The sequence below is a fragment of the Triturus cristatus genome, chromosome 8 (assembly GCF_964204655.1).
Source record: "Triturus cristatus chromosome 8, aTriCri1.1, whole genome shotgun sequence".
In the NCBI taxonomy this organism is placed as follows: domain Eukaryota; kingdom Metazoa; phylum Chordata; class Amphibia; order Caudata; family Salamandridae; genus Triturus; species Triturus cristatus.
The window spans coordinates 1665044736-1665188914 of NC_140591.1; the positions used below are offsets into that span (position 1 = coordinate 1665044736).

At 44.5% G+C, this 144179-nt stretch overlaps 1 protein-coding gene across 1 annotated transcript; it reads right to left on the reverse strand.

The window, feature by feature from the left end:
- Positions 1 to 805: 805 nt before the first annotated feature.
- LOC146808522 (vomeronasal type-2 receptor 26-like) lies at positions 806 to 68082 on the reverse strand. Its single transcript, XM_085623975.1, has 3 exons — positions 67978 to 68082; positions 6079 to 6202; positions 806 to 1734 (listed from the first exon to the last, which is right to left on the reverse strand). Exons 1-3 carry the CDS (start codon positions 68080 to 68082, stop codon positions 806 to 808), a joined length of 1158 nt encoding a protein of 385 aa, XP_085480101.1.
- Positions 68083 to 144179: the final 76097 nt, after the last annotated feature.

Sequence of the window (144179 nt, forward strand, 5' to 3'; positions counted from 1 at the left end):
AAGTCATTTGCAACATGGGATGGATACTGCCCACAGAGTACAATCCTGTTCGGCCTTCATCTGCTGTTCTTTCCGACACTGCGTATAGTGAGTATACAAGGTTTCCTACCACAGCAGCTCCATTTCTGGCCTGTCTAGATATCTGCATGTAGGCAGTGACTATTGCCTTGAATACTGAGTAGAATACCTTCCCAGGCTCTTCTCTGAGGCGAGAAACATTAATCAGGCATATTCCTTTTGAAATCCCTACACACAAGTATTAGTTTGACCACAGAATAACACCTAGGGCCAGAACTCTGCATAACACATTACCACAGATCAATAATTGCCCTACAGTTATCATTTGTAAGCTCTGCGATCCCCTTGTTTTTAGATCTTAGTTATGGACAACTGTAGCTGTCTATCCACACCTTTTGTTTAATATGATAGTAGTGTTAAAGTCAAGGTTATGCAGAATGTTTCACTTTTCAGCTCGCTTGGTACAAGGATTGCAACAACAGTTTTTTTAATACTATCTGAGTCTGATTCACAAACATAAACGTACAATTTTGTGCAAGTTTATGGTGGTTTGCTATGTGCAAAGGTATTTTAGAAGTAGTATCTTTATGACTGTGGAGTGTCCACTCATAGAAAGATGAGGCAGTTCTATTGTTTTATGTGTTGAGTCTCCGTAGTTGTGAAAAACAAAAGTGTAAGTTTACCTTTGTGAATCAGGCCCCACATATTTTGCTTCAAATTTTTATAGGATGCAATAAAAATGAATATCCAAAGATTAATTGATGACTATCTCTTACATTAGTTATTCTCATTCAATTTTATCAATGATTAATTTTCCTTTGACTTTGTCTATTAGATGTGCTCTGATGTTCTGGTTTGGCTTCAACAAAATGATGTAACACTTTGGGAAGAATATACATCCAAGCAGTCCAGCACCGGAGCAAAGGATGGCAAACACCTCAACAGTCACCATGTATTTCCCACGTGTGCTCAGGTACGCCGGAATGAAGGAGATCCACACACTGACAAACACCACCATACTAAAGGTGATCAGCTTGGCCTCGTTGAAGCTTCCAGGGAGATTCCTTGAGAGAAAGGCCACTATAAAGCTGACTGTGGCCAGGAGGCCCATGTATCCCAGCATGCAGTAGAAGAAGATGGTATCCCCTTCGTTACACTCAAGAATGATCTTACCTGTATTAGATTTGATATTTAGTTCTGGAAAGGGAGAGTAACTAAAACTCCAGATAAGACAGATAATAATTTGAACAAGAGAACAGGATGCCACAATACATTTTGGTGTCTTTGATCCAATCCATTTTCTTGTGTAGCTGCTGGGATTTGTTGCATGAAAGGCAATAACAACAATTATAGTTTTAGCCAGAACACAGGAGACACTGATGGAAAAAATGATGCCAAAGACAGTCTGTCGCAGCATGCAGGTGAGCTTACTAGGATGACCAATGAAGATGAAGGAGCAGAGGAAGCAGCACATGAGAGCAAGGAGGAGAATGTAGCTGAGCTCACGATTGTTGGCTGTGACAATGGGAGTGTCTCTATATTTGATAAAGACACACAAGACAGAAGCAGCAAGCAGTGTCATTGTGGTGGCTGAGATGGTGATTGTTAGTCCTAATGGCTCTTCGTATGAGAGGAACTCAATCACTTTTGGAATGCATTGATCACGTCTCTCATTGGACCATTGATCATCAGGACATTTACGACATTCAGTGGAATCTGAAAAATAACTCGAAATAATTAGGACTATTTTTTTCTTTTTATTGTAAACAATACATAAGAAATATTGATCATGTCAAAGATAACACGAGCACTTTGTTAAAAGGAAAGACTATTATGTTCATATGCCATATCCCTCTGCCCTAGGAAATCTTTTCTGTGGTCCAGATGCTCATCAGGATGTTGGTATCAGGCAGTGGCCTATGGACACTTTAGACCCAATTTGGATTTTGGCAGAGAGGGTACTCTGTCATAACGGTGACACAGTACCCTCCCAACTAACCTAAATGTTTGCCCTCATCATTTAGAGGTGGGTGCACTCTCAGTATGTTGACAGCAGAGACTAATCCGATGAAGAAAAACACCAGTGGTGCTGAAATAATTTTCAGAGTGGGGGTGCTGTCATTAATATTACATAACTGAAGCCATACGGATTGAAAACAATCCAAGCGTCATTCAAATAACTAGTGTAGCAAATGCATTTAGCCAGAGAGTAGTAAGGGTGAAGATTCTTTCTTTAGGTACAAGTAATTCTGATTTAAAGCGGTCCTTCCTTGCAAAAGATACAACAGCCCAATAGGGGATAAACATGGAACTCTGAATTAAAGAAGCTCCTCAGAAAACAAAGAAACAGGGAACCTTTCTATATCAATGTGAAGCTCTTTATCTTCCACAAGAAGAATTAAATAACAAGATATGAAATTGTGTCATGACCTGCCAGTGGCAAAACATCCCAGAATAAGAAAAATGAAGGAATGAATAAAAAAACACACTTCTGGTGGCTCAGCACGACCAATGCAATTTATGAATATGTACAAGAACGTTCAGTGTGTCCAGGCTAACAGCTTAGTCATGAAACCAACAGGGTAATTACATTATATGTCTCACCCAAAACAATTGTGGCCCATGATTTCTGCTGACTTTATAGTAGAACAAACTCTGTCTCCAGATTGCAGCACAATGCTGGTGGTAGATCCCGTCACTAAATTGGGTCAATTAACTTCCATGAAAGGACTACCATCAAAGGTTGAATTGATGTAATCCTTTTGGATAATGTACTCATAGTTAATAGATTACCAGACATTGTTATCACAGACAGTGGTACACAATTCAATGGCACACTTTGAGGGTGAATTAACAAAGAGTACCACAACCATACATCTCCTAACCACTACCTACCATTATTAGACAGATGGTGAGACAGAGAGTTTGAATCAGTCCAAAGAGCAATATGTGTGGTGACATTTGAGGGATCATCAGATGGACTGGAGCAAGCAATCTCACTTGCTGAATTTGCTCATAATAACTCCTTATTCTTCAATGGGCACTTAACCATTTTAATTTTTCTTTGGGATACATTTACATAGCATTCCTTTGACCAATTCTCCCACCTCAATATCCTCTGTATGACACATCTTAACACTAATAAGAGCCATCAGTCAGTCGGCAATCTCGTAAAGGCCAAAGGACATTATATGAATTAGACATACAAATATTGAAGGCTAACACCTTCCTATAAGACGCTGCTCTTTACTAAACATTTGAACTTTGTAGGTTCTCATCCCATGTACGCTTTCAGGTGTAAAGGCCCTTTTATGATTAAGTGTTTAGTAGGCTCTGCTCATGTATACCTTCAAGTGCTGGCTTCCATGTATCTCACACTAATCCTGCAGTATCTCACACAGGAAATATTCCTTCCCTGTTTATGACAGATAGTTCCCAATGAGTGGAGGTTATGGAAGACCGATGTTTGGAGGTCATTCTTTTAATCAGAGCTGAATTCATAGGCATTCACTTCTGATTTCGAGGGCTGAACTCCTGGGGTGTGTAGGGAAACTGGAGTACAGATCATCCTCCTGCACAAAAGCAGGTGACTGGCAGTACTCCACTTGTTTCTGCATTTTTTGCAGTTGATTAGTTTGTAAACCAGTTTTCTCATCCCTGCACTTTTGATCTACTATTTCTTTTAGGTTTCCTCCCCATATTTCCTGAATTTACATTGATTGGATATGTTTGTGGACATGCTTTTCTGAAATCTTTGAAAAGAAATCAGAGATCTGTGAAGCAAGGTCCCAATTGCAGCAACATCATATGATGAGTGCCTAACAATGTCTGTGGGCCATGAGGGAAGTTATATCCAGAAATCTAAGATGTCTTCTGTCTCTCCTAAATATGCAAAAGTGGTCTTGACTTGCTGAAGTTCATTTTCTGAGTGATGCAAAGTAGTGCATTCTCCACTCTCTCATAGTCTCTTTCCTGAAGGCAGGAAGGCTCCAAGATGGCTACTAGTCTTCCCTTCCCTAAAAGAAAATTAGCACTACTGGCTTTGCAGTATCACTCCCCCAAACTAAGTGGTAATCACCGTCTCTTGCCCCACTTCCTCACAGATATCTTCCCCCTTTTCTCTAGATATACCTTCAGACTCATTATGTTTTGTGGTCTTTTCTAAAGAATACTGAGCGGTTGCTATGTGAAAGACCTGAGCCAATATTCAGCACCTGTCCTTAACCAATGCCACTTGTATCTCTCGTTACCCCATTTTCCCCTGGTTTCTAATTGAGATGTTTACCTGTATTGTCTTGATTGAAAGAGGAGAAAAGGTAGACCTCCATCCAATTCCTGACAATACGTACCTCTTTGAATGAGGTGTTCTTAGGCCTTGGCGGAGCGGAGGGCCATATGCCTGGTATACATTAGGGCCTAAGTTTGTCAAGCCACAATCTACAAACACATAATCATTTCTGTATCAGAAACAGTAACAAGTGGAAGGGAAGGCTAAATTGTGCCATACATAAGACTTACATGAGTATCATGGAGAGGCTGTAGTGTTACAGCCAGAGCTGTAGACTTTGGAGCTAGGGAACCAAGCTTGATTTTCACACCTGCTCAACATCTTCAAATTCTTAGTAAATTACTTAGTTCTAGATTTACTATCTTTTTGTGTTGGGGTGCCTCACTTTTGTGGTTCATCCCTGCTGCAAAATAAGTACAAAGTAACGCATGGCGCCGCCTTGGGTAACTTTGTCTCAAGAAGGTGTACCATGAGTGGAGCATTGACCGCTCACATGCTTCCACCCATGTTTTTTTTGGTGAACCTACCTGATTCACCTGAGAAGCATAGAGAGGTGAATTATCTTTATTTTTCCTCATTACTTCCTCTTTCCATTTGTGCTGCATTCTGCAGCACTCATGGAAAAAGGAATATGTCCAAGTGGAGTGTTTGTGTGCATTAAGGTTTCCCTTCCTCTACAAAAATATTCCTGTCTCTAACGCAGGCACCCTTGAACTATGCCTACATGTAGCTGCATTAGTGCTAGGCAGGGCACAGTGCAAGCAAAGAGCAGAAATGCTTCAAATGTTTGTAAATGTGAATCATTTGTTTTTAGCAATACAGTGCAGCAAGTTCCCTTGCTGTGCCACACTGCATGCAGTAATAATAAATATGGCCCTCTATCTCTTTTGTAATGTAACTGTTGCACATCGCTCCAATACTTACAGGCCAATTTGGTGCTGCAAAAACATAAACAAAAACATGCAACACCTTTAAATGTGTGTAAAGATTGCCACACATTCTTACCACCTATCAAGATTTGCAGTCATACCTCAAATGTGGTACTACCATATTAAATTACAGAAATATTGTGCACAGATATAACTAAAAAAATGCTGGTGGCAACTTCACACACAAACGTTGAATACACTTGTGTTATGGTTTTATCTGCAAGTTATTCATTATCAATGGTAAACAACCCTAAACCTGTAGCTAACATACTACCTCTTACTCGTATTAATGTTATTTGCATTGAGTTACTATCCCTGGATTTACTATGGAATTGATATAAAAACAGGCAGAAAAATCAATTGTGCGCAGCATTCTATACGAAGGGTGTTCAAAGTGTACAGTCTTCAATGTGTACACATTTCCCTCCTCACTGTGTGTAATAGGTACTGTGTTATATGTGCTAAGTCTGCAAGGGATATAGACTCGGGTTTCCACATTGTTTGAAAGACATAGTTCTAAACAAGCACACTAATTTACTGCTATATTTTCATACTTTGCTGTCATTTTCTCTTCATTTTGTCTTGAAACTAAACTAAACTTATGAAGCATAATGAAATCCTTTTTATTATTTGTGACTGTGGTCATAGTGAAGCATCAATTCACCTTTGGATTTAATGTTGAGCAGTATATATAGATTCAGAAACAAAAATGGTGTTGGTATTTAGTGAGTTCAGTGGATCGGTGCCAACGGGCTCCTACTAGAGAGCACCCTAAGATGGCATATGGCAGAAAGTGTGCATACATTTAATATGGAGGTTGAAGAATATGGAGGTTGAACATACCGACTTCACTAGAGACCTCTCCTTGTGAGCAGGGAACACAGTCATAGCAGCATATTGGCTCCCCTTCTCTGGCAGCCTCACGGAAACCAGGGAGACAACTTTTACTGCAGGCTGATGAAGGAACCTGCAGGGACAGCAGAAAAGAACACTTAAATGCTAAATCTCACCAGGGGAGATTTACATGGTCACAACTAGTAAGGATGAACCAGTGCACAACATGCAACAGTTAAAGAGGTGACAGAGTGGGGACGTGGCTTGGACACCAGATACAATGGCTGTGTGATTGCAGAGCCTGCATTGGTGGTCTAATTCCTTGCCTATTTCAATGGCAGAAAGACTATTTTCTCCATGGTGCTATGTCAGGACCTTCTTACCTTCACCTTAGGAGCACTTTGATATTTTTCCTACTCGTTACCAAGCTTCAGCACATAATTACAATGTATCACTGATGAGTGCCTCCTTTTTGATATTCAGCGCTTTCGCAAGTTTTGGAATTATTACTTCTACCACATGAAAGTAATACTTGTTTAACAATAAGAATTTATATACCTATACTTTCAATTCCTCCAGCAAGGTCCTTAGATCTTTGGCTTCATTTTATTCTGTCCTCATACTCGCAGTATTTGGAGCACCATTTTGTCGTCTCTTCAGCTGTGCAGTGTTTTTTCACTGCACGTATTGACAACCACATCTTAATGTACTTAGTCCTATTTGCAGGCATATTCCTCTCAAAACAGACTCTCCTTACCTCTTTCTGTTATAATTTTACTTCTCCTTTAACTGCTACTTTATTTTTTGTCAGCGATTTGGTTGTGCCACATTTTTTCTCCCATTGCTATATTTTTCTTATGGATAGATCTCCGCCTAGTTAAACAATGGTTTATGGGGAGTATACATCAATGGAGGCCTCTAGATAATACATCATCTGGTTCGCTGCATTGTTATAACCTTTCTAAGTATTTGCAAAATAAACCATCTGTTCCATGGACAGAGGCACAATCTGACTCCCCTTCTAAGGTCATCTCTAAATCTCAAGTATCAGTCAAATCTGCACTAACTTCAGCACATAAACAACCAAATACAAATCCTCCATCTTCAGTTAAATCTCCTCCTCCCATCTGTATGGCACTGATACTGGAGGAGATACAGGCTCTGAAACCCTTTATGGGAGATATTACAAAAATATTACTCAGTTTTGAGGCAAAGTGATCTTATATGTACAAACACGTCTCGGGCTTGGAACAATGAGTGAGTGGTATTCAAGACACTACTTCCACAGTGCACTGGATGCAACCAGAATTAGGAATCTTGAAGAGGGACACAGAAGCTCTTGAGAATAGAAACCACAGAAATAATTTAAAAATGTTTGGTTTGCCAGAAAATGTGGAAGGATCTGACCCTCTTCAGGATTTCATAGCATTTCTGCCAAATGTTTTGAGCCTCAGCCCTTCACTTCTCTCAACATCGGACATGTTCAGAGACTAAGCTCTGGAACTACTTTAAACCTAGAGGTGTTATGATCCTCTTTCTGGAACATATTGATCTTCTCACAGTCCTCAATGTAGCAAAACTGAAGAAGGAAATTATATGATTTAGTCACAAATGTTATTTCTCGCAAGATATGGAAAACGTTACAACTGACAGATTAAGCAATTTCTAGATATACGACCACGGTTAAGGCCCATTAATGAAAGATTTGACCTCATTCACCCGTGCTGTTTTAAAGTATCAGAATAAAATGATGACATTTGATGATCCTGCAAAACGTAAGACCTTTCTCCATCAATGCAGAGAAGTCTAAATGGAAGAGATACATTCATAGCTTCCCTGTTCTACTTGTTATATTGTAATGGTTATACTTTCTTTGCATCTCATAAATTTTGATTGACATTAATTTTCTTTACAGTGGTCTCACTACGCAACAATGTCTATCCTAGATGTTATTACCGTTCAGAGTGTCCCTATGTCCATCTTGCTTTTTTGTGGTTTCCTCCACTCCACCTGTCCTTTCACTTCTTTTCATATTTATTATGTACACGAATATACTCTCTATCATTTCAATGCTCCTTTTATTCAACAATCTGATGTCCATATAATTGTAAGCATTATCGTAGCATATGCATTTTACTGATTTTTAATTGAGAGTAATTTCATGGAATTTGAAAGGTCTGAATAACTCGATCAAATTTCACAGAGTTCTCTTACACCTATATAAACTACATTCAGATATTGCACTTTTACAGGAAGCACTTTTAACTGAATCTGAACCCCAAAACTTAAAATACATTAGGTGGGTTGTATCTGTTTCACTTCTACTCCACAGAAGAAAACAGCACACCAATACTAATTCAGAAATGCATAAATGTCAAAAAATTAGCACAGTCCATTGATACAGAGGGTAGATCGGTTACAATTGATCTTTTAATAGACAAACTTTTTAATGTGTATGGACCCTCCACAGTAAATCATTCTTTTTGGTCTGATATCACTAAGCAAATTTTTTAACATTACCAGAGAATACTTCATTATCGGCTGCAATTGGAATCATGATCCATTTATGGATAGAGCTTCTAAAGTTAGATCTCTTCAAACAAAAATGCATAAATCTTTCTGTTCTGCCATCTCCCAAAAACTATTAATAGACATGTGGCGAGTTAAATATACCTGCTATTCCCCACCATACTATACATAATTCAGAATTGATTACTTATTTACATCTAAATCTCTGGGTCAAAATCTTCTCAACTCTGAAATTGGCTCTATATTGATTCCTGATCATGCTCCCACTGTTGCATATTTTGACTTATTGCTCATTCCATCTCGCCCACTGAGATGGAGATGTAATAATTCTTTGCTTCTGGACTCTTTCTTCAACAGGCAATTTAGGAATTTTGTAACGGAAGTTTTAATTTTTAATACCCCTCAATAAACTTATTTACCTATTCTCTAGAAAACTTATAAAGCATCAGCAAGATGATTTATCATCTACTTTAGCTGCAAAAAGAATGAGGATGACAAAAAAATCCAAATTTGGAATACGCTTTTTATACCTCCACATCACAAATTTTCTTTCATGAACTGATACAAGCCAAATTTCCTTTTAAACATTTAACTACTCAACAAGCTTCCTCTTCCCTTTTAAGTCAAAGTGGTAGATATTATCAGGGCCAGGACAAAACAGGAAAACCTTTGGCCAATTACTTAAAAGTCAAACATGAACAGAAAATAATTGAATCTATTACAATGTCTCAAGGCCAACTAGTATCCTTAAACCCCCTGAATACAATATCTCGATCCAGCAAATTAATGCTTATTTGAATTTCACCCCAAAACCTAAGTTGGAACATGTAAAGTTTTCCAAACTAGAAAGCAATATATTTCTTAGAGATATCACAGCAGCTATCAAACAGTTAACACCTGATGCCAGGGCCAGACAGATTTATACTTGAATACTACTCTATTTTATCTACACTTTTATTTCCTTGGCTTCTCAAACTCTACCAATATTTGCTCATTCCCAGGATGCCACAGGTACTTTATCCCAAGGAAAATCAGAATTTACAGCTACATAGGAATTATCGCCTTGTATCCTTGGTAAATGAGGATTATAACATTTTTGCCAAAATTCTAGCACTTTGTTTAGAGCCCCGTTTATCTCAAATCATTGGTCCGGAACACGTTGAAATTTGTAAAGGGTCACTTTCCTTCTGATAATACTGCCTTTTCAATGTCCTTGGTAAGGCCTCAAACATTTTCATGAACCAGCTACCATTGCTCTAGATGATGAAAATGCTTTTGACCATGTTGTTTGCAATTTATGTTGACTTGCTTTTTCCGCAGAGGTTTGCAGATTTGCCAATGTCTCCAGACAGATTTTAAACCTTGATAAATATGAGCAGGACCACTGATTCATTGTCATGAAGAAACTGGACCAGAATCACCGACGACCAGCTAGCCTCATCACTCAGCAACTCCACTCCAACCATCGCAGAAAACGACAACCCCAACACCACAGCCCGAACCCTGCACAGATGGATCCCCGACAGCACCAACACCATAGCCCACCTCAAGAAAAACAACAACACCGGCGCCAAGAAAGCCAGATGGTTTACCACCGAACTTCGAGAGTCCAGACGCACTTGCCGCCACCTCGAAAAGGCCTGGAGGAACACCAAATCCACAGAAGCCTACAACAACTTCAGAGCCGCCACCAACGCCCACCACCAACTCATCAGAAAAACAAGGAAAAAAGCGATTGAAGACAGAATCTCCACTCACGCACACAACAGCAAAGAACTCTTCAACATCATCAAGGAGTTCGCCCAACCCACCACCGAGTCCACTGACATCCCTCCCTCACAAGGCCTCTGCGACAAACTCAGCACCTTTTTCCACCACAAAATCAAGAGCATCTATGACAATTTCGATGACACACTGAACCCTCACCTTCCACCCCCGGACCCCCTGAAGCCAGCGAACGACAACTGGACAGCCCTCACCACCAAAGACACACTGAAGACGATGATGTCAATCCACTCTGGGGCCCCCACGGACCCCTGCCCCCAACACATTTTCAAAAGAGCCGCCGACACCATCGCACCCATGCTCTGCCACACCATCAATCACTCCCTGGCAACCGCCATGTTCCCCGACGACTGGAAACACGCCGTGGTCTACTCCCTCCTGAAGAAATCCTCGGCAGACCGCACTGACCGTTGAAACTTCAGACCCTGGCGTGGGAGATCGAGCTCCATTCAGATCATGCTCCCCTCATTTGTTGTGTTTAATTTCCATGATTCCCTTACACCTAACCCTTCATTTGTTTAAAAACTTGACTTCGCATTTTCTTTGGAGCAATAAGCCTCCTCAAATCATTAACAACAATGTGGTGTTAACTTTCCTAATTTCCAAACATGTCACGATTAAAGTTGCCTTAAACAAGGTACGAACTGGCTTAACGCTGATATTATTTTTTCCAACCCATTATGGCTGTTTCTTTAACAATCATTTATTTCTTCCTTTTCTTTTCCAGATTTGTTATCCTTTTCTACCAAACCCACCTCTTTCCCATCCATCGATTGCACATTCATATAAACTTTTCCAACACCTTCTTATCCCTTAACATTTGCATAAAACAAACGTTATAAACTCTTCTATGTAGTGTAATACACACCTCAAACTTAAAAATAGAACTTTATGTTTGAAATCTTGGAGGGATAAGGGATTCAATTTGATTTCTCACTTAATTGATAACCATATGCCCATCTCATTCCCCACAACGCAATCACTTTTCCATCTCATGCCCTCCTTTGCTCACAAATTTACAACACTCACACTCAACCAGCAAAGTCAATATCTTTGCAAGACAACAATGTACCTTGCTGGTTTCATGATCAAACAGTTAACTTGGACACACTGAACAAAATTGTATTTCCTTATTGAAAAGCAGCCCTAAGGCATCTGTCATATATTATATGTAAATACTTTACCTCTCCCCCTCAAATTCACCAGAAATCTAATCGTGAACTACAACGGTGATAAGATTTACTAGTGGATTGGTCCACTCGCTGTTGGGATCGGATTTGGACTAAAATCCATAAACCTTTGACAGCTGCTAACACTACACAAACGGGATAATACAATACGGACCCCTATCGCTCCAGTGTCATTTTTGAATTGGAAAGTTGTCTTGCACAGCGATTGCTGGTCATGGAATGCACCTCACTGAGACTTGAGGCAAATGCTGTTTGTTTGCCCTCATAGTCACGATTTCTGGTTACAGGTCTGAAAACAAATGACTGTACTGTTTTAAGCTACTGTTCCTTTCTCACACAAAATACATTTTTAGGTAGCGTTTGCTACGATTGGGAGCGATATCCAGCCACACCTCATTTATTAGATCTCTTATTGGCTGTGGCATTCGACCAGACATCATCACACTGGAAGAACGTGTGAGTGTGTGGAGGGTGACGCTATGCCACGTGCTTTAATCACGAGGTACAGCCGATGTACATCCTCTGGCATTGGCGCTCACGTGAGAATGCACATCCTCGCCTTTAACACTATTTCCTGATCACTCTAGTGCATGTGATACAATGTCAGCTATTATTGCTGAAAAGGTTTCAAAACCTCCTGGAATATTTATATTTTCGACGTCTTTTGTGTGCGATGTTCTTCCACTTGGTAATGTTTATTTTCACGAATACAATTTTACTTCATTACTATTTTCGAACTATCTGGAAACTTGTATATTTTTTTATGTGTCTCCTCCTCCTCTCTCTCCTTTCTTTCCTTCATATCATTATGCTTTCTGATAGGATAAATGCTCATGCTTCATTACTTTCACTTAGAATTCTATCTCATTTTATGAATGTGAATAACTTTACATACACTTGTACTTTTCATTTCTTTGCTATTCCTTTTATGTTACCAATTCCTGTTTCTGTTTTCAATAAGGTATATTTAAATAGTAAAAATGTGACTGAGTGAGCAAAGTATAAGATTACAGAGAGGAAACGAGCCGTAGAACAAAGAGAGACACTCAATGCTATGTACCACAAAAGCAACTAGCATAATGGAAGAATGGAAGGCCAGACTGGCACACCGCAAGGACTGGAGGAATGGCAGGCCATACACAGATACCATATGGAGTGCAAGAATGGAAGGCCAGACTGGCACACCGCAAGGACTGGAGGAATGGCAGGCCATACACAAATACCATATGGAGTGCAAGAATGGAAGGCCAGACTTACACACCGCAAGGACTGGAGGACTGGCAGGCCATACACAAATACCATATGGAGTGCAAGAATGGAAGGCCAGACTGACACACCGCAAGGACTGGAGGACTGGCAGGCCATACACAAATACCATATGGAGTGCAAGAATGGAAGGCCAGACTGACACACCGCAAGGACTGGAGGACTGGCAGGCCATACACAGATACCATATGGAGTGAAAGAATGGAAGGCCAGACTGGCGCACCGCAAGGACTGGAGGAATGCCAGGCCATACACAAATACCATATGGAGTGCAAGAATGGAAGGCCAGACTGACACACCGCAAGGACTGGAGGACTGGCAGGCCATACACAAATACCATATGGAGTGCAAGAATGGAACGGCAGACTGACACACCGCAAGGACTGGAGGACTGGCAGGCCATACACAGATACCATATGGAGTGCAAGAATGGAAGGCCAGACTGGCGCACCGCAAGGACTGGAGGAATGGCAGGCCATACACAAATACCATATGGAGTGCAAGAATGGAAGGCCAGACTGACACACCGCAAGGACTGGAGGACTGGCAGGCCATACACAAATACCATATGGAGTGCAAGAATGGAACGGCAGACTGACACACCGCAAGGACTGGAGGACTGGCAGGCCACACACAGATACCATATGGAGTGCAAGAATGGAAGGCCAGACTGGCGCACCGCAAGGACTGGAGGAATGGCAGGCCATACACAGATACCATATGGAGTGCAAGAATGGAAGGCCAGACTGGCGCACCGCAAGGACTGGAGGACTGGCAGGCCATACACAAATACCATATGGAGTGCAAGAATGGAAGGCCAGACTGACACACCGCAAGGACTGGAGGACTGGCAGGCCATACACAAATACCATATGGAGTGCAAGAATGGAAGGCCAGACTGGCGCACCGCAAGGACTGGAGGACTGGCAGGCCATACACAAATACCATATGGAGTGCAAGAATGGAAGGCCAGACTGACACACCGCAAGGACTGGAGGACTGGCAGGCCATACACAAATACCATATGGAGTGCAAGAATGGAAGGCCAGACTGGCGCACCGCAAGGACTGGAGGACTGGCAGGCCATACACAAATACCATATGGAGTGCAAGAATGGAAGGCCAGACTGACACACCGCAAGGACTGGAGGACTGGCAGGCCATACACAAATACCATATGGAGTGCAAGAATGGAAGGCCAGACTGGCGCACCGCAAGGACTGGAGGAATGGCAGGCCATACACAGATACCATATGGAGTGCAAGAATGGAAGGCCAGACTGATACACCGCAAGGACTGGAGGACTGGCAGGCCATACACAGATACCATATGGAGTGAAAGAATGGAAGGCCAGACTGGCGCACCGCAAGGACTGGAGGACTGGCAGGCCATACACAGATACCATATGGAGTGAAAGAATGGAAGGCCAGACTGACACACCGCAAGGACTAGAGGAATGGAAAGCCAGATACAGATACCATATGGAGTGCAAGAATGGAAGTCGAGAAATGGACGCTTCAATAATTGAAGAAAAGAAAGGCCAGACAAGAACACCACAAGAACTAAGGGAATGCTAGCCATACATGGATGCCAGGCGAACTGGAGGAATGGCATGATATATATATATATACATGTCATAATGAGTAGAGGGCTAGATTTGGAGGCCTTAAGGACTGGAGGAATGGAAGGCCAGATATAGATGCCACAAGACTGGAGGAATGACAGACATGGACGCCGCAAGCATTGGGCAGTTGGACGGACAGGCATACATGCCTCAAGGATAGGAGGAATGGAAGGACAAACATAGATGCCATAAGCATTAGGGATATAGGAGCCAGACATGGATGCCGCAGGGACTGGAGGAATGGAAGGCGAGATAGAGTAGCCACAGGGACTAGGGTGATGATAGCCAGACATGGATGCCACATTGATATGGGGAATAGAATGCCAGACATGGACACAACAATGACAGGGGGAATAGAAGGCCAAATATGAATGTCACAAAGACTGCCGAAATGGAAGGACAGGCATGGATGCTGTTGCACACAAACATAAGCTGTGCCAGAGAACAGTAAAGGTGGCTCTCGGGGGCAGCTGCAACAGGGTGTCATAGCAACACAATGTGATGCAAAAACAACACACCCCTTATAACAAAAAAACAAAGGAAGACGGAAAAAGAAAAAACAGAAATATTACAATCTGTCAATCAAAAGGGAAGAAGAAAGGCTAATGTGACCTGGGGGATGGTGCACCACAAAGTCACATAGTCACCCCAGCACAAACATATCTATATCTTGGGAGCTATGACAATGCATTCACATCTTGTCACACCATGTTCCTGCTCCCCCATTCTGTTTATTCACGCCAACCAGAACACTGGACCGCACAATTGTCTGATTACAACTAGCTGTATGACAATCACCATCCTAATTACAACTAACATCTGAATCAGAGGGATTGTGGTTCTGCTCCAATCTGCCGTGGCTGGTTCCATCTTCACTCCACCAGCAACAATGGTAAGGTCTCCCAACATTGGAATGCGGACCTTGATCCAACACACTGGTACATCTAGAAACTCTGGCTAAAATGCTGAACCTCACCATCACCCAACTTGGTGCCATTGGTGAGCAATTCAGCCACCATCGGGGAATGCGAGAACTTGCTCCCCCCCTTCCTCGACCGATTGTGAAGGACCACTTGTGCTCATTGACCATCTGTGGTAAATAATTTTCATTACCTGGACTTAATTTGATACGGAAACATAATAAAACAGCTCAGTAAAATGAGAGGCAGAATCCGTGGTATCAGAGGTTCGGAATGGGCTTTATTCCAATGAACGATTATAATCGGTTGCTCCAAGTTCCATCACCACGGAGGTTCAGGAAGTGAAGTACATACATTATTGACAAGAAATGACTTTTATAGTACATACATTACAATGAAGCGAATACAGTAGGCGTAACAATTGATAAGGAAAATGACGAATCATATGCGTAACCGTAAATGGGTGTAATAAGGAGTAAAAAGGAACATAATTGGTTATGATGTCATATATAGGTGGATCTATAAGATAATACTTGGCATAGATGCGCGCGCAGCAGTATGACGTGTGATTGACGTGCAACTAGGGGGTGAAGGGGACTTGACATTTAGTTTTACATGTGGAGACAAGAAGTCTGGGGGGTCAAGTCAACCTAATCCCAAATCATATCTAACATCCTATGTTTAAAGAACTATGTTATCCACAAAAGAAGGACTCTCGGACAGAATCTATTCTATACTGACTGTGCGTGCGTGTACAAGCGTCTAAGTGTCTATACTAAATGCGAGGGCGGAATCTTCCATAGTAACAGGACTATGAATTACTTGCATAAAGACAGAGAAGTCGGGCCTTTGCTTGGTGGCTGGCAGAATGTTTACTTAAACTACTAGACAGGAATGCATCGGGCAGGGAACGGAGCAGATAATTTCGAAGGTGAAATACAGTTCTTGGCAGGCAGCAAGCTAATGTCAGGCTTCGTGAGCCGCGCAGAGAATGAGACAAAGTTCATGGTCACAGATGCAGGCTCAGACTGGAGTTTTCAGAGGCAGAAGGCAAGAAGAGTTCGATGACAGAATCAGGGCCTACTTGCCTGAACTGTAAAATGGCATAAGTGAACCATATAAAGGCGGTGGCCTTTCGTACTTAGGAAGGGAATATCCGGCCTATTCATGGCGGATCTGACAGAGGACATGTTGACGGTGGACGCACATGTGTTTGCGTCTTCATAACTGGAACTGGAGGGAACATACATGTACTTGTAACATGCACATAGAACCGTTGGGGTCCAAGATAGGGGACATAACTGACCAGAAAAATCCATATTTCCACATTCCCTCCTTGTCCCCTACTTGCCCGTTAAGAGATATCAATCTTCATTAATCCATTGATCTGTTCATATAGCATCATTTGTTCTTCTTTCTTCTTCCGGGATCTTGAATGAAAATCTTGACGTGGAATGCACGATGTGGTACACAGACCACAAATCGCTGGTCCACATTGCAGGCATAAGCAGCAACTGAATAGTATGAGAAGGCCAATACCTAGGAAGGATAGGACTCTCCATCCCCAGGCTGATATCACGCTCCAAAACCAACCGGACCAAGTCCAGGTGCCTGGATTCTGGTGTATCTGGCTTACAATCTTATGAAGGCGGGTTATAGCTTTATATACAGATGGCGAATTTTCTGGTATGAATACGCAACAGCTTGATCCGATGACCCTACAAGCTCCGCCCCTATCAGCCAGGATGACGTCAAGGACAAGACGATTTTGAAGCACAACAATCCGCATAGCAGACTGCTCTTCTGTTAAATTGCCTAAGGCGGAAATAGTTTCATTCACTACTGCTTCAAGAGTTCTAGTTAATCTACGTATCAGCTTACTATTAGTAACAGTACCTATATAGGGAAAGATGCCTTTATTGAAATCGGTGTATTTTTCCCATGCTGTTTCAGTGTAATCGACAATCGGGAGATCTCTCCGCTCTCTATTGTGTACTAAATGAATATTTCTATAATAATCAGGAGGAGCTAGGAAAACAGGTGGCAAAAGAAATGCAATGTAGCAGGTACCATCCCAATCTAGAGGTAGACGCATATATGCAGTCTGACCACATATAAAGTAGGAGTGGCGATAAGCTCTAAATGAAGATTTACCTTGATCACTGAATTCTACTGTAGTAGTGCATTTACTATGGCCCATATGTATGGAACCAACTTTTCTCACACACAATTCACCTTTCGCTGGGAATACTGACATGGTTGGTAAAACTAGTTCAACTTCGGATTCGACATTTAGAACCATGAGATTAGGAGTAAAGTTACCTAATCCATATACTTCATTTTCTAGATCAGTTCCTGTTCTTTTGGGGCGACCCTCCTTGTCAGGGTAACAGACTTTGAATAAAACTAGGTTCAGATTTCCCCATACCCACTGGTCTTGGTAAACGGCTGTATCTGAGTCTATGGAATTGATTAAGCTAAACCATGCTCCACAGGAGCCATTATGTGTAAACGGATGTGGAAAGAAAGGCAAGACTCCTTCATAATTCTGATAGGGAGGGAGCCGGCCACACACCCAACAATTAGTTGCATTACTAGTCTGATGGGAATGATGTAACATACTAATGAAAGTGTTATTGCGCAGCGCAAGTCTATAAGACAATTCATGCGGGGGTAAGTCACTAAAAGAATGTTCAGCAGTAACATTGTAAACGTTTCTGGCAATAGGGCAATATATGTGCAACAATATACTTGCAGTAATTATTAAAAGACTTAAGAAAAACAAGATTAATAATGTCACTATGCAATGGCTACGCAGTGATTTACAATACGCCTGTCGTTTCATTATTTTTCGCGACTGTCCATGATTCAGGTCTAGGCGATACATGTCGGAGACAGATTCAACCGCTTCACCTAGGAGAGGACTTAAACAATCAAATCGTCCGACGGCCTGGGCCTTAATTTTAGATGATAGAGTTCAGAGTCACTTTTTTCCACAAAAGGAAGTTTTGAGTCAATGGGTGAAGACACACGAGGTGGGCTGTTTATATCTGAAGGAAGTCCATGAAATTTCTTGATATGACTTGAATGAATCCATCCTTTCCTGCCTTCAATCTTCACAGCTGTCCTTGTGGTTAGCAAGACCAACTTGGGTGTCTTCCACCTGGGCTCCAGCTGAGTCTTTCGGTCGAAATTCCTCACAAGGACGAGGTCCCCCGGGATTACGTCATGGGGTTTCACCTCAGTGTTGTCGGGAAAGGCTGCAGCTACCTGTGAACGACAAGATTGTAGTGCAGACATCAAGGAAGCCAAGTAATCTGTCAGCATATTACAGTCAATATCAGTTATTTTGCGTGGTATAGGCGTCCCCCACATATTTGGTGGTCTGCCGAAGATCACCTCATACGGGGATAGCCCTGTTCGAGAGTGTGCTACCATTCTTGTGTAAAAGAGTGCAACTGGTAATGCTACTACCCAGTCGACACCTTTCTCTCTGCATATTTTGGACAATCTAATTTTCAGAGTCTGATTATGTCTTTCTACGAGACCTGCTGCTTCGGGGTGTCGGACACAGTGGAATTTCCACTGATAACCTAACAAAAGTGAAACGTGTTTCATTAATTCGGATGAGAACGGCTGGCCGTTATCTGAGTGAACAACACGTGGTAAACCGTATCGTGGGAAGAATTCTCGAACTAGCTGTTTGGCAGTAGTCGGGGCAGTGTAATCTGAAACCGGGTATGCCTCCGTCCAGCGGGACAGAGCGCAGACAACTACGAGAACATATTTGAATCCTCTGCATCGTTCCATCTGGATATAATCCATCTGGAGGACTTCAAAAGGATGATCAGGAGGATGAAATCCACCCTGCTCTACGGGAACGCTTTTTCCTGGGTTGAACTGGCAACAGATCATGCAGGTACGGACCTTTTGTTTGGCTGCAGCTCGTAAATGCTTGTTGAACCAAATATGTTGAATGCTGTCTAGCATTGCTTTTTCTCCTAGATGGGCTGGACTATGGATAGTGTTAATAATGACTTGGACCATTGAATCAGGAAGGAACCACACGGACTTTTCTTTCATCATCCATCCTTGATCCGTTTGGATCCCTCCTAATTCAGTCCATTTCTTTATTTCTTCTGATGTAGCATGTGTCTGGATGTCAACTACGTCAAAAGTAGGATCTTTAACTGTCATACAATGTGTCAGCGTCGGAACTATTGTCTTTGTCATGTCGGATTTTTGAGTTTGAGCTGTCTGTTTAGCTGTTCTGTCAGCTAAATCATTGCCTTGAGAAATGATATCAGTAACTTTCGTATGTGCTTTGCATTTCATAATCGATATTGCAATCGGTAGATGTATCGCATCTAATAAGGCATGAATGAGGGGTCCGTGCTGAATGTGGGCACCGTGGGAAGTTAAATAACCTCTCTCTCGCCACAGCACGCCGAAGTCATGTACAACTCCGAATGCATAACGTGAATCAGTGTATATGTTGACTTTTTTATTTGTAGCTTGAATACAGGCTTGTGTCAGAGCGACGAGCTCTGCTGCTTGAGCGGACAAGGTATTTATACACTTGGTTTCAATAATTTCAGTGTCTGTGGTGACTGCGTAAGCGGCCACTAACTCCCCTGTACTTGTTCTCATACATGAACCATCTACATACAACGTCAGGTCTGGATCTGACAATGGGACATCGGTCAAATCTTGTCTGGGTTTCGTCGTGATAGTGATAACTTCAATACAGTCATGTGCTAGTGGGTCTGTTCCATTTACCGGTAAAAGTGTGGCAGGATTCAATGTGTTACAACGTCTGATTTCTATATGTGGCTGAAACAGTGTAAGTTCGTACCCTGTGAGTCGCGCTATAGTCAAGTGTTGTGTTTGCGTTCTATTTACAAGAACCTCTACTGCATGTGGTACTTGAACTGTCAATGGATGTCCTAACACTATGGCATCGCTTTGTCTGATTGCTAAAGCTGTCGCTGCCACTGATTTTAGGCATGCAGGCAAAGCCTGAGCTACTGGATCTAATGTACTAGAAAAATAAGCACATGGTTTGTGTGCTCCTGCTTGTTCCTGTGTGAGTACTGACAAGGCAGTACCTTCTCGTTCTGTAACAAAGAGTGTAAAATGTTTTCTGTAACATGGCGTTGCTAAAACAGGTGCTTGACATAAAGCTTTCTTTAGGCTTTCAAAAGCTTGTGTATGTTCCTGGGTCCAAGGGAGAACAGTCGATGTGGCTGCCTCCTGTGTTGTCAACTGAATGAGCGATTTTGCTAGAAATGCATACTGGGGAATCCACTGTCTACAATATGAAGTGAGGCCTATGAAAGCCCTCCCCTCCTTTTGTGTCTTGGGTATTGGCATGTTAGCTATTAACTGAATGCGGTCTGGTGTAAGCTGCCTTCCCTCCTTGGACAGCGAGTGTCCAAGATAAATAACTCGCTGGACACAGAATTGCAGCTTAGAAGGGGACACCTTGTGCCCCTTTTCTGCTAGAAATTGTAAAACTGTCAGTGATGCTTTTTCACATTCGGGTTCGCTCCGGGCGGTGATCAGCAGATCATCGACATATTGAAGCAAGGTGGTGTTAACTGGCATGTGGATACTGTCAAGTTCTCGTTTCAGTGCTTGGCTATAGATGCTGGGGCTTTCTGTAAATCCTTGAGGTGCGCGTGAGAATTTAAAGCTACGTCCATTTAAACTAAATCCGAACAAATATTGACTTTCCGGATCTATTGGGACGCTGAAAAAGGCATTTTTGAGATCAATTACAGTAAAGAATGTTGCTTCGGAATCAATGGCTGTCAATAATGACGAGATATCAGGGACCACAGGGAATTGTGGCACAATACATTTGTTTAATTCGCGCAGATCAATAACCAATCGATATACTGGCGGGGCCTTTGGATCTGTTCGTTTAAGAATCGGAATTATTGGTGAATTACATACATTGGAGTCCGTTTCTACAACCACTCCTTGGGCAATGAGCTCGTCAATGATTTGTAGTAAAGCCACTACAGCATCTGGTGGTAACTTGTATTGTCGCATTCGTGGTAGTACCACTCCTGCCTTTAGTGTAACTCGATATGGTGTAATATTCATGCGACCAACATCAGTAGGGCCTTGTGCCCATAGATGTGTAGGTAAAGTCTGCAATCGGGGATCCATGTTTCTAGACACATAATGACCTTTAAAATCACGTAAAAACAATCTTACTCCTTCCGGAGAACAACATATTATAGCTCCTAGAGCTTTCAATGTTTTTATTCCTAACAGGTTTTCTGGACATGATTTAGTAAGCAATAAATCGGTAGTTCGGGTCAAAGGTCCTATCGTAAGTGGAAGAGGTTGTGACACTTCATTAACAATAGGTTTTCCTGAAAAACCAAGGGAAATATTCTGAGAGCCTGAGAGGGGTGCCCCTGGAACTTCACTACGTTTTATGGTCGTTCGACTTGCCCCTGTATCGAGTAAAAATTTTCTGTCTTGGCCTAATAATTCACTATGTACATAAGGTCCTTCTTGATCTACAGGGATCTCGATAAGGGGTAAGTCAACTTCCCTCTCTAGGCTGGTTCATGCATATCGTTGGTAATCAGGATAGTCGTACTGTGCGGTCTGGTACAGTTGTCGTGTCGTGGTTTGTGTGGCAGCAGCTGGCAGCGCTGGTGCAGCTGGCACAAACTGTATAGACTGTTGTGAAGCTGGCATGGACTGTGCATGCTGCGGAGCTCCTTGTTCATTCTGGTCCTGTCTAAGTGGTCGTGGTCTTTCTTGTGTTTTACCTATGGCGATATTATGTTTCAAAACTGGACAATCGTGTACGTAATGACCTGGCTTTTTACAATAATTGCATGTCCCTTTTACAGGTCCTGCTGAATCACCGGAATGTGTCATACCCTTCTTATGTCCTTCAGCTGGAACTGTCTGAGAGACTAGCATTTTCATTTTCGTGTCTTTCATGCGTCTTTGTTCATGATCTTGTTCCTCTCTGATTCTATTGTGATGGTACTGTAACATTTGTAACATTTGTGATGGAGTGTTACCTTGCCAGGTACTCTCGAATTTTAATACTCTATTCTTTACTTGAGGCAGGGCATTTTCCACTAATTTTGTTACAAACAGATGTGGGTATGATTCGCTACTTGCTTTTATGCCACTGTTTATACCAAAACATTTTTCAAATCGGGCATAGTAATCACTAGTGTCTTCATCTTGCTTTTGTTTACAGGCTGAAATTGTACCCCAATCTTCCTTTTTCGTAGTTAATAAACGTGGCAGTACCTGTACTAGTAAACCTGGTAGCGCTTTAGTTTTATCCCCGAGTCCTGCTCCTGCAGTTCGGGCCTTTTCTTCTGCTTCTAATACTGACCATTCTATCTTTTGGTCTCCTACCTCCCACTCTTTTTCCTTGAGTTTCTCGTAAATGCCAGCAGGCATTAATACCTTTAATATTGTCATAATGTCGGGATAGGTATACTCTCCCATGAGTAGCATGTCTTTAATTTCTCGGTGAAAACCCGCTGGATCTTTGTCATGACTGGGTACCACTTTCTTCATTTCTAACAATTCTATTTTTGATATGGGCGTATATACAAATACGCGCTTAAACTCGTTGTCCTCACCCTTTATTGGGTGCACTTCTCGTAAGGGATTCTGTCTATCCATGTAATACGTGGTTCTTTCCTTGATGGGCAATGAGACACGATCTGAACATACAAAAAGAATATACTGCTTTCTTGATTCTAGAATTTCTTTAATTAATTTAGTACCTGAACCTCTCCATCTATTCATGAGTAATTCAGTCAATATGTCAGGTAAGGGACCAGGGTCCGAATGCTGACTCTGATATAGTATAATGAGTTGTTGAATCATATAAATCCCAGCTAAACGCTGTTCATCTGGGGTGAGATTCAAAAATGTGCGTGCTACTGTATCATCACTGTATTTTCCGGGACTGTCAACCCAATGGACAGCTGACCTGGCTAATTCTTGTTCATCCATAGAATCGAGAAAATGATAACCCCTTCGTTCTCGGAGTAATTTGTCAGCTGTTTGGAACGAATGCTCGTTAGACCTTATATGGACTATGGGTGTTTGAAATTTTCTGTTATTTTCTAGACACATCGGACGCATCGGATCAGTAAGACATCTAGTACTATTACAATATTTTCTTCTACCTACATAGGCTATAGTTTCTGACTGTCCTGTGGGCAGTCCTGATCCTTCTTCCTCGCTTTGATCGAACTGGTCTACCGCTAATCTTTCTTCGTGTAGGCGTTCTATTTCTTTACGGATCTTTCGGCACATGGCTATTATACAATTTTGTTTATCATGTCTACCTTCTGATATATTCTGACTCCATCTGGTAAGAATTTGCATTGCTTCCGGGTCTACCCCTGGTCGGTCTTGATTTCTGATCACACAATTTATGAGGAAACGTAACAGTTCCCCCTGTATTTCCACTTTCTGGTATTCCATAGCTCTGTTAATACATTCAGAATCTCGTCCGGTTTGGACAAAATGATATATATTATCTAGATGTGCAGTCATTCCTGGTAATTTCCCTAAATACACTGCGGCTCGTCTGATACGTAATGATGCTAGGGTCATTTCGTCCTCTTTGCCGGGCACAGGGTCATATCTACAATCTATAAGGAGTTCCTTAAGCGTACGGGCATTTATGAGTTTGGGGGTACGTGAATGTGCTGACTCTTGAAAAGTAAGTTTATTTATTCTGGGTGGCGTAGAAAAAATATTGGTAGCACCTCCGGTAGCCCCATCTGGGGTATCGGGTGTGAAAGGATTCGTTGAACGTGATACAGCAACTATAGGTGTAGACACAGCTATAGAAGTAGCTGTAGGAACAGATACAGAAACAGATGTGCTTGCCGGAACTTGTGTCAGAACTTGTTGCTGTAACGATACGGGTACTGGATCTTGGCGTTGAACCTCCCTGATAGGCGGTCTATGTGGGGCGGAATTAGCATACTCGGGAGCTGCGTCATCTAAATATGAGGAAAGAAAAACATCTTCTGCTGTTCTAGGATGCCCCTTAGGATGTACCTTTATTGGAAATAATGGGGTTGGCAAGTCTTTTGGTATTTCTGGAGTAGCCTTAGGTAATCCTTCAGCCAGAAGGGGATACATACCATTCATAAGGGCATTTCTTTGTCTGTCTACTTGTTCTGATTTCACTCGTGCACCTTCTTCGATTAATAGATTTTCTCGGACTTCATTTGATTTTTCTTTACTCTTCTCTTCCTGTCTACGTGCTTTTTCTGTTTGTCTATGTGATTCTTTACGCCATAACTCAACGGCATCTTTCTGTGACTGTCTGACTTTCCTTTTCCCTAACTCTTCCTCGACTTTCATGATGCACTCTGCATCCCAGGTCCCCGTTGCGGGCCACCTCTGACTTTCTGGTAATTCCTTAGTGTAGTCTACCCATAAATCAAGAAATAATATAGCGTCTAAGCCATGTTTATGATACATGAAGTACCCTGGAGTGTCCCTAGGAGGAATAGGAACGGCTTCTTCGAGTACCCCTTTTCTTGTAGTGATCTGTCTTAGTTTCGAAAAGAGTGGCATATTGAAAACTGATCTGATACTTAATCTTGAACACACTTAGTACAAAAGCACAATAATGAACAACCATTCATACCACAATATGCAGGACGTTTAACACATTAAACATTAAACATTAAACATTTTTTAACCTTTAAAATAACCAACAATGATGATCGTCTGCATAACTAATCACCAAGCATAATTCTTTGACAATAACTAGATACTTCGGAATACTTGATATACTGCTAAACAGTACAGATATACTGCTGAAACAGTGCAGACCGGATTTGTGTACCCAAAACCGTCTTGACCGGCACAACCTATGTGCACGTCAGAAATGCCTCCCCAGCAATGGTACTCACCTGGTAGCTTCGGAAACGGAAGGCCTCAGAAACTTGACTGGACTTGAACCGAACTGGACTGGACTCGAACGCTTCGGACACTGGACTCGACTTGGGACTTCGGAAACTGGTGGGCCTCTGTATACCTCGGATCTTGCTCTCTCAGCTAGGCTCTGGTCGGGATACTTCGCACTTCTCACCGCCTCGTCTGGGTGTTGATCGCAGCCTCAGTCGCCTCCGCTTGACCGGAGGGAGATACAGGAAATCCTGCTGGTACGCGTTGTTGTCCGTCCAGCTGTGGCAGGAGACCGGGCCTGCAACTCACCGCCGGCGCGTGAGATGAGAAAGTGTCCCTGTTCGGGCGCCATTTATGTGGTAAATAATTTTCATTACCTGGACTTAATTTGATACGGAAACATAATAAAACAGCTCAGTAAAATGAGAGGCAGAATCCGTGGTATCAGAGGTTCGGAATGGGCTTTATTCCAATGAACGATTATAATCGGTTGCTCCAAGTTCCATCACCACGGAGGTTCAGGAAGTGAAGTACATACATTATTGACAAGAAATGACTTTTATAGTACATACATTACAATGAAGCGAATACAGTAGGCGTAACAATTGATAAGGAAAATGACGAATCATATGCGTAACCGTAAATGGGTGTAATAAGGAGTAAAAAGGAACATAATTGGTTATGATGTCATATATAGGTGGATCTATAAGATAATACTTGGCATAGATGCGCGCGCAGCAGTATGACGTGTGATTGACGTGCAACTAGGGGGTGAAGGGGACTTGACATTTAGTTTTACATGTGGAGACAAGAAGTCTGGGGGGTCAAGTCAACCTAATCCCAAATCATATCTAACATCCTATGTTTAAAGAACTATGTTATCCACAAAAGAAGGACTCTCGGACAGAATCTATTCTATACTGACTGTGCGTGCGTGTACAAGCGTCTAAGTGTCTATACTAAATGCGAGGGCGGAATCTTCCATAGTAACAGGACTATGAATTACTTGCATAAAGACAGAGAAGTCGGGCCTTTGCTTGGTGGCTGGCAGAATGTTTACTTAAACTACTAGACAGGAATGCATCGGGCAGGGAACGGAGCAGATAATTTCGAAGGTGAAATACAGTTCTTGGCAGGCAGCAAGCTAATGTCAGGCTTCGTGAGCCGCGCAGAGAATGAGACAAAGTTCATGGTCACAGATGCAGGCTCAGACTGGAGTTTTCAGAGGCAGAAGGCAAGAAGAGTTCGATGACAGAATCAGGGCCTACTTGCCTGAACTGCAAAATGGCATAAGTGAACCATATAAAGGCGGTGGCCTTTCGTACTTAGGAAGGGAATATCCGGCCTATTCATGGCGGATCTGACAGAGGACATGTTGACGGTGGACGCACATGTGTTTGCGTCTTCATAACTGGAACTGGAGGGAACATACATGTACTTGTAACATGCACATAGAACCGTTGGGGTCCAAGATAGGGGACATAACTGACCAGAAAAATCCATATTTCCACATCCAAATGAAGTCCGAGAAAATCTATTAATCAATAAATGGCGCCCGAATAGGGACACTTTCTCATCTCACGCGCCGGCGGTGAGTTGCAGGCCCGGTCTCCTGCCACAGCTGGACGGACAACAACGCGTACCAGCAGGATTTCCTGTATCTCCCTCCGGTCAAGCGGAGGCGACTGAGGCTGCGATCAACACCCAGACGAGGCGGTGAGAAGTGCGAAGTATCCCGACCAGAGCCTAGCTGAGAGAGCAAGATCCGAGGTATACAGAGGCCCACCAGTTTCCGAAGTCCCAAGTCGAGTCCAGTGTCCGAAGCGTTCGAGTCGAGTCCAGTCCGGTTCAAGTCCAGTCAAGTTTCTGAGGCCTTCCGTTTCCGAAGCTACCCGGTGAGTACCATTGCTGGGGAGGCATTTCTGACGTGCACATAGGTTGTGCCGGTCAAGACGGTTTTGGGTACACAAATCCGGTCTGCACTGTTTCAGCAGTGTATCTGTACTGTTTAGCAGTATATCAAGTATTCCGAAGTATCTAGTTATTGTCAAAGAATTATGCTTGGTGATTAGATATGCAGACGATCATCATTGTTGGTTATTTTAAAGGTTAAAAAATGTTTAATGTTTAATGTTTAATGTGTTAAACGTCCTGCATATTGTGGTATGAATGGTTGTTCATTATTGTGCTTTTGTATTAAGTTTGTTCAAGATCAAGTATCAGATCAGTTCTCAATATGCCGCTCTTTTCGAAACTAAGACAGATCACAACCAGAAAAGGGGTACTCGAAGAAGCTGTTCCCATTCCTCCTAGGGACACTCCAGGGTACTTCATGTATCATAAACATGGCCTAGACGCCATATTATTTCTCGATCTGTGGGTAGACTACACCAAGGGATTACCAGAAAGTCAGAGGTGGCCCACAGCGGGAACCTGGGATGCAGAGTGCATCATGAAAGTCGAGGAAGAGTTATGGAAAAGGAAAGTTAGACAATCACAGAAAGACGCCATTGATTTATGGCGTAAAGAATCACATAGACGAACAGAAAAAGCACGTAGACAGGAAGAGAAGAGTAAAGAAAAATCAAATGAAGTCCGAGAAAATCTATTAATCGAAGAAGGTGCACGAGTGAAATCAGAACAAGTAGACAGACAAAGAAATGCCCTTATGAATGGTATGTATCCCCTTCTGGCTGAAGGATTACCTAAGGCTACTCCAGAAATACCAAAAGACTTGCCAACCCCATTATTTCCAATAAAGGTACATCCTAAGGGGCATCCTAGAACAGCAGAAGATGTTTTTCTTTCCTCATATTTAGATGACGCAGCTCCCGAGTATGCTAATTCCGCCCCACATAGACCGCCTATCAGGGAGGTTCAACGCCAAGATCCAGTACCCGTATCGTTACAGCAACAAGTTCTGACACAAGTTCCGGCAAGCACATCTGTTTCTGTATCTGTACACGAAGAAAGATTAGCGGTAGACCAGTTCGATCAAAGCGAGGAAGAAGGATCAGGACTGCCCACAGGACAGTCAGAAACTATAGCCTATGTAGGTAGAAGAAAATATTGTAATAGTACTAGATGTCTTACTGATCCGATGCGTCCGATGTGTCTAGAAAATAACAGAAAATTTCAAACACCCATAGTCCATATAAGGTCTAACGAGCATTCGTTCCAAACAGCTGACAAATTACTCCGAGAACGAAGGGGTTATCATTTTCTCGATTCTATGGATGAACAAGAATTAGCCAGGTCAGCTGTCCATTGGGTTGACAGTCCCGGAAAATACAGTGATGATACAGTAGCACGCACATTTTTGAATCTCACCCCAGATGAACAGCGTTTAGCTGGGATTTATATGATTCAACAACTCATTATACTATATCAGAGTCAGCATTCGGACCCTGGTCCCTTACCTGACATATTGACTGAATTACTCATGAATAGATGGAGAGGTTCAGGTACTAAATTAATTAAAGAAATTCTAGAATCAAGAAAGCAGTATATTCTTTTTGTATGTTCAGATCGTGTCTCATTGCCCATCAAGGAAAGAACCACGTATTACATGGATAGACAGAATCCCTTACGAGAAGTGCACCCAATAAAGGGCGAGGACAACGAGTTTAAGCGCGTATTTGTATATACGCCCATATCAAAAATAGAATTGTTAGAAATGAAGAAAGTGGTACCCAGTCATGACAAAGATCCAGCGGGTTTTCACCGAGAAATTAAAGACATGCTACTCATGGGAGAGTATACCTATCCCGACATTATGACAATATTAAAGGTATTGATGCCTGCTGGCATTTATGAGAAACTCAGGGAAAAGGAGTGGGAGGTAGGAGACCAAAAGATAGAATGGTCAGTATTAGAAGCAGAAGAAAAGGCCCGAACTGCAGGAGCAGGACTCGGGGATAAAACTAAAGCACTGCCAGGTTTATTAGTACAGGTACTGCCACGTTTATTAACTACGAAAAAGGAAGATTGGGGTACAATTTCAGCCTGTAAACAGAAGCAAGATGAAGACACTAGTGATTACTATGCCCGATTTGAAAAATGTTTTGGTATAAACAGTGGCATAAAAGCAAGTAGCGAATCATACCCACATCTGTTTGTAACAAAATTAGTGGAAAATGCCCTGCCTCAAGTAAAGAATAGAGTATTAAAATTCGAGAGTACCTGGCAAGGTAACACTCCATCACAAATGTTACAAATGTTACAGTACCATCACAATAGAATCAGAGAGGAACAAGATCATGAACAAAGACGCATGAAAGACACGAAAATGAAAATGCTAGTCTCTCAGACAGTTCCAGCTGAAGGACATAAGAAGGGTATGACACATTCCGGTGATTCAGCAGGACCTGTAAAAGGGACATGCAATTATTGTAAAAAGCCAGGTCATTACGTACACGATTGTCCAGTTTTGAAACATAATATCGCCATAGGTAAAACACAAGAAAGACCACGACCACTTAGACAGGACCAGAATGAACAAGGAGCTCCGCAGCATGCACAGTCCATGCCAGCTTCACAACAGTCTATACAGTTTGTGCCAGCTGCACCAGCGTTGCCTGTTGCTGCCACACAAACCACGACACGACAACTGTACCAGACCGCACAGTACGACTATCCTGATTACCAACGATACGCATGAACCAGCCTAGAGAGGGAAGTTGACTTACCCCTTATCGAGATCCCTGTAGATCAAGAAGGACCTTATGTACATAGTGAATTATTAGGCCAAGACAGAAAATTTTTACTCGATACAGGGGCAAGTCGAACAACCATAAAACGTAGTGAAGTTCCAGGGGCACCCCTCTCAGGCTCTCAGAATATTTCCCTTGGTTTTTCAGGAAAACCTATTGTTAATGAAGTGTCACAACCTCTTCCACTTACGATAGGACCTTTGACCCGAACTACCGATTTATTGCTTACTAAATCATGTCCAGAAAACCTGTTAGGAATAAAAACATTGAAAGCTCTAGGAGCTATAATATGTTGTTCTCCGGAAGGAGTAAGATTGTTTTTACGTGATTTTAAAGGTCATTATGTGTCTAGAGACATGGATCCCCGATTGCAGACTTTACCTACACATCTATGGGCACAAGGCCCTACTGATGTCGGTTGCATGAATATTACACCATATCGAGTTACACTAAAGGCAGGAGTGGTACTACCACGACGAATGCGACAATACAAGTTACCACCAGATGCTGTAGTGGCTTTACTACAAATCATTGACGAGCTCATTGCCCAAGGAGTGGTTGTAGAAACGGACTCCAATGTATGTAATTCACCAATAATTCCAATTCTTAAACGAACAGATCCAAAGGCCCCGCCAGTATATCGATTGGTTATTGATCTGCGCGAATTAAACAAATGTATTGTGCCACAATTCCCTGTGGTCCCTGATATCTCGTCATTATTGACAGCCATTGATTCCGAAGCAACATTCTTTACTGTAATTGATCTTAAAAATGCCTTTTTCAGCGTCCCAATAGATCCGGAAAGCCAATATTTGTTCGGATTTAGTTTAAATGGACGTAGCTTTAAATTCTCACGCGCACCTCAAGGATTTACAGAAAGCCCCAGCATCTATAGCCAAGCACTGAAACGAGAACTTGACAGTATCCACATGCCAGTTAACACCGCCTTGCTTCAATATGTCGATGATCTGCTGATCACCGCCCGGAGCGAACCCGAATGTGAAAAAGCATCACTGACAGTTTTACAATTTCTAGCAGAAAAGGGGCACAAGGTGTCCCCTTCTAAGCTGCAATTCTGTGTCCAGCGAGTTATTTATCTTGGACACTCGCTGTCCAAGGAGGGAAGGCAGCTTACACCAGACCGCATTCAGTTAATAGCTAACATGCCAATACCCAAGACACAAAAGGAGGTGAGGGCTTTCATAGGCCTCACTTCATATTGTAGACAGTGGATTCCCCAATATGCATTTCTAGCAAAATCGCTCATTCAGTTGACAACACAGGAGGCAGCCACATCGACTGTTCTCCCTTGGACCCAGGAACATACACAAGCTTTTGAAAGCCTAAAGAAAGCTTTATGTCAAGCACCTGTTTTAGCAACGCCATGTTACAGAAAACATTTTACACTCTTTGTTACAGAACGAGAAGGTACTGCCTTGTCAGTACTCACACAGGAACAAGCAGGAGCACACAAACCATGTGCTTATTTTTCTAGTACATTAGATCCAGTAGCTCAGGCTTTGCCTGCATGCCTAAAATCAGTGGCAGCGACAGCTTTAGCAATCAGACAAAGCGATACCATAGTGTTAGGACATCCATTGACAGTTCAAGTACCACATGCAGTAGAGGTTCTTGTAAATAGAACGCAAACACAACACTTGACTATAGCGCGACTCACAGGGTACGAACTTACACTGTTTCAGCCACATATAGAAATCAGACGTTGTAACACATTGAATCCTGCCACACTTTTACCGGTAAATGGAACAGACCCACTAGCACATGACTGTATTGAAGTTATCACTATCACGACGAAACCCAGACAAGATTTGACCGATGTCCCATTGTCAGATCCAGACCTGACGTTGTATGTAGATGGTTCATGTATGAGAACAAGTACAGGGGAGTTAGTGGCCGCTTACGCAGTCACCACAGACACTGAAATTATTGAAACCAAGTGTATAAATACCTTGTCCGCTCAAGCAGCAGAGCTCGTCGCTCTGACACAAGCCTGTATTCAAGCTACAAATAAAAAAGTCAACATATACACTGATTCACGTTATGCATTCGGAGTTGTACATGACTTCGGCGTGCTGTGGCGAGAGAGAGGTTATTTAACTTCCCACGGTGCCCACATTCAGCACGGATCCCTCATTCATGCCTTATTAGATGCGATACATCTACCGATTGCAATATCGATTATGAAATGCAAAGCACATACGAAAGTTACTGATATCATTTCTCAAGGCAATGATTTAGCTGACAGAACAGCTAAACAGACAGCTCAAACTCAAAAATCCGACATGACAAAGACAATAGTTCCGACGCTGACACATTGTATGACAGTTAAAGATCCTACTTTTGACGTAGTTGACATCCAGACACATGCTACATCAGAAGAAATAAAGAAATGGACTGAATTAGGAGGGATCCAAACGGATCAAGGATGGATGATGAAAGAAAAGTCCGTGTGGTTCCTTCCTGATTCAATGGTCCAAGTCATTATTAACACTATCCATAGTCCAGCCCATCTAGGAGAAAAAGCAATGCTAGACAGCATTCAACATATTTGGTTCAACAAGCATTTACGAGCTGCAGCCAAACAAAAGGTCCGTACCTGCATGATCTGTTGCCAGTTCAACCCAGGAAAAAGCGTTCCCGTAGAGCAGGGTGGATTTCATCCTCCTGATCATCCTTTTGAAGTCCTCCAGATGGATTATATCCAGATGGAACGATGCAGAGGATTCAAATATGTTCTCGTAGTTGTCTGCGCTCTGTCCCGCTGGACGGAGGCATACCCGGTTTCAGATTACACTGCCCCGACTACTGCCAAACAGCTAGTTCGAGAATTCTTCCCACGATACGGTTTACCACGTGTTGTTCACTCAGATAACGGCCAGCCGTTCTCATCCGAATTAATGAAACACGTTTCACTTTTGTTAGGTTATCAGTGGAAATTCCACTGTGTCCGACACCCCGAAGCAGCAGGTCTCGTAGAAAGACATAATCAGACTCTGAAAATTAGATTGTCCAAAATATGCAGAGAGAAAGGTGTCGACTGGGTAGTAGCATTACCAGTTGCACTCTTTTACACAAGAATGGTAGCACACTCTCGAACAGGGCTATCCGGATGTGTAAATAGAGATGGTAAATAGAGATGTCCCTATGCACAATTTCATTCATTAAGTAATCCTTCACAAACATCAAATTAAACTGAGCATCATTGTCACTCATCACCTACCTAGTTAGTCCCTCCTTTTAGAAAACTTCATCAAGGAATATAAGTATGCTATTTCAATCATTCTTATCGATAATTCAAATTTCCAGCTATATGGAGAAGTCTAATAACAGCACGTTATACCTGTCCAGTCCTTTATCATTCAAAATAGATACCACAATATCCACACCAAGAGCCACTCAAGGCAGTTCAGCACATGGTAAGGCATTCATATTAAATACTAAAGTACTTGTGGCTTGTCCAAACTGCACCAGTCATGACGCTCATGCACCATTTTCTCCTCACAGGCATCAACACCAGGCCACCTATACTGGTCCTTTAATCTAAAGTTGTTCTTCACAATACCATGGTGATCCTCGTGGCAAATATGCAAAATTCTGTCTCTCTTGGCCACTGGTGTGTATATTGGACATCCTGTATTGTCGCAATTTCTTTGAAAATGGATTTCCAACATTACTATATTGTGAGGGAAGTGATGAGCAAATGTAAAATATAGGCTAATTCATGAGCAGAGTGTAAATACTGAGAGTTCTCACTTTTGCTTAAACTGTGACTTTTTGGGGTGAATTGTTTTAAAATGCTACGTTAATTGAGCTTTTACAATTTAGAAATAATGCTTAATATAAACATGTTTCAGTTAGCATGACTAGGGTGTAGTCACCTTGCATTGACAGCTATTCATATTAGTAGAATAATAGTGCACTTTTATTTTATGTGAGTGAGTCATTCTCTTCCTCTCTCTATACTTTGTTTTTTTCCATATCAAGCAAATAATCAAAATTAAAACTTCAGCTTCAGTACATAAACACGCCATTGTATTGATGTGTTACCTAAAAAGCCAATTTGTGTCTTAAATTGGCTGTGCATAGCTTAAGCAATTAAATTCATTTGGGAGTAGGTGTCTCTAGAAGTTTCTTGTGTACCAGAAAAATGATTGACTTATGTATGGCAGCTATCATTTCCCCAAACATTTCTGGCCATTTGTTCACCATCTTGTCAGCCAACTAATATCAAATACCGCTTTTAAATTGAGCTTAGAGTATGAGAGATCAAAATGGGACTGAAGGGATAGATTTTATGCTTCCTTGAAAAAGATTCCCAAGGGCCTATACTTGTTTACAGATGTCTAGCAGGTGGGATAACCTATAACCTAAAGAAGCCCAGTAGCAAGCCCTGAGATTCACAGGAACCCAACCTAATCACTGGCATTTTCCCACCATACAAGGTTAGGCACAGTCATATTCAGATTAGCCTTCATCTGCTCTAATAGGAACAGTCCAGCTCGAACTCCCAAGCCAGGTTGTCTCTGCGTCGGAACACAAGTAACCCAAGACAGGATTCTGCCCATTGCAGCCTCTTCAGTTGGGTGCAACTTGGTTCCAGAGGTATAGTGGAAATATAAAGTTGGACCAAGTATATTCAGCCTTCAAGAACAACTCTGTAGTGGTAAATAGAAATATAAATATAAAATGTAATAAATATATAGAGAAAGGCCATTTGCATAAGGTTACATCTCCCTGTTAATCTTAAGGGAAGCCAGTTACACTTCTGTAATTGAGACACAAGGCACTACCATATGGGTTGATAGTTGAGTTTGATGACCTGGTCAATCTCTAAAGAGATGAAAAAAACCACGTATTCAGTTTTGGAAAGAATCCAAGATTTATCCCTGTATGTAATCTGTGAAATAATTAGATTTGTGCATGTCTTTATGTAATACCTAGCGAGATATCTGACCAAAGATAGTAGCCTCCCCTTCAATCCCTGCAGATGCTATAGTTGGATTAGAGGTAAAGATGGTGTCCTTCTGTCAATCCGCTTTTATAATTACTGGACAGATGTTCTCAATCAATTCAAGACGACTTAAATAATTTTCTAGATGGAGCGCAAATAAGAGGGGTAGAAGGGGCATCTACGCCTTGTTATGTATGTTCTATAAAATCAAAGAGAACTTGCTCCCATATATACCACTCTTGCTGTTGTGCTCGGATATGATATTCTAATAAGTTTGAAGCAGTTGGCCAAATGGCTTGGTTGGCATGAATAGTCCAAAGACATAGCCATGCTACCCTCTCAAACACCTTTTCAGTGTCTAAAAGGAACACAGAGCCAATTAAGATAGAGGGAAGATGACAATCATAGAAATGCATATGTTCACATGGGTGTAGTGTCCTGATGCGGTAAAAAACATGCCACATGGGTGAGATTAGAGGATAAACTGCTCTGGAGATACAATTAGTCAAGATTTTGGAATACAGTTTTGTTTCTGAATTTATGTCCAGATAGGATGGTAAGATCTTCATTTCATAGCCTCTTTGTTTTTCATTTGTTGTTTCTTTTTAAGAAGCATGGGTATCTTGGTTTTTGCCAAACTTGTTAAGAGAACTGTATGATTAGTTTAAAGAATATCTTGTAAAACTCCGCTGGTACTCATTTGTTATATTGCTTGTATTGGTATTTAGCCAATAGTATGTGTTATGGCATTTTATACAGCATTTCAAGGATACAACGTTGTATCTGTAACCATAAACAGGAGAACGCATTGGTATTTGGACAAAATATCAAGTTAAATATATCATGAGACAGAAATATCAGAAAAATAGTATTGTGATTCTAAATATTGTGATACAAAAATTCTGTTGTCAAGAATATTGTTTTTAGGGGTAACATCGTTTTTAAGAATTTTGTTGATTTTAAAATCATTTTCAATAATATAGTTGTAAAAAATAGTGTTTTTTATTAATATTTTAATGTGTTTTAATGAATGTTTTAATTGTATGTTTTACTATTTTTATATATCATTTTTATAGATTTTTTTAAATGTGGTTTGTAATTTTGAATCATTTGAGATTTTTTATTTAATTGTTAATAGTCATTTGTAGTGTTGTAGTAGGTTGTCAATTTTGTAGGGATATAGGGTGGGAGGTTAATTAAGTAATAGTTAATTAGCACTCAATTAACAAATGTTAAATAATTATGTAATTTATAAGTATTTATGAACTTATTTAATACAGATGTATTTAAGTTATACTTTAGGTGTGGATTTATAGGGTGATAGGGTTAGAAGTTACGTAATAATAATTAACTATTAATTATTATTTGTTAGTTAGTCATTTAATTTTATTAATTATGTAAATTCTTTGCGACTGATTGATTTTAGTTATATTTTATATGCGGGCTGCTGGGTTTGGAGGGTATAGGATGGGAAACTCCATAAAATTAAATGTAATTTGATTTAATTTTGTTTTGTTTTACATTATTCATTTGCTTACTAACTATGTAAAATAATTATGTTATTAATAATTGTGTAATTGTTCTTCTGTTTAATTATTTTTTTTGTGGTTTTTAGGATTTAGATGTATATTACACAAGTCATTTTAAATGTGTTTCACTTTTTGGATGAGGTGGCTGGGAAGAATATAATTACATAATTTTTATAGTTATTGCTATTTATGTGTAATTCAATAATTGTTAAATTATTTACATTTTTTACCAATTTACAGTTTTTATTTATGTATGTAATTGTTTTTCAATACACATATATGCATATTTTTCAACGTTAATAATATTTATGTAAGAATTTAATATTTTTAATATATTATTAGTGTTATTTATATATGTAATGTATTTGAAGTGAAGTACATTTACTACTGTTGCTCAGACTGGAATAGCAGCAGTAAATTCAACACATTCCCTGCTGCTGCTCTGACTGGAGTAGGAATAGTAAATCCAAACCCTCCATAGTCCAAAACTTTGCACTATTGTGCTGAATGAATAAAAAATTAGTATATGTAACCCCAACAAAGTCCAACACTTTCCCTACTGTTGCCTTGACTGGAGTAGGCATAGTAAATTAAAACACATAGTAAAATAACCCCAACAAAGTACAACACATTTCTTACTGTTGCACTATTTAGAGTGGGAATAGTAAATCTAACCACTCTGAAATTCAACAATTTGCCTACTGTTGAACTAAATGGAATGGGAATAGTAAATCAAACCCCTTGGAAGTCCAACACTTTCCCTACAATTGTTTAGACTGTGGCAATAGCAAATGTTACCCCTCCGAAGTTGAACACATTCCCTACCATTGCACAAACTAGAGTGAGAGTAGTAAATGTAACCCATCCAAAGTCCAAAGCTTTCCCTACTGTTGTGCAGGCTTGAGTAGGAATAGCAAATCAAACCCTTCCAAACTCGAACACTTTGCATACTGTTGCATAAACTGGAGTGGGGATAGTATATCTAATACTCTCAGATGACATTCCTAATATTAGTTAAACATATTTTAAAGAACATTTTGTTTTGTTAAATATTTTATATTATGTATTTTTATTTTTTATTTATTTTAACGTTTATAGTATTTGTAGTAAATTGTTTTGGGGATTTTAATTTTTTTTTATATTAGCTAAATTAATTACTTTGTTTTGTAATTGAATTGTTTATATTTTATATTGTGTATTTATTGTGTATATATATATAAATATATATATATCTTGAGAGAGAATAGATAGATAGATAGATAGATAGATAGATAGATAGATAGATAGATAGATAGATAGATAGATAGATAGATAGATAGATAGATAGATAGAAAGATAGATAAAGATATATTTATATATATATATATATATTAACCGAAAAAACCATAGGTTTCAGGGGCGTGATAGTTACAAATTAGCATTTAAAAAACCTTTTAAATTCACTGAAAAAACTATAGGTTTCAGGTACATTATAGTTAGTTGCACATTTCACTCATACAAAACCATAGAAATTTGACCATTATAGTTAGTTGAGCTAACTATAACTCACACCCCCAAAATGCACTGCTGATGATGTCACATATTACAAAATTCATGACATGGTCAGTGACATCACTGATGACATCACTGAGGACATCTCAAATGACATCACTGACAACATCATCCAGTGACTGTGTGTTTCTGTAAAGTTTAAATATGTTTTATAAATATATTGGACTAGGTATATTGAAGAATGAGTGGGTGTATTAGTGTGTAGATGGAGGATTTAGTAGGTGGGTGACTGACTGTATAAGTGAGTGATTAAATGTGCCTTACTGAATTCATGGGTTAGTGACTAAACTGTGTAAATGTCTGTATCAGTCTGTCTATTGCTGTGTAAGCCGCTGCATTGGTTGATGGGTAGCTACATGAGTGTCTATATGGGTTATTGATTGGTTGCCTGAGTATTTGTATGGGTGCCTGAGTGTATGTGGGTGGGTGGTGTGTGACTTTGTGCATAGATGTGTGAGATCTTTATTCACTGGGTGTATGGGTTCAAGACTGCATGTGGAAATAGCTGTATGGGTGGGTGAGTGTGTGTGGGTGTGTTGATGAGTGAATGGATATCTCAGTGCTACATGTCCAAGTAACTAAATATGTAAAACGCAGTGCATGAGAGAGTTGGAGTATATAAATGACTATACAGGAGAGTCAGTGATTATGAGAGTGCAGTATTGATGAGTGTGTACTTGTATCAGTGATTGTATAAGAGAGTAAGTATATGTTAGTATCACTATGAATACGTGAGGTGTGTGTATGACTGTATAGCTGAGTAAATAGAAGTGTGATTGATTCTTTGCATGACTGACTAGATGTGTGAGTAACTCTGGATGAGTGGTGGTGTGTGAGTGTTTGTATAGGTGTATGAGTGCCTATAATAGTGTTGTATTGATGAGTCACTGTATTTATGAGTGACTGTCTGGGTGAATGAGTGGATGTGTGTTTAGACCTAGGAATCAGTGCGTGCATACGTAGTAACTGGTATTGGTGTCTCTATTGTTTCGAAAATGGTAGTCTGTATTTTAGAGCGGGTGTAGCAAAGGATTTATTAAGGTATGAGGAGGTGCATCAGATTTTCACGTGGATGATGTCATTAGCGATGTCATCAGTGATGTCATTTGAGATGTCATCAGTGATGTCACTGACCATGTCATGAATGATGTAATATGTGACGTCATCAGCAGTGCATTGCAGGGGAGTGAGTTATAGTTAGCTCAACTAACTATAACAGTCGAATTTCTATGGTTTTGTACGAGTGAAATGTGCAACTAACTATAACGTCCCTGAACCCTATGTTTTTTTAGTGAATTTCAAAGGTTTTTTAAAGGCTAATTTGTAACTATAACGTCTCTGAAACCTATGGTTTTTTCAGTGAATTTCAAAGGTTTTTTAAATGATAATTTGTAACTATAACGTCCCTGAAACCTATGGTTTTTTTGTGAATTTCAAAGGTTTTTTAAATGCTAATTTCTAATTATAATGTTCATTAAACCTATGGTTTTTTCAGTGACTTTAAATTATCATTCCATTCTCAACCTGGTGAAAACAGCCGATATCGCCAGTTTTCCAGCAATAGCTTCCGCAAAAAAGAAATTGCCACAAATGAGAGCCACAACTAATGCTAATAATAATAATAAAACAGGTGATAGCAGTAGGAATGTAACATTTGCCTTTTACTGGTGTAAAGTAGGACGACTACCTACAGTGTGAAAGGGAGCCCAGAATCACATCTGAAGACCAACTCATGTCATAGAGCTACTGATCATGCACCTCCCACACCCAAGAAGGCCACAAAACCCACTGCCACCACCCTCTGGACCTCCCCCCTGACCACCCCCCTCTACTACCACCGAGGAAGCGCACAACAGGACAGCAAACCTTCCAAAAACGTCATGGCCCCTCAGCCACACATTAGCTGAATGTTGCGAGATGTGGCAACCAAACATGTGTGAAGGACGCAAGTCACCCACCAATAATAATGCACACAATATCAAGTGTAGCAGTGATGTCCTGGACAGACCTCACTATGCAGAGCACAAACCTCTCCATGTGTACATATACTGCTTGTGCTTGTAGTGTTGTGGACAGTGGACACAACCATGTTACCTCAGGCAGTGGGGAAGATCTTGGTCATGTACCTGTGTCGTCGTCCCCTGTAAGCAGAAGTGCAGTGGGCTGGTTTAACGTACGCCACTCCAGCGAAGAAGTGTGAATAAATAGGCCGGGGCTCTGGGCGTGGTTCACTTGTGTGAAGGCCAACGCGTCTACCAGAGCGGCGGCCCTCACCCTGCCACGTGGCTGCCCCCATGACCACTGGCCTCCTCGACACAGGCCCCCTGCAAACACAGTGGCACAGCACTGCAGAGTTACGTCTGTACACACTACTGCCTTCAATCTACACTGCGGACAGCAGGGCTCAGAATTCAGATGGAGCCATGATTGTAGATGACGCAGTCCAGTAGGCAAGACGCATTGCTCCCAGTGCGGCCCGCCTGGACCACGCATCATCGCAGGCTGCGTACACGCTGAGCGCCAGAGGTACCATTAACTCAGTGCACCACAAGTCAATGCCACGCGGCCTTATTAAGGCAGAAATCATTAGACACAAGACATTGCAACCAGTGTGGCCCACCCGGAACACGCATCATCGTCGGGTGCGCACACGCTGAGTGCTTCAGGTGCCACTAACTCAGTGCACCACAAGTCACCGCCACGTGGCCTTACTGAGACAAAATTAATTAAACAAAAGACATTGGTACCAGTGTGGCCCACCTGGACCACACATCATTGCAGGGTGCGCACACGCTGAGTGCTTCAGGTGCCACTAACTCACTGCACCACAAGTCATCGCCCCTAGCCTTATTAAGTCAGAATTCATTAGACAAAAGACATTGCTACCTGTGCAGCCTGCCCGTACCACGCATCATCGCAGGCTCCGCACACGCTGAATGCTTCTGATGCCACTACCTGTGCAGCTCAACTCAACGCCATGTGGCTGTGGTCCCTTGCTGACCGCCGCCTCTGGCCTACACTGCGGTCAGCACGGCTCACAATTAAAATTGATTCTTGATTCATTAATTACAGAGTCCAGTAGGCAACTAACTACAACATACCTGACACCTACACAATATCCTTTTAGTATCCTCGGTTCAAGAACTTTTTTGATATCAATTATGGCTTTAGTACAATCACCAAATTCATCTTGCAAGTCCAAAGGAACACTGAATGGCAGTCTACACTGCGGCCAGCAGAGCTCACAGTTCAAATTCAGTCTTGATTAATTAATTTCAGAGTCCAGTAGGCAACTAACTATAATGTCCCCAAAACCTACACATTTCAACAATGTATTCCAAACATATTTCATCTTTTGTTACCTACACTGCGGGCAGCAGAGCTCAAAATTTACATTGAGACATGATTTATTAATTGCAGACATAATTGTACTCTCTGTCCTCGGATTTTGTCAAGAGGAAGTGACTAAAAGCATTCATCGATATCTGTGCTGACTACTGCCTTCTATCTACATTTCGGACTGCAGGGCTCACAGTTCAGATCGAGTCGCAATTGCAGATGACGCAGTCCAGAAGGCAAGAGACATTGCTCCCAGTGCGGCCCGCCCGGACCACGCATCATCGTTGGCTGCACACATGCTGAATGCTTCTAATGCCCCTATCTCAATGCAGCACAACTCATAGACGCTTTATGATACAATATTTTGTGCATAATTTCACATCTGGTGCCCCCACCTCAGTGTACCACAAGTCATGGACCGTTTACGATGGAATCTTTTGTGTATTATTTCACATCTGGTGCCCCTGCTTTAGTGCAGCACAAATCATTGACCCTTTATGATTGAATCTCTGTGTCTGATCCAATGATTACTGTTGTACTTGTTGCCAGCACCAACCATTCCCGGAGGGCTGGCTTACACTCACCCCACACGCATCCAGCACAGACGTCACTGGACATGTGACCCTGGTAATAAAAAGGAGCCGAGCGCACGTGCCCGTACCCAGTTCCACTATCTATCTGTTTCCGTGTGTTCATTATGTATGCAACATGCTGCCCCTGGGCCCTACCACATTACATTGTGCTCTGGACAGCATATGCAACCAACTTACATTTGAAAGTGGTGGAAAACTTTGGTTATGTAACTTAGTCTCGGTCATTGTACAAGTACGTACGTAGAGACTGGGGGGCATATGTATCAACATCACCATTTGCGATTCTCAAATAGCAATTTTTAAGGAATTGCTATTTGAGAATTGCAAAACGGGATGTATTTAAAAAATTGCAAACTTTTTGCGATTTCTTAAAATTCCTTAATTGCGATTAGCAAATTGCGAAATCGCAATTAAGGAATACCTGCCCATTCATTCCTATGGGCCAGGAGACCCATAGGAATGTATGGGAAGTAATTCTCAAATTGCGAATCGCAATTTGCTAATCGCAATTTGAGAATAATTTCAAAGGTGCAAGGGTGTCAAGATGACACCCTGATACACCCCTGAAATTAGCATGTGTGGTCATATGGCGCACATACATGCCCTAAGGGCATGTATGTGCATCACGTGGTACTTTGTAAAATTACAAAACGTGCATTTTTAAAAGAAATCGCAAATTAACACCAACTAGTAGTTGGTGGTAATTTGCGATTTCTTAAGGATTAATCGCAATCCTTTGGTGAGTGTTACATTTCATTTAAGAAATCGTAATTTGCGATTTCTTACATGCTTACGTAGACTTAAGAAATCGCTAAATTAGCAATTCCTTAAATTTGCGTTGGTATTTGCCTAATACATCCCGTTTTGCGATTTTTTTATCGCAAACGCTGTATTTTGCGATTCGCAGCGTTTGCGACTAAAAATTCGCTTGATACATATGCCCCTGGATGATTAGAGTACTGCAAGGAGTGTGTCTAGTGAATTTATAAGTGTGTGGAGATTGGCGGAGTGATTGTATAAGTACATATGTTGGCGCAGCCTAACTCCGACAACGAGCTTGTCTCTAATTGGCTGCCCTCCATGCCCCAAAAACTGAAATTTGGTCTTTGCATGGCCCTGTATTGCTACAGCTGCAATACTCCACTGAATGTGCAATAAACATTCACATCCACACATATGTGTCATGTCCACCATCTTTCCTGTGTGGAACTATGGATGAATGTAGAATCAGTGATTCCCCGTACCTTCCATGTTGGCCATGTTGTGGGACTTGGCTCACAGAGTGACACATTGACGCTTGCGACCCGGGTGATGGCACCACTACAACAAGAACATTCGCATAGCGCACCAATTGATTCCTCATACAGCTTACGATGGAGCCTCGCCCATAGCTCCGGAGTCATTCTTCACAGCCTCACGCAGGACTGGCATACGCCTGGCCAGCCCACTCTACTTACGCTTGCAGGGAAGGACAACAACACTACATGGCCCAGATTTTCATTGCAGTGATCTGCTGGTCACACCCTAGTTGTCAGTACGCCACAGCCACTCCCTCACGGCTAGTATACACTCACACCACACCCATCCAGCACAGGCGTCACAGGACAAGTGACCCTCCCAATAAAAAAGACCGGGCGCACATGCTCGATGCCATTTCCATTTCAGTGTAGGCCTGAGCCATCGAACAGCGTGGCCTCACTGGTCACTGAGTTAGTGGCACTGCAAGTGCTGAGCGGGTGTGCATGGGATGATGATGGGTGCACTGGTATGTCCTCTGCCATGGCAAAATCAAGACGCAGCACCAAATATGAGACCTGTTGGCCTGCCTAGCGGGGCTGCATGATGTGGAGGGTGCCCTGTCCACGAAAAGGTGAGCAGTGAGACCTGGGTGCGCAGGAGCGGGCACACACCTGTGGGTGGCGGGAGTGGATGGGGTGCAGCAGCTGGGGTGTGCAGCAGCGGGACAGCAATTTAGGCATGCACAGTTGTATATACTCTGCCATTACCAAATCCGTACTATGTTTCAGATGTGGGAGCTTGAGGGCTCCACTAGGTCCCGGCACATGGTTGGCGTAAAGGTGAGCTGTGAGGGTTTTGTCCACAGTATGGGCACTCAATGTCCCTCTTCATCTCTTCCTTTCTCTCTTTCACACTCTTTCTCTCTCTCTTCCTCTCACACTGTTTCTCTCTCTCTTTCTCTCTCTCTTCTTCTTTCCACATTCTTTCTCTATCTCTCTCTTCCTCTCTCTCACTCTTTCTCTCTTTCTCTCTTTCTCTCTGTCTTCCTCTCTTTCTTTCTTTTTCTCTCTCTCTTCCTCTCACTGTTTCTCTCTTTCTCTCTGTCTTCCTCTCACTCTTTCTTTCTTTTTCTCTCTGTCTTCCTCTCACTCTTTCTTTCTCTATCTCTCTTTCTATCTCCTTTGATGGACGCATGACCCACAATCTTATCTTGCTTTTTATCTAAAAGGCTGTGATTCAAGAATAGAGGCATCCCTAACACGGAACTCCCGCCACTCAGTGCCACCAGAGCTGAACTCGTTTGGAACCTGCGTTGATGTGTGGCTATCCTGACAATCAACACCCACCCTGAATTGTGAGCTCGGCTTGACTGCATGTATGCAACGGCTGAGGAGGTTGCTTCGGCATGTGGTGGACCCTCTTACACAAACGCCGGTGGCAAAAGGTGAGCAGAGAGGCTTCTTTCCGCAGCAGCGGGCAGTCACATCTGGGCGGTGGGAGTGGATAGTGTGCAGCAGCCTGGGCGCATAAGAGCACACAGACACCTCCAACCAGTGGGAGTGGATGGGGTGCAGCAGCCTGAGTGTGCATTGGCGAAGCAGAGAATTAGGCGTGTGCAGTTGTATGTACTCTGCAATTACTAATTCTATACTATCTTTCAGATGACTAAACTTGAGGGTGCACTATGTCTCGGCACGTGGTTGGAGACACACCGGTGGCACAAAGGTGAGCTGCGAAGATTTTCTCCAGTGTCAACACTTCCTCTCCCTCTCCTTCCCTTCCTTTCTCTCTCTCTCACTTTCTCTTTCTCTGTCTCTTCCTCTCTCTCTTATTCTTTCTTTCTCTCTCTTCCTCTCTCTCACTCTGTCTCTCACTCTCCTCCTCTCTCTCACACTGTTTCTCTCTCTCTTCATCTATTACACTGTTTCTCGCTTTCTCTCTTCTTCTCTCTCACTCTTTCTCTCTCTCTTCCTCTCTCTCACTCTTTCTTTCTGTCTTCCTCTCACTCTTTCGTTCTCTCTCTCTTTCTCTCTCCTTTGAAGGATGCATGACGCACAATCTTATCCTGCTTTTTATCTAACATGTTCTGATTCACAAATCGATGTTCCCCCCCAAAAACCACCACAGCTGAATGCATGTAGAACCTGTGATTATGCGTGGCCATCCTGACAACGCCTGAGAAAGTTGCTTCAGCAAGTGGTGGACCCTCTTACACACACGCTGGTGGCAGAAGGTGAGCAGAGAGGCTTCTTTCCGCAGCAGCGGGCAGTCACCTCTGGGCGGTGGGAGTGGATAATGTACAGCAACCTGGGCGCACAAGAGCGCACAGACACCTCCGAGCAGTGGGAGTGGATGGTCTGTAGCAGCCTGAGTGCGCATTGGCGAAACAGAGAATTAGGCATGTACAGTTGTATGTACTCTGCAATTAATAATTCTATACTATCTTTCAGATGACTAAACTTGAGGGTGCACTATGTCCCGGCACGTGGTTGGAGACACACCGGCGGCACAAAGGTGAACTTTCTCTCTTTCTCTTCCTCTCTCTCTCTCATTCTTTCTTTCTCATCCTCTCTCTCACTCTGTCTCTTTTCCTTTCTCTCTCACTGTTTCTCTCTCTCTCTTTTCCTTGTATCTTACTCTTTCTCTCACTCACTCTTTTTCTCTTTCTCTGTCTTCCTCTCTCACTCTTTCTATGTCTTCCTCTCTCTCACTCTTCCTCTCCTCCTCTCTCTCATTCTTTCTGTCTCTCTTACTCTTACTCACTCTTTCTCTCTCTCTCTCTCTCTCTCTCTCTCTCTCACTCTTTCTCTCTCTCTCTTCCTCTCTCTCACACTGTTTCTTTCTTTCTCTGTTCCTTGTATCTCACTCTTTCTCCCTCTGACTCTTTCTTTTTTTTGTCTTCCTCTCTCTCTCTCACTCTTTCTTTGTTTCTCTCTCTCTCTCTCTCTCCCTCTCTCTCACCCTTTCTCTCTTTCTTTTTCTCCTTTGCTGGATGCATGACGCACCATCTTATCTTTCTTTTTGTCTTGCAGGCTGTGATTCACAAATGGTCCAGCGATGACACAACATGGCTGTACATAGTTTTGTTTGTTGTTGTTTAGTTTTAATATAATGTTTTATATGTAAATCCATACATGACTAAGATTCTTATTTGTCCAACCTCACAAGCATCTTCTTAATAATAATTCTACAACATTACCCAATTTTTTACATTCCAGATTCCCTAACGTGACTGTAACATTTGTTTGTGGGGCTGAGAGGGGATGGCGGACAAGGAGCTCCTGCTGGGGGATGTCGGAGCAGTGTTGCGTGTCCGACCTGCATGATCGATGCCTCCATTGCATCTGTTCTCAGAGACTTACGAGCTGGCGGGTTGGCTCGTAGATGAAGAGCTACGAGCAGACTGGCGGGCTCATAGAGGGAGAAACGCGGCCATTCAGTTCGCAGAGGGAGAGCTGCGGGCCCTGCGGGCCGACTGGTATGGGGAAAGGTGCGGACAATAGGCTTCCAAAGATGTGGGGAGAGGGACTGTGAAGAGCGTATCTCGCAGAGAGAGACCTGCAATATATTTCCAGTCTTGGCTTCACCGATACAACTGCAGGCCCGAGAACTCGCACCCGAAGAGCTGTGAGCTGACAAGTGGTTCGCAGAGGGAGACTTGCGGGCCCAAGAATGTTGTTGGAGGTATGCTGTTGATGGGGTAAAGGGTGCGTTACCCGCTGATGTAGGGAGACACAGCGTGAAAGGGATATCTTGCACAGACAAAGCTCCAGTATATTAAATTGCCCCCGGGACCTTTCTTTTATATTTTTACTCGATGCGAGGCCACAGATGGCTGCTAACACTTCCTGATTTGAAATGTTAGCAGCCAATCAGAGAGCACTTCCTGGTTTGAAGTGTTAACAGCCAATCAGATGCAAGTTAGTGCTCTGGAGTTAGGCACCGTCCAGATATATATATCTTTTTTTCCTTTAATATCTCAATAACTATTGAACAGATTTACTCCATTTCAACAAAAGCGCGCTTTCTGGACCAAGACCTTTCTCCCTGCCAAATTTGGTGTAATTCCGTTCAGCAGTTTGACCTGTTTCCTATGGAAAATGCATTGAGAAAACACTTTTTCTGACCCCCCCCTTTTTCTCAGGCCCCCTTGACCAATCACCCTGTAATATGTATTCGCAGCTAGATGGCTCCGGTCGTGGGTGCAAATAGCTCGCAATAAACTTGCTTTCAATCAACAACAAACCTTGTACATCCTCAATACACCCCTAAACTTTCAAGATAGGAGCTGATCAAAAAATAGACACTTTTGGGAAAATTTAGTAAAGATTCATCAAACGACGCCAAAGTTATAAGGACATGGAGGAATACAGGAGGGGGCCGCGTAACCCCCCTCCCAACATGAGTGACGCCCCGGGTCTGCGGGGACCCCAGCAGGCCCCCACAGCCCCAGCGAGTCCCGGCTATTAGTTTTTTAAGGAATGCCCCCAGGACCTGGCCCACCCCGGGGTCTCATTAAAATTAAACGTGGGAACCCTCGATCCTAGTGCGAATTGCGCCGATATATATATATTTTTTTAAATGCTTTCTTTGGCCCTGAGGATCCTTCTGGGAACCCCTGAGCAGGCCTAGGGGGTCAGGGTGTTTCTATCCTGTCCCTTCTCTTGTTTTATACCTTTGTTTCTCTGTTTTCTGGTGACTCGCTTCTACCTTGTCACAAGATGGCTGCCAACACTTCCTGGTTTGGAGTGTTGACAGTCAATCACAGTGAAGCTCGTGCACGGGACGTAGGCTCCGCCCAAATATCAAAACTATTATTTTTTCTAATTTCTCAGCAACTACAACAGATTTACACCATTTAAAAAAAGGTCACTTTCTGATCCAAGTACTACCTTTTTGCCAAATTTGGCGTCATTCCATTCAGTAGTTTTGGCTCTAGCTTTGCACAAAGTTCCTATGGGAAATTGACTCTTATTCTTTGAATTTCTCAAAAACTACTGAACGGATTTACACCATTAAAAAAAAAAAGGTCGCTTTTGGAAACAAGCTCTACCTTTCTGCCGAATTTGGGGTAATTCCTTTCAACAGTTCGGGCTGTAGCTCGTTGCAAAATTTCCTATGGAAATTAACATGGGGAAAACATGTTTTGGGACCCCCCTTTTTTCTCAGCCCCTGCTTGACGAATAATCCCCAAACTTTCAGGATAGGAGCTGACCTGGATAGACTTTTTTGGGGGAACATTTTGCACAGATTCATCAAACGACGCCAAAGTTATTAGCAAATCAAAAAATGCTTTTCTTATGGAAACTAGGTTGTAACTATAACTACCTACTGGTGACCGCCAGTAGGTAATATAAACACACATATATATGTGTGTGTATGTATGTACTTACATAGTTATATATAGTGTTAAATATTAGTGGAATTTATATAATTTACATTATATTAATGTTATATGGTATAATATTTAAGACATGCTACTTTATACTGTATATGTAAGAGTTGATATTTTTGTATGTTTTTGGACGATATTAGTGTCAACGATATATATATAAACACACAAACATATATGTGTGTGCATAATTATATAAGCATGTATATTTATATATAATGAAATATTAGTGGAATTTACATAATTTACATTAAATTGATGTTATATATTATAAATGTATAATATACTACTTTAAACTGTAGATGTATATATATTTTAAAATCGCTTTTTTTTTGGATAATGTTATTGTAAAAAACAATTTCCCAATATTTGTCAGTTCCTTACTAAAAGTCTTCACTTCTAAAGGATAAATTCTGGATGTCCTAGTATCTTCTCTATATATGGGTTTATTGTCTTGTGCTGTTGGATGTATCAAAGAATTGGTTCTTATGGTGCTTATATTCCTGCAGAAAATTCAGCAGGAACACCATTCATAACATCACATCCCCAAATCTGGTAATTTCAATGATGTAAACACAAGGACATGATGGACGGAGCACTGAAACTTTTCAGACACTCACCCCCAGTCACAGATCTGGGTTGAATACATCATCGTTCTTAAACTCACTTTGCCACCTCAGTTCAGACCCAGCTATATACAAATCAGTCTTGACCCTGTGCCTCATGTGAACAGTCCAGCCCTAACTGCCAAGCCTGGTCTTCCCTGAACCAGAAACAAGCATCTTTGGACTGGTTTCGGGGTAACAATGCTCATCAGCCAGGCTAGCTTGAATCCAGTGGCAAAGTGAGCAAAGGACCCACGTCTGGGCATACCCTGACAACTTAGGGCGAACAATGCAAACACAAGGAGATGATGGACGGAGCACAGAAACTTTTCAGACACTCACCCCCAGTCATAGATCTGGGTTAAAATCCATCATCGTTCTTTAACTCACTTCGCCATCTAAGTTCAGACCCAGGTATGTGCACATCAGTCTTGACCATGTGCCTCATGAGTACAGTCCTGCCCAAACTGCCAAGCCAGGTCTTCCCTGAACCAGTAACAAGCATCCTGGGATCAGTTTTGGGGTAACACCCCTCATTAGCCAGGCTAGCTTGGGCAGTTGACACACGTCTGGGCATACCCTGCCAACTCAGGGCAAACAATGCAAACACAAGGAGATGATAGACAGAGCGCTGAAACTTTTCAGACACTCACCCCAGTCACAGATCTTGGTTGAATACATAATCGTCATTTAGCTCACTTCGCCACCTCATTTCAGACCCAGGTATATTTAAATTAGTCATGACCCTGTGCCTCATGGGAACAGTCCAGCCCGAACTGCCAAGCCAGGTCTTCCCTGAACCAGAAGCAAGCATCCTGGGACCGGTTTAGGGGTAACACCCCTCATCAGCCGGGCTACCTTAAATCCAGTGGCAGGGTGTGCAAGGAACCCATGTCTGGGCATACCCTGCTAACTTATGGTGATCAATGCAAACACAAGGAGATGCTGGACGGAGCCCTGAATATTTTCAGATACTCACCACCAGTCACAGATCTGGCTTGAATCTAATATTGTTCTTTAGCTCACATCGCCACCTCAGTTCAGACCCAGCTATATGCAAATCAGTCATGAGCCTGTGCCTCATGGGAACAGTCCAGCCTGAACTGCCAAGCCAGGTCTTTCCTGAACCGGAAACAAGCATCCTGGGAACGGTTTCAGGGTAACAACCCTCATCAGCCTGGCTAGCTTGAATCCAGTGGAAAAGTGAGCAAGAGACCCACATCTGGGCATACCCTTCCAACTTAGGGTGAACAATGTTGCCCCATCTCGGAAAGCTCTCCAGAGTCGACACTTGGCCCAACCTCCTCCCCTGCCACAAGGGAGATTCACTAGTTAACTTGTTCTTCCAACATAGATCTTTGCCTGCATTTTATGATATTTCGAAGTCTGAATAATGGGAGGGAGGGAGGTGGGGGAGTTAGCAGTGCCTCATAGAGAAGGTGTTTTTCTTGGTATCTGCCAGTGCCCACTTCTCAGTTATGAGTGCCGGATTTGGCTGTGTGCCATAATTCCACTCCTCAATTATGATTAGGTGTGCCGCTGTTTAGTCTGAGACAATATTGGTCGCTGCATTCCTCCCTCATAGGTGAACCTAAAACATTTCATTAGAGCTAATATTGTAGTTTTTCGATTCCAGCATTTAGCAGAGATATACTACTATAAGACAAGAAAGTGTCAAGCGGTTCTATCTGGTTTATGTATCAATATATTTTGCCCAGCAGCAGGTCAGGTGGCATTTCCCATATGCCATCAGAGGCCTCAAACATTTTTGGGAAGGAACCTATTAGTTTGTCTGAGATATGTTTAAAGAATTCAGCCAGGACCCATTTGTACCAGGAGTTTTGCTGGAATGAAGCAGACCAAGTGCACTTGAGAGTTAATCCCTAGTGATATCCTCTTGAAGGGATTGTCTCTCAAGCCACATGAGATGTCTCAGTGGTAGATCTTTTGTAAAGTTTGATATGTCGTCGGGAGTTACTTCTTGTGGTGTGCATAGAGAGGGGCATAATAAGAATCAAACGTATGTGCTATAGCCCAATTACCTTATACCTAGGATCCTTGCTCATCTACTATTTGTGTAATATCCTCTTTTTTATTTTTTATTTTACATAGCAGTATATTCAACTCTGTAATGCTAGCCATGTTGTTTTAGCTTTACTGGTGATAATTTGCAGTAATAAAATTTTATTGTGTTCAGTGTTACGGAGTGTGTCTGAGCTCTGTTAAATTAAGTATTGCGCTTCCAATACAAACAGATGGGCTTCAAGCTGCACCACCTTCTCTTGTTGATGATGGGTTTTCCCTGTCGTGAAGTTAACGATCTCCACTCTTAACATTGTCTTGGAAGCCTCACTCATCACTCCAGGTGAATCCACTGTACCATGTGTGAAGTACCTTTCAATGCCCTCTGTTATGTGGTACTTACAGTCTGGATCATACCCCCACCACTTGTGGAGATGGCAACCAAACCTTCCAGTTTTAGGACCCAAATCTTGAGTTAGTTCCACTGAGAGTGATAAAAGAGACTACAATTTGTTACACTAGGTATTACGAATGAATAGAACCTAGAAAAGGAGTGATGAGCTCCAGAATACAATGTAGAACAGCTTTCTCTTGGATAAAACACTTGTCAAAAATCCACTCTTGCAAAGGCCTCCAGAAGCAAGGTCAGACCATTGGGCCCTTGTGTGGACAATTCATCAATACGGTCCATCATCTAGTTGGTGACATCAATGAGATCCTCCCCAAGATCCAGAGACCAGACTTAGGTTGTGCTAGTAGCATACCAATGGTCTCCAAGAGGGCCGCAAGTAATAGGTGAAAGGGCTGAACCTTTTTTAGTAGAGGAGTGATGGAAATAACAATCTTTTGTGAGGTATTCTCCCAGATGTTTGCCTTCTTTAACTGAAACAGTTTTTGTTGGCATAGGTTTCTGTGCACAGTTCTCCTGCTAGCCAGTGGTAAAGTGCTATGCCCTACAAACATGGTAAAATTGACTTACACCTAATTGGCACATTTAATTTACTTATAAGTTCCTAGTATATGGCATAACATGTACTTAGGACCTATAAATAAATTATGCAAGTGCTGCATTACTCATTGTACCAGCTCCTAAAAAACAGCACTGTAAAACATGCCTCAGGAATTGCCTTGCAACCTATGAATGCAGTTTTAGAAGCCACTTTGACCTGGCAAAATAAACCTTTTGGCAGGCCTTGACCTTCCCTATAAGTACTCATAGGTCACACATAAGGTATGCCCTAAATGCTTGTAGGGCAGGGTGCATGTTTCTTAAAAAGTAGATCCTTTATATTTAAGATTTTACATGTCCTGGCAGAGAAAAATCTGCAAAATCTACAAAGTTGTTTTCACTGTGGCAAGGCTGGCCCACACATAGGAAAACCTCTAGGTTATGTTATAACAATCTATAATGCTTAACTTCAGTTTGGGAGCAGCTATAATCATGATTCAAGGACTCATTTTAATAGTAATTTAAAATGCTACTGAATGGGCAAGTTGTCATTTCCCTGCCTAAGCAAAATGTGCCTTTCTGCCAGTGTCCAGTGTTACTTGAATGTTGATAGCTCATCTTTGGTGTTATGCGTGTTGCTCCCAGGCAGCGGGCAAAAGACTTGGGTGTGGAGAGGTGTTTTTCATCCTTGGGCACAATGGTCTGGGGGATTGTACCCTGCCACCTCCTGAGCTTCAAACGCGTGCTACCCTATTACTGGCAGATGTAGCTCACACCTAGATCTGACAGAAGCTCAGAGTTTTGGTGTCTGTCTTTGTTGGACCTGTCAGCCCTAGGGTGGTCTCCCCGTCTATTTTTGATCGTGCCTCATTTTTTTCCACCCCCATTTTTATGTTGGACTAGGTCTCTGGGCGCCTTTTCATTGCCAATCAGTGTTAAGGTGCAGGTGCTCCCTTCTCCCAAGATGGCTGCCACAGACCCCTGCTACTGCAGAGTGGTCTTTCATAGTAGCACCCTAGCTGCCAGGAGCTGGCTGGAACCCCACAACAATGTTGCGACACCAGCCCGCCTTTTTGTCCTATAGGTAGAGTGGGGAAGCTCCTGGAATGTGCTGGAACCTTCTAGAAGGGAGGTGTGGTTTTTCTTTTGCCGCCTTGGCTAGAGGTCACCTGACCTAGGGCTACTTAAGAGAGGGAGGGAAACTTTTGTGGTGAGTTGGCCATTGGGGTGAAGCAGAGCTGGAAGAATCCACCAGGAGTGTAGGCGGTAGGGCCTAGCCAGGGACTTATGCCTCTGAGAGTGACAGGATCTAGGTGCTGCCTCTTAAGTGAGTGAGGGACCCTGTAAAACCCACTGATCTTGCCCAGCAGTAGGAGGACCCAGAGACTCTCTGCCCAGCCTGACTAGGAAGGATCTAGTCGCCCTCTCCATTCCTAACCCCCTGTAACAGAACCCCTTAAGGGCGCCAGATACATCTGCGCCAATAAGACTTCATCTAACAGCTGAGAACCAAGACTGAATACTGAGACTGCGTGTCCAGACTGAACTCTAAAACCTATTCACCAAGCACTGAGACTGCGTGTCCAGACTGAACTCTAAAACCTACCCACCAAGCACTGAGACTGCGTGTCCAGACTGACCCCTGAACCCTGATGCATAGCTGACTGGAGAACCACCGGGGATCAACCAGGTATTAGCGCTGTGACCCCTGCACTCCCTGCCCTGGTCTGGGACCCCCGGCAGCGTGCTTCGCTGAGCACAGAACCCCATCCTTAATTTGAGCCCCCCCGGTGACGACGAAGCCAGCGCGCTCACCGCCGTGGCCTGGAGGCCTGGAGAAGTGCCCTGCCGTGTCACGAGGCCCGCGGAGAAGCCCGGGGCCCCGTCGCTGCCGTCGCAGCTGCGGGAGGAGGTGTGCGAGGCCGGGGCCGAGTTTCCCCATCATCGTGGGAGTGGACGCCTGCTGACGCCGAGATCAAGGTAAGCCCGGAGGCTGAGATCGCCCCCGGTGCGCCCCCTGCGGGTTGGGAGCCACACCGCACCCTTAGCCGGGTTTCCTCTCCGTGGGATTTCCCCCCCCCCCTGACTTCGCGACGGAAGAGACCCCGCCGAGGGATCCTTTCCGTGTGCCCCCTCGAGCGGTACTGAAGCGCGGTGCCCGACGAACTGCACCGGAGCCCAGAGACTTGCTCCTCAAGTCCTGTGGCGCTCCCCGCTGGAAGCTCCGCTCCAAAGTACTGAGAGTCATTGATTATGAGTGGCGCTTTGTGTTATATGCTCCGCTCCAAAGTACTGAGAGTCATTGATTACGAGTGGCGTTTTGTGTTATATGCTCCGCTCCAAAGCACTGAGAGGCATTGATTACGAGTGGCGCTTTATGTTATATGCTCCGTCCCAAAGTACTGAGAGTCATTGATTACGAGTGGCGCCTTGTGTTATACGCTCCGCTCCAAAGTACTGAGAGTCATTGATTACGAGTGGTGCTTTGTTTTTACATGCCCTGCTTTAAAGTCTTACGTGCGATTGATTCCGAATAGCGCTCTGTGATTCATATGCCAGGTTGAAGTGTTACGTGCTATTGATTCCGAGTAGCGCGCTGTTATTCATATGCCAGGTTGAAGTGTTACGTGCTATTGATTCCGAGTAGCGTGCTGTTATTCATATGCCAGGTTGAAGTGTTACGTGCTATTGATTCCGAGTAGCGCTCTGTGATTCATATGCCAGGTTGAAGTGTTAGGTGCTATTGATTCCGAGTAGCGCGCTGTTATTCATATGCCAGGTTGAAGTCTTACGTGCGATTGATTCCGAATAGCGCTCTGTGATTCATATGCCAGGTTGAAGTGTTACGTGCTATTGATTCCGAGTAGCGCTCTGTGATTCATATGCCAGGTTGAAGTGTTACGTGCTATTGATTCTGAGTAGCGTGCTGTTATTCATATGCCAGGTTGAAGTGTTACGTGCTATTGATTCCGAGTAGCGCGCTATTATTCATGTGCCATATTGAAGTGTTGAACGCTATTGATTACAAGTAGCGCTCTGTTATTTATATTCCCTATTACAGGGCTATGTGCCAGAGATTACGAGTAGTTCTCCATGCTAGGTGCCCCGTTCTGAGGTCGTCACCGGTTAGCGCACCCAACGCGCGTGTACAGCTACGTGAGTGGTAGTTGTGCCCCAGGCAGTACTGTTATTTCATGAAGTGCATATGTGGTATGAACAGCCTTTATAGCTCCTGACTGATATGTACATCGCTAGCTATTGTATTATCAGCTTATGAAATGTACTGCTACCTCATGAACTGCATCTAACGTGATCTACTTGGATAAACTTGAGTATTTACATAACTCCTACAGTGTGGCGTCACTTATTGTGTGTGTTCCTCGTCGCATGTGAGGTGCGTGTTGTATGGTTGCTTTACACACAGTCCTCTGGTGGCCCGACCGCTCGTGTCACGTTACCGCCCCATAGGGCCTGGAGACCCCAGGTCCTACATTGTTGGCGAGCGGTGGGATCCTTAGGACCTGTGACCATACAGCACCCTTCCGTGAGGCGGAGGGCGCCACAATTAAACGCCTAATTGTTCCAGAGCTCTGAAACCATTGATTGCTGCATTGTTATTTCCACTGTCCAGGTTGAAAGTGCAAGAGTCCTGGTTAGCTGAGAACTGTTGCCTATCCCCTAGGAATTTTTCTCCTTAGTGTCTAGGTCCCCACCTGCCAGAATGGAATTCGGGTTAGCTGACCTCGAGGGGTACTCGGTGAAGCAACTGAGGGAGTTCGGGCAGGGGATGGGGGTGCCTGGGGTACGGAGGGCCAAAGGACCGGAACTCCGCACCGCCATTAGGGTATGGGTAGAGGCCCACCCAGAAGGGAACGAGGATGAGGGACAGGAGGCGCCAGATGCACCTCAGGAGGAGAGCACCCAGGAAGTACTAGACATCTTAAATGTAGATATGTCGGAAAATGTGCCCCCAGGGAGACGTTCTGGGGCCAGTAGTAGGACAGGGTCTAGTAGGATCGCGTCTCCAAAGGAGTATGAGGACAGAAGGGAAGAGAGGCAGTTAAAGTGGGTGCTAGCCAAATTGGAACAGGAAAGGGAAAACAAGAGATGGGCAATGGAGGAGAAGAAGCTTGCGCACGAGCTTCAGCTAAAAGAGCTGGAGTTACGCGCCCTCCAATTGAACGCGTCCAATAAGGACAATGGTGGCAGCATGTTGGACAGGCCACATGAAGGGCTTGCTCCCTCCCCGCATGACAAGGACCAAGCCCCGGACTCCCAGGTGTTACCCACAAGGGCAACCCGCACCCCGTCTCCCGACGGAACTCCTGCCCCCGGACAGGACATCCATGTATCATGGGGCCGAACCACTACCGGCTCCCCCGGCCGGATCAGCCGCCATCTTGGACACTGCGCCACGAGGCCGCGTGGCCTCCGCTCGACCCTAACCCTGGGCCTGGCCCAGCCCCGACATCCCGGCACCACCATCCACCCAGGAGGTGAACGGACCACTTGGCAGGTCAATGGGAGAAAGAAGTGTCGATGGCTCTCCCCCGCCAGGTGCCGATCGCCCTCCAGCTCCCCCGGGCGCTGGCTCCACCCCCTGCTGGGTGTCTGGACTCCCTCATCCCGGACCCCCCGACCTCCCAGTGCGAGGGTCCGGACAGCAAAGGGCGCCAGACCTATAACTAGGGCAGCTCCAGAGCAGGAAGGCAGTTGTATCCTGGAGTCGAGAGACACCGAGAAGAACTCAGCCTTGACGGACTACTGGCGCTGCCGTAGCCCTGCCTTGTGAATTATCGTCCTGCCTGCTGGCGCTGCCGCGGCCTTCTGCATCATCCATCCTCGTCGGGACCTGCTGGCGCTGCCACGGACCGTTGTAACGACCACCTTCATCGGGACCTGCTGGCGCTGCCGCGGACCGTGTAACGACCACCTTCACCGGGTCCTGCTGGCGCTGCCGCGGACCGTGTAACGACCACCTTCACCGGGACCTGCTGGCGCTACCGCGGCCCTTCCAAGCTAGAACACCGAGCTCGAGGATTGTGAGCCACCCACCATACCATCTCAGCTACCAGATTGGTAACCAGACTGTCCCGCTACCCCCTTTTCCCAACCCAAGAGACTAGAATCGAGGGGACCCCTGAGTCCAGACCTCCTTGTACCATTTCATCGTACCTCAAGAAATCGCCTATAAAGAACGTTAAAACCTATCCTTGTGTGGTGTGTATCTGTGGGGGGGAAGTTACTCATCTGTACGATCGCTGGAGACGGCTCTCCCCGGAGACCTCTCCCCTTGTCCTCGGCCGACCCTCCCGGTCCGTCTAACATTGGTGGCCAGCGGCGCGATCCGAATCAACGCGTAATCGTACAGAGAGTAGCTCACCCCACGACAAAACCACGATGTCAACCAAAGAGAGCGGATCCACCGAGAAATTCCAGATGGATAAATTGGAAGAGTATAGCCATCGTGAACTGAAACAATTCTGCATGGAACTAGGCATTGCTACCACCGGCCTGAGTACCAAAGACGATTTTAAGCACGCCATTGAGTCGTGGGCAGAAACCGGGGTCGCCGGATCCCCAGACCAAAACGGTGCAGCATCGGAGAGGAACGCCACGGCTCCCGAGGAGCGAGGAACGGGCCTCTCGCAGGAAGAGATCCAAGAAAGAGAAAAAAACAGATTACATGAGTTGGAAGTGGCACGACTCAAAATGGACGGTGAACTAAAATTAGCCGAGCAAAAACTGAACCTAGAACATCTGCGGCTCCGAGAAGAACGGGAAGAAAAACAGAGGCAGAGAGAGCTCGAAGAAAAAAGACTAACATTCGAACACGAGCGCAAACTGGCGGAAATAGAACTACGGAAGCAGAACAAAGAACCGGAGGTGCCCGAGCGACCGCGCACCCCGGGAGCGACAGAAAAGAAAGTCCACATCCCCAAGGATGTTGTCCGAGAGTATGTCCGAGAGGACGACATACAACAGTGGTTCAAGGCCTACGAGATCGCCATGACCTCCCACCGGATCGATCGAAGTGACTGGGGAGCCGGCCTATGGGGGAGGTTCGTCAACGAAGGCCGCGATGCCCTACTGCAGCTCCCAGACCATCAGATGTCATCCTATGACCACATGAAGGCTGCCCTCCTCACCCGATATGGGCTCACACCCGAAATGTACCGCCAGAGGTTTCGGGACTGCACCCGGATCCCGGGTACAACGTGGGTGGAATATGTCAACTATTTCAGCCGAGCCTTCGAGGGTTGGATCAAGGGAAGCCACGTAACGACCTACGAGCAACTTTTTAATCTCATGGTGTGGGAGCACCTGTCTAACAACTGCTTCGTCGAGCTCAGGCAACACCTCCTCGACAGTAAATTGACTGACCCACGGCAACTCGCCGCCGAAGCTGACCGGTGGGAAAGCACCCGAGTGGGCCGGAGAGGGCCACACGAGCAAAACCGGAACAACCAAGGTCAGCACCGTCCCCGAGGAGGAGGAGGAGGCCAGGGGCGAGGGAGAGACACCTTCCCGGCCCCTCCCGCTGCCAGCACTCCGCCCCCGGTCGGCCGGGGCAACCCCCCGATGCGCCCGGGGTTCCGAGCCAACGTCACGTGTCACCGATGCCAGCGAGTCGGCCACTACGCCAATGACCCGAACTGCCCGCAGAACCAAACGCCAAAACCCCGCCAGGTAGCTGCCGCCGCCCTGGGGGGAGAACAAATCTCCGAGGAGCAAGAAGAATATGAGCAGGCACAACAAGAGTGGGAACCGGCCGCCATGGTTCTAGCGTGCCTAGGGGGAAGAGACATGGTCCCGCGGGCTCCCCTACCCGCCAACACCAGAAAATATAGCCAGTGGGTGAACATTAATGGGCGCCGGGCCGAAGCCCTACTGGACACAGGGGCCAGTGTGACGGCCGTCCGCTGTCACCTGGTAAAACCAGAGCAGATCCTGCCGAACATTCTCTGCCCCGTCCGCTCAGCCGACAATTCCGAGAGTCTATGTCGGATGGCCTGCGTCCCCTTCGAATGGGGAGGGGTCTCCGGCATGTTGAAGGTGATGGTCCGGGATGATGCCCCCGTGGACTGTCTCCTGGGGAATGATCTTGAGAGTTCCCCATGGGCCGCCGTCGAAAGAAGAGAGCACCTGGGGATGCTGGGCCTCCCGGACTGGGCGTCCGTGCCATCGCCCGACCAGAAGAACCAGAATGGCCTGCACCTCCTCCCCCGATCGCTCCAGTAGAGGACACCGACTATACCGACCCCCCAGAGCAAACCCCCGAAAGGGTCGCCCAGCCCCAGGACCTTCCCGGCCTGGCTCAGTGGCGTCAAGAAGGGGGGCCCACCCAGGAACAGTTCCGCCAGGAGGAGAGGACCTGTCCCTCCCTCGAGGGACTCCGCCAGCAAGCCATCGCCCAGAGCGCAGGGGACTCCACCGGAGCCCATTGGGTCTATTGGGATAATGACCTGTTATACAGTGAACAGAGAATCGCGGAGTTAGGGGCCAGTCGAGTGCTGGTGGTGCCCCTCCGTTTCAGAGACTTCCTGCTAAATTTGGCCCACGATGTCCCCCTGGCTGGACACCTGGGCCAGGACAAAACCTACAGTCGCCTGGTGACCCACTTTTTCTGGCCGAGGATGCGAAACGACGTCCTCAACCACTGCCGGTCCTGCCCCACGTGCCAGGCCAGCGGGAAGAGCGGCCGCAAGCTCAGAGCACCTCTGCAACCCTTCCCAGTTGTCACCACCCCGTTCGAGAGGGTAGGAATAGACATTGTGGGGCCCCTGGACCCCCGCACAGCACAAGGACATCGGTTCATCCTGGTACTGGTGGACCACGCCACCCGCTACCCCGAGGCTGTGCCCCTGCGAACTGTAACAGCTCCGGTGGTCGGCCGGGCCTTAATGGGGATCTTCTCCCGGGTGGGCTTCCCCCGAGAAGTCGTCAGCGACCGAGGCACAAACTTTATCTCGAAATATATGAAGTCCCTCTGGCAACAGTGCGGGGTCACCTACCGATTCACGACCCCCTATCATCCTCAAGGGAACGGACTAGTTGAGCGATTCAACCGCACACTCAAGGGAATGATTGGGGGATTGGAAGAGCCCCTCCGTCGCCAGTGGGATGTACTACTTCCGTGCCTCCTCTTCGCCTATCGAGAAGTTCCCCAGAAGTCCCTCGGTTTTAGCCCTTTCGAACTCCTGTACGGGCACCCTGTGCGAGGGCCCCTCAGCCTAGTCAAAGAAGGTTGGGAGATGGCCCCCCTAAAGACCCCTCCAGACGTCTTCAAGTACCTCCTGGCACTACGCAATCAAACCCGGCGATTCAGGGAAATGGCAAAAGCGAATCTTGAGGCCAGTCAGGAGGACATGAAAAAATGGTACGATCAAAATGCCTCCTCCGTCGAATTCGAACCTGGTCAACAAGTGTGGGTGATGTCCCCCACCGAACCATGTGCCTTGCAGGACAAGTGGACGGGGCCCTTCAAAGTGGTCGAACGCAAGAGCCCCGTCACCTATCTCATCGATATGGAGTCTCCCCGGAACCCCCTCCGGGTCCTCCACACCAACAGACTCAAACCCCACTTTGTGCGCTCGGAACTCAGCCTCCTGATGGCTACAGACAGTGGAGCGGAAGAAGACTCCGAGCCTCTCCCTGATCTCCTGAAGACTCAGGAGAAAGACGGTTCCGTGGACGGGGTCCGGCTCTCCGATGCCCTCACCCCAGAGCAACGCCAAGGCTGCCGGGACCTCCTGCTGCAGTTTGCTACTCTGTTTTCCCTCACCCCAGGGGTCACCCCCTGGTGCTTGCACGACGTGGACACTGGGGACAGTCCCCCTATCCGACACCGGGCCTACCGCGTACCAGATCGGGTGCGGGCCTGCATCCAAGAGGAAGTGTCCAAGATGCTCACGCTCGGGGTCATCGAGCCCTCGGACAGCCCCTGGGCCAGCCCGGTCGTGCTGGTCCCCAAAGCCGCTGCCCCCGGCACCACTCCTGAACTCCGATTCTGCGTCGACTATCGGGGCTTGAATGCTGTCACCAGGACCGACGCTCATCCCATCCCCCGAGCGGATGAATTGATCGACCGCATGGGGGCTGCCCGCTACCTCAGCATCTTCGACCTGACAGCGGGCTACTGGCAGATCGGTCTCACACCCCGGGCCCAAGAACGGTCCGCCTTTTCTACCCCCGATGGCCACTACCACTTCAAGGTCATGCCCTTCGGCATGAAGAATGCCCCAGCTACTTTTCAGCGACTAGTGAACCAGGTCTTGGCGGGGCTCGAAGAGTTCAGCGCCGCCTACCTGGACGACATCGCTGTATACAGCCACCACTGGTCCGACCACCTCCACCACCTCCGAGAGGTCCTGCAAGCCCTCCAGCGGGCCGGCCTCACAATCAAGGCCGGCAAGTGCCAAATTGGTCAGGGGTCCGTGACCTACCTCGGACACCAGGTGGGAAGCGGTCTGGTGGCCCCTCTACAACTCAAAATCGCTGCCATCCAGTCCTGGCAACCCCCAGTCACGCAGACCGAGGTCCGAGCCTTCTTGGGACTCACCGGCTACTACCGGCGGTTCGTGAGGGACTATGGCAGCATTGTGGGGCCCCTCACGGGTCTCACGTCCAAAAACCACCCGAAGAAGATTAACTGGACCCCCGACTGTCAAGCGGCCTTCGAGAAGCTGAAAGCCGCCCTGTGCACCGCCCCTGTGCTCCAGGCCCCCGATTACAGTCGGGAATTCATTGTGCAAACGGACGCCTCCGACCACGGCATCGGGGCGGTTCTCTCCCAGCTGAACCCCGAGGGTCTTGACCAGCCGGTGGCCTTCATCAGCAGACGCCTCCTGGCCCGAGAACAGCGCTGGAGCACAATCGAGAGGGAGGCCTTCGCAGTAGTGTGGGCCCTCAAAAAGCTCCGGCCCTATCTCTTCGGTACCCACTTCCGGGTGCAAACAGATCATCGACCCCTGCAGTGGCTAATGCAGATGCGGGGGGAAAACCCAAAACTATTGCGCTGGTCCATCTCCCTGCAGGGGATGGACTTCACTGTGGAACATCGACCGGGCCAAGACCACGCCAACGCAGATGGCCTGTCACGCTTTTTCCGCCTCGACGAGGAGAGTCCCCAAGAGGATGGGTGACTCTCCCCGCCTTCAGCTGGGGGGGACGCATGTTGGACAGGCCACATGAAGGGCTTGCTCCCTCCCCGCATGACAAGGCCCAAGCCCCGGACTCCCAGGTGTTACCCACAAGGGCAACCCGCACCCCGTCTCCCGACGGAACTCCTGCCCCCGGACATCCATGTATCATGGGGCCGAACCACTACCGGCTCCCCCGGCCGGATCAGCCGCCATCTTGGACACTGCGCCACGAGGCCGCGTGGCCTCCGCTCGACCCTAACCCTGGGCCTGGCCCAGCCCCGACATCCCGTTACCACCATCCACCCAGGAGGTGAACGGACCACTTGGCAGGTCAATGGGAGAAAGAAGTGTCGATGGCTCTCCCCCGCCAGGTGCCGATCGCCCTCCAGCTCCCCCGGGCGCTGGCTCCACCCCCTGCTGGGTGTCTGGACTCCCTCATCCCGGACCCCCCGACCTCCCAGTGCGAGGGTCCGGACATCAAAGGGCGCCAGACCTATAACTAGGGCAGCTCCAGAGCAGGAAGGCAGTTGTATCCTGGAGTCGAGAGACACCGAGAAGAACTCAGCCTTGATGGACTACTGGCGCTGCCGTAGCCCTGCCTTGTGAATTATCGTCCTGCCTGCTGGCGCTGCCGCGGCCTTCTGCATCATCCATCCTCGTCAGGACCTGCTGGCGCTGCCGCGGACCGTTGTAACGACCACCTTCATCGGGACCTGCTGGCGCTGCCGCGGACCGTGTAACGACCACCTTCACCGGGTCCTGCTGGCGCTGCCGCGGACCGTGTAACGACCACCTTCACCGGGACCTGCTGGCGCTGCCGCGGCCCGTCCAAGCTAGAACACCGAGCTCGAGGATTGTGAGCCACCCACCATACCATCTCAGCTACCAGATTGGTAACCAGACTGTCCCGCTACCCCCTTTTCCCAACCCAAGAGACTAGAATCGAGGGGACCCCTGAGTCCAGACCTCCTTGTACCATTTCATCGTACCTCAAGAAATCGCCTATAAAGAACGTTAAAACCTATCCTTGTGTGGTGTGTATCTGTGGGGGGGAAGTTACTCATCTGTACGATCGCTGGAGACGGCTCTCCCCGGAGACCTCTCCCCTTGTCCTCGGCCGACCCTCCCGGTCCGTCTAACACAGCATACCTAAGGAACCTCAAGAATCAAAGTTCTACCTACCTAAAGAGGTAATTGCCAATTACAGAGTGGGGGACGACATCATGAAAGGGTTGGAGGCATACGAGGTAGCCTTGACGGCCCATGGCGTACCCGAGAGTAATTGGGGAGGTGGTTTATACCGGTATATACCTCCCAATGTTAGGGACACCCTGTTATATTTGGCCAAGGCGGATCAGGTAAGGTATGCCCCCATGAAAGAGGCCTTGTTAAAAAAGTTTGGTCTTAACCCCGAGAGGTACAGGCAAAAGTTTTGTGGTAGCCATAAGCTGTCCACCCAGACATGGGTAGATTTTTTTGATTATGCTAGGAAGGCACTAGATGGTTGGGTGCGTGGCAGCGAGGTGCAGGACTACCAAGGGTTGTACGATCTTTTTTTAAGGGAGCACCTCTTGGATAAGAGCTTTCCGGAGCTGCGCCAACATCTGGTGGACCGCAAGTTGATGGATCCCCGTGAGCTTGCGGAGGAGGCAGATATTTGGGTGAGCACCCGGGTGTCTCACAAGGGCCCCGGGGGAGATGGCTCGAAAGGCGGACAGGGTTTCCCCCAGAAGAAAGAGGGGGGAGATACAAAGGTGGAGTTCTCGAAAGGTCCCCAAAATAAGCTTGGGAAGGGAGTAGGAACCCCACCCCCGTCCAATTCCACAAGACCCACTTACCCTGACAGGAGTCAGCAGCCTAGGATTGTGCGGTGCTACGAGTGTTGGGAGATTGGACACTACAGGGGAGATCCCAAGTGTCGCAAGCGACCACCAGCCCCAACGGGCGGGAAAAGTCCCGGGGTGAGTAGTATAGCGCTTGGGGTGGAGCTGCCCTTAGATAGGGAAGGGGAGTGGACAGGCCTGGCGCTGGTTTCACTCGGGGATAGAGAGGTGGTCCCCGTAGTGTCCCTGCCCCCGAACACTGCTAAATATCAGCAGAGGGTGAGAATTAATGGGGAGGAGGTGGAAGCTCTGAGAGACACAGGGGCCAGCATGACCACTGTCGTGCGGCGGCTGGTGTCCCCAGACCAAGTAGTCCCCGAGGAGTTCCATCCATCCGTATTGGCTGACGGCAGTATGAGTCACTATCCAGTGGCTCGTGTTCCATTTGAGTGGGGAGGAGTCAGAGGCCTACTGAGAGTTGCTGTGAGCCCTGCCTTGCCTGTGGGGTGTTTGCTAGGGAACGACCTGGAGCACACCAAGTGGAAAGACGTTGAGTTTCACGCTCACACCGAGATGCTGGGATTACCAGGGTGGACTTGCGTCAGCACGCGGTCCATGGCTGCCCGGCATGGAACTCACCCTGGGTTGGAGCCTGGAATCATGGCCCAACCCAAAGCCAAACGTGGAAAGAAGAAGGTGGTAGAGGACATGCCCCGTGAGATGGATGGGGAGGCCGCAGAGGTGCCCCCGGAGTCCGCGGAGGTAGATGTCGTTCCTGTGGAGGACTTGCCGACCCTTGCTGACTGGCATGTGGAAGGAGGGCCTACCCGGGAGGAATTTTGTCAGGCACAAAGGGCGTGCCCCACGCTTGAAGGCATGCGGCGGCAGGCCGAAGCCCAAGTGGCCAGTCAGGAACTGGGAGGTTATCATGTGTATTGGGAGGATGGTCTCCTATACAGTGAGCCCAGGGTGCCGGTACATGGATCTTCGAGGGCCATAGTGGTCCCCCAATGTTACCGGGCCTTTCTGCTGGAGTTAGCGCACGAGATACCCTTAGCCGGACACCTGGGTCAGGACAAAACCTTTGCACGGTTGGTCCCCCATTTTTATTGGCCCAGGATGAGGATTGCCTCAGACACCTTTTGCAAGACCTGCAAGTCTTGCCAGGCCAGTGGCAAGACTGGGATTAAGTTGAAGGTCCCGTTGGAACCGCTCCCCGTGGTCGGGACCCCTTTTGAGAGGGTCAGAATCGATATTGTTGGGCCATTGGACCCTCCGACCGCAGCGGGACACCGGTTCATCTTGGTTTTGGTGGACCACGCCACAAGGTACCCAGAGGCTATTCCTCTGAGGACCATCACTGCACCGGTGGTGGCGCGGGCACTGTTGTGGATTTTTACCCGAGTGGGATTCCCCAAGGTCGTGGTGTCGGACAGGGGCACCAATTTCATGTCGGCCTACATGCAGGCCATGTGGAAGGAGTGTGGGGTGACCTACCGGTTCTCCACTCCTTACCATCCCCAGACTAACGGACTTGTAGAGCGCTTCAATAAGACATTGAAGGGGATGATCCGAAGCCTTCCAGAGGGCTTGAGGCGTAAATGGGACGTCCTCCTCCCCTGCTTGTTATTCTCCTATCGGGAGGTACCGCAGAAGGGAGTCGGGTTCAGCCCGTTTGAATTGCTCTATGGCCATCCCGTTAGGGGTCCCCTCAGTTTAGTGAAAGAGGGGTGGGAGAAGACTTCACAGAAGCTTCCCCGTGACATTGTCAGCTACATGCTGGCGTTCCGCAGCCAGATGGCCAAGCTGTGGAAGGCAGCCACAGAGAACCTGGAGGCTAGCCAGACCGTCATGAAGGAGTGGTATGACCGCAACGCTCGGACGGTCGAGTTAGACGTTGGACAGAAGATGTGGGTTATGGAACCTGGGGAGCTTTGTGCCCTCCAGGACCGGTGGACTGGCCCGTTCGACATTGTGGAGCGGCGAGGCCGGATCACGTACATGGTAGATGTGAAAACCCCCCGTCAGCCCCTCAGGATGCTCCACGTCAACCACCTGAAGCCGCACCATGAGCGATCAGAGCGTGCTCTCCTTATGGTGACGGATGGGAGCGAAGAGGAAGAGAGTGAGGCTCTTCCTGACCTTCTAGCGGTACAAGAGAAGGATAGTTCGGTGGAAGGTGTAGTCCTCTCCCCATCCTTGACCCCAGAGCAACAGAGGGACTGTTGCCATGTCCTGGGACAGTTCGTCTCGTTGTTCTCCCTCACGCCTGGAATCACTCATTTGTGTACCCATGATGTGGACACAGGGGACAGCCCCCCGGTGAAGAACAAGTCTTACCGGCTCTCTGACCGAGTGAAGGATAGCATCCAGCGTGAGGTAGCAAAAATGCTGGAGCTGGGGGTGATAGAACCTTCCAGCAACCCGTGGGCTAGTCCAGTGGTGTTGGTGCCGAAAGCGGCCCCACCGGGTACGACACCGGAGCTCCGGTTCTGTGTGGACTACCGGGGGTTGAACTCTGTCACGAAGACAGATGCTCACCCCATCCCACGTGCAGACGAGCTGGTGGACCGGCTGGGAGCAGCCCGGTACCTCAGCACCATTGATCTGACATCCGGATATTGGCAGATTGCCATGGCCGACGGAGCAAGGGAGAAGACAGCGTTCTCCACCCCCGAGGGCCACTACCAGTCTCGAGTGATGCCCTTTGGGCTTAAAAATGCTCCGGCCACATTCCAGCGGTTAGTGAATCAGGTACTATCTGGCCTGGAGTCCTTCTCAGCGGCCTACCTGGATGACATAGCTGTCTTCAGTAGCACCTGGGAGGACCATCTGCAACACCTCCAGGAGGTATTGCAGGCGCTGCAACGCGCTGGCTTAACAATTAAAGCCAGCAAGTGCCAGATTGGACAGGGATCTGTCGTGTACCTGGGACACCTGGTGGGCGGAGGTAAGGTGCAACCCCTCCAGGCCAAAATAGAGACCATCTTGGCTTGGGAGCCCCCCAAGACCCAAACAGAGGTCCGAGCTTTCCTCGGCCTCACTGGGTATTACCGCCGGTTCGTCAAGGGATATGGTACCATCGTAGCCCCCTTGACGGAATTGACCTCAAAGAAGCAACCTCGCAAGGTCATATGGACAGCTGCATGCCAAGAAGCCTTTGACACGCTGAAACATGCGATGTGTACCGCTCCAGTACTAACAATACCAGATTTCAGCAAGGAATTTATTGTACAGACAGATGCCTCAGAGCACGGCATAGGTGCGGTGCTCTCGCAACTCAATACCGAGGGCCAAGATCAACCAGTGGCCTTCATATCCAGAAGACTCCTCCCTCGGGAACGGCGATGGAGCACCATTGAGAGAGAAGCCTTCGCGGTGGTCTGGGCTCTGAAGAAGTTGAGGCAAAGAATCTCTCCTGAGGCGGAAGCCGGGAGATCACGCTGCACCTTTTAAAATTGTTGTGTCATTTGTTTATCTGTGTTTTTAAAATTGCTCACCTCCTGAAGCACTTTTGGGGCAGATGCCCGATCTCCACTGAGAAGCACAGCCGATTTTAACGCTGTTGCTAAATCCGAAGGCAAACAAACCCGAGCTGCCGCCATCGCAGGCGTGCACCCTGGCCACGCCTCCTCGAGGCCACGCCCCCAACCGCCCTGATAAAAGGCTGCTGATTACGAGCGCCTAATCAGGTAAAGAATCTCTCCTGAGGCGGAAGCCGGGAGATCACGCTGAACCTTTTAAAATTGTTGTGTCACTTGTTTATCTGTGTTTTTAAAATTGCTCACCTCCTGAAGCACTTTTGGGGCAGATGCCCGATCTCCACTGAGAAGCACAGCCGATTTTAACGCTGTTGCTAAATCCGAAGACAAACAAACCCGAGCTGCCGCCATCGCAGGCGTGCACCCTGGCCACGCCTCCTCGAGGCCACGCCCCCAACCGCCCTGATAAAAGGCTGCTGATTACGAGCGCCTAATCAGGTAAAGAATCTCTCCTGAGGCGGAAGCCGGGAGATCACGCTGCACCTTTTAAAATTGTTGTGTCACTTGTTTATCTGTGTTTTTAAAATTGCTCACCTCCTGAAGCACTTTTGGGGCAGATGCCCGATCTCCACTGAGAAGCACAGCCGATTTTAACGCTGTTGATAAATCCGAAGGCAAACAAACCCGAGCTGCCGCTATCGCAGGCCACGCCCCCTCGAGGCCACGCCCCCTACCTTCCTCAATAAAATGTGCATTTGCCGGAAGCGCAGCGGACGAGCGCAACGGGAGCGCCGTTTGCGCGCCGAAGGCGCGCCTAAGGCAAGCCCGTCTGCGCCCGTCCGCGCCTGGCCCGCGCCCAGTGCCAGTCCCCCTGCCCCTCGTTCTCAAACCATCACCTGGACCAGGAACCAACTTCTTACTTTTAGACTAGGCACTTGCTCTCCCACGGTCTGCTGTTGCACGTTGGATTTGGAAAAATCCTCCTTTAACTGCGCTCAATGTAACTACTCTATTCCCATGATGCGGAAACGGATTCCTCAAGCTCGGTTACCTGCTAAACCGTTGCTTTCGCCCAGTCTAAAGGCAGCTCTAGTAAACTGCCGCTCCCTGCCCGCGCACTCAGCAGACATATGGCTCTTGCTGGATACTCATAAATGGGACGTACTTTTCCTTACAGAAACGTGGCTTAAAGATTCCTCTAAACCAGACATATATTTGGCCATTCCCACTGGCTATCGCCTGTTGGGAGTTAATCGTGCCAACTCCAAATCTGGAGGAGGCCTTGCTGTTATTGCTAAGTCCCACTTTATTATTAACATAAATAAAATACCCAACCTGGGGCTCATTGAAGCTATGTATTTCACAATAATGGACTCCGCCTCTATAATCTTTGCTGGCATCCTGGTTTATAACCCTCCCTCCGCTTCTGCTGCATCCCTCAGCACCCTGCTACACTCAATTGCAGATTTTTCCCTTAAACACTCGTATTTTACAGTGTTGGGAGACTTCAATCTCCACGTTGACAATCCTGCCTGCACCCAAGCCTCATCGCTGCTCGAAACTTTACAGGGCTTGACCCTGTCTCAGCTTATAGAGGGTCCGACCCATAAAGCAGGTCATACACTTGATCTTATTTTTTCGAACCACCCTGGCATCTCCTCTCTCCCCTCCGTACCCCTCACGTGGACAGACCACTTCCTCCTCCCTTTTGAATTCAACTTCCCCTCCCTGCCCCCCCCCCTACTCCATGAATAGAGAAATAGGACGCAAATGGTCCAAAGTTACCAGTGAGGCCATTAAGACCTGTTTGGACTATCATTTTAATCCATTGGAAGACCTGGACAAGGAAACAGCGAGATTTAACTCTGCCCTCTCTTCTGCATTAGACAGTATCTCCCCACTGGTCCCTATGACTTCCTTCAGATCTCGCCCATCTGCCCCCTGGTTCTCCTCCACACTGAGAGAGGAAAAGAGCAGATGCAAACAGTTGGAACGAAAATGGCGCAAGTCCTACGACCCTATCAGCAAATCAGCTTATAAAACGGCATTAAATAAATTTCAAAAACTTAAGAGGTCCACAATGAGAGCTTACTTTTCTAAAATTATCCAACAGGCGGAGAATTCCTCAAAAACCCTCTTCACTATCGTTAAGGATTTTGTGAATCCGCCTGCCTTGAAAGCCCAATCTTCTCCCACACAGGGTCTCTGCAACGGATTATCCGATTTTTTCCAGGAAAAAATCATCAAACTTTCAGCTTCCTTTGAGCCCGTACCTTCCAGCCCCCAGCTGGGTCCATCAGACACCCAGCTCTGCTCTTTTAATTCCTTTGCTGAGCTGACCTCAGATTCAACCCTGTCACTTTTAAACCTGGTGAAGACAGGATCTCCTTTGGACCCAGTTCCGGCGAAAGTGATGGTCAATCTAGCCCCTGTTTTAATCAACCCTCTCCTCGCTATATGGAACTCTTCTTTGAATCATGGCCATTTCCCTTCAGTTTGGAAACAAGCCAGGCTGCTCCCTATTCTAAAGAAACCAGATGCAGATCCTTCCCAATTTAGCAATTACCGTCCTATCTCCCCTCTACCTAAACCTGCTAAAATTCTGGAGAAAGTGGTCCAGAAACAACTGGCCCTTTATCTAGAAACTAACCAACTGCTGCATGATTCACAGTCCGGTTTTAGAACGGGATACAGTACTGAGACTGCTTTGCTAGAGGTATCGGAGACGATTAGGGAATCGATGGACAGAGGCGAGGAGGCCATGCTAGTCCTCCTGGAACTGTCCGCCGCATTCGATACCGTGTCTCATGATATCCTGGTGACTAGGTTGCAGCAGTTGGGGATCGGAGGCACAGCCCTGGCCTGGATCAAATCATTTCTCACAGGGAGATCTCAAAGGGTACTTCTCCGTCCTTTTGAGTCAGAAGACAAACCCCTTCTTTGCGGGGTGCCTTAGGGCTCTGCCTTGAGCCCTGTTTTGTTTAACGCGTATTTGGGCCCTCTTGCCAGGGTAGTCGAATCGTGGGGAGTCAGGGTGGTCTCTTATGCTGATGATACCCAGCTTATTTTTTCTTTCAGAGACCATTCTGACTCGCATTTTTCCAACTTTCGAAACTGCCTTGGCAACATCTGCACCTGGATGGCTTCCAATCATCTGGCCCTTAATACAGACAAAACCGAGGTGCTTTTCTTTAGTCAGAAACCAGCCCCCCCAGCCAACCTGTGGTGGCCTACGGTGCTGAACCCCCCCCCCCAATCCAGTAGAGTCAGCCCGTAATCTCGGCTTCCTTTTCGATAACACCTTGTCCTGCAAAGCCCAGGTTAACAAAGTCACCGCAGCTTGCTTTGGCAAACTGCGCATGATTAGGAAGATCTTCCCTTACCTTCCCCAGACTTCCCGTAAAACCATTGTCCATGCTCTCATTACGGCACATTTGGACTACGCCAACAGCCTATATGCTGGAGCCCCCCTCTATCTCATTGACCGACTACAAATCGTTCAAAATGCGGCTGCCAGGCTTATTGGAAACATCCCTGCCCGCAACTCAGTCAAAGCTTATCGGAAAGATTTACACTGGCTCCCTATCGTTCGTAGAGTTCAGTTTAAAATCCTTACCCTTGCCTTTCGAGCCATTCACGGAACTGGCCCATCCTACTTGAGCCAAAGACTCAAACTATCGAAATCTGATAGAAACCTAAGGTCCAATAATCTACGTTTACTGGTTGTTCCCAGATTCAGGCTAGCCCGGAGCGGTGGCAGAACGTTCGGTGTGACGGCGGCTAAATTCTGGAACGACCTCCCTCTGGACCTTAGGTTTATCGAGTCTGAGCAGATCTTCAGACGCAAATTAAAAACATGGCTGTTCACCCAACCTTGAGTAGGAGAGCTTCTGCTACACTGGGCTGGAGGGTAGGACCCGGGATGCCTCCCCTGGTGATATTCTTGCTCTCTCAGCGCCGGGACACCCCCGACGGGGGTAGCTGCGCGCTTTATAAGCTTCTTAAATAATAATAATAATATCTCTTTGGAACTCACTTCCTTATTCAGACCGACCGACCACCGGCCCCTTCGCTGGCTCATGCAGATGAGAGGCGAAAACCCCAAGTTGTTGAGGTGGTCCATTTCCCTACAGGGGATGGACTTTCGGGTGGAACATCGGCCCGGAGCTGACCACGCCAATGCTGACAGGCTCTCCAGGTTTTTCCGCCTTAGCGATGAGAACTCCCTAGAGGTTGGGGTAGCTCTCCCCTCTTTCGGCTGGGGGGGACGCATATTGGACCTGTCAGCCCTAGGGTGGTCTCCCCGTCTATTTTTGATCGTGCCTCATTTTTTTCCACCCCCATTTTTATGTTGGACTAGGTCTCCGGGCGCCTTTTCATTGCCAATCAGTGTTAAGGTGCAGGTGCTCCCTTCTCCCAAGATGGCTGCCACAGACCCCTGCTACTGCAGAGTGGTCTTTCATAGTAGCACCCTAGCTGCCAGGAGCTGGCTGGAACCCCATAACAATGTTGCGACACCAGCACGCCTTTTCGTCCTATAGGTAGAGTGGGGAAGCTCCTGGAATGTGCTGGAACCTTCTAGAAGGGAGGTGTGGTTTTTCTTTTGCCGCCTTGGCTAGAGGTCACCTGACCTAGGGCTACTTAAGAGAGGGAGGGAAACTTTTGTGGTGAGTTGGCCATTGGGGTGAAGCAGAGCTGGAAGTATCCACCAGGAGTGTAGGCGGTAGGGCCTAGCCAGGGACTTATGCCTAGGATCTAGGTGCTGCCTCTTAAGTGAGTGAGGGACCCTGTAAAACCCACTGATCTTGCCCAGCAGTAGGAGGACCCAGAGACTCTCTGCCCAGCCTGACTAGGAAGGATCTAGTCGCCCTCTCCATTCCTAACCCCCTGTAACAGAACCCCTTAAGGGCGCCAGATACATCTGCGCCAATAAGACTTCATCTAACAGCTGAGAACCAAGACTGAATACTGAGACTGCGTGTCCAGACTGAACTCTAAAACCTATTCACCAAGCACTGAGACTGCGTGTCCAGACTGAACTCTAAAACCTATCCACCAAGCACTGAGACTGCGTGTCCAGACTGACCCCTGAACCCTGATGCAAAGCTGACTGGAGAACCACCGGGGATCGACCAGGTATTAGCGCTGTGACCCCTGCGCTCCCTGCCCTGGTCTGGGACCCCCGGCAGCGTGCTCCGCTGAGCACAGAACCCCATCCTGAATTTGAACCCCCCCGGTGACGACGAAGCCAGCGCGCTCACCGCCGTGGCCTGGAGGCCTGGAGAAGTGCCCTGCCGTGTCACGAGGCCCGCGGAGAAGCCCGGGGCCCCGTCGCTGCCATCGCAGCTGCGGGAGGAGGTGTGCGAGGCCGGGGCCGAGTCCCCCTCATCATCGTGGGAGCGGACGCCTGCTGACGCCGAGATCGAGGTAAGCCCGGAGGCTAAGATTGCCCCCAGTGCGCCCCCTGCGGGTTGGGAGCCACACCGCACCCTTAGCCGGGTTTCCTCTCCGTGGGATTTCCCCCCCACTGACTTCGCGACGGAAGAGACCCCGCCGAGGGATCCTTTCCGTGTGCCCCCTCGAGCGGTACTGAAGCGCGGTGCCCGACGAACTGCACCGAGCCCAGAGACTTGCTCCTCAAGTCCCGTGGCACTCCCCGCTGGAAGCTCCGCTCCAAAGTACTGAGAGTCATTGATTACGAGTGGCGCTTTGTGTTATATGCTCCGCTCCAAAGTATTGAGAGTCATTGATTACGAGTGGCGCTTTGTGTTATATGCTCCGCTCCAAAGCACTGAGAGGCATTGATTACGAGTGGCGCTTTATGTTATATGCTCCGTCCCAAAGTACTGAGAGTCATTGATTACGAATGGCGCCTTGTGTTATACGCTCCGCTCCAAAGTACTGAGAGTCATTGATTACGAGTGGCGCTTTGTTTTTACATGCCCTGCTTTAAAGTCTTACGTGCGATTGATTCCGAATAGCGCTCTGTGATTCATATGCCAGGTTGAAGTGTTACGTGCTATTGATTCCGAGTAGCGCGCTGTTATTCATATGCCAGGTTGAAGTGTTACGTGCTATTGATTCCGAGTAGCGCGCTGTTATTCATATGCCAGGTTGAAGTGTTACGTGCTATTGATTCCGAGTAGCGCGCTATTATTCATGTGCCATATTGAAGTGTTGAACGCTATTGATTACGAGTAGCGCTCTGTTATTTATATTCCCTATTACAGGGCTATGTGCCAGAGATTACGAGTAGTTGTCCATGCTAGGTGCCCCGTTCTGAGGTCGTCACCGGTTAGCGCACCCAACGCGCGTGTACAGCTACGTGAGTGGTAGTTGTGCCCCAGGCAGTACTGTTATTTTATGAAGTGCATATGTGGTATGAACAGCCTTTATAGCTCCTGACTGATATGTACATCGCTAGCTATTGTATTATCAGCTTATGAAATGTACTGCTACCTCATGAACTGCATCTAACGTGATCTACTTGGATAAACTTGAGTATTTACATAACTCCTACAGTGTGGCGTCACTTATTGTGTGTATTCCTCGTCGCATGTGAGGTGCGTGTTGCATGGTTGCTTTACACACAGTCCTCTGGTGGCCCGACCGCTCGTGTCACGTTATCGCCCCATGGGGCCTGGAGACCCCAGGTCCTACAGTCTTTCACAGGGGTGACATGATTTTCTACTGGGAGCACTCTGCAGGTACCACTGGTGTGAAGTTTTTAACAGACAGCCAGAGTGGTTCGGTAAGCGAAAAAGGGTTTGTGGAAAGGGTTCTGTGGAGAAGTGGCCCTGCAATGAAAAGATCAGGAAATGAGTCCCTTTTCACCTTAACATTTCCTATTCCCGTCTACTGACTCTTATGTTACCCCAACCTTTTAGGAAGCAAACACTCATGACACTTCTCTCCCATGCCCCTGGAACCAGAATAATTATTTACAGTGAGGGTTTAGTTGTTCAAGTTTGCTTAGGGTCTTTTCACTAAAATGAATATAATTCAAGATTAGGCATGAATATCAGTTTTCTTACACCAAATACAATAAAAGTTAATGCTTTACAAATTTAACTGAGTACCCTAACTTCAAGAACCTACCATTTGTGAGTCTTTTGTTCTCAAAACAAACTCTTGTTCTTCTGTCTAAAACTAAAATGCAAGGAGTTCTTTTTTTGTTTTTGGTTAAGCCTCACGGTTTCCTTTGGAACTAAAGTTATGGCTATTTCCTTGATGTACAAAACAAATCTTTGGCCCCGTGGTTTGTTCTCCTGAAATGGCTAGTTTAAGCATGAGGCTTTCTGATTTAAAACACTATTTCAGGTAATTGTTCTTCTGCTGAGGATCTTACTTTTAAACAATGGCCTGCCCAGCATCATGATCACCAATTTCCGCTGTTGAAGATTCTTCTGCAAGGATAACAAAGTTGTCCTTTATGAGCCACTGATCAGAGAGTTCTCCAAGATTTGTCCTTGCATGCTGAAAGAGAACTCCACTCTGAGCATTTTTTCCTGGGTTCCTGGGTGTGGTCAGTATTTATACTGAACCACACCCAATATGGCCAGTGCTGAAGAAATGTTGGGCATTGTACTCTAGGTATTTCGGTGGTGGCTGCATGTAAAGTATTTCGACAAGGCTCTTGTGGTATTAAGAATGCCTAAGGGTGCATGAACATGAGATTGAAACAGTTAACACACACACACAGTAGGATTCTGGAAATCGAAAGGTTACATCATTCAAATGGTACCACAATAATAAAGTGCTAAAGTGAAACAACTAATTCATTTACAATGTTCCTGCTGTTATCTATTGACAGTGAACCAGCTATGCACTTCGTTGTTCTCACTTCAATTTGCCAACAGTGAAACAGCTATACATTACAATGCCCATATTGTTATAGAGGTTTGGCATTATAGAGTTGCCTCCGAGGCCAGTGGGAGGAGGAGCTGCCCCCAAAAAACTGGTTTGCAGTAACCACAAGAGAGAGTTAGCCCATTATCGTAGCCACACCTCAAGGAGCTTTTACCAGGGAAAGAAGAGTTCTACCATGTTGAAACTAGGTAGATAAGGACAATATGTGATAGTTTACAGAAAGACTCACAGGGAGTGCTGCAAAAGTGGGTAGAGTCACCCCTGTAGATTGGTTAGGGTGTGGTAAATAAAATATTACGCTCTCAGACTTTTAAAATATAAATAAGATCATGCATAAAGCAAGAGGCTGAGTCTGTGGTATCAGGTTCATAAAGGGATTTATTCCAATAACTCGAGTCAAAGGGAGAATATTTCCATCACCAAAATTGGATCTGGAAAGGGGCTCAAAAGTATTCTCAATATTCTCAAAACATTATTCACAGAGTACAGTATATATACATTTCTCAATTGTACGTAAGCAAAAGAGCAAGAGAGAATGAGATAAGAGCATGTGGGCGTGTAAGTAGGCGTGAAGGTGGGCGTCCATGTGGGCGTCCACTTGATGATAATGGGTAATTTGTCATGTGTGGGTGGATACCTGGAGAATCCTGCAATGTCAGCAGAAATATTTGGCAGAGATGCGTGCGCAGTCGCATGACGTGTGATAGACGTGCAACTAGAGGGAGAAAGGGACTTGACATTTAGCTCTACATGTGGAGACAAAAGTCTGGGGTTATGTCAACCTAATCCCAAATCATATCTAATATCCTATGTTTAAAGAACTGTGTTATCCAAAAAGAAAGGTCTCTCGAACAAAATCTATTCTATACTGACTGTGAGTGCGTGTACAAGCGTCTAAGTGTCTACACTAAATGCGAGGGGGTAGGAATATTCCATGGTAACAGGGCTATGAATTACTTGCATGAGGACAGAGAAGCCGGGCCTTTTGCTCGGTAGCTGGAAGAATGTTTACTTAAACTACTAGACAGGAATGCATTGGATAGGGACGGAGGAGATAATCTTGAAGGTGAAATACAGTTCTTGGCAGGCGACGGGCTGGATCAGGCACCGTTAGCCGCGCAGGGAGTGAGACAAAGTTCATGGTCACAGATGCAGGCTCAGACTGGAGCTTTCAGAGGCAGAAGGCAGAAAAAGGCTTAATGGCAGAATCAGGGCCTACTCGCCTGGACTGAAAAATAGCATAAGTGAACCATATAAAGCCGGTGGCCTTTCGTACTTAGGAATGGAATATCCGGCCCATTCATGGCGGATCTGAAAGAGGACATGTTAACGGTGGACGCACATGTATTTGCGTCTTCATAACTGGAACTGGAGGGAACATACATGTACTTGTGATTTATACATGAAACCGTTGGGGTCCAAGATAGGGGACATAACTGATCATAAAAATCCATATTTCCACATTCCCTCCTTGTCCCCTACTTGCCCGTCAAGAGATATCAATCTTCATCAATCCATTGATCTGTTCATATAGCATCATTTGTTCTTCTTTTTTTTCTTCTGGGACGAACGAAATCTTGGTGGTGGAATACACGATGTGGCACACAGACCACAAATCGCTGATCCACATTGTAGGCATAAGCAGCAACTGAATAGTATGAGAAGGCCAATACCTAGGAAGGATAGGACCCTCCATCCAAAGGTAGATAATACACTCCAAAACCAACCGGACCAAGTCCAGGTGCCTGGATTCTGGTGTATCTGGCTTACAATCTTATGAAGGCGAGTTATGGCTTTATATACAGATGGCGAATTTTCTGGTATGAAAAATGCAATAGCTTGATCCGATGACCCTACAAGCTCCGCCCCTATCGGCCAGGATAACGTCAAGGACAAGACTATTTTGAAGCACAACAATCCGCATAGCAGACTGCTCTTCTGTTAAATTGCCTAAGGCGGAAATAGTTTCGTTCACTACTGCTTCAAGGGTTCTGGTTAATCTACGTATCAGCTTACTATTGGTAACTGTACCTATATAGGGAAAGAAACCTTTATTGAAATCTGTGTATTTTTCCCATGCTGTTTCAGTGTAATCGACAATTGGGAGATCTCTCTGCTGTCTATTGTGTACTAAATGAGTATTTCTATGATAATCAGGAGGAGCTAGGAAAACAGGTGGTAGGAGGAATGCTATGTAACAGGTACCATCCCAATCTAGAGGTAGGCGTATATATGCGGTCTGGCCACATATAAAGTAGGAATGACGAGAAGCTCTAAATGTAGACTTGCCTTGATCACTGAATTTTATTACAGTGGTGCATTTACTATGGCCCATGTGTATGGAGCCATTCTTTCTTATACATAATTCCCCTTTTACTGGGAATACGGACATGGCGGGCAAGATTGGTGTAGCTTCAGATTCAACGTTCAGGATCATGAGGTTAAGTGTAAAATTACCTAATCCATATACTTCATTTCTTAGATCAGTTCCTGTTCTTTTGGGAAGTCCCTCCTTGTTAGGGTAGCAGACTTTAAGCAAAAACTAAATTCAGGTTTCCCCATACCCAGTTGTCTTGATAAACTGCGGAATTCGAATCTAGGGAATTAATCAAACTAAACCATGCTCCACAGGAGCCATTGTGTGTGAACGGATAGAGAAAGAGGGGCAAAACTCCCTTATAGTTCTGATAGGGGGGGAGACGGCCACAGACCCAGCAGTCTGTAGCATTGCTAGTCTGATGTGAATGGTGCAGCATCTGAATAAAGGTATTGTTGCGTAAGGCAAGTCGATATGATAGCTCATAGGATGGCAGATCACTAAATGTGTGCTTTATGGTATCATTAGTGGAGGAGTGTAAAAGTGAGGCAATAGGAGGAAAAATAGCATGTAGTATTAAGCTGATACATATTATCGTGATGCACATCTTGCTCTTTTTTTTTTTTTTATATCAATGTTATTGTCCAAGATCTTATGCAAGCCAGAATACATGTTCAACCGCTTCACCACCTAGTGGACTTAATTGATCAAACGGGTTCTGACTTCTTAGATCAAAGTTTAGCTTTGTGGAAACTTCTGGGGAGTCTCCTCTAGAAAATGGTGTTCAAAATCCAAAATCCAAGTTTAAAGTCTTTTTCCTTTGTAAAAGAGTGGTGAAGGTGCACTTTGACTTTAACGGCCATCCCCGTGGTCCAGAGCACTGACTTTGGCGCCTTTCATCCAGGAGCGATGGAGTATTCTTTGACCTGGGTGTTGTCAGGGAAGGCGGCAGCAACCTGCGAACAACAAGAGAGTAGTGCAGACATCAAGGAAGCCAGGTAATCTGTCAGCATGTTACTATTAACATCAGTAATTTTTTAGGCATTGGAGTGCCCCACATATTTGGTGGTCTACCAAAGACCACTTCATTGGGAGATAAGCCTGTTCTAGAATGAGCTACCATTCGCATGAAAAAGAGGGCAACCGGCAGGGCTACCGTCCAATCTACACCTTTGTCTGCGCAAATTTTAATATCCGATTATGTCTTTCTACAAGGCCTGCTGCTTCAGGATGTCGCACACAATGGAATTTCCAGGTATACCCTAACAGAAGGGACACCTGCTTCATTAGTACCAGGACATATTTGTAACCTCTACATCTGTTTATTTGGATATAATCCATTTGGAGCACTTCAAAAGGGTGGTCAGGTGGATGGAATCCACCTTGTTCCATCGGAATGCCTTTACCTGCATTGAATTGGCAACAGATCATACATGTTCTGACCTTTTGTTTCGCTGCTGCACGCAGGTGCTTGTTGAACCATATATTGTGTAAGCTATCTATCATTGCTTTCTCTCCTAAGTGTGCAGGACTATGTGCGGTATTTATGATTATTTGTACCATTGAATCAGAAAGAAACCCTGATCAGTCAGTACCCCTCCTTGTTCCGACCATTTCTTTAATTCGTCCATAGTAGCATGTGTCTGTATGTCTTGTACATCCTTGGAAGGATCCCTAACTGTCATGGCTTTGGACACTTATTGAACCTGTAACTTTGTCATGTCTAGTGGGGTCTGAGCTGTCTGTTTAGCTGTTCGGTCTGCCAGATCATTGCCTTGGGAAATGGTATCTGTGGCTCTAGTATGTGCTTTACATTTTAGGATAGCTATGGCTGTTGGTAAATGTATTGCTTCCAGTAGGGCTTGAATATGGGGGCCATGCTGTATCTTGGCCCCATGAGAGGTCAAGAAACCCCTTTCTCGCCAGAGAATCGGTGTAAATGTTTACTCTCAGGTGCTTAGCTCTTATGCACGCTTGTGTCAGGGCGATGAGCTCTGCTGCTTGTGCTGACAATATGTCTATTCTTTTAGTCTCTATTATTACAGTATCAGTAGTCACTGCATATGCTGCCACTAATTCTCCCGCCCCTGTCCTCATGCATGAGCCGTCAACTTATAGTGTTAGGTCGGGGTCTGGGAGTGCAACGTCTGTCAAGTCTTGTCTTGGTTTAGTCACGGTATGTATTACTTCAACACAGTCGTGTGGTGAAACGCTTTCTGTACTGGAGGGCAAAAGGGTAGCAGGATTCAGTATGTTGCATCGTCTGATCTCTATGTGTGGTTGAAATAACGTTGGCTCATAGCCTGTCAGTCTAGCTACAGTCAGGTGTTGTGTTTGTGTCCGGTTCAAGAGAACCTCTACTGCGTGTGGTACTTGTACTGTCAGAGGGTGGCCCAGCACTATCAAGTCACTTTGTCTTATGGCTAAGGCCGTTGCTGCAACTGATTTTAGGCACGCAGGCAAAGCCTGTGCTACTGGGTCTCATGTACTAGAAAAATAAGCACAGGGCTCGTGTTTTCCTGCATGATCTTGTGTTAGGACAGATAGTGCTGTTCCATCCCGCTCTGTCACAAAAAGCATAAACGATTTGTTGTAATCAGGGTTTGCTAAAACTGGTGCTTGACATAAAGCTCTCTTTAATTCTTCAAATGCCACAGTGTGTTCTTGAGGACTTTAGTCTTTTTGTGTCTTGGGCTGGGAAAAACCAGAAATCAATTGAATACGTTCCGGTGCCCACAACTAATTCCCCTGAAAGATCACAATAAAACATGAGAAAAAGGGGAAAGCACCATACCTATTTCCTCGACTTAATTTCTAAGGGGGCTAATTTCTAAGGGGCTTAATTTCTTAAGGGGCTAGCGGGAAGCGAACCTCCTCAGGGGCCAGCAGAAAGCCAATATTCTCCTCCTTCCCCCCCTTTTTGACAGGAGGAAATCTGAAACAGATTTCACTGCTGTCAAACACTATCAAACCCTGTGTCTTGTCAACACTATTAATCCCTGTGTGTAGCTACTGGGCGTAAGCAAAATTATAGGAGATACACAGCGTATTTGAAATGGCGAGAAATCCTTCAAATTATTGCACAAACCTCATTGTGTTAGCTCATAAGCTGGCCAAATGACATCTCATATGCAAATGTCCTTATTACATGAACCTACACCAACCTGAAGTCAATATTAATGCTAGGAGGTCCTAATAGGAATGCTAAATTACCTAAATATTCGGAAAACCAAGTTTAAGAACAGTTGTTAATGTTGATAATTAATAATTTATCTGCTAAAGAAATCAGTCATTTTGCAATAATTTCCACCTATACAATAAATAGCCTAATTTAAAAACAAGTCAACTTTTGGGGCCACCACTTACAAGAATGAGCTTACTAAAGCAAACTTTAAAAAGGAAATCCTGTCAGATATTTTCTCATTACCCTAAATACCGAGCCTCATTTGTCACTCTGTGGTGGCAGTCCTTATTTAAAACAGGCCTTTCAAGAGGTAAGATGCGAGTGCACAGATCATAATGGTTCCTTAATGTCCAATCTGGAAACATATGACCGAGGCTGCCTGTCTATAAGAGAAAGGCAGTCATGTGAAAAATATTTTAGTCTTGCATAATTTTTCCTTTTATTTCATTCATCTCCAACACCAATTAGACATACACTGATAACGTGTTGTCTGCTATTTTGACAGCATGATAAAGGTAATATCACGTCTGTGAAATTTAGTAATTGTGAACAAGTTCCAGCCAAGCGCTGTGCAAAGATCGCCGTCGTCACGACTATCTCTGTACTTGCACAGGAGAACTTGGTATTAAACGCTAAACAGACTGGTCAATACAACACAAAAACAAAACATATATAAAATACATATGCCAAGCCATCAGTATACCAAGCACAGAAAGCATAGACAATTACACTAACATATATAAATGAGCAGTGATGCGCAATTATAGTACCTACAGCTCAGAGGCGAACACTCTGGCCTGCTTAATTTGTCAGGCTTATAATCAATAATTCATTTACCTGCCCTATACACCCCCATCTGAAATCACCGTGTCAAGTCTGACACACAGAATCAGCAATAATAATCAAAAACGAAGAACACACGAACCTGTTTGTTTTCTTTTATAAAAACAGAATCAGCAATAATAATCAAAAACGAAGAACACACGAACCTGTTTGTTTTCTTTTATAAAAATGAGCTATGCATCTTCGTCAACACAATGTACCCTAATGTCCCAGACGAAGACGCACCTCTCATCTCTCCTCACAGACTTTTAACCACTGGATCATTTATCCAATGCAACTGGTGGCAGCTTGTGGCCACAATTCAAAAATGTCTGAATTTGAAAATCGTTTTTATATAGGCACATAGCCCTTAAAATTCCAAGCAAGAGCAACATTTTACTTTCTGGCCAGAAGCAATATAGCATTTTCTAAAAAATAAAACAAATCTTCTCCATAGACATTTCCTCGGGGCACTCGTTTTGCACAGAATTGAACAAGGGAATCTTTCTCGACTTACATTTCTCAGCTGCCCTGTCTTATCAGAGAAGTTAAAAATAGCCCCTCAGCGCGGCCTGAGCCTGGGCTGCCAGCCAACTTTTTTGTTGTTCCGGCTGCAGGCATTACACAGATGCGATGTCAGAGAAGCTTCCTAAGCAGTGCCTCTGTTCTGCTCCTCTCACCGGCCCCCACCTACACTGGCTACAAGGTCAGAATCTGTCTCCGATTTCTGTATCACATACTGCTCTACACAGCCCCCACCTTCTCCTCACTCTGAAGCTGTCAAAGACAAAAAGACTACTCAATTCCATAAAAACTGCAATAATTCGCTCAATTGAAAAATTATTTTTACATACAATTTGCACTCAGGGGGTCATAATCTCACCGACTTGACACAGCACATTGGCTCACTGGACCACCAAGAACACAAACCTGTATTCTTGAACAATTTGCAAATTCGAAATACCCACAATTCTTTTTTTTTTTTTTTTTTTTCAAGCTAAACTTTTCAAAAATTACTCTTTCATAAGAGTGTTTCGTTGTCCATCTACTTGTTCTGCTTTTACTCGGATACCTTCCTCAACTAACCTATTTTCTCGAACTTTATTTGAATTCTCCTTACTCTTCTCTTCCTGTCTACGTGCTTTTTCCGTACGTCTATACGATTCTTTTCGCCATAAATCAATGGCGTCTTTCTGTTATTGTCTAGCTTTCCTTTTCCATAATTCTTCCTCTACTTTCACGATGCAATCTGCATCCCAGGTCCCAGCTGCGGGCCACCTGTGACTTTCTGATAATTCCTTGGTGTAGTCTACCCATAAATCAAGAAATAATATGGCGTCTAGGCCATGCTTATGATACATAAAGTACCCTGGAGTGTCCCTAGGTGGAATGGGAACAGCTTCTTCGAGTACCCCTTTTCTAGTTGTGATCTGTCTTAACTTCGAAAAGAGCGGCATATTGAGAACTGATCTGATACCTTATTTTTGAACACACTTAATACAATAAAACACGATAATGAACAGTCAATCATACCACAATATGTAGGACGTATTAACACATTTAACATTTAACATTTAATGAGCAACAATGATGATGATGATCTAAGAAACTAGTCACTAAACATAATACTCGGCATTAACTGGATTATTCTGAATTTATATACTTGATATACTAGATATACTGCTAAACAGTACAGATACACTGCTGAAACAGTGCAGACCGGATTTGTGTACCCAAACCCGTCTGGATCGGCACAACTTATGTGCACGCCAGAACGCCTCCCCAGTAATGGTACTCACCGGGTAGCTCGGAACGGAAGGCCTCGGAACGGAACTGAACTGAACTGGACTCGACTCGACTCGAAAACTTCGGAAACTTCGGAATCTGGTGGGCCTCTGTATACCTCGGACACAGCTCTCTCGCAGGTGGGCTCTGGGTAGGACAATCTGCGTTCCTCACCGCCTCGTATGGATGCCTGGTCGCAGTCTGTCCCCTTCGTTGGCCTGAGGGAGTTGGCGGGAAGACCCGCGACGTGCGCGCTTGAAGTCCATCACGGCTATGGAAGGGGGCAAAACTGGACCTTCATCTCCGGCGTGTGGGGAAAGAGATTAAACTGTTCGGGCGCCATTATGTGGTAAATAAAATATTACGCTCTCAGACTTTTAAAATATAAATAAGATCATGCATAAAGCAAGAGGCTGAGTCTGTGGTATCAGGTTCATAAAGGGATTTATTCCAATAACTCGAGTCAAAGGGAGAATATTTCCATCACCAAAATTGGATCTGGAAAGGGGCTCAAAAGTATTCTCAATATTCTCAAAACATTATTCACAGAGTACAGTATATATACATTTCTCAATTGTACGTAAGCAAAAGAGCAAGAGAGAATGAGATAAGAGCATGTGGGCGTGTAAGTAGGCGTGAAGGTGGGCGTCCATGTGGGCGTCCACTTGATGATAATGGGTAATTTGTCATGTGTGGGTGGATACCTGGAGAATCCTGCAATGTCAGCAGAAATATTTGGCAGAGATGCGTGCGCAGTCGCATGACGTGTGATAGACGTGCAACTAGAGGGAGAAAGGGACTTGACATTTAGCTCTACATGTGGAGACAAAAGTCTGGGGTTATGTCAACCTAATCCCAAATCATATCTAATATCCTATGTTTAAAGAACTGTGTTATCCAAAAAGAAAGGTCTCTCGAACAAAATCTATTCTATACTGACTGTGAGTGCGTGTACAAGCGTCTAAGTGTCTACACTAAATGCGAGGGGGTAGGAATATTCCATGGTAACAGGGCTATGAATTACTTGCATGAGGACAGAGAAGCCGGGCCTTTTGCTCGGTAGCTGGAAGAATGTTTACTTAAACTACTAGACAGGAATGCATTGGATAGGGACGGAGGAGATAATCTTGAAGGTGAAATACAGTTCTTGGCAGGCGACGGGCTGGATCAGGCACCGTTAGCCGCGCAGGGAGTGAGACAAAGTTCATGGTCACAGATGCAGGCTCAGACTGGAGCTTTCAGAGGCAGAAGGCAGAAAAAGGCTTAATGGCAGAATCAGGGCCTACTCGCCTGGACTGAAAAATAGCATAAGTGAACCATATAAAGCCGGTGGCCTTTCGTACTTAGGAATGGAATATCCGGCCCATTCATGGCGGATCTGAAAGAGGACATGTTAACGGTGGACGCACATGTATTTGCGTCTTCATAACTGGAACTGGAGGGAACATACATGTACTTGTGATTTATACATGAAACCGTTGGGGTCCAAGATAGGGGACATAACTGATCATAAAAATCCATATTTCCAGTGGCCAGAAATGGGTTAGGGAGTGGCCAGAAATGTCTCCGTCCTACTGGCTGACATTGGACATAAAAGCGGAATCCCCTGTATCACTATCAGAACACTCCTGGGCCTGTGAAGAATCAGAGAAAATACTGCATTTCTGTCTGAAGAACCTCATGAATGGCTGGACCTGCTTGTCTTAATTCCAGAGCTCCAGATGTGACTCCAAGGGCCAGTTGGCTACCCTGCTGTGCTTCAGGGACTCAATAAGCTTCCAGAGGTCTTTCCTGCAACTGCTAAGGTGATCCGCTACAACTGGACCTGCCCTGGACCCTGCTGCTGGACTTGGCTGGAGTGAGTCTCGACCCCCAAGTGCTGTCCCCAAGGTCTGATTTCAAAGTACACTCCTAATGTTTCCTGAAACCTGGAGCCTAGAGAATTTTTGTGCACTTTTTGCTCTGAGAAATGACTGGGGACGTAGAACAACATGCCAAGCCAATCTGATGAAGATATATTGCCACTAGTCCAACGATTCAGGTTGCTCCTGCTATGTTTATCTCCGCAGCAGCAAATCTGATCCAGTGGGACTTCATTGAGGAGGTGTCTGTTTCGTGGAGCGCTCTATGGCTACAGTCTGCAGCCTTGCTGCACTGTAAGAATCTGAACTCCAAAAAAGTGGCCACGTCAAAAGGTGGAAATCTTCATTGGGCAAAGGTGTGAGAACCATCCAGCTAGTGAGGGACCTTCTCTGTATGCAAAATTCTAATTTCTCGCACTCTGACCTTTTCCGCCAAAAGTCAATAGCTTCACTGAGACCTTGACCAGTGGCTTTCCAATGGCACGGAGCCCTCTTTGGCCAAGGCCTGCTGTCTGGCCCCAATGGGGATTTTTAGCTTCCATCTAAGAGAATAGGGGCCTGAGTTTGTCTTTGAAGGATGAGATTTAACCCGTGAAGGCAACAGAGTAAATTACTGATAGAGTAGTACCTGCTCACCAAGTTCAGAGATTTTCACAGGCGCAGCTGATATCTCTTACATTGGCAGGAACTGCTTTGATAGTGGTTCCTGCAAATGAGTTGAAAGATTGACGGACACCTCCATCAACATGACAGAGCGTAAGGGCAAACATTCAATTTTTTTAATTTTAAAAAACAATATCCCAAAGCTGGATTTAAAAAAAAAAAAAAGAAAAATACACTAACACATTTGCCATGGGAGTGTTAGTTTTACATGGTAATTATGAACATTGAAAACTGGCTCTTTGTTTGCCATCTCTAAATAGGTTGGACAAACAAATGGCAAAACCTGCTTCTACAAACATGCTGCTAGGTCTTTTTCACGTCCACCTCAGAAAATGTCTCCCTCTGGCGCACACATGTTGTAAGCCACCCTCATGGTATTCATAAGGGTGGAGGCTGCCACAAACCGTTCTTTCCTTTGCAAGTCACCACAGGAGCTACACGGATGATTGCCCTATGTCCCCCCTCAAGCTTCCACTCCATGGCGGGACCCCAGGCCGCCGCAAAATGCTTTATGGCACCATTTCAGATTAGCTGATCCTTGTCAATTTTCAGACTCCTCGCCACTCATCAGCCACAGCAGCGACACACATTTATCAGGGGTCTCTGATGTAACAAAAAGTGTCACTGGTTTACAGTGACCGCATCACTAACATTTCTCATTTTCCCTTGTTGCCAACCACCGTTCATCTCCAGTGGCTGCAAGCAGGTGACAGCATCACTTAGGAATGTACCGTTCTGTTCTTGAGAGAGCAAGCAAGAGAGGTATATATTGCTGGATTGCTGTGTTAACATCAATGCGCTAGCACATGGAATCAGCCATGTTGCACTTCCGACAACACCTCCCTCTACTGGGTATCATGTGTATATACCCAATGTTAGAGTCCTTGCACCCACTGAAATATTGAATGTGCCTCCTTTTCTTACTTCTGCCCCTAAGACCACTCAACTGCTTTCCACATTTATGAAGGATAAGAAAGAGTCACATGTAGAGATGGAGAAAGTGACCCAGCTCTAAAAGGAAGTTCAGCAGCTTCCTGTCAGAGACTCACTATGCACATGGCTACCACTCTGCCCAGTAACCAATCAACCATACAACTATTACAATAAACTAGTACTAAAGTCAGTGCTAGGTTGTGAAACTAGCCTATAATGATAGCTCCCAGTCTGTGTTACTAGCCTTTCATAACAGCTGCTAGTCTGTGAAACTAGCCTATAATGACAGCTGGTAGACTGTGAAACTAGCTTATAATATTAGCTCCTTCTCCTAGTCTGCGAAACTAGCCTATAATGACAGCTACTGGTCGGTAAAGCTATCCCATAATGACAGCTGCTAGTCTGTGAAACTATCCTATAATAATAGTTGCCAGTCTGTGAAACTAGCATATCAATACAGCTGCTAGTCTGTGCCACTAGTCTACAATGACAACTACTATAGTGTGAAACTAGCATATAATGGTAGCTGCCTGTCTGTTAAAACTAGGCTATAATGACAGCTGCAAGTCTGTGAAACTAGCCTATGATGGCAGTTGCTACTCTGTGAAACTAGACCATATTGACAACAGCTAGTCTGTGAAACTAGCCTATAATAACAGCTGTTAGTCTGTGAAACTTTCCCATAATGATAACTGCTAGTCTGTGAAGTTAGCCTAAAACAATAGTTGCCAGTTTGTGAAAATAGCCTATCAATATAGCTGCTTGTATGTGGAACTGACCTATAATGGCAGCTGCTAGTCTGGGAAACTAGCCTGTAATGCTATCTGTTAGTCTGTGAAACTAGCCCATAATGACATCTGCCAGTCTATAAAACTAGGCTGTAATGATAGCTGCTAGTCTGTGAAACAATACCATAATGACAGCTGCTAGTCTGTGAAACTAGCCCATAACGATAGCTGCTAGTCTGTGAAACTAGCCTATAATAATAGCTGCTAGTCTGTGAACGTAACCAACAATGACAACTGCTATATTTTGAAACTAACCTATAATGACAGCTGCTAGTCTGTGAAACTAGCCCACAACGACAGCTGCTAGTCTGTGAAACTATCCCATATTGACATCTGCCAGTCTATGAAACTAACCTGTTATGATAGCTGCTAGTCTGTGAAACAATACCATAATGACAGCTGCTAGTCTGTGAAACTAGCCCATAACGATAGCTGCTAGTCTGTGAAACTAGCCTATAATAATAGCTGCTAGTCTGTGAACCTAACCAACAATGACAACTGCTATATTTCGAAACTAACCTATAATGACAGCTGCTAGTCTGTGAATCTACCCTTTAATTACAGCAGCTAGTCTGCTAAAATACCCCACAATGACAGCTGCTAGTCTGTGAAACTAGCCCATAACAACAGTTGCCAGTTTGAGAAATTAGCTATCAATGTAGCTGCTAGTCTGTGAAACTAGCTGACAATGACACATGCTAGTCTGTGAAACAAGCCTGTAATGATAACTGTTAGTCTGTGAAACTAGCCCATAATGATAGCTGCTAGTCTGTGAAACCAGCTTATGACAGCTGCTGTTCTGTGAAACTGGCCTATAATGATTGCTGCTAGTTTGTGGAACTATGATACAAAAAACAGCGGTCCTAGACCTTAATTTGAAAATACATAAATTGATAACCCTATTTGGTATATTCAGCCAATAATTTTATGAGCATTCTTAGGAACAAAGTAATTGCTTATAGTACTTAATACATTATTTACAACAAAACAAAAAAGTGCAACAAACCATAATCTAAATCACTATGCATTTTATTTTCATGTCAAATGGTGAAACAATATTAAATGTACGTTATCAATTTTGCAGGGAAGGTTGCTCCAGAGGGAACGTGCATGAAGTAAGGGTGCTCAAGTGTAAGGTGGTGAAGAAGAGTATTCAAAAATTTGACATAGGAAAGTTTAATACATTAAACAGTTGGACTGGTTTTAAATCACCATACTAGAGAGCCTGGCCACGCTTTTCAATACACAATCTCAAGTATATTACAGTTTCAATTTACATAGAAATCCATTCTAGTGTGGCACGTTGGGGGTAAGTTCGGGGTCCAGGCTAGTTTAAAGACGTTTCGACCTGTCTTATGGCCATGAGGGTGGCTTGATCCTCGGCCTTGCGGATCTTCATCAGGACAGGGTGGGGCAACCTAGGAAGGTATGGGGCCTTGTCACATACCCGCCGTTACTTGTGGTATGCTGATCTGTAGTTAACAATGGATAATCTAACCTATATATTGACAGCCGTTGGACTTTCCAATTGTATGTTTGTTTGATTAGTATATGTACGTGTTATTATTTATCCTTCCCAATCAATCATTGTAATGACATATTGAGATACCCCTCTGTTGCTCATGATCACGATTGGTCAACATTGGATAGCCAACTCTATATATGTACAACCGATGGACCCTTTTATTTGTATGTTTGTTTGTTAAGTATATGCAATTGTTATTATTAGTCTAATTGTTAATATTGTTTGTTGATCTATCTTAATTAATAATTGTAATGACATATAAATAATGATATGTTGCTGATACTATTGTGAGATCATGTATTCACAATTGTTCCCTAAACCGCGAGGTTGTATTCCCCCTCGTCCCATGGACCATGGCGTTTTTGGTCTCTTATAAAGGCGCATTTTGTAACGATAATTCAAATTTAATCCTGGCCGGTACATTGGTCCTATAATTATCTATGGTGAAGTCGCATATTGCATAATTTCACTTACACGATCCTTATCCACTACTGATACGTGCCGTACACCCTGACTGAACTACAAGTGTACGGCTCCGGTGAGTCTTTCCACCGTGACAATCACCGACGCACCGTCACTACGTGAACGGTTACCCGGTAACTCTATATACTTAGAGCCAACGCGCTCCCGCCACTCTCGGTTGAGACGCGATGGGAAGCACGGACCCTTATGGACGCAGGTAAGAGCTGTGTGAACCCTTTCCTTGTGATTGAGGTTGCACCGCTGGGAATCACTTACTGATACTCCCTACTCTGTTTCCTTACAGCGCGCCCAGCGACTGGAAACGAGATACCTAAATCGATTCCGTTTCCTCTCCCGTAAATAGAAGGCCCGTGACACTGCATAATTGATTGATTCTACCATTGCAGGTATGTTGATACCCATCAGGTTCATGCCCTCGGTACTTTAGGGAGAGCGAGTTAATCGCTGACCCGCACCTTCAATAGTTTTATTTCTGCTTAATTTCAGCTCGACAGCCTGTGGAATTAACCAGGCAGGACTGCATACATGTTAACTGAATTATTGTGATTCGTGATCTGTGGTAGAGTCCTACCGGGATTCATAGTAGGTAAGCCTACACCCCCTCCAACTGGAGTGAAATTGCACCATTAATGCAACATCCTTATCACCCTTTCTCACTATTTCAGACACAAAAGTCAAGTCAAGGACTACGTCAGGTTGCCCCAATACCCTCTGTTGTCCTGAAGAAGACCCGCACGGTCAAGGTCTCAAAATACCTCTGTACCCCAAGACGGGTCGAAACGTCGACACCCCCTTGTTGTTAAGCCTGGTATACGCTATTCCCCAACGTGCTACAATATGAATTAAGTTCTGAGGAAGGAATATCTAGAACTGTTTGTTGATATGTTCAAACGTTACCAGGACACCTTTTACGGTGAATTATAACCGTGTACTTTGAAAAGGTTCTTAATAATTGCTCTATTGTTTTTCTAATCTTCTGCTTCTACACATTCACTTCTCAGCACTCTCCTTTTTATGCACGTTTCCTCTGGATCAACCATGCGCCGAATATTATGCAAATTATGCTCTTTTTGTAAATAAATAATGTTGAATCGTGTGCTGGATGTTGCATCATTTTATGTTAAGACGCCATATTGAATATTCTGAGCTACTTTAAATGATCTCTCTTAGCTCTAAACTTGAAAAGATATAACTGAATGACATTATTGTGTTGTGGTAACTATTGAGTTAGGACCCTTGTTTTTTGTATTGATTCTATCCCCAGGTCCCTGACTTTCGGGGTAACCCCATTTTTGTAATGGCGATCTGTAGTTAAGGCGAAGGGCTAGCGTCCACAATTTCTATGGCTAATGCGGGCAATTCCGGTGATGGATGCGCTTAAGAATGGTAGCTTGAAGCTTGAGGCAGATTGTTCAGTCTATATCCAGTGGTATTACCAAAGTGGGTCCGCATATAAGTCAGTCTATATCCAACAGTATTAATGAAGTTCGTCCGCGTAGTCTGATGACCGTTAAATGAGTCTCAGTTAAGCCGGGATCCAATTCCCCAACTTGAAAGCGCTCTGCGTCCGAATCCGTGTTCCGCCTTGGGTGGCTGGATACTAATAATGATAGATGCTAGTCTGTGAAACTATCCTACCATGATAGATACAAGTCTGTGAAACTATCCTATAATGATTGCTGCTAGTTTGTAGAACTAGCCTATAATGATAGCTGCTGGTCTGTGAAACCAGCCTAGCATGATAGATGCAAGTCTGTGAAACTAGTCTATCATGATAGCTGCAAGTCTGTGAAACTTACTGATAATTAGAGCTGCTAGTCCGTGAAACTAGCTTTTAATGATAGCTGCTAGTCTGTGAAACTAGCCCATAATGATAGTTGCTAGTCTGTGAAACTGGCCCATAATGATAGCTACTTGTCCGCAAAACTAGCCTAGAATGACAGCTGCAGGCCTGTGAAACCAGTCAATAAGTATAGCTGCTGGTCTGTGAAACTACTCTATAATGACAGTTGCTAGTCTGTGAAACTAGTCCATAATGATAGCTAATAGTCTGTGATACTAGCCTATAACGATAGCTACTAGTCTGTGAAACTAAATTATGACAGTTGCTAATCTGTTAATCTAGCCTAATAATGACAGGTGCTAGTCTGTGAAACTAGCCTATAATGACAGCTGCTAGTCTGTGAAACTAGCCTATAATGATCGCTGCTAGTATGTGAAACTAGCCTATACTGACAGCTGCTAGTCTGTGAAACAATCCTATAATGACAGCTGCTAGTCTGTGAAACTAGACTATAATGATAGCTGCTAGTCTGTGAAACTAGCCTATTGTGAAAGCTGCTAGTCTGTGAAACTAGCCTACAACGATAGATGCAAGTCTTTGAAACTAGCCTGTCATGATAGCTGCAGGTCTGTGAAACTAGCCTATCATGATAGCTGCAAGTCTTGGAAACTAGCTGATAGTGACAGCTGCTAGCCTTTGAAACTAGACCATATTGACAGCTGCTAGCCTGTGAAACTATTCTATAATGACAGCTGCTTATCTGTGAAAGTAGTTCATAATCACAGCTGCTAGTCTGCGATGCTAGCCAGTAATGATAGCTGCTAGTCTGTGAAACAAGCCTATAGTGACAGCTGCTGCCTTATCTAGAATTTAAGGCAAGATGAAACATCTCTAGAATGTTTGGAAATCCAAAACATTCTATGGAGAAGTTATAGAATTTCAAATATCTGTGAGAAATTCCAAAACATACTTAATTTCTCATCTAAGGTACCATCAATTATGCGTGTGCCAAACCATTAAGGAGGCTTTGGTGATGAGGAGTACTAATATCCAAAAAGACAAAGCAGAGACCACATTACTAATTTCTCATTTTTACATGAACCAAACACCACTGAAAGAAGGGACATTTTTTGGGTGGTTGAAGACCTACAACACAGTGCCAAATTGCATTCAGGAAACCTGGAAATTCTGAGAGCTGAGGTCAGTCTTTGTTGCCAATTCCAATGTCGGACGGCCCGGAGTCAATCCGACATCGGTCAGGAACTGGAACCGAACAACCCCCTGTCGTCAGTTCCAGACCTGCAGGTAGGATGTGACCGAACCCTGTTCGGTCGCGATCCTATACTTAACAATGGGAGCATGCATTTTTAACGGAATGCATGCTTGCATCGTTAAGTGCAGAGGTGCAGTTCATCCCTCCTCCACGTGGCAAGGCACCCCAAGGTGCATGCCACTGGGTGCCGGGGTTAAAACCACCCATGGATTCTGCTGCAGTTCCAGATTTACTGGTACACCTGGGAATGCGTCAGAATGCAAAACCTTCCCGGGGGAGTCGTAACAACGAGAAATTTCTTTATTTTTCCTCGTTATCTTTTCTTTGTATGTGTGCTGCATTTTTTTAGCACACATAGAAAGTGGAAAATGCCTCTGAGGATTGGTTTTGTGCAGGCAGGCACCCTTTCACCGTGATGCAAAGGTGCCTGCATTGGCACTAGGCAGCACTTTGTGTGCCAGCATTGGGAAAAGACAGGAATGCACCATAGTATGTTAAATACAGCAATGTCCTCCCCTTTACCTGTCACGAAGCATACTTCTACACATTTGGGGCTATTCCCAAAGGTAACTCTAAATATGAGTAAATCTGCATATGTAAAGTTACTCTTTGGAACAACTTTACTACTTTTGACTACATACCATTTATGAGGGCAAAGTTAGTCAAAAGAGTACACTCACATGTCTCCACCCACAGAAATAGAGACTGTACTCAGTAAAAATATTGAATAAAACCGTAAAATTACTATTAGTAGCAACTTTATAACCATATTTTATGTTCCACCAACTTTGGCAGATGCCTCCTTAATAGGGGAAGAGAGCTCCCTATGGTAACCTATAGGGAAACAAATACATTTTTATTAAAATTAAAAAATAATTTAAAAGGCTGTAGGTTAATGTTAAATCATTTTTAAATGTAGAATATATTAAAAATGCTACTGCACTATTGACTAAGTATTAAATGACATTTAAAATAATTTTTATTTGTTATCAAACTCACCTAAAGTAAAATGTTATATTTATTTAAATATTTTATATTAAAAGTTACTAAAAATTATTCACAGAATTATTTAATTTAGTTAATTGATTGTCAAAGTTAAAGTTACATTTATTTTTTAATTTAAAAAGTCCATTAAATTATTTTAAGATAAAATATGTGTTTGTCATTTACATTTTGTTCTTTTAACTTGAAATTTCTTATATATTAAAAAAATATAAAATTAGCTAATTTATTTTTAAATTATTTCCAGTGGGGTTTTATTTTAAGTCCCTACCTCCATTAATTTCTTTGGGATGGTGTTGCAATTCCGGTTTGTGCCCAAGTTTGCTGTCGAACTTACCCCAGCTTTGAGATGGAGTAACAATTGAAGTGCAATTTGTGGATAACAATGAACTAACTTTTTTGTGGGTGGGTGTTGGTGTCTGTCCCTCCCTAAACCACAACTTAATCCTCTCCTAATGCTTCCTTATACCTCCCAATCCCCTCCCCGCTCACATTAAGCATTCCCCTTTTTCCAGTAACTCCTCTAGTCCCTCCCACTTTTACTACTGAAAGGTATACCTATGAGCGTGGAGATCTCTGCTGTCCCCCATGGAGATCTGTACACCTAAAGAAGAGGTGGAGGGATAGACTTGCACATGTGGGTTTGTGAACTGCATTTTGTAGTACATCAGTAGTACTATTTTAGTACTACTATGTGCTCTACAAAATGCAGTTTTCCACTGGGCACAGTTGTGCTACCGGGTAAGGGCAAATTTTAGTTTCCAGGACTAATTGTGAAATGGTCACAGATAATGAGTTTGAATCCTGGAAAGGATGAATCACCCTTCCATTTTGCCAGTGAAGTGAATACCAACAAAGTAGGTAGTTATAGTAACATCTGTTCGTGGAGTAGCCACTGTGTCATGGGCACCAGTGTAGAAAAAGAAAAAGCCCCCCAGTGGCTTTTTAAATTATAAAATACAGTATTATTAATCATGGTTCAGAGGGCCCCGGTGATACTGCACCTGTTCTATTAATGGAAGCTGTTCCACAGCATCTGTAAAAAAAAGTACTTAGAAAAATTAGACCTGTGGAATGAAGTGCTATAAAAATATGTTATTTTCAAGTACTTTGTACTCATGCATTCTCTCAGCGGAGAGGGTTCCTAGTTTGATAAAGTGTTGAGCTGTGCTCACACGCAGCTCTAAACCTTCAGGGCATCAATCCTCAATGACTGCATTGACAAGAGCCCCAGGCTGTCTGAACCTATCGGATCTGTGGGCATCAGCACATAGCAAAGTCACCTCTGAAGTGCTTTGTTTTCCAGTGTGAGTGTGTGCATTTTGTGTAACACTTTACAGGATATATTGTTCACACAGGTGGGCATGTCTGGTCCAAGTGGGTGGGGTTGTCACCCTGCCTTGACTTTAACCCAAAGCTAGGATCAAGGACTCAAGGCTAGGATCTGTTTTGAGCCTCATGCCATTGTTCTGTTCTAAGGTTGTCCAGGGTCTTGGATCTGATTGAATGCACCTCTCCTGCCACGTATCCTGATTTTAGGTTTTCTGTTACCATTTACAGTCATCACCTGGCAAGCCCTCCTTCTTTTTAGGAGTCCCTGCTTCCTTTGGGCCTTCTCTCTCTTTCTGACTGGAAGCCTCCTAGCTACCTGCTGTGTGTGGCAGATACAAGGAGAACACAACCAATGATCTTTGGTTGAGGAGGGAGGAGAGCTTACCCTGAAACTTAACCTTCTATGGTGTCTACCGCTCCAGTGGAGTTTGAAACAGATGTTCCTTACACTACACTGATTCTTTTGTGACCTGCACATCGCCTGGTAAAATGTATAGGAGGCAGACTCAATCATTAATTTCTCTGAGTATGTACGTTCTGTACAATTTCTTAGGGTAATAGTAATAGTAATCTGTTTACTAGAGTCACAAACTGAAGACCTGTGTTATTAGGTAATATATAAATGCAAACAGACATACACACACACTCGCTCCCTCTCTGTCTCTCTTACTGATGAAAGTATTGTTAAAGTAAAGCTATGGTTTGGATTGCTTCGGATGCTTTAACTTATATTTACAAAAACCTCAAAAATTCACTTAAAAACTACAGTTAAGGTACAGGTATAGATATTCATTAAAGCCAGAAGACAATTGAAATTTACCAATTATGGTTAACTCCAGAATCCTCTCTTCTCAAAGCCACCATTGCTAGCAGAACCAGCACATCATATGCAATTCTCGTGACATCAAACCTGATGTAACTGAAGTATTTGCAAATGCCATACATTGTGTTCCTGGTCAGATTACATTCCACATTACCATTAACATTATAAATCAGGGGTTTCTGAATATATATTACTCATTGGTTTAGTATGAGTTTTTATTTAATGAAGTTGTAGGCCTTGCAACTTATTGGTAGAAATATTGTGAGGTCATAAGCATTGTAGTTAGTGTGCGAGTTGAGGTTTGAAAAAAATACCCATACTCAGGTCTCACCTCTGATGACCCATCGCTCCATCGGATCGCAGTCTTGTTGATGATGAAATCTCTTCCATTCGCTTCTTTTGGGGTGAGTTTTCCCACATTGACAGTTTGGAAGACCTCGTCGCGGGAGATCTGCACGTTCAGGATGTTGTAGGAGTCAGTGATGTCTCCGTTTACATCAAAGGATATTCCACTCTTCATCCCTGGCTCCAAATGCAGATTTTTCAGGTAATGTAGAACCTATGTGAGATGGCGTAAAAATAGCTACAATCATATTTTAGGTACATTTTTATATGTTATATTTGCAGGGCCTGATTCACAAAGGTAAACTTATAATACTCTACGGTATGTATAAACTATGGTTTGATAGAAAGTTTACAACTATGAAGAAGTTGCAGTCGGGGTGGAGAGCTCTGCACATAAAAAGATAGGATAGGCTACTCTGCTGTCTCTGGCTGCTCTCTGAATTGTGACACCTGCAGCCTGAAGAGTGGGCCAGGAACAGTGTATGAGATGGCAAAGAATCCTTGCCCAGTGTAAAAATGTGCCTGTGATGTGCACTGCTGACCACTGGCACAAATTAAATACTTGGAAGAAGAAACTTTTATTCAGAGAGTGGACACATCCCTTGATGTAAAGAATGTGTTGAGGAAGAGATGGGGAAGGTATAGAGCATTTGTTGGCTGGCTTGTCTGTGATAGGAAGTTGATTTGCTCTTACCTGCCAAGGCCGGTTCTCATCAGGGTTAGCACATGCCCCATCAGTGAATGGCCCATGCCCTGCTGTGCAAGAAAACAGAGCATCTAGTGCATCTGCAAAGGCGTATACTGCAAGATAGCTTTGGTAAGTGTAACTTAAGTCATTCAGCTCAAACAAAGAGATAGCATTGCTGCCCAATGTCTCCTGCCCTGTGCAAGGTGGCAGCTGCTTTACATACTCTTGGAGGCCTGCAGGCTTGGTCCTATTGGCCTCTGGATAGTTACACTGGAATGCCTGCTCCCACATGAGCTTAATGAATATGTCTTCTGTGGACGTGGAAGGGTGAAGTTTGTGTAGAAACATTTCAAAACCAGGCATGGCCTCAGTGTAAGGAACAATTCCCAGGGCACCATTCAGTATTTTCCAGGAGTTATTTGCAAACAGTCCTGGAGTTATGGCAAAGGAAGCTGAGAATACCCAGATCTTGTCCTCCACCTTCAGCGTGTAGAGGGTTTCCAGTAATGCCTTGACATACACCTCAGAACTGTGCACCAGGATCACCTTCGCTGAATGAGAGCGGATCATTTCCACCAGTCGTAAGATCTTGTCCTGGGGATAATGGGGATTTATTCTCTCCATAAATGCCACACAGCCCCCATCATCTTCAATTGATTTTTTTATGTTCATTCCTCCCTGCAAACCTGACTCGGTACCAGCAATGATCATTCCCACCCAGGTCCACCCAAAGTGCCTTGTTAGTCGCGCCAGGACAGTATTTTGGAAGGCGCTACTCGGCACAGTGCGTAGAAAAGATGGAAACTGTTGCTTGTCACTCAGGGAGGGCAGCACAGAAGAATGGCTTATCTGCAACAAACAGGCAAACATAACAGGCATTTACTTGCAAGGAACTAGACCTACACATAAAACAACAAACAAAACACATGAATTTTATCAGCGAAGTGATTGTCATTTTTCCAGGTTTCCACAAATTGTATAAACGCTTCACATTTTGTGGCAAGATGGAGTACGTGCTCTCACAAGGTGGGAAAAGAAGTGGAACCCCACAAATCTTATTTGGGAAAAGGTGGTTTGAAGAAGGGGTTTTGTCACTGCAATTATTGTTTACTTTTTATCAGAACCATTCTGAGAATCCCAGGGCAAGCAGACGTTACTGGACTACAACAGTGGAGGTGGAGGCCTTGCACCACTAAGGTCCCACAACAGACCGACTCTAGCTCCAGAAAGCTGTGCATGAAGCGCATCCTTTCAACACTTGACTCTCAGAGCAGCAAGGTGAGCAGTCCAAGGCTTGTCACAGAGGTTGAGTGGGGATAGACATTCAAGACAAAAAATCACGGTATAGAACTCAATATTGACACTCTATCTCAGTGCTTTACCGCTCAGAAAAAGGAAAACAAACTTATTACACCAACTTCCTTAATACAATACAATTATATTTTCTAAGGGAACACAGGTTTCTAATGAGGTGCCACAGTTCATCCAATAGAAATCTATGATGGCAGATTACAATTGGAGGCTGACAGTGTGAGCAGATTACTGTGACTGCAACCTGCGGGTCAGTCTCTTAATGATACCTGTTTCTCAGTAGACTGATAGTAGACCCATGTCCCCAGTTTTGAGCCCCGAATGTTCTCCTTATCTTTCCTATTTTAGCTGCATCCTGGTATTATCACAGAATGCACTGTGTGGGGTTGGCTGTGTCTTCTCTCTTGGCACTGGTGGTGGAGCCATAGTACTGTGGGTGTTCAGCAGGGGTAGCTTCAATCTCTGTCTTTTTAATAGAGGCCCCCCAAAAAATCCCACCTAAACATTTCACTGTTCAGTGGTGAGTCCATCTGCGGCCCAGGAAGGTCAGCGGTCAAAGATGGTGCCAACACACGTCACAGTTCTCTGGGATACAACACAAGGAAGACCATGGGAAGAAGTCACCCTCTTCTAAATCAGTGCAGCGCACCAGGTCTAACTGGATTATATGGGGCTGACTCCTGCAACATTGCCTCAATCAGTCCACTCTTCTGGCCAGGTCACTAGATGATCTTCTCATGTGGGCTGATTTCCTCCTGTGGTTTTGCTCTCCAGTTCCCTCAGCTGGCCAGTTAGACTGCCTTTCAAGGAAGACCCACAGACCTCTTTCACCAGTATATGGAGAATAACAGGTGATGCCCCCTCATCTATAGGAGACTAGCTTTCAGCAACACCAGCCCTGGATCTGAAGAATTCTCTTGACAATCTGTAGAGTGTCGCCACTTCTATCAGTGAGAAGAGAGGACGTTTGTGGCTTTCCCCTATAGTCCGCTTCCAAAAAAGAATGTTGATTCCCTGCCACTGTTATGAACTGGTTTGTAGCTGTCTTCTCAGTTTGTGTATCTCTCCTCTCTATAACAAGCACAGGTTTTGTCTTTAGGTGATTGTCCAACAGCAGGAAGGGATGAAGGATGCTTCCAAGGACAGCACCAAAAACAGGAGCAGAGGGAGGATGGGAAGTCTTGCATCAAAGAGCCATCAGCTCTTTTGAGTAGCACCTCTGGCAGAGGCAGAAGGCAGACTCTGATACAATGGATCAGTTTTCACTTATAAAAGAGTTTGCTGTCTCCATCTCTCCACACCCTACGTTTAGCCTGATGGGAGTGTTCTGGAAGGAACAATCAGGCAAGCCACTGCTGCAATGATGCTGCTACATTTCTACAGGAAGTCCTGTCTCCATCCTCCCACACCTCAATGTTTGGTGCTACACAAAAGCTTCACGGATGTTTGCAATACACTTTGTTTGTCTGGGAGGTGGTTACCCACCTTCCATCTTGTGCCTAGAATGGATACCACTGGTCTCATAACCCCCCTCCTACACACACACACACACATATGCCTTCATAATATCAGTGATCATATGCGCACAATTCAGATACGAGTTCAAATATTTTGTTCGCTTTCTTGATTTATGTCTTTATTACTGCATCAATTTGAATCCAATTTAAGACAGTAATAATATGAAAATATACATAATATAGTTTTAAATTGAGCTCAATTTGAAACCATATTCAATTTAACACACACCTCGGGCCCGATTCACAGAACTAACTTAAGACAAAATCCTAAACTTACTACCATTTTGGTATTCACAGAATGCACTTACTGCTTTTGGTATTCACAGAATGCACTTACTACTTTTGGTATTCACAGAATGGATTTACGACAACTAACTTTACGTCCGCACTCGGGCCGGAAATTCCAGCCCGGAGGCGGAGCTTCTGGTCCGGAGGCGGGGCTTCCGGACCGGAGGCGGAGCTTCTGGCCCAGAGGTGGAGATTTTGGCCATGGCTAAATCTCCGCCACTGGCCGGAATCCCCACCTCCGGGCCGGAAGCTCCGCCAAAAGTAGTAAGTGCATTCTGTGAATTCCAAAAGTAGTAAGTTTAGGATTTTTTCTTTAAGTTAATTCTGTGAATCGGGCCCCTCCACTCCATAAGGGACTGGAGAGGAGTTTAATTTGTTTTTAAATTGATTTCAAATTGATGGAATTAATAATGACATGAATTAAGAACATTGACACAATGTTTGAAATGCTATCTAAACTGAAGCTGTGTGACTTTGGAAGGTTGATCACAAATCTGACAATTGTAGAAACTGGAGAAAGCAGGACTTGTAACCGCTAACAATGTAGGGACAAATACCCATGTGGAGATCAGGAGGCACTGACACTGTAGGAAACAGGAGCACTGTACCCGACATCTCTTCCACACATACCATACACTCAGAATAGAAGCACGTGACCCTTCTATGGAACTCTAATGGAACTTTGGAGGGTGAGGCCAATGGAATTCTCCCTCAGTTCCATGGACACGAAAATTGATTGCCTGGCTCAAAGATTTAAAATGCTACGCTGCCACTGGTGTATGTAGCAGGGCTTCATGAGTGTCATTTAGGGGGTGCCAGGGGTCGCAACGGTGTCCACTGGCTTGCCCATTTGGGACCCCTGCATTGCCTTTGAGCCCCGAGCCTTAGGGGTGGCAAACACAGTGCCAAGAACACAGGGGCATTTCAGCCCATCTTTCTTTATACTAACAGTGAATAATATTGTATTATTCACTATTAGTGTAATAGGAAAAGGAGCACACTTACCTGGAACTGGACCTGTGGTGGCAGCTGTGATAAGTGAAAATGTTTTTGTGAGTATGCTTGCTGGTGAGAGTGTGTTTATGTGAGACACAGAGTGTGTATATGTGAATGTGTGTCTGCTTTCATAAGCATGTGTGTATGAGTGACAGCCAGTGAGAGATGGAGAGCAAGATTGTGTGAGACTGAGGCCTGGATTTACAATTCTTTGATACAATTTGAGAAGGTGTGGCTTAACGGCTAGTCTGGCAGGGGGCTCAAACATCCTGTGATTCTGGGCAAATGACTTAATCTCCTTGTGCCTGAATAATAATATATACATTTTTAATGAATTTGTCAGTCTGTAATGCAACTGGTGCTCATGTAAAGCACTCTGATACCTTCGTGTCAAGTTTGCGCTATATAAAACAAAAAATAAAACAAAAACACTGCCTCAAAGATGCTGCACTGCCTTGCATCAAAGGGAGAGAAAAAATGCACCATTTCTAATATGGTGCATTGTTTCACTCCCTGTGTGCTGATGCACTTTTGGCAGGTACGCGCCAAGGCGTCTCTTCCAGTCCAAAAACTATGTTTTACGGCTTTTTTCACTTTGTATGTGTGCTGTACAATGCACCAAACATGCACATTTGGAAAGAAATTGATACATTTCTCCTTGTTATGCCTGCCTTAAGGAGTTGTAAGATTGTGGCGCAAATTCCTCTCTGCCAATGTTTGCAGAAAGTGATTTGTGTCAAAACCCATGGGTGGTTGCATGGGAACAACCATGCACTACTCGTGGAATCCCCACTAGATGCAAAATAATGCAAAGCAGTGCCTAGCGCAATAGCGAGTTATTGTAAGGTACAATCCAATGCAAACCAGGATTTGCTATGGATATTAAATCCCACTCTAACACTTTGCGTGGGGTTTGCATCAAAAGGTGATGCAAACACGATGCAAAGCATTAGTAAATCTGAGCGTCAATAAGTGTGAGTGAGTGTGAGTGACTGAGAATGAATAGGAATGAGTGTAAGGAGGTGTAAGAGAGTGTGAGTGTGATGTTCAGGGCATATGACATGCCTTCCTGGACATAATCAGGTTCAGTGGTCAAATGCCATCACTTTCTGTGATGTCATTAAGTTCCGGTGTACTTAAGATTGTCCACCTGGTTTCCCATTGGCTGAAAATGTTCAAATAAGGGTTCCCCCCTGAACTCTGCATCTGATTCTACTACAATATTGGAGGATTCTTGCCTTTAGTTTTTGTTTTGTTTGTCGTACATAAATAATATCACAAGCACACCTTATAACGTAAATTACCTCGGAACAGGTGCATGTAAGTGTGGTATTTTCGGTCCAAGTGTGTGGACTCCTTTGCTTTATTAGTCTGTTTGCAAGCTTTTCAATGACCATATTCATAGTGTCCCACAAGTGGTGGTAGGTTCAACTGTGTTCTAATGACTAGAGCATGTGTAGTTTTATGGAGGGAACTGACAACAAGTTAGTTCACATCCCTTCCCCTTTTGAAGGCAAAGAGTGGTTTCTCAGTTGTGCCCACCTCTTCTGCCACCAAATCCCAGTATTTGTTAATCACCTTTTTGATCTTGTGGCTCCTAGTACAGAATGTAGTGACACAAACCAGTCTATCCTCAGCGGCTTCAGTCCTTTCCTAAACCTCTATTAGTGTGTCACGAGGACATTACTGGAGAAACTGCATCACTGATCAACGTCTCCCACAACATCTTCATCAATAGACTCTACAACATAGGCATACAGCAAGAAGCCCTCAAGTGGATCGCTTTCTTTCTTACAGAACACACCCAGAGTATCCGACTGCCTCCCTTCAAACATATACATGACCCCCCTCAGCGACTTTGTGAGATCCCATGGACTCAACATTATCTCCTATGCAGACGACACTGATCTTCTTGCTCACTGAACACCCCATCAACGCCAAATCCAACTTCTGCAACGTCATGACCAACGTAGCCAAATGGATGAGAGACAACTGCCTCCAACTCAATTCCAACAAAACTGAAGTACTGATCTTTGGGAAGAACACCTCCGCATGAGATAACAACTGATGCCAGCAGAACCCAGACCTACACCCACACCGACCAACCATGCACGCAACCTCTGCACCATCCTCAACAGCCACCTGACCATGAAACAACAAGCCAAGTCAGTTGCCTCCTTCTGCTTCCACACAGTGCGTGCTCTGCAGAATCTTCTGCTGGATCCAAACCAACACCAGAAAGACCATCACTCAGGCTCTTGTCACCAGACAACTTGACTACAGCAATGCCCGCAATGCCGGCATCTCTGCCCAGCTCCTGAGAAGACTACACACCATACAGAATGCTGCAGCCAGAATCAAACTGGACCTCACCAAATGAACTCACTTCACCCCACACCTGAGAGACTAACCTCAACTGGCTCCCCGTCCAGAAATTCAAGATCCTTACACATGTCTACAAAGCCCTCCATGACATAGGTCTGACTACATCAAGCCTCTAGACACCAATGCTCCTCTTCACTTGCACTTGCTCACCCGTCGCATCTGTCGCAGCTGTAGTGGTGGCTGCTCCTTCTCCTATATTGCTGCCAAGACGTGGAACAACCTTCCCCACCAGCTCCGTAAAGCCCACTTGCTGGCAGACTTCAGAAAGAGACTCAAGACCTGGCTCTTCGATGGAGACACTGTGCCCAGATACCCCTATGGGTGACAGTGATGCATTTTACAAATACCGATTGATTGATTGAATACCATGCCCTCTTTCCTGCTCTGTGTATCAGGCCTTTGGGATATCTCTTTCCCTCAATCTGGTAATTAGTATGTCAGTTTCTTAAACGAAATCTGTCCTGCATGTACGATGTCTACAGAGCCTTAGGAACTGCCCACATGGCATATTATCTCAAAGATTTCTGGGGTGATGGCTGTTATATCTGAGCAGTGTATTGTTTTTACTGGGTTTCCTATATAGGGTGGTGTAAATCCTCATGTCCTCTACTTTCAATGAGAGATCCAGATCCCTCTGCTGTAAGACCATGTGAAGTTTATGTCCGATGACCTTCCATTTAGCTAAAAGGAAAAATCTATCAAATTTGATTCACTTCAGTCCAAATCATTAGTACATTGTCCATGTACCACTTCTACATTGTAATGTTATCCAGAAAAGTGTTATCTAGATTATATATGTACATATCTTCATATTTATCTTTAAACAGATTTGCCAGCTCCGGAGCGAATCCAGCTACCATGGCCACCCCTTCTCTCTGAAGGAAATACACATTTTGAAAAACAAAACAGTTCTGCCTCATGGTGATCTCCAATAATCTTAGTATGAAGTTATTGGGACCCATACTGGGCTGACTCTCCTGTCAAATACTTCACATACAACTTCTGGTGACTTGTCCTGAGGTATTGGTATACAGTGAAGCTACATCAAGGGTTACTGGGAAATGAGCTGTGGGATCAAAACGTTGATTTTCAACCATTTAAATGGCATTCATTGTGTCCCTAATGTATGAAGGGTACGACACTAAACAGGAGATACAGAGTCCCAGATGGAGTGTTATCTTCTCTGACTCATCAATGGGAAGTGGCTCAGAAAGCGACACAGAACATTTCAGTAGGAGCACAAGTCACTATCCCTATAAGTAGGGCCAACGCTATCAGGATCCCAACACAGGTTAATCTTTTTTAAGAGACTGTTCATGGATGCCTCACAGAGGAAGAGGCCAGGACCAGCATTGGGGCACCCATAATCAAGAGACAGGGTGAAACAGAAAATCAACATCATGTTACACTGATACGGTATATTTTTGTAAAATGTTGTGATCAGGACAAGTAGTCATTATGTGTCCAGAAGAGCGTTATTCAGTGATGTACAGGAACATTACATTAACACCATATGAACAGTGGCTATGTTGTGCAAGGATAATGCTATATGGGGAGAACCAGTGAAATTGACACTCTAAATCACTGACATGTGGAATCCATTGATTGATCTCATACTAAATGGGAAAATCTATGTTGAAACAGATGGCACTATGAAGTGGCACACACCCCTTTTGATACAGTGCTTTTATTTTAAATCATAAAGATTGGAGTTTCTATTTTGGTAACTTGGTTATAATATTATCGTGATATAACTACAATAGACCATTATTGGTCGTTGTAGTTGAAAAAGACCACAACATGAGAATATTTGCCTATAGCATGAAACCAGGAGTTTCTAAATCTGGAGATACTTTGGATCAGTGCAGAACTGCTGAGCGGATGGGGTGTGTACGTGATACAATGGATGGTGATGACTGCCCCTAAATATGTTTTTGTATGTCAATACATTATTATTTTTCTGACATGATTAATAGGATGTGGATCTTTGGATAAGAGGTGACCTTTCCGGAAGAAGACGGGGTGATTGCTAAATTAAGGAACACTTGAAGATATAGAGTGGTGAGTGCAGGATGTTACAATTGAGCTTTTACTCAAGGACACAGTGATAACCATAAGCTTTTTATAGCTACTATACATAATTGCAGATATAACTGAAAGGAGTACAATATCAATTTTACCGGGACAGAAGTATAACCGGCATTGAGGTATGCAAATATTTTTTAAAACAATTAGAGTTTCTTTTGGTACAATGGAGTGACTTGGAATGGGTCTATCTTTTGTTTAAGAAACAGATATTGATTGGAATATACAGGTATTTTGGATTAGAATTATTGGTGGCAGTGTTGAAGTAATTATACACTTGGGTGTGATGACAAAGGAGACAAGTTTAAGGATGCTCACCTTTTGAAGGATATCATGGATGGTGGGACACCGTTCTTGAGTTGTCAATAGCACCCCTAGTTTCATTAAACTTGTCTCAAATTAAATGGTGATTTACAGGCTATAAAGATTGAGATAAAAATCTCTTTAGGAAATGTTTTTAGTAAAATATATTGTGCATGGGTTTTCACATATGTGTCATCCTAAGAAACATAAATAAAACTGTATATTGACACTAATGTCACTGATTCAAGGGTGCAAATTGATGATATAGGAATTTGTAAAATTACAATAGAGATCTTTTTTCTATATTTTAGCCCTGAGGAAGTCGTGGGGTACACCCCCATTATGACGAAACATGTGTTGACAGAAAGGCTGAATGATTAAAGAAAACTTTGGAATACTAATTGTGATTCTGAACATATTTTAGTGTATTATAAACAAATAATGCGGCGTGTGCTTGAGGCCAGAATTCGGCATTAATAATGATTTCTCTATCACAGTTTTGGGGAGTGGGGTGCACCGCAACCATAACAATATAGTGACTGATACTGTGTGAAATAATCAATTGAGCACCAGGTTTCTATTTACTCACCACATGAGACTCAACTTTCCCTGGAAGGCATTTGTACATGATTGGTGACCCCCATTGCTGGCACCACCCTGAGTTGGAGGAGCCAATTATTTATGATATTATATATTTCATCCCACAGTGACACACTGTTGTTTCACTTCCCTTCGTAGATAATTGGGGACACTGGCTAATCCCGTGCTGTGGACTCCATCCTAAGCTAGATGAGTCTGGTTGAAGTTTAAATCCTTTACAGTTTGGTGAGTTGCTTTGGCGCCTTCCTTATGTTTTTAATTTTACTTTATTGGACAACACACAACATTCTTACAGGAGGTTGTGGCTCCCCATATTGGTTGCTTCCATTTTGTTAGTCCTGAGGAAGACTCACCATGACGTGTATCAATTAACACATGTACACAAAGGATCGAAACATCAATGAAAATCTTACTTGACCATGGTCTTGTCAACCATCCCTTAAAGTATGCTAATAGGGGTGCATGTCAAACTAGTCGATATAAGAAAGACATCCATCACTTTATTTGCTTTGAGTTTATTATTTGTGTAGTGTTGTGTAAAGCACTTTTGCCGCTTTTGCACTGTCACGTTGCGTTTTTCAATGTGTGCTTTTTTTACAGCCATATATGAAGAAAACTGTGTATATTATTGGGATATATGATCTTGAATATACAAAATAAGCAATAGTTTGCTGTGTGTTGTCTTTCATTGAATGTTTCATGGGAGTGCAAAATATTGGTCAAATATAACACCACTCTCCACCAATGATATGTGTATTGAGGACTTACTTTACTGGATCATTGATTGACCTATGTACATTGGTGATATTTCAGATACCATTTAGATCATGCAAAGCTATTGCAACACCAGACAGAAAACATTGTAGTTGATATCATTACACAGCCAGGTTCTGAGGGACACGGGGTAACTTCATTATTTTTAATGAGTGGGATGTAAAGCTCTCTGACACCCTGCATTGGGATGAGTAGCACTATGAAAGGGATTTACTGGAAAAAAATAGTAAGTGCCATTTAAATCAATACTGGAAAAAAATAGTAAGTGCCATTTAAATCAATATTTGTGTGATTACTCATACAGACAGATACATCTTGCATTCTTAAAGTACAAGCATACATAGGGAGTTAAATAAAGTTAAAAATGTGCCAACAATAGTTTCTCTTAAGAACTTGTGAAGCGGTAACAAGCTGTGTGCCTATGTTTCTTTCCTTTGCATTGTCATCTAGGTGTTAGGCTTGAGATGGCTCCCCAACAGGATGATATTTGAACTACAGGAGGGCTGATGGCTCTTTACTTTTATGTCTTTGCTTTGCTCCCAGATGGATGTTGCTCACTGCCTGCATGTTGCTTCACCGAAGTGAATGCCAAAACTTTGTAGGCCCCGCTGAATTATGTCAGAATCAGATGCGTAGCTAGAGCTAGTAGCGCCCAGGACTATCCTTCAGATTGCCGCCCCCTGGGGGGGCTGGGGAAAAAGGACAGCAAGCACCTGAAGTGGTCCGAAAGACACATAGTATCGCCGCTAATAGTCAGGTGAAGCTCACAACTTCTCCTCCACAAGCAGCCCGCTGCTAAGCTGAGCTCTGGAATTGGGTGTGAAAGAACTTACGTAGGACAAAACAAGCAAAAACGAATCATTTCCTGCGCTCGTCCTTGAAAAATGTACAGTAGCTTGAGGCATGCTACCTACATATGCTTTCCAAAGCTAGAAATGGAAAAATTGAAGAGAAGGCACCCTGTACCAGAGTACCTGCTTGTTTCTGAGAAGTGCCGGTACTCTGTAATTAAACGTACTTCGTCACTCTTGAGAAGTGCTGGTACTCTCCAATTAAACGTAATGCGCATAGCTGCCAAGGTTTCAGATTACTTATGTGTGACATTTTCAGAATTTCTATGTAATTATGAGTGACATTCAACGACTATGAGTGACACTTTTTCGCGAGCAAAATCAAGCAATGAAGACGAGGGAAACGTAAATACCAGAAATTACACCCATTTGAGCAATGAGAAACTTTAAGATTAACTTAAAACTGCTGCAAAGTACCAGAAATGGAAGTGCAGTTCTCCTCAACAGGTACCAAAAGCAACACAACACCCTTCTTCTGCTTTCTCCCATGCACATACTCCTTCAAAACACTTCTTCAAAAACGCTCTCACACTTGCGGAATCTCCTCTCATCCTACACTCTACATCTGCTTGCATCGCAGATAATTGACACCTCTCGCTCCTGTGTAAATTTGCCATTCCATGATACAAAACCTTACCAGAGTGATCATTAAATCCAAACTTCTTCATGTAAACTATTGCTTTAACTGAGCAGATGGTGTCTGGCAATGAGTACCTGCACTACCTTAATTTAAAAGAAAGAGCATCTGCACTTCTCAGCACTGCTGTAATACATTTAAAGGGAGAGCAGCAGCACTTCGGAGGAGTGAATAGGTACTTTAGATAATAAGAAGCAGCACTCTCTATGTTTCTAATTAAAGTACTGTCTATTCAATGTCAGAGGTATACGTCCGTCACCCCTCCAACCGCATACATCACTCTGCCTGCACTGACAGTCTGCAGAATCCTCAGTCGCAGCTTTGGGTAATTGACAATTTACAGGCTCTGGCTTGTGCCTTTTAAAATAGTACATACAGCACAGAGCTCGTCTGGAGGAACACAAGGACCCCACCATTCCCGCAACACACATGGAGCCAGGGCAGGTGTAGAATGATTTATTTATTTACATCAAAGGCCCGCCCAGAGGGAATCTCTGCCTAGGGGCCAGGGCTGGTTGAGACAGCAGGGGCACAGCAGGACTTCAAAACACTCTTGCCTGGTGTCAGTGTGAGCACGAACTCCTGCAACGCAGCACTGAGAGTTTGCGCACAGATTGGAGGCCCTCAGTCAGACAAAACTCAAAATGGTATTCAAAATCTTTAAATCTGTAAATAAATACATCAAGAGACATCTGAATGGAGCCTAACCCACCGCCGCACCACCCACGAGCCTGGAGAGCAGTGAGCAGAGCTTACAGGCTCGGTGTTTGTCAGGCTGTTAGTTTTAAAACTATTTATTAATACCTCAGTGAGCCACGCATCGGCCTCTCCTTGATGACAGTCTGTGACCTCTCTTTTCCGAACAGGTCCGGTCGCAGGGCAGCATGATTAGGCACTGTGACTAATTCGGCACAGGCAGCCGTGCTAGCAGTAAGTGGCTGCTACTTAAACAACAGAGACAATTTGTAACTGCCACCCGCTCGCACCGCCGCCCCGCCTGCCTCAGGAGTAACTTAACTTCAAGTCTCCCCCTGAAGAGATAGACACACTGTTGCAGTCCTGACGCCATGTCACGTGAACGCAGCCGCCGCAGTAGTGAAACCAACAGCCTGCTAACACTCGGCAGCGCATAATGACTTCTGCGCAGTGTGTAGAGTGGTACAGTTCAGTCCATGGCCAAATAAATTATAAAGGCCGCTGCAATGGGCCAGTGCCACGTGGCCGCCGCCTTTGAAATAGTGCCGCCTGGGGCGGACCACCCCCACCACCCCTCCTAGCTACGCCGCTAGTCAGAATATGACACCAGAACAAATTCTGCATTTTTTTCTGGTGAGTTATCTGCCAGAACCGGGATCCGGTGGGTTTCCTCTACTTTTCATCATTGTATGTTCTGAGGAATATATATATATTGTTATGTCTTACTCTGCTTAGTACATGTTTAGCAGTCCTGCACAGATACACAATGCCACAGTTCTTGTGACCCAACATTTTTTATCTTGAAAGACAGTTTTCATTACCTGGGGATAATGAAGAACTCCTAAAATCCTGGCCATTGGGACAGTCAATGATGAAAATGTCTCTCCGATAATTCCAACCAGTGGTGGGTGGTTTGGGCACCCATATCCTGGAACAAGTACTTTCTTCCCAGAAACCAGTTCCAAAGTCCTCCGTGTTGCCTGGATTTCTGACATGCAGGAATCGAAGATCCGGAAACCAAGCGTCACGTTTGGTAAGAGGTCTGGGGTTAGATTAATTTCCTCTATGGCATAAACCATGGCCAACACATCTCTGTAATACCGATTGTAAAATCTTTCACAAAAGAAGACAGTGAAGATATCACATCAATATCAGTGAACAGGACACACAGGCATCAGTAAAGAGGACACATAGGTATCAGTGAAGAGGGAACATTGGTATCAGTGAAGAGGGAACATGGGTATCAGTGAAGAGAACTCTTAGGTATCAGTGAGGAGGACACATGGGCATCAGTGAAGAGGACACATAGGTATCAGTGAAGAGGGCACATGGGTATCAGTGAAGAGAACTCTTAGGTATCAGTGAGGAGGACACATTGGCATCAGTGAAGAGGACACATAGGTATCATCGACGGAGCCGACCGGGGTGGTTATTTGAGCGGGACACTGATCCTAGGAGGCGTAGCCTATTTGGCACTCCAACCACTCGGTAAATGAGCTCATGAGGAAATTGTTCTCTTTGCAGCAAGTTACAAGGAGTATGTAAGACCCATTGGGGCGTTACCAACTCTTGGAGGCTATTTACCTCCTATTTGATTTTTTCACCCACTATTTTTCACCACATCACAGTGCGTCGTTGGAAGGGATCTTCTTAGGTCCTGACGAAGAAGCTTGGGGAAGCTTCGAAACATGTCGACACCAGGAGGTCAAGCTCATTGAGGCATACACCCTCCACCCCCACCTTTTTACTAATACCAGCTTAGATGGCAGAATAAAAAAATTTTTCCTAGTCCAGTGAGCCAGGTATTTTTTTAAAATCACTCTCCACTCACTCCTGACCCTTCCTTGCACACCCTTGCACTACACATAGTAGTCTCACCAAGAACAGTGCTCCCACGTATACGTTGGTCGTAGCACGCCCCGTCCCGTAGAGGGGCGGGAAGACCCCTATGATGAAGCATGACACCAAGGGCCCTTTTGGTGTGTGAGGGGTATTTTAACAACTGATGTGTATTCTCCACGACCGTGGGACACACATGGTATGAACGGGAGTCTCTTGATCTACTATACATGCGGGTGGATCCCTTTGTTTAAGTACGTATCAGTGAAGAGGGCACATGAGTATCAGTGAAGAGAACTCTTAGGTATCAGCGAAGAAGAAACATAAGCATCAGTGAAAAGGACACATAGATATCAGCGAAGAGGGCACATGGGTATCAGTGAAGAGGGCACATGGGTATCAGTGAAGAGGGCACATGGGTATCAGTGAAGAGGGCACATGGGTATCAGTGAAGAGAACTCTTAGGTATCAGTGAGGAGGACACATTGGCATCAGTGAAGAGGACACATAGGTATCAGTGAAGAGGGCACATGGGTATCAGTGAAGAGAACTCTTAGGTATCAGCGAAGAAGAAACATAAGCATCAGTGAAAAGGACACATAGATATCAGCGAAGAGGACACATAGATATAAGTGAAGAGAACACATAGGTATCAGTGAAGAGTACACATGGGTATCAGTGAAGAGAACTCTTAGGTATCAGCAAAGAAGAAACATAAGTATCAGTGAAAAGGACACATAGATATCAGTGAAGAGGACACGTAGGTATCAGTGAAGAGGGAACATGGGTATCAGTGAAGAGAACTCTTAGGTGTCAGTGAGGAGGACACATGGGCATCAGTGAAGAGGACACGTAGGTATCAGTGAAGAGGGCACATGGGATTCAGTGAAGAGAACTCTTAGGTATCAGTGAGGAGGACACATGGGCATCAGTGATGAGGACACGTAGGTATCAGTGAAGAGGGCACATGGGTATCAGTGAAGAGAACTCTTAGGTATCAGTGAGGAGGACACATGAGCATCAGTGAAGAGGACACGTAGGTATCAGTAAAGAGGGCACATGGGTATCAGTGAAGAGAACTATTAGGTATCAGTGAGGAGGACACATGGGCATCAGTGAAGAGGACACATAGGTATCAGTGAAGAGGGCACATGGGGATCAGTGAAGAGAACTCTTAGGTATCAGCGAAGAAGAAACATAAGTATCAGTGAAAAGGACACATAGATATCAGTGAAGAGTACACAGGGTATCAGTGAAGAGGACATATAGATATCATTAAAGAGGACACATCGATATCAGTGAAGAGGATACATAGATATCAGTAAAGAGGACACACAGGTATTAGTGAAGAGTAATAATAGGTATCAGTAATGATTACACAGGACTCAGTAAGTATGACACATAGATTGCATTGAAGAGGACACAGAGGTATCAGCGTAGAAGACCCATAGATATCAGTAAAGAGGACACACAGGTATCAGTAAAGAGTAATAATAGGTATCAGTAATGATTACACAGAACTTAGTAAGGATGAAATATAGATTGCATTGAAGAGGACACAGAGGTATCAGCGTAGAAGACCCACAGATATCAGTAAAGAGGACACACAGGTATCAGTAAAGAGTAATAATAGGTATCAGTAATGATTACACAGAACTTAGTAAGGATGAAATATAGATTGCATTGAAGAGGATACAGAGGTGTCAGCGTAGATGACCCACAGATATCAGTAAAGAGGACACATAGGTATGAATGAAGAGGACACATAGGTATCAATGAAGAGGACACATAGATATATTTGAAGAGGAAACATAGATATCAGTAAAGAGGACACATAGGTATGAATGAAGAGGGCATATAGGTATCAATGAAGAGGACACATAGATATCAGTGACGAGGACACAAAGATATCAGTAAAGAGGGCACATAGGTATCAGTGACCAGGTACTGAAGAATGTGGTATTAGTGAAGCAGATAATAGATATCAGTGACAATTACACAGAATCTTGTAAGGATGACACATATAACATTGAAGAGGACACATAGCTATCAGTGACTAGGGCACATAGGTATCAGTGACCAGGTGCTGAACAATGTGGTACCAGATGTGTGAATATCAAACATTGCATGGTGCAGATGTTGTGGTTTTCACGCCCCTTGTCTTGTGATTTATATTCAACACCATACTGGACAAACATTCAATATCTTTACAGGGAAATTGTATAAATGAGGACTGTACAAGAAGTCAGAAAGAGAGGACAGAAGCTGTGCTAGTGGAGGGGTAGAGAGGGGAGAAATTATGTAGAAAGAATCTTTGAAGTGCCAGTAGCCTGCCCTCATCAACTGCATGGGATCAACACTTATGTGTACACTTCACTGTATCACTGATGACCGCGCTGTATACACTGTAATAAACACATCTTACCACCCCTCACAGGATGTCACCTGTGACTCATCTATAGGTACAATAATAAAGTGCTCTTATTCCCTTCTAGGATCAGGTACAACATACTCATAAACATCAAAACTTCTCCACCCCTCAGCCATTCAGAAATTACCTAGAGGTGCACACATTACACAGGCCACAGTGAACATGTGTCCCCAGTTCTTGAGCATTCAAGATGGGTGGTTGTTACCTTTTCATAATCTTCTATTAGGGCACAACCTTTCCTCCATAATCCTTTCATCTACTCATGCATGTTTACTATATTTCAAAGTGCCAACAACTGATTACAGTAGAGACCAGTAGCTTGGCCAACTCCATCCAAAACACCCCCAGAAAAATTGAAGTAAGCAATTGGTAAGTCTGGTGCCCGGGTGTACATTTCTGACCATTCCCCAAAACTTAAAAAGTGTGCTTTTATTTCTAGGCAAACACTGACTCAAAATGCCTGCAGGAATAATATTCTACATTATATAATTCAACATTTGGTCAAAACTTCAAATCAAATAGCTGGCAAAACCAAAATTCACAAGTACATTTTGAAAAAACAATAGTACGAAAGCAGCAGCTACACTTAAGATCCAAAACACTCAATCATCCACCACCCATGAACATGTAGCCTCCTATTAACAATCACAAATGTAATGCTAAGGCTTGCACTGTGGTCCAGCAGTCCGCTGGACTTTGTTTGTGTCTGCTCTATACATAGATGCATACATAACTCTATTCTCATTGTTATTAGCAGTTCCAGCATCACCTAATTACAGCTGTAGGCATGTAGTACACACAAACTAGAGTAAGATGTTCTTACAGCACGCACAATATAGACAGCTGTTAAACTTCTATGCATTCAGCAAGATCCTATTCTTATCCCTCGCTTCAGCAGGGATATGACACTTCTGTAATAATATAATTCTTCGGATCATGCCATTCTGATATAAATCCATCTCTAATTTCCTTATTATGCACAAGCTGCGATGCACCTAGTAACCTGCGAGAAAGAAACAACATAGCTGCTCAGATGTAATAACTTCTTACAGTTGAGTTCTGACATCACATTGCCTGCTGCCAGATACAGATAGCAAGGTGAAAGTCAGGACAAAACAAAAAGAAACATGACTTTTCTTTCTTCTACTTTTCTTAGATGAACAGTAATAAGCTGAAGGGAAATTTATGTCAATATGTACATTTTTTGCAGGCGTTCGTTAATTATTGAAAAGATAGAATCTCTCTTTTTGCAACAAATATATTATTGCTTTTTGGTGTGTTTAATTTTTCACTTTAGATTCTACTTTTCATAATTGCAAAATATCTCATTCATATGATAGAGTAATGAACCATGGGTTTTACAATGGTTTTAGTGATTTCTTGGAAAGGTGAGGGTGTCACAATGTATTATAAGGAATAACGTACCCCCCTACCATATACTATTGCACAGTACCTTGGAGTTTCATGACCTTATAAAGGAATTCAGCCTTTAGCCCCTTTCCTCTATGTGGCCATGGAGCTCTTCAGTGACTTGGAATATCTTTAAAACTATGGCTTGGGAACTTTATCAGATATAAACTAACTTAGGGGTAATGAACACTTAGTATCTATACAAATGCTATTAAACTGTTCTTACCCCTTACAGGATATCAGTTGTGACTTTTCCTGTTCTTATTCTCACAGGAAATCTGCTGTGAGATTTGTATTCATATTATAGTTCATTGCTCTTATAGCTTCTGGTGCAGTTGCTGGCACACTCTATTTGATACATACAATAAACAACTCAATATACCTCCCACAGAACACCTAATGGACATGTTTATATGTGCTAAGGTGAGCTACACCACTCTTACCCCGCACAGGATATCGGCTCTGGCTCTTTTGTAAAGGAGAGTTCGCTGGACATGAATTCCGAATGAACAATAAACACTCCGCCAATAATAAGGTCTCCATCCCTGGAATAGCTGTCCTGTTTCCAGCTCAGGAGTTTACACGCAGACTGTAGAGTCACCTCTCTGACAGCAGAGACCAACAGGAGCACCGCACATGCGCACAGCTCCATCCAAGAAGTAAATATTAACATCTACCTCTGCAAAGACTTTCTGTCCAGAAAAGTAGGACATAGTAATTTTCTCTGTGGTTGTAGTATCAAATATTATACTATCTAATTTACCTAAATTAAATATCAATAATCAGAAGTATGCTAATGTATGCAAAATATGCAAAAGAAATTTAAGACAGACTGTATTGGTTCACTCTAACAAAGTGCATGCTGACTAATGGGCTTCCTGGCCCAAGGTTTTATAGAGTGCCTCTAAAGCAGCTATGCCTCCAGGGGCTGGTAAATTGAAGTACTGACTAATCTCTAGACATGTAGTAAATCTTCCTCTCCTTGGAGATTAGTGCCTTTTACAGATGCTCTATAATAACTATACTTCAGAAAATGACAGTATGTAATAATACACCAATACATGTTGGTTTAATACCTAGCAGTTATCATTGGAACCCTTTTTTCTCTGTGTGTCAGGGGTTACTGATCGATTTTAGGCCAAAATACTGGGCGATGTAGTTGAAAAAGGCATCATAGTATGTCCCACTATGGGACTTCCAGTTTCCCGCCTCAAGGTCAAGCACTGATGTGGAATATTTAGAGTTAACTTTTACATGTTGAGCATTTAAGGTATTTCTACTTTTTATGGCCATGAGTCAGAGCACCAGAAGTCCTTCCAGAATCTATTAATCTGCATCGTCACCCTTTTAAAAACTATCAACAAATAATTTGGGCAAAGACTCATTCATAGCTGTATCAATTCCATCTGAAAAAAAGTATTCACAATGTCAATAGGACTGGAATTTAAATGTTAGTGCCTCTTCAGTTATTGTTGGACTTAGGCACTCAGTGAGTCAACATCCATTCACTCTGTCACTTGCCCTTGCACTCATGCATTAATTCACCCATCCATCTACCTCCTCATTCATGCATCTACCCACTTACACAGCTGAAATAAAACAAACGAAAAATCCAGCAGCATGTGCAGGATTGATTACAACAATAAAAGTAGAAAACACATGCTGCCACCCCAACACAGTAGGCATATTCTTGCAATAAAAACTTAAATAAATCTAGCAGCAGGTGGCCATCTGGAAATGGTACTGTATCTGACTATAGTACTTTACACAGTCTATTGTACAGCTGGCAGCACGGTCGGTAGGTCCCCAGCCCGCCAGCTCTTCACCCTGTTCTCTCTCCTTCAGGGCTCCTTCTTTTCCTTCTGCTCCCCTGCAAGTCAGCCCGGCAGGTGCGGCTATTAGCAGCTAGCAGCCCTGAGACCTGCAGGCCAGCAGGCTGTAATCGGCTACACTTTGGGCAGAGAGCTCTGGGAGGCTCTCCTGGACCAAGCCTCGCTGCAGGGGGTAGCCTCAACACAGCCAACACAGTCAACTGTACCCCGCACCTTCGCTCCATCCACTCCCACAGAACTCTCACAGAACCCACAGAGCAATCGCGGCTGAGACTGCAGTAACAGGCAGCCACAGCGTAGAGACGCTTTTGAAAAGCTTATCCGGTCAGCCTCACCTCAGATTTTGAAAATAAACATCAACTAGAGTGAATCATAGTGAAAGCAGAATACGTGGCTGACTGACAGCTACGGAGGATGAGATCAGGCAAAGTCAGGATGACCCCAAAGCAGCCCGAAAAAGCTCAAAAGCCCCAGAAAGCGCTGGGGGCCAAACAAGGGGTCTCAAACCAAAATACAAACCAGAAAAGAAAAGGAACAGCTACAACTTCACAGAACCCACTAATCTCCCCAATTGCAACTCTATTCAGAAATCAAGAAGCCAGAAACACATTAGAAACAAACAAAGCCTTCTTCTTCCTCAAAAAAACAGGAGCTGTAATCTTTTCAACACCCCGCGTCCTGCCTGACTTGCCTGCCCCATTAACCCCCCAAAGGGTGACACAAAGTAAAGGTCTAGATAACACCTTTACTGCCCAGACAGCCTTGGGACTAACAGTCCCTACAGTGGACCAAATGGACCAAATGGACCCAAGTTGTCAAGATCTAAACCATGACTCGCGCAAAAACAAATGCCAGCTACAAAAGGACAAGGAAGAGAACAGCTCGAGAAAATAATTTATCTTGACAACGGCGGACGGAAGAGACACAGCAACACCAGAAAAGCAGCCTGCAACATCAATAGAGACATCAATAGAGGTATCGAAAAAAAGTAGCCCTTCTGGGAACAAGTCCAAATCAATAGTGAAGTCCTCCTATGAAGGAGATAGCAATTGGAATGGATGCAATTGGGGTGAAGATGGTGTGTAGCAAATCGCAAGGACCAGCATTTCAGAATCATGTGCATCCCTGAAACTTGCTTTATGCCTTACCTCAAAATCTACAATCTCCCTCACACCTATAAAGTCACCGGACTACAAACATGCATTGAGAACTGAAGCCCAGATTCACAGGACAATCGTAGATTAAGTTAATGACCTGGAGAATCTAGAAAACTCATGGTTAATGCTCCTAGACCCCATATCGAGAAAGGAGACCTCACAAGACTCAACAAAAATAGAGTCAACCAAGCACAACAAATCCTTAAAGCAAAACACGGGGAAGCAGACCGACTTGGTGATAAATCGGGACAACATCGGAACAGCAACGATCCCTGTCCAGAACACCGACCAAATAGAACCCAGCAATTGCCTGCCTAAATCAGAAAAGCACACAGGTACTAATCAACTATTCCAGCAAGAGAAAGTGCCGAGTACCTCTACATTCCGCCCAGAGCTTCTTACAACCGTAATAGAAACACTACAATCATCAGCAAAAGCACTGAACTGGCAATCAGACAAACTTGACACCCAAATAGACTTAATGAACATTATAGCGCTCCACATAACAGGGATAGACACTAAACTGGACAATCTTAACAAGCTAAGAACAACGGCTCAATGAAAATACACCCTAGAACCAAGTCCCTGCAGTTGCGGTCTGATCATTGACAAGCTGAGCCTCCTCCCATCCCTCCTAGAACAAATACTAGCACTCAGACAACTAAGTACATCATGCTTTAAGTCCAAAGAGGCTGAAAGTAAACCACAACCAGCTTTCCTTAAACAGGAGGTCAAGAAAGAAATGGACAAGGAAAAACAAAAAATGTCAGCGGAAAAAAAAGCAGGAGCCTTATTACACTCACCTATTTCACCTAATCCAATTAAACGAACAAGAAGACAAAAGAAACGTGAAAGGAAAGCAATAAATAAAGTACTAGCTGACAAAGCAGAGCTAGAAACCAAATTCTTTCCAATATTTAGTATAACTAAGCTGCAGAACATGCTTTAAACTTACCGGATTGCTGTGTCCAGAGCTGCTCCGTGCTTCTCTGCTGCCCCGTGGTTCTCTCCCCGCCGCCGCGTTTCCTTGCATCAGCGCGGTCGCAGAGCGGGAGGGACTACCACTCCCAAGATCCCTTGCGGCAGGAAGCCGTCACCGACACCACTGATTTGGCGCCAGGAGGCGTTTAAATTTAGAGGACACCTACGGCAGAGCGAGCGAGCTGCAGAACATGCTTTAAACTTACCGGATTGCTGTGTCCAGAGCTGCTCCGTGCTTCTCTGCTGCCCCGTGGTTCTCTCCCCGCCGCCGCGTTTCCCTGCATCAGCGCGGTCGCAGAGCGGGAGGGACTACCACTCCCAAGATCCCTTGCGGCAGGAAGCCGTCACCGACACCACTGATTTGGCGGCAGGAGGCGTTTAAATTTAGAGGACACCTCCGGCAGAGCGAGCGAGCTGCAGAACATGCTTTAAACTTACCGGATTGCTGTGTCCAGAGCTGCTCCGTGCTTCTCTGCTGCCCCGTGGTTCTCTCCCCGCCGCCGCATTTCCCTGCATCAGCGCGGTCGCAGAGCGGGAGGGACTACCACTCCCAAGATCCCTTGCGGCAGGAAGCCGTCACCGACACCACTGATTTGGCGCCAGGAGGCGTTTAAATTTAGAGGACACCTCCGGCAGAACGAGCGAGCTGCAGAACATGCTTTAAACTTACCGGATTGCTGTGTCCAGAGCTGCTCCGTGCTTCTCTGCTGCCCCGTGGTTCTCTCCCCACCGCCGCGTTTCCCTGCATCAGCGCGGTCGCAGAGCGGGAGGGACTACCACTCCCAAGATCCCTTGCGGCAGGAAGCCGTCACCGACACCACTGATTTGGCGCCAGGAGGCGTTTAAATTTAGAGGACACCTCCCGCGTCGCGGGACCGCGCGCGGGCGGCGCCGGTCTAAGCCCGGGCAAAGGGCGGGCCCTCTGTGGCCCTCAGTGGTCCGAGGTAGACGGGGACGGGCCACCACCGAAACCGCCTTCGTTAAATCCAGTTAAAACATTGAGGTGATTACTCTTTATATTTAAAGGCCATACGATAGCTAATTCGGACTGTCATTTCTAGCTAGATTTACTTTTGTTTCTGTACGTCATTGCTTGTTACTGTGTTAGGTAATTTATACAGGATGACTAAAACAAGAAAGACTACTGTATCGACCAGATCAACTACCGGAAACAAGCCTGAACTTACTACACCATTACCATCCCTTACAGCCATAGACTTAATGTTGCAAAAGACCATTGGTGTGGTTGCTGATGCGATCCAAAACACGGAGAGACGTTTGTCATTGACCCCCTACTATGTGCTTTCCAAATCTCTCAATGCACACTACTGTCCAGAGTAATACTGTGGAGTCTATTTCTAACGCAGAAGACTCACTTTTAATGCAATCTTTTTCGGGGTTACCTAGTGGAAAAAGTTGTAGAAATAATATATCTTTAGCTTTACCTATTCCATCAAACAGCACTGAAGGTAGCCCACTATTTATCCCGAATGGAGGGGTTAACTCATGCCTGTTACATTCAGGTAACTTGTCAGTAAACTCACCAGGGGAAGTACTCGCAGAAAGTTCCCCTGTAATTAACACAATAGAAGTTGAAAAATCTCCCTCCCCTAAACTGAAAAAGCGCCACTATGGTAGGAAAAAAAAAAAACAAATCCATTACGAGGAAGATATATAAACCCCTAGGCTCCCATAAGCCTTCTGCTAAAGATGTCTGGCAAAATTTTAGATTGGCTAATCCGACAACTAGTTCATCTAATATGTCTACAATAGCCACAGAACAAGCTGTCGTATTGCCCAATGAAAATCAGTTAAGGACTAATAAAAATATCTGTATAAATGAGTCAACACAGACTGAAAAGATGTGCTCTATAGATAATTTACTCCTGACAGATCTGGAACAGTTGATCAGATTTCTGCTTCAGCCTATAAGTGAAAAAATTATTAATATAGAGCAGACTCTAATTAAATTAGAGAAATTTCAACTTAAGGATCCTATTAGTTCGCCCAAACTCTTAAATGCCGTAACCCAGATAGATAAAATAGAAACTGCTGGTCATAATCCGACATCCTCCATTCCCACGGGAGTTAAAGATCAAAATGTCGCAAATCAACATATAACTGTACTTAAAAAATCATTAATTTTACCGCCTATGCCCACCACCTTGGCGGGCCTTCCAGCTGGTAATGACGAGAGTGAATGGGCCGCAGAAGATATAGCCCCTGTCCTACCTGATGTTCAGGCTGAGCCTGATAGGCCTACAATAATGGTACCATCAGTCATTAATACACGACCAGTGCAAGACTACATGCAGCCCCAACAAAACAAAAAAACGATTCACATTAATCTCCCTCCCGAAGCCCAATCACATACTATAGTGTTGATAGGGGTACCGCAACTAGAAATGGGTAAGGTAGAGAGATATGGGGACCTGAAAAATAAAGTTAGTCACTGGCTAACTGTCAATAGACCGATCCCCCGTCATATAAATGGTAAAATCACAAATGTTAGGAGGGTTGACTGGGTGGGCCATAGATTTAAATCAACCGAGGGCGACTGCATTGTTGTCACCTTTAGTGACAACCGCGCAGTAAGGCATATTATCAGTTGGAAGGACGATATGATCAACAGCTTAATCCGAACCAAGGATTTAAGTTACTTTTACCCCTCAAGAAGCAATAGCTATAACAAAACGCCCTCATATCCTATTATTGAGGACGAGGTAAATCAAGTCATCTGTAATGCGAATTATAATGAAACAATGTCAAGGAATCCTGATCCTTATAACACAAGAGACCAAAGACATCACAGAAGTAATACATTGGGTGAGTTTAGAAAAACAAACCACCAAGCAATATATCATGAGAGATGGGAGGGTTTAAATGGATTACATAGTTATCATAATCAACCCCAACTAACACATCTGAAAACCTATTATAATGTTCCCACCTCAAATAGGTTTGATGCCTTTTACGACCAAAACGGCCTAGAGGGGGCTGATTGACTGAGGGATATACCAGCCACTTCTATGTTTACCGATCCCACGTTAGTAAATCTTGCCAATGTTGATAACATTCCCCCCCTATTTTCTGATTTAGATAGTAAAAAATCTAAAGAGTCTGTATTAGATTTTTCTATAGCTAGCCTCGAACCAGATGATCCCGGGCATCTTAGTATACTGCACTACCAGCCTGAAGTTCTTAATTTACCACCATTGCACGCAGACTCAAATTCTCCTACAGTAGATACTGTGGGAGTCATAAATGAGGAACAACTAAAAAGGGTAACAGAACCTATTATTACTGAGGCGGTAATTAAAACAGAGAATAATGAGGCCTGTAAAGTGAGTTTGGTCTCAGGCCTAGCTGATAAAATAGGCGACCCTGCCTGGCTTGCATTTGTTAAAAAACATGCAATTATTTGTCTCCAAGAGACCTGGATGGAAGTAAATAATGCCTTCATTGAAGGGTATCAAAGCTTTTACAGGCCAGCAACCCCCTCTGTTAGCGGAAGGGCAAAGGGGGGTCTTGCCATTTTTATTAATCTAGCACTTTCCTGTGATAAAATTAGCCAAAAATGTGCAAACAGTAATATTCAAATGCTCGTATTAAAGAGAGGCAAACATGCCCTGACTCTAGTTAATTTCTACAATGCTACTTCTAATCAAGGGGAGTGTAATATATCGATTCTGAAAGAACTGTTGAAAGAAGGATCAGGCACATAGGATAGGATAGGATAGGATGTACATTTATATAGCGCGATTTGCTGCCCGGAGGCGTCCAAGCGCTAGGAAGCCGAGTACCTACAGCAGGCTTAGAAGGAGAGTTAGAATTGAGATTAGCTAGATTGAGTGAAATAAATGGGTCTTTAATTGTCTGCGGAAGGATGAGAGGTTAGAATTAGCTCTAAGGTGCAGCGGGAGGGTGTTCCAGGCTCTAGCACCGTTAAAAGAGAAGGTCCTGCCCCCGGATCTGGATCTTTTTATTTTGGGGGTTTTTGCAAGAAATATTTGCCTGGAGCGGAGGCTTCTGTTGGGCACATAATGGGTAATTAAGTCTTGGGTAATTTTAGGGCCAGTGTTCCAGAAGGCCTGGTGCGCAATGCACATGGCTTTAAACAGGACCCTCTGTCGCACCGGTAGCCAGTGGAGGGTAGTCAGGCCTCCTCTCACTGACTGTCTACGGGGAAGGTCTAATAGAATGCGTGCTGCGCAGTTTTGAACTATCTGGAGCCTTCTGAGGGTGGATTCGGGGGCACCAAGATAAAGTATGTTGTTGCAGTCGAGTCGTGATTGAATTAAGCCTTGTATGGCAGTTTGTTTGGCATCCCAGGGAAGGAGGGGGAGGATTCTTTTCAGCATTTTCATGATGCCGAAGCAGGTGGCCGAAAGTTTTGTGGACTGCGTATTAAAGGACAGGGATCTGTCCAGCCACACTCCAAGGCTTTTAATGCTGTTTTTGGGAGTAGGTGGGGGGCCCAGACTGGGTGGCCATAACGAGGGGGGAATGCTGGGGTCTGGGGAGCCCAGGATCATCAGCTCCGTTTTGTCCCCATTCAGCTTTAACGAAGAAAGGGACATCCAGGTTTTCACTTCTTCAATGCACTCTCTAAGCCCGCCTGGTGCCGATGGAATGGCTTCCTGAGTCATGGAGACCACCAGCTGCGTATCGTCCGCGTAGGAAATGATCTTAATCCCATACGGACGGACGACGTCAGCCAGTGGCCTCATGTACAAGTTAAAAAGTGCAGGGCTTAGAGATGATCCCTGAGGGACTCCACATCTCAAAGGTCTGCTGGCAGAGACAGAGTCGTCTTCAAACACACAGAAGGATCTGTCTTGGAGGAAAGATTTGAACCAAGACAAGGCTTTGTCTTCAATCCCAACCTGGGACATGCGACATAGCAGAGTGTTATGGTTAACCGTATCGAAGGCCGCGCTGAGATCAAGGAGGATCACTGCCACTGATCCTCCTTGATCCAAGATCTTTCTCGCTTCCTCAGTAACCATAAGGAGTGCCGTCTCAGTCCCATGCTTGGGTCTGAAGCCCGTCTGGGTCGGGTCCAGTAGTTGGTGATCTTCCAGAAAAGTGATTAGTTGTTTATTAATATATTTTTCCAGAATCTTGCTGATCCATGGGAGCAGGGATATGGGGCGATAATTACTCAGATCATTAAGGTCCAAGTTGGGCTTCTTCACTAGAGCTCTGACCATAGCCTGCTTCCAGGCAGTCGGGACCACACTAGATGAAATGGAGGCGTTTAGGATGTCCTTAATTATAGGCAGAGTAGTTTGAGATGCTGCCATTATTATGTTTGGAGGTGCTGGGTCATTGGGGGAACCAGATTTAACACTCCGTGCTAGGGGCTCAAGAGTAGCTAGCTCTAGTGGGGGGAAATGTGTTAATGTAGGTGAGTGAAGAGTGGGAGTCATGGGGGGACAAGTAGGAATTGAGAGGGTGGGGTTGTTCGGTGGGAAAGCAGAGTAAATGATGTTTATTTTCTGATAAAAGAATTCAGCAACGTCGTTACAATGGGTAGTGGACTTATCTGCCTGATCACAGGGGGACTGTTTGGTCAGTTTTTTTATAATTTTAAAGATTTCCTTAGGTTTAGATTTAGCAAGGGAGATTTTCTCCGAAAAGTAAGCGGCTTGGGTCGATTTTATCAATATTTTGTATTCCCTGATGGCTTTATGATAGAGATTTTTTTTCCTAAGGAATAATCAGCTCGCCAGCTTCTTTCAGACTGCCTACAGCAGCGTTTCTTGGCTCTGAGATCTTCAGTATACCATGGGGCAGTTTTTTGAAGTCGTTTTAGTGTGATTTTTTTTTTGGGGAGAGCTACGTCTAGAGACTGAGTGATCCAATTAGAATAAGCCAGATTAGCAAGGTTAGGGTTATCTCTGAATAAGGGGGGATTCTCAGCAAGTAAATTAGTCCATTCGTCGATTGCGAGGTTTGACCAAGCTCTAGTGAGTCTTGTGGTCGGTGTCAATTTAGAGGGTTTCAGTGCAGACCAACTGATGGGGATCAAAAAATGATCGGTCCAAGGCAAGTGGATGGGTGATCCTGTTGTAAGGCCGGTGCAGTTGCTAAAAACCGGGTCCAGCAGATGACCCTTAACATGGGTGGGGGAGGTAACTTTTTGGGTCAATTGTAGAGCTGCAAGGTCTTCTGTTAGAGTAGTGGCTATATGGTCCAAATCCGAATCGAAATGGAAATTAAAATCACCTAAAACGGTAAGGTTAGATGAGGGGTTAAGGCGTTCGGCTATGTAATGTAATGTATTGATCGCAGGCGACTTTAATGCACATCCTTGTGGTAATCCCCGTGATACCCCCCTGGGATCCCTGGGATGTAACAGTATGGACGGTTTCCATTTTGACCACACTAGGCGTGGCTCTAACCTAAATGATTTGTTAAACGAAAATAATTTGTTTGTAGCTATGACCCTAGCCCCTGAGACTAAAGTTTATGATGTTCCTACTTATAAAGGCTTAGGACATGGTTCTTACATAGACCACATATTATTATCTGGTGACCTTGTCAATCAGGCCACTAGTTTCTCCATTCAAGCAAACATTTACAGTGACCATAACCCCCTTACTATCAAACTGAACGGGGGTGTTTTTGAACAGCGAAAACACTGTGAAGATAGGGGAACCCTAAAATGTTTAACGGGTAAACGCCGCCTGAAATGGCAGTTGGTAAACCAAGAAAATCTTTATAGTGAAATTAACAAGTTATGTGGCGGGGACCTGGCGGACTGTATATCAACATCTACGTCCCCACAGCAAACCTTAGCTATTTATGAAGGTGTAGTGTTAACAGTAGGGTCATTCTTATTAGTACCAGTGAAGGGGCAAGTCAAAAATAATCCTAAGTGGTTCGACCAAACATGCTCCTCGGCAAATAGAAATTTAGGAAAGGCGTTAAAAATTAAACCCAGAGATTTAGGTCAAATCAAAAATCTCCGTTTGACCTACAAAAAAGCACTTGATAAACGGAAAAGGAAAATCAAAGCTAGTACCTGGGAGTCTTTGCTTGACCCCTCAATCCTAGGTAATAGCAGTAAATTCTGGGAAATTATTAACAAACCTTTGTTTGATGACCCAAGAGATACTGCAATAGGAACTAATATCCCAGAGGCAGAATGGGTCAGTCATTTTAGCGAAATTTTTAAAAGCCACGAACAACAGTCATCCTATGACGTCTCAATGTCAAAGGAAAACTTTTTATGTTTTACTGTCAATGAAGTAGAAAAGGCTATTCAAGGGTTAACTTGTAATAAGGCACCAGGTCCGGATGGCTTGCCTCCGGATCTTTTTAAATCCTGCATCTCATTATGGGCCCTCGTTCTCACAAAGGTGATAAACGCAACTGCAATCCTCGGGAGCCCAAAGTCCTGGGGGCAATCTACCATAGTACCTGTGTTTAAAAAGGGCGATCGTAACAGCCCGTCATGCTACAGACCAATATCTTTAATTAATTCTGTAGCAAAAGTGGTAGGTGGTGTAATTTTGAACAGACTAATAATCTGGGCAAATGAGAACAACATTATATCGCCAATACAATATGGTTTCAGACCCGGTCACTCAACAGTGACTCAGTGTCTGAACCTATATTTGATTGTAGGTAAATACACCATGGCCCGGCAAGGAACCATTCATATGGCTTTTATGGACTTATCGTCCGCTTTTGACTGCGTGGATCGAGGCAAACTGTGGGACATCATGCAAAGGATGGGTGTCGAACAGAACTTAATTCATCTATTGGCCGATTTGCATTCAGACTAAGGGTGGGCGTAGTTCGCGAAGTAGCACTTCGCGAAGCTACGCAAAGTGAAGTTCGCACTACGCGAGCTACGCGTAGCACTTCGCGAACTGCGAAGTAACATGTTCGCACTGTGCAAGATGTTGTTTTCAATGATTGCACAGTGCGGACAAGCAACCGGCACTGTGCAATCATTGAAAATGGCATCTTGCACAGTGCGAGCTGTAGTTTTCTGCTGCTCGAGTAGATTTTTACTCGAGCTGCAGCTTTCTCAACGCGAACTGGTAGTTTCTCATCGCGAGCGGTCGCGAGCATACGCGACCCCTCGCAACGAGAAACCTGACCTTCTCGCGTTGGGAATCTCGCCGGGAGGTTTATTTTCCATGCTCGCGATCGCGAACAAGGAAAAAGTCTCGCCAGGATGTCATTTTGCTTGCTCGCGGTCGCCAACTTGACGTTGAGGACCGCGAGCAAGCAAAAAATGACCGCAGCACTACGCAACACTACGCTACGCGTGTTCGCACTGTGCTACGTGCAGTTCGCGTAGCGCGAAGTAGCGCGAACTTCGCAAACTACGCGAGCGTAGCGTAGTGCTTCGCCCAGGCCTAATTCAGACACTAGAGCAAATGTCCGTTCCACTCAAGATCTTAAAGTAACAGGAGACATCAGAATCAATCGGGGCGTCCGCCAAGGTTGCATTCTAGCCCCATTCTTGTTTAACTTGTATATCAATGAGTTAGAGGAACATTTGATAAGAACAGGCGCGGATTACCCCTATGTCGGCCGAAAAGGCGTCCCAGTTCTGCTCTATGCGGACGATGCTGTCCTTATCTCAAGGACAGCAATCGGTCTCCAGCTGCTCCTAAACTCATTCCACGATTTTATGAAGTCACGAGGCTTAAGCATTAATAACTCAAAGTCATACGTTATGAAAATTGGCCAAGGATCACGAAAACCAAACTCCTTTGTAATAAACGGGGAAAAAATTCCAAACTCCAAAACCTTCTCTTATCTCGGGGTTCTTCTAGACGATCAATTAACCTGGGGCCCGGCTGTAGTTAAAAAGAAGGGCGAGGTTACACGTGTCAACGCAGCTATACTTGGCTTTGCAAGAAAATTGGGCAATAGTCCAACAGAAGCCTTGCTCAAATTATATCAAGCAAAGAGCGTTGCCATCGCCTGTTACGGCAGCGAGCTGTGGGGTTATAGTCAGACGCGAGACCTGGAGGTCGCAGAAAATAATTTTCTAAAAAAGGTATTGAGGCTGCCAAGGGGAACCGGGAACTTCTCGGTTCACGAGGAGTTAGGCGTTCCCTATCTCAGTGACAGAATAGCAGCAAATCCCCTACTATGCTGGATGAATTCTTGGCTAAACACTGATATACCTCTTACCCAAGATATTTTAAAAGAAGCTTTAACCTGGGATGGTAGGTTCAAGGTTCCGGGGCTGAGGTATAATAATGACCGCCTCTCTGAAATGGGACGGCCAGAACTGTTCTTAAACCCAACTTCTATCACTAAAGCGGATGTCATCTTTGTGAAAAAAACATTCATGTCAACCAGGTATTTAGCCCGGGAGGAGGTGGAATTACAGAAAGACAGTGTTAGGAAACATGTTATACTTAAAACATGTCTGCAAATGGAACCGTATCTATCATGGCCTATGTCTGGCTATGACCGATATTTATTGATTCGGTTCCATTTCAATTTATTTCACCTCATGTTGGCATTCCCGAGAGGGGCCCATCGAGGCCAGGTGCTACCTACTTGCGGCTGCGACGGAAAGTCTCCGCAAGATATAACGCACTTTTTATTTATCTGCCCTTATTATACAGTACCTCGGAAGTTATATCTAAAGCCCTGTTTAAAAGATTTAAATCTTACCCAGATTAAACCAGCTCTTTATTATCTTCAACTCCTGAACCCTAATTGCACTTTGTTTGTATGCAGTTTTTTGAAACTATCTATTATCTTCAGGAAAAGTATGGAGGGCTAACTACGCTGCTACTATCATTGTATTTTTTTTTAAAAATTCTCTTTTTTAACTTTGGATAATTATTTATATTTTTAACTTGTTCTATTTTTGACTGTTGCTCTGGTTCTTTGATAAATTAATAATTTGCAACCTGTTTTGTCTCTTAAATGAATTGGATGGTCAGCTTTATCTGCTTATTTTATGAAATGTGTTTATGACTACATGTCTATGTAATGTACTTTTATGATTGTCATGTATACAATTGAATAAAGATATTTGAATTGAATAGTATAACTAAAGATAAAGATCACACATTAAATATAACAAGATCCTCAGTTTCAGACACATCAACCGAGGCTCCAAAAGCGTCTTTTCCATCAACACCGGTAAGGGAAGAACAAGATCCCAAGAAGCAAAGAAACTCCAATGCTAAAAGAACAGTGGAGCCAGTCAACAGCGAAAAGGAAGTAACAGCAAGGACCGGGAAGTGTACAGAACCTGTAACATGGAGAAAGCCAATAATAAGCCCTCAGAACAGCACCCAAACAGAAAGCGATGTTGAAATAAGTCCAACAAGTTGGAGCCCGAGAAAACACCAAAAAAGTGAACATCCCAACGGACAGCTGGGAATAGGGAACAAGACAAAAAAAAAGAAGGGCAAGTAACAAAATCCACGCCGCATATGCCCAAATTCTGTGACAAAAAGGTGAAGCAGAAAGGAGGGACAAAAGGAACGGCACCTGGAAAAGAAGGACTAAACCTGCAATAAAGTAAGGAACCAGGGAAAAATGCCTGGAGCCTGTTGGGACGAACTGGGAATAGACAAATGGAAAATACAATCAACAAACAAGGTCCCAATGACCTTGTGGAAATTACGCCATGAGGTAAGGCCAGTAATGTCTTTTCACTTGGGAGCATTAAGAGATCATCTCCTAGTCCGGTCCCACAACATGAAAGCCATAGAATTAGGGTTAACAACAAGGAGGAAGCAGCCCCTGTAGGAAGTGCAAATGGGGACCAGCCAACGTTAGCTTCCTTCGGAAAGGAACAGGTCCCCCAGAGAAATGACCTCACCTCAACTGGGAAAGAGAACAACCAGACTAGTAGGCCATCACTAATAATTACAATACAAAACATCGAAAACTACAATAAGTCCAGTGGTGTCAACCGGAGAATAAAAACACCTGCAGTGGAGGGAACAGTCCAAGATGTCAGCACTACAAGTTCCACAGGGCAGTACAGACAACAACCTCCACAAATATTATTAACACCAGAGTACGAGTTCCAGGGGAGGTACGACACCCTAAATAGGGGTAACATACTCAAATTGACATCATGTATCCCAGGGCTACAACATTTCGGATCATTTACTCTCTGTGGAATTTTGCCAGGCAGGACACGGAAACTCTAATGATCAAACACTCACAACCTGGCAAACGGAGGAAGTCGCCCAACTAATCATGTCCTTTGCACAACACTTTGACACATAGGGCATCAAACTTTCGAAACTGGGGAAACCACGCTACCCAGGCCCACTAAGGGAAAATTCCCCAGAGAAGCGAAAAGTAAGGCGCAGCACGGTAAAAAAAGAACAGGTTTATTCAGTCTTACAGAATGCAAGGGGAACAGTCCACCAACAACAAGCTGCAATGTGGGCCAGTCCAAGGAAAAAGCAACCCTGAAACCCGCTGCGGACCACTGGAGCTGGATTGCAGGTACGCTGAATAAAATGAAACCTAACTGACCTCTACAGAAATATACTACAAACAACACCCAAGACACTCTACACCTCATCTCATGGAACATAGCCGGAGCCAAGAAATGACTAGAAGATGGCCGGCCCTTCCAAAGCTGGGAGTCATGCGACAAGAGGCATGGGCGCCCAAAGGGAGGGTTAGCAGCCTACGTTTTGACTGAAATTGATCTCAAATCAGAGCAAATATCCCCTTATGAACCAAACGTGCAACTAATAAAACTCTCTCTACCACACAAAGAGGCACCTATATTACTAATCAACACCTACATACATACATCGGCAAAAGAGAAGAAAACCCATATCCATCTGTTAACATCTATAATCAATGACTTACGAAACAATAATCCCTTTTGGGAAATCATCTTAACAGGCGACTTCAATTCAAATGTAATTTATACTTCAGAAGAGGATGAAATACTAGCAGCAGACAATGAGTACTGGGAGGTGCAACCTCAATACCAGCTCAAGTCGGACCGCCGCGATCTAGTAGGACAACAATTGGTGACAACTCCGGAATACCTGGGGCTGAGAGTAATAAATGGTAGAACATCAGAAGACTGTCCGCCAAAATATACCCACCTGGGAGGCAAATCGCAATCGAGGCTTGATTACACAGAAATGTCACTACTATTGTTGCCCCTTCTCACCCGGTTTTCAATTGAATTCACGACTAAAAGTGACCATTCATACCAACATATTCACTTTAATTTAAAGCTTCCAAAGCAATAAAATTTTGCGATAATTGCAGAAAGCACATTCACAACCGATTTGAAACGGCTGAAATGGTCTACAGAGAATTTAGATGAAATACAGGTAAAAGTCCAGAGAATTAAAACAGAAAGTGAAACTAGCGACTGCAATAAAATACATGAGTGGATATGTTTTACCGACAAATTGGCCACAATTATGGCTGTTAAATCTAAACAAGCCTCACAGCCAAAAAATACAGTCGCAACATCAACTGAATTTGTTCAACTTAAGCGAGAAATAAGGAAAAACGTCAGGAGCCAAAAAAGAACTGAGATGTCCTGCCAGGACTAGGAATTAATACAGAAGCTGAAGAAAGAATATGATAAGAAGACGTGGGAACATAAAAGACGACAGGAGAACAACTTCTGGGCTAAATTACTATACACCGTGAAGAACAACAACTCAAGCGCATTCTGGGGAATAATAAATGGGCTATGGCGGCCCGAGAGTCCAACTGTCTCAAGTGTTCAAGAAAAACATTGGGTCTCATTATTGGTAAAGAGATTCACAGACATTGAATCGCCGAACCGCCAAACACGGAGAGACAAGGGGCAAGTAATTATCAAAGAACACGAGGAACAAACAGACTACGTTAGGATTATCCCACAGAACATAAATATCAGACCAACTAGCTATCTACCAGAATTGCAAAATATAGATGCCACACAATGGAAAGAAGTTTTTGGTTCTCGGTCCACACTTGTAAACCAATGCTTTAGTGATGAAGATGTAAAAAAGTAATCTTGAAGGGCCGTGGAAAGGGGGCCCCAGGTCCGAATGGCATCCCCCCAATATTCTTCAAATCAGCCATAGACTTCTGGAGTGGAAGACTTAAAAACCTATTTCATGAGGTGGAGGAAGAAAGACAAATTCCCTTAAGCTGGCATGGCGCAGTAATTACACCAATCTTCAAAGGAGGCAACAGAACGTCCACGCCCAACTACAGGTTAATATCACTTTCGGACGTGGATGCAAATTACTATGCCTCGCTACTACTGGAAGAACTGACGACCTGGTCTGACACTTTAAAACTGATACTCCTCAATCAAACAGGGTTCAGAAAAGGGTGTGGGACAATCACAAATATCCTGTCGCTTTCACTGATCGCCGAAGAATATATTCGGAGGAAACAACAGCTTCACCTCTGTTTTGTCGACTTAAAGGCAGCATTTGACAGTGTGGACCGTCACATCTTATGGGGGAAAACTGCGCAAGTGAACATCCCAGAAAAAATACTCAGAGGAATACTGCTTCTATACTCTAACACATGGATGAGAGTAAAGCTAGGAGATGGCTCAAGGCTATCAAGAAAGGTTACAACCACCAAAGGGCTAAAACAAGGATGTGTTCTGGCCCGGCATCTTTTTAACCTTTTCATGGCAGACCTGGCACCAAAACTTAACATGATTATATCTCATCCTCCCAAATTAGGCTCCTTATCATTATCTCACTTATCATATGCGGACAATGTCGTTCTGATGAGCCTAACTAAGATTGGCCAACAACGATCACTATTAGGAATGCTGGAATATATAGCCGATAACAGGCTAGAGATAAACACCTCAGAAAGCAAAACACTGTTGATCAGCAGACATCGGATGGCCAATCAGCAACTTCAACTAGAGGGCAAAAAACTAGAAGCCGTAACTAATTATAAGTACCTGGGTTTTTACATCGACAACAGGAATAATCACCGGGAGCAAAAAGCATACATGGCCCAGAGGACGAACGCCCTGTAGTTCGCTCTCAGGTCACTAGCAAAAAAACTGAAAGGCCGTCATTTAAACCCCTACTAGCAGAAATAAAAGCCAAAATGCTACCAACACTATCATATGGCAGCACTGTACTACATGGGAAAGACGCCGACCTGCTAAATAAATTTCAAGTTTTTTTTTTTCAGTTCAAAAGAGTTTTATTAAACAATGAACAGGAAAATGCAATACAAAATATCAATTGGGGAAGAGAGGGGGAGATAAAAGGGGTAGGAAAAGGGGAGGGGAAGGGGACTGCAAATGAAAGGTATAAGAGAAATTGCACACAAAAGCAATGAACATGGGCATTGAAAAGAAATAAAGAAATTGTATCAATCCTGACTAAACAATAAATTACAAAGAGCATAAAAATAAAACAGCAGGGTAAAATATGCAGAACGTGAAAAGGGTATCATGGGGGCTTGGGAACTTCTTGTTGAGCAGGCGATGGAAGGGAAGAGCGAGCAGCACAATTATCTAAGTATAACGTAATGGGGAGCCAAAAGTCTGCACGTTTAGCTACCAATTGAACAGGAAAGACAAATGCATTATCAAGTCTATGGTTATAACAGACATTATACCACCATGCTTTGAAAGAAATATTGGATGCATTTTTCCTATTGACAGTAATCTGCTGAAAAGCAACAGCCAATAGCAAATCAACAATGCGAGCAGACATATCTACGTTATTCCAGCTAGTGGACAAACTGCCCAGGAAAAGGTGAGTAAGAGAAAAGGGAATGCAAGTATGAAAAATAACATTGATTTGGGCCCACACCTGTAACCAAAAATCGTGTACATGTTTGCAAAGAAATAGCATGTGTGATAGGGTAGCATTGGGAGCATCACATGACCAACACTTGTCTGGGGTAGTAGGAAATCGCTTATGTAGTTTAGAAGGAGTATGAAGTAGCCTGTTGTAAATAAAAAATAGGGATTGTGTCAACGAAGCCGCTCTGGAAGTTTTGCGCAATTTTGTCCAAATTTTGTCCCATAAGGATATCGGCCAGTCTATCCCGAGATCACTTTCCCAATAAAGTTCAACCTTGGATTTAGGCCTAAGTGACTCGGGTGCGTGAAGTTATTTATAAAGAAGAGATGCTTTGGGGGCAGTGCGAAGGAGGGAATGAAGTCGAACAATAGGGGTGATAGAAATAGGGGGAGGGGAAGAAGCCGAAAGTCGTAGATAAATCTCCAGAACAGCAGCCTTGAGGAGAAGATACTTGGAGAAAAAGGATTGGGGTAAGCCAAAGGAGGAACAAAGGTCAGGAAAAGAAATAAAGGTGGAACCGGAGAAGAGCTGCGAAATCCAAATCAAGCTACGGGTTCTCCATGATTTCCAGTAAAAGGGCTTATTACCAATTAGGAGATATTTATTATGCCAGATAGTGGAAGAAATGAAATCAGCCACGGTCATAGGAGGGCCAGGAGCAGCTGACAGTAAGAGCTTAAGAGTATACTTGTGAATAGGAGTGGGAATCAACGAGGGCTTACGGGAAAAAGCAAGATATTCTGCAAAAGAGAATGGGGAGAGTAAAGTACGCTCAACCTTAAGCCATAAAGGGCAGGGGGAAGTGGAATCTTGTAACCAGAGGGACGCTTGACGCAATAAAAAGGCCTTCTGGTATGCAGGGAAGTCAGGAAAGTTGACACCACCTTCAGAAGCCGGACGTATGAGCCTAGCCTGAGACATTCTGGATTTTTTGGAGTTCCATAAAAACGAGGATAACGTTGAGTTAATCTTGGTAAAGAATTTCACTGGAATGGGGACTGGAATATTGGAGAGTTTGTATAGAACAATAGGAGATATCATCATTTTAATAGTGTCAAGACGTCCCCACCAGGAGAGGTATAAAGGATGCCATCTTGTCGTGAGATCTGCAATCTTCTGTGAGCATTTGGACATACACAAAGAAATAGTGTCTGAGATTGAGGGGGTAATATATAGACCTAGATATTTAATGTGGGACGGACTCCAAGTAAACCGAGATTCAATAAATTCTTGCTTGAAGGTAAATTTGGTTAGGGGAAGGATCTCACATTTATCATGATTAAGTTTATATCCAGAGATAGAGGAAATTTTTTTTACTTCAGTCATGAAAGCAGGGATGGATTCTGCAGGTTTAGAAAGAAAGAGTAATATATCATCTGCATAAGCAGCCAGTTTAACATGCGAGTCCGCAATCTGGAAACCACGGATGGCAGGGTTTTGACGCAACCTGGAAAGGAAGGGCTCCAAAGCAAGGTTGAAAAGAAAAGGGGATAAGGGGCAACCCTGGCGAACGCCTCTACCTAGGTCAAAATAGGAGGAAATTTGACCATTAGCAAAAACTGCCGCTCTAGGATGAGAATATAACAGGGAAACTAAAGAGATAAATCTAGGACCAAAACCAAACCAAGTGAGAGTGTGGAAGAGATAGCGCCATTCAACACGATCAAAAGCCTTTTCGGCGTCAAGGGCAATCGCTGCAAGTGAGTGCTGGTAGCGGGAGGACTTTGACAGGATATTAAATAAGAGTCTAGTGTTGTCCGTAATATACCGGCCCTTAACAAACCCAGATTGCTCCTCGCCTAGTAGGTCGGGGAGAAGGTGGTCCAGTCGAATCGCTAATGTTTTAGCGAAGATTTTGTAATCAATATTGACTAGAGATATGGGCCTGTAATTTTTGCAGTATTGTGCATCCTTTCCGGGTTTAGGTATGAGGCAGATATGGGCATCGGAGAAAGTCCCTGAGGAGGCACCGCAAGAAATAAAAGTGTGAAGTAGAGAGTGAAGTCGTGGGATCAGCAGTTTAGAAAAGTGAAGGTAGAATTCGACAGTAAAGCCATCAGGACCAGGGGCTTTGTTGGGTTTGAGATGTTGCAATGCAGTAAGTAGTTCCTGTTGTGTGACTTCCGATTCTAAGGAGGAAAGATCTGGAGGGAAGTCAGCAGGTGTATGAATGGTGGAGAAGAAACGAGCAAGGGAGCTGGGGGTAGACTGGGTTTCAGAGGTATACAGGGTTTCATAGAAACGTGAAAATTCAGCAAGAATATCAACATCCATATGCTTTAAATTATCATCAGAGTCATAAATAGATTCAATATTTAACTTATTGTGCTTAATCTTCAAATAATTAGCTAAGAGCTTTCCTGCCTTGTTCCTACCCCCATAGAATTTAGCAGTAGATTTCAGCAGGTACAAGGAGGCCTCTTCTGTAGACTTCTCATTAAACTTCATTTTTGCTGCAATGAGGGCTGTCAGGCTATCAGCAGAGTGTGAGGTAAAATACGCATGTTCCAGTGTTTTAATGTCAGAAAGGAGATTTTTAGTAAACCTTCGGGCGTTCTTACGTTTGTTCGCGACGTAACTAATAATAAAGTCACGTGCTGCTGCCTTAAAAGCATCCCAAATAGTGTGGTCAGGGAGGGTATCGTCATCGTTAAGGAGGAAAAATTCATCAAAAAGGGGAGTAAAGGTGGCTGTAAATTTGGGGTCTGCAAGGAGGGAATTATTGAAACGCCATCTCCTGGGGCCAACATTTTTAGGGAGTACATCAACACTTGTTAGGACAGGAGCATGGTCAGAGAGCAATATCGGGCCTATCTCAGAGTGTAGGAGTGACTGAGCGAGGTTGTGGGAAAGAAAGATGTAGTCAAGTCGTGACTGGGAACGGTGACAGGGGGAATAAAAAGTGTACTCCTGCAACTTTGGATTGGAAAGGCGCCAGGAATCTACTAGTTTATGCTGTGAAATAGCATGACTAAACAGCTTGTGGGGCTTATTGGGGACATAAGGGGCTTTGGACACCCTATCGATAAAGGGATCAAGAGGTTGATTACAATTCCCCGCCAGGATAAAGTTGTGGTCCATAAATTTAGTTAAAAGTGGAGAAACATCAGCCCAAAAAGAAGGTTCGCCTGCGGTAGGACCATATACATTGAGAAGAGAGACTGGAACACCTCTAAGTGACAACTTAGCATAGACCCAACGACCAGAAGTATCCGACTCATGGGTAATAACCTGGAGGGGAAGAGATTTGCGACAAAGAACTGCCACACCATTGCGTTTGCCATCACCTTGTGAGAAAAACAATTCACCCACCCAACCCCGCTTAAGCTTAACAGACTCAACCTCAGTTAAATGCGTTTCTTGGAGGAATGCAATATCAACATTCAATTTGGCAAGATGTGACAGAATCCGTTGACGCTTAATCGGGGAATTAATACCCTTCACATTCCATGACAATATATTCAACGACATGATAGCAACTTATTTATAAAAATGTGAGTGACAGATCCAATGAGAGAAAAGCCCATAAAAAGTAGAGAGTACAGAAGGAAAAAAGAAGGATTAGTGGAAACATGTTGAAGAAAAAGAAAGAAAACAAGTGGTCATAAGTGTGAGCCATATCAAGAAAGGGAGAATAAAATGCAACAACGTCGGAAGTGACCCAGAGAGCTAGAAGTAAGGAAGAAGTAGAGAGAAACATGGAGTCAGTAGGACAGGAAATGCAATTCTTACAAAAGACAAGTGCAAAAGCAGTAGCAGAAGGCAGAGAGTATAAGAGAAAAATAAAGACACTGGAGTAAGGAGCCAGAAAGGGGAAAGAGGTTGAGAAGCGAGTGTAGCGGGAAAAAAGAAGAATGCAATCCTCATAAGAGCAAAGAGTTTCGATCAGTGATAATAAATCAACATGAAAATATGCGGACAAGAACACAAACATGAGAAGAGGTAAAAGGGAAGGGAAAGGAGAAAAACCAACAGATATGCCAGGAAGGTAAATAAGGAAGTAGGGGAAAAACATACCTACAAAGGGAAGATACGAGAAAGGGTGGAGGGAGGAAGGAACCACAAGGGTGAGGCAGCACATCGAGGAGCAGCGAGGCTGGGGTCGGGAGACATCATCAAAACACGAGGACAAACTCCTGTAGGACGAAAAAAGGAGAACAAAGGATTAAAATGTGCCGGGAAGTCAAGATGGAACCATGACTGAACACGGAAAACAAGGAACAGCCATAATGTTTAAACAATAAAAGAAACATTAACGATGAATCCGAAGGAGCAGAGAAATTCAGACGAGCTATAACAATAAAAAAATTCTAAAGAAACACAACATAACATGCAAAGCCATAGAAGAATTATAAAAACAGTATTCATCCAAAAGCAGAGGATGCCGGTCTGGAAGCATCCATAGCAGAGGATTTGTGCGCATTAATGAAACTTTGTAGGCGCACTGGGTCCTCATAAGTTGTAGTCTTGTTATTGTGGGTGACTTTAAATAAACACGGGTGATAGAGGCCGTATCACGCCCCCATCGCCCGCAAATCCGCTCTTAGATTCAGAAAAGCCTTCCGCCGGGTAGCCGTAGCCTTGGCGTAGTCTTGCGCAAAAAACAGGGGAGATCCAGACCAGGTAAGATTCGGAGAGGCTTTGGCCGCCGCCAAAACCATCAAAAGGTCAGTGTACTCCAAAAAGTAGATGATGACCCCTCTGGGTCTCTGAGATGGAGAAGTTGAGGAAGGTGGTCGACCCAACCTGTGAGCTCGTTGAATGTTGAGGGACTTGTCCTGTGCCAGATGCAAGAGCTTAGGAAGGAACGACTTGAAGAAAGTGATTGGGTCAGATCCCTCAAGTCCTTCAACCAGGCCATAAATACGAAGGTTGTTGCGCCTGTTTCTGTTTTCCAACTGCTCCACTTGTTGTTGAAGATCAGAGACTTGAGATTTCAAGTTGGAGACCACAGAAGATGTTTCTTGGAACGACTGAACAGATTTTTCAACTAAAGTTACTCTCGTTTCCATTTGCGACCAGTTATCAGTAAGGACCTGGAGCTTAACATTAGTCTCTTCCATAAAAGGACGCAGGGACCTTATCTCTTCTAACAACAATTCCATGGATACAGGCCCCGAATGTTTTGGAGGCGAAAGAGAATTTGACTTGAGTCTTTTTGTGTTAGATTTAGAGGTATCCTGCGGGTTCTTAGATGGCTCCATTGGCGTATCTGAGCCAGATGAGTTAAGACAGTCTTCTAATTGCGACAGAGCAGAGAAAACCTTAGAATTCTTCACAAATTGGGGCGTGGTAGAACGAGGCAGGCGCGACATTGATTTAAGTCTGCCCATGTGGCGAATCCGTGGAATGGCTAACTCATTGGAGGTCACAGGAAGCAAAAATGAAAACAGCACAAGAAAGAGCACAGCAGGAGTGCGACGACGACTGGATATCGCAAGAAAGGAGTACAGCTAGCTTCAGAGCACCGCAATGAAAACATTCATCTGAGCGCGCACAAAAAAGTGAGTGAAGCCGTTCGGAAAGGGATCAAAATATCATCCATGCGTCAATGTAGAGTAGAGAGGTGGCACCAACTCACTACGTAATTCAAAGTGGACTCAGTCAGAGGAACAGAAAGATGAAAAGATAAGTCCCATCACATACCTCACAAAAGTCCGCAACGCATAAGAGCGTCAACAGCAGAGGGCCTCCAAGCGCGGTGTAGTGAAACAATTTGTTGCTTACAAATGAAAGCAGATGAGAGGGATAATGATGAGTTCATGACTGAGAAAAGGGCATATGAAAACAGACCACTCCATGAAGGAACGTCGTCCTTAAAAGGAATAGGCAGTCCAGTAATGCTGACGCTTCATAATAGGATGAGGAAACAGGAAAACTGGCATATTGAGAGTCGTTAAGGGCTTGGAATTACAAGCATGGAGAGCGCTGAGCTGGCATCACAACAGCAGCCTCATAATGCGCGTCGCTCTACGAATTCAAAATGGCGGCCGCAACCTGACAGGACTTACAGATGCAGTTTGCAGCGTCACGGAGCCTCCAAAATGCAGTCGAAAACAACGAGTAGGGTCAGGGCATGTTCCTACACTTCACCCGTCGATCGTCATCCGGAGACCAGGGCAGGAACCGGCATGTCTTCCAACACCGCCGCGGAGCCTCACCGATGCGCCGCCATCTCCCGCAGGCGCTAAGCCACGCCCCCTAAATTTCAAGTTTTAATTTATAAAAGAGTCTTTCAAATCCATCAGACCGCATCTCCAGTGCAAGAAAGGCTAGAATTTGTAGTAACTAATGAAACACTGGGGAGAATGTGTGCAACCATTAAACAATGGTATAGCCTGAAGCAAAACACAGCAGATTCGGAACTAAATAAGGCATTGTGGGAGGATCTAGAGAACGATGAAAAGTCCCCAGACAACCGTTACCTAAAAAGAGCCTTATCAGAAACCGGTACATGCGCGCTCTGGGAAACCAACTTGTCTTATTCAGCCTTCAAGCAAGTTTTAAATAAGTCAGCAAAACTCCACTCTTTGCTAGTCGACAAAAACATCGTTAGTAAGAGAAAACACGCCTGGATGGTAATTACCAATCATAAGACACTTACCCCAGCGCCGTACTTAAATATCACATTTTCAGCCTACCGGAAGTTACAACTAATGGCCCTGCGCCTAGACAAACTGCCGTCCATCGCAGATCAGCCAACATGGGCACATAAAGGGCCGAAAGACTGTAGACTGTGCGGGAGTAGTAAAGAGGACTTTGTTCATCTAGTCTGCATGTGTCCAAAACTATCAGAAGCACGAACCATCTTTCTAAAACATGCTATGACCATCAGAGGCATAAGGACATGCAGATCCGCTATTATAGCAGGCTTGGACCAAACAGATACCCCACTGAACTGCCAATTAATAAAGTTCCTCTCTACACATGCAAACATATTAAAAACAAATGAATAAATAAACAAATAATAACAATAAATAGATAAACTATTATGGTCTCTGAGCATGGAACCTTAGCGTCAAGACTGACTGGTCCTGACCCAGAACTTGCAGTTTTAAGAGAGTTGGCTAAGATCGTCTGTAGAAACATTCCCCCTTGTGCAGCCGACTGGCATTAATGACGCTTGGGTCTAGTCACCTGTTAACGACAACCATCCGAAAACCTCAGCACGTCACTGAGAGATTGATTAACTGACTGATGACATTTTATACAGAATTGAGAGCTGAGGACGGTTAAACGCAAGTTTTTTTTAAGTCGGTTTTATCTAATAATAATGTTTACTACAGTTCATTAATTTATTAGAAAATGTAATGTTGTGGTTTTAATTAACGTAAACAATAAAAAAAAAGTTATCATTCTCTCCAGTCTATTGTTGCTCTAAAGTTCCAGCTTGGCATGGACAATACGACTCCATGACAGTCACCCAGTGTAGCGGTAGCAGCTGTGAGAGATGCTGCAATCTGCGGATGAAATGAGCAGAACGCCAGCTGCTCGTCAGCATCTTTGGGAGACTGTAGTATGCTCTAAATATTAAAATTAAAAGAGGAGGCAAAAGGAAATGAAAGCTACCTAAAAAAGGAGAAAATGGAAAACTGAACGACTGGGAAACACTCCCTGGCAATCAGTGCACTCATTTTCACACAGATGTGCACATACAATCAGACAAATGACGTCACTCAAAGGGCAAGAGAGTCAGTGGTTGGAGTGGTCTGACCCATTGCCCCATGCAATGTGTTCTCATGGATGGAAGGTGAATATAAATGACGCTCATAAAGACCACTGGCAAGAAAGAGGTCTGAACTAAAGCCTTTTATGTATATCTATCTGTAGGTATTTCTAATGGCTTCTTTTATTACAAAATACTGGCAAGCCACTTAGCCTGCCAAGCATTTCCAACAGATTCCAGCAAGAAGTAAAGCCAAATTATCTGTAAACAGCTTACATACAAATCATAACTCATAGGTAAAGTAAGGAGGGTTGGAGGTGCAAGAGTGGTACTGGGCTGATTCAAGAGAATATAATTAGTTATGGATACCCACAAAGATTGTCTGGAGTACAAAAGAGAGCAGACAGTATATCTGTTTACATAGAAGCTGCAGTCAACCCGAAGGCAAGATTGGCACACAATAGTGCCATAAGTAAACAAATGTACTGAAACTGAGCCAAGCTTACTATAGGCCTTAATCCATTCAGTGTCCATTTGACGTGTTTGTGGGTGTGTGCATGTGTGTGTATATCACAAAATGTAATGCAAACAACCAGTATACATCACAGCAACATGCAACAAATGTCAAGGTAAGCACTCTGAATCTTCACACAAGGTCAGTGCAGATATTTAAAAGTGCATATGGAGGTGCTATTGTAGTAAAGGGGTTGGGAAACCAGTGGGACACATTGGGACTCAGTGCTGTGTCTTACAGTTTTCCCTAGGGACCTAAATGCATGGTAGGGGACTTCCAACAACTTCTAGGCTGGATACACACTATGGGGTGGAATACAATGTCGTTAGGAAAGCATTCCGACTGAATTTGTTCTGGAATGCTTTCCAAACGACTCGAGTTAGGGGAGTCTGACTTAGCAATTTGGATGCATCCGGATGGTTCCGGATATGATTTGGTCGGACTCCCAATGACTTTAATGGAAGCCTGTGTTCGGACCGAATACACAGGCTCCCGTTGAAGAAAGGAGTTGTTGGGGAAAATCGTGCACTCTGTGGCGGGCACCCAATGGTGCCTGCCACACTGTGCATAGCTGGAAATGGGGGGTCCCTTGGGTACTCCTGCAGACCCGATTTGGATTGCCCAGGGTAAAGGGGGGCCCCCAAAGTCAAATTCTGACAGTTGATTTGTGTCAGAACAACTGATTTGGAAAGGCTGTCCGAATTGGACATCCTAATCGCTCGGCTGGAAAATGCACTCCGTAGACCACTGCGATTCAGCTCCGAAAGACTCGATTACTCCCAATGCCTTTCGGAACCGAGTCAGACAATTCGAATGCTTCCCAGCCGTTGTAATCGATTGTTGGATAATGTGTCCAAGTCGAAAGAAGGGTTCCAAATTGTATTCAACTGAATCGGATGCCGTTCTGAGCCTTTCTTGACAACATAGTAATTAACCCCTAAGAATAAAGCAAACCATACTGGACTTGTGAAAAAGCCCTTTTACCCACAGTAATGAGCACAGAACAATGAGACAGAGGTCTTCCTGTCTTGAGAAAACCTGAGAAACCTGCCAGTCTTCTAGAAGAAAGTCAGAAACACCGCAAAGGCCTCTAATGAGAACATTGTTAATGATGAAAAGGACAAAAGGAGCAGAAGAGAAATACTATCAACAACAACAGAAGAACAATTGACTCCTTAGAGCAAAATAAACAAACACAAAACCTGTACAAATATTCATGCACTCTCAAGGACAAATATCAGGACACTGCAACACAACCAAGAATGAGAATTAAAGTGTTGTAACAGGCCAGTGTCTGACAATGTAAGTTCCAGACCACCATGCACTGCAGCCTTCTCTAGCCCACAAGGCCAAGGACAAGAGGTAGCTGTGTAATTCCTGTGTCTTGGGACACTAAACATAACAGGTTTCAAGCACACAAAGATGTGCTTAGGTGTATCAGCGGTTAGTGCGTATCTGTGAATTTCGTGAGTTACTCGTAATGGTTGTGGAGCTGTGACTGTTCACTATGGAGTGGCCCACAGTTCCCTTGGACCACTCAAAGGGTGACACATTTCAAGAAAGAGTTGTGATTAAAGGGGTTCCTGCTCCGTCTTGATGAGGGCCCAGGCCATTAGATAATGGCATTTTGAGAGATAGGAGCTGAGGAAAAGGTGGGATCCTGGTCCATATTAAACAAGCAGCGGACGCACCCAGTGGGCATGCCAAAGGCAAGCCTGTCTGTGCCCATCCGCGACCAGTGCCAGGAACCCTGGATCTCTGATCACCCACCACTATGACGCAGCCACCCTGCTTGCACTCAACCCCTGAAGAAACAACAACTGGCAGATGTCCACGTCAAACACGACCCATGGCAAGTTCTCCTTCCTTCACTGCCGCGAGACCTTCACCACCGCTCCGGCCGCCAACACCACCGACACAGCTGACGCCCTAACATGCATCCTCCTCTTCTGAACTGCTGACCCCCACCCCACTGCCTTGA

What these genes read in the sequence shown, in the direction of transcription:
- LOC146808522 (XM_085623975.1), bottom strand. Translation starts at nt 68,082, where the DNA reads ATGGCGGCAGCTCGGGTTTGTTTGTCTTCGGATTTAGCAACAGCGTTA. An exon ending in CCCCAAAAGTGCTTCAGGAG is followed by an intron (nt 6,203 to 67,977) that starts GTGAGCAATTTT and finishes CTGTCCCTGCAG; the next exon opens with GTTCCTTCATCAGCCTGCAG. An exon ending in AGAGGTCTCTAGTGAAGTCG is followed by an intron (nt 1,735 to 6,078) that starts GTATGTTCAACC and finishes GTTATTTTTCAG; the next exon opens with ATTCCACTGAATGTCGTAAA.